Consider the following 122,294-nt stretch of genomic DNA (forward strand, 5'->3'; position numbering starts at 1 on the left):
AAGTAATATTTTCCCGTTTATTTAATAAACCCCAAAGCTGCATCCCCCTCCCTTTTTGTGTGAAACATGCCTTCCGTCTCCGCTAGACTCTTCTTTTGGTTTTATGGCCTGAGGGCAGAGCGTTATGGAATTTATCCTCTCTTCTCAAACTTTTTCATATTGACACGGTTCCGCTGCAAGGTTTGTGGTGTCCTCCCTTCTGGCAAGGATCCTCGGTGTCTGAACATTTTGTCTCAGGAGCCTAGACGTAATAATGCACGTAGTGTGTTTAAGTCAGAGCCTGGCCCTCAGTAAGCTCTTAAGAAATGTTCACTGTTACCGTTATTACTATTATCGTGGCATCTGGACCATGACACTAAGATAATAGTCGGGACTGAGAGGAGCAAGACTGGTTGCAGGGATTCATTGTCACCGCAAAGCCACTCCCAAGGTGGCCAGACAGCCCAAACTAGATTGTCACCGGGAACCACTCTCCCTGAGCAGTTCAACCACAGATGCCGTTTACTGGCTGTGTTTTGCATGACAACACAGCTAAGGGTTTTAACTGGCAACTCGAATAATGTCAACTCCATGGCTCCTCTAACCTTTCTTGTTATCAGCAATATAGTCAGGAAGAGACACAACTTGAACTGAGCGCCAACTATTAGGAGCTTGGCCCATTTTATCTATGAGATAAGCTATCTTATTTTTTTTAATTAAAAAAATTTTTTTTAACATTTATTTATTATTGAGAGACAGAGAGAGATAGGCTATGAGCAGGGGAGGGGCAGAGAGAGAGGAAGACACAGAATCCGAAGCAGGCTCCAGGCTCTGAGCTATCAGCACACAGCCTGACGCGGGGCTCAAACTCATGAACCACGAGATCATGACCTGACCCGATGTCAGACGCTTAACCGACTGAGCCACTCAGGCGCCCTGAGATAAGCTATCTTCTATAGCATAGATATTTCATCTATGACGGCTTTAGAGCCGTTGGCCTTACGAACGTGGGTGTTATGAGGACTAGTTGATAAAGTGCATTTTCTTGCTTTCTTTAGGCTCATTTCATTTGGAAGAGGACTGCTTGTAAAGTAATTCTAATGCTTTTTGTTTTTCCGGTTTCTCCTCCTCCTCCTCTTCCTCCTCCTCCTCCTCCTCCACCCTCCTCTTCCAACCCCTCCTCCTTCAACTTTGTCTAGCTGAGGGTTTTATGAGACTTTACCCTGTCACAAAACACAGGGGAAGTTTACTGATGCCATCCTGTCCTCCTGCTCTGAGCCCCAAAGAAATAAAGCAACTCATTTCAAAGTCTTGCTGGCAGCCTTTCTGGGGCTAGGAGTCAACTGCTGAGTTCCTGAGTCTTTGGATCTGCTCAAGACAAGAAATTTCCATCCTCTCCCAAGTTAACACGAATATTTGGGCTTTAGGAACATGAAATCTCTGTAAGCATCACCGTGAGCTAAGATCAATATAAATACCAGAACTGCCTAGAGACCAGAAGGGAGTGTCTTTATTCACGCACTCTGATATTTCGGAAAGTCAGAAAATCTTTTGCTTTGTAAAGCTGTGCTTACACACACACAGGCCAAAGATGAATTCAGACAAGTGGCTCCAAAGGCTTGTAGGATGCAGGGAAAGAGGATGCTTGTAGAAAGTGACAAATAGATGCCACCTCAAGGATCCTTCCCTATGTTCTGTGGAGGGAAAGTTCTTCAGGAGTCCCTGGCCTGTTTCGGAGGCCCTGAAAAGGAGAGAACACGCAGACCTGAACCGAAGGAGTAACTGAGGGGTTAGAAATTGAATGTAAATGAAAGATGAAGGAACTTGGGTGGACTTTCATTTAGAATTAAAAGGACAGGAACGCCTGGGTGGCTCAGTCTCTTAAGCATCCAACTTCAGCTCAGCTCGGGATCTTGCGGTTTGTGGGTTCAAGCCCGCGTCGGGCTCTGTGCTGACAGCTCAGAGCCTGGAACCTGCTTCAGATTCCGTGTCTCCTTCTGTCTCTGCCCCACCCCTCGCACTCTGTCTGTCTCTCCCTCTGTCCCCAAAATAATCAACATTAAAAGATTTTTGAATTAAAGGGACAAAAGCTAGTGTCTTCAAGCACACAGAAGACGATCACCACTATTTTCCTTAAATACTGGCTACCAGAGGAACTGCAGCTGTAGCGAACTGGGGTTAGATCCAAGTGGGAACTTCCTGACATAGAGTTAAGTACTGGAATGTGTTGCCGAGGTCACAGAATCTCTTTCAGTTGGGGTGATTAAATACTCGTTTGTTTGACAGAAGACTGAAGGCAAGTGAGTGAGCTCTCTTAGCTCTATATATACACACACACTCACCCTACTAACAGTGTGGCGACAAATAGCCCTGTTTATCCAGTAAACAGGTGCATCTTACGACCTGGGCAGGTTTAAATTCACCAAGTCGACCATGGAGAAATATAAGATCTTTGGATTTTACGAAAAGAGACACCGGACTCCAGCAGGCCAGGGAGAGAAGGAAGGAAGGGATCCCTGTTCGTTCCACCCGGCCTCTGCCCGTTGCCTTCTCTGACCCGTGCTTCGGACCCTCCGGCAGCTGAGGGCAAAGCTAGGCTACCTCAAGTATCTCTGCCCAGGAGGAAGGCAGAGACCCTAAGCCCTGGGGGAATGTCAGCAATGTGGGCTTGGCAAATGCGGAATGTCGGGAATGAGTCCACAGTGCAGAGTTCAGATCCCACAGTGTGGCTTTGCCCTGCCCTGACGTCCTCCACCGCAGATGAGGGGCTCTCTGCTCTGGGAGCTACGAATCCTGCTTCTGAATCATATTGCTTTTCTGAGCCCATGTGTCTTATTATAGCTAGAAAGACTTTATCCTGTCTGGCTCAGGCTGCAGACAACTAGCTATACTGTCAAAATACTCCCTGAGCTTGGGATCCAACAAGACCACACAGACAGCTGTCTTTATTATCAAACTGTTCTGCCTGGTGTTTAGCAAGGTATTCCATTGCAATGCTCATCAAAACGAATTTCACTCAACTGGGGTGTATGGCTGGCTCAGTCAGTGGAGCGTGTAACGCTCGATCTCAGGGTTGTGAGCTCGAGACCCACACTGAGTGTCGAGGTTACTTCAAAAAAATTAAAATCTTGGGGCGCCTGGGTGGCTCAGTCAGTTGACTGTCCGACTTCGACTCAGGTCATGATCTCACGGTTCGTGGGTTTGAGCCCCACATCGGGCTCTGTGCTGACAGCTCAGAGCCTGGAGCCTGCTTCGGATTCTGTGTCTCCCTCTCTCTCCGTCCCTCCCCTATTCGCACTATGTCTCTCAAAAATAAATCAATGTTAAAAAAAAATTTTTTTAATTAAAATCTTAAAAAAAATCCGGGGTGCCTGGGTGGCTCAGTTAAGCATCCAGCTCTTGGTTTTGGCTCAGGTCATGATCTCACAGTTTATGGGATTGAGCCCCTCAATGGGCTCTTCGCTGACAGCATGGAGTCTGCTTTGGATTCTTTTTTATTTTTCTCTCTCTAAAGAAATAAGCTTTAAAAAAATAAAAACAAAAATCTTAAAAAATAAAAATGAGGGGTGCCTGGGTGGCTCAGTCAGTTAAGCATTCAACACGAGCTCAGGTCATGATCTCACGGTCCGTGAGTTCGAGCCCCGCGTCGGGCTCTGTGCTGACAGCTCGGAGCCTGGAGCCTGCTTCGGATTCTGTGTCTCCCGCTCTCTCTGCCCCTGCCCCACTCACACTCTGTCTCTGTCTATCCAAAAATGAATAAACATTAAAAATAAATGAATAAGTAAATAAATAAAAAAAAATAAAAATGAGGGGTGCCTGGGTGGCTCAGTCGCTTGAGCGCCCGACTTTAGCTCAGGTCATGATTTCACGGTTTATGAATTCAAGCCTGGAATCAGGCTCTGTGCAGACAGCTTTGAGCCTAGAACCTGCTTCGGATTCTGTGTCTCCCTCTGTCTGCTCCTCCCCTGCTCATGCTCTGTCTCTCTCTGTCTCTCAAAAATAAATAAATAAACATTAAAAAAATAAAAAATAAATAAAAATCTTAAAAAATAAAAACAAGGGGCATCTGGGTGGCTCAGTCTGTTAAGTGGCCAATTCTTGACTTCAGCTCGGGTCATGACCTTGTGGTTTGTGGGTTCGAGCCCCACATCAGGCTCTGTGCTGGCCATGTGGAGCCTGCTTGAGATTCTGTCGCCCTCTGTCTGTGCCTCCCCTGCTTGCTCTCTCCCTCTCTCAAATAAAAATAATAAAACTTAAAAAAATAGATAAATAAAAACTAATGTCCCTCACAAGGAATTTTTTCAATAATGACAATTTCTGGGAGGATTCTCAGGAAACTTGTATATTAGCTGCCTCTGGAGAGGGGACCTGGAAGGAAGGGACAGGGCTGGAAAGGGACCTGTTTCTCACTGTATACCTCTTTGTTTCCTTTGAGTGACTTAAGTTGCATGTATTACCTATTCCAAAATAAATGTGATAATTTTTTAAACATAAGGTTTGTAAAATTCTGTGTGGAATTTAACTTGGCTCCTTCTCTTCCAAAGCAGGTTTTTTTCCCTTTCTTATTGAGCTCCCCATTTCACTGACGGTCACGACAGCCACATCCACCTGGTACCGACCACTTACTACGTACTGAGTGCTGTGCTCAGTATCTCCTGACCATTACCTCGTGATGTCGCTTAGCAAGCTAATGAGAAGGTTCCCCGGTTTTCCAGCTTCTACGGATGAGGAAACTGGGGCTTAGAGAGGTCCCGTAGCCCGTAAGTATCAAATGTAGAATTCAAATCTGGGCTTATCTGGCTAGGCCCAACATAACCCCCAAACATCCTGCCTCAGTAGCAATTAGAACACGGAAGTATAAAGTGCATCAGACATATTGGGGGGGGGGGTGCCGTTGGGTGGTTCAGTTGGTTGAGCATCCCAATTTTTGATTTCGGCTCAGGTCACGATCTCAAGGTTCTTAGAATGGAGCCCTGCATCAGGCTCTGCGCTGACAGCATGGAACCTACTTGTGATTCTCTCTCTCCCTCTCTCTCTACCTCTCCCCTGCTCATGCACACGTGCTCTCTCTCTCTGTCTCTCTATAATTAAATTAAAATAAATAAATTAATTAATTAAAAATATTTAAAAATATTGTGAACTTTCTCACAAATTCCTTTGTCAGCCAAACCCTTAAAAGTCACAAAAGTGATGAAAAGCACTTAATGCACATTTTTCCCTGATAGCAAAGCTGGGTTTTTCAGTACCTGGGCCTTTTCATGTTGGGGGCACATCATTCTGCATGATAACTGACTAAGCCGGCTTATCGAAGTATGAGGCCTCTGATCCCCTGCAGCTAAACCCTGAGCGAGGGCCCTCTCAGCGGGACACGTCACAAGCAGCATTCAGATGGGAAAGAGGACACTTTTGGTCTGAGTTAGAAGACCAATAGATACACCACCAATAGATAGACCACCAATAGATACACCAGCTCTATTTCTGGTTTAAGTGGGGAAAGCTCTGGGGTTCAGAGCAAAGCTGTGAGAATCTCAGAGGCCCCTTGAAAGGACAGGTCCCTGCCTTACTGGCAGTTTCTATGGACACAAGAAGAAAGGACAGGATTGCAATGAAAAAATAAGTAAGCAGCCAGCAATTTGAGACAAGGCTGCAGAAGGCCAGGTGGAAAAACAGCTGATAATATATCACACGCTCTCATGAAGGCCCTGCCGCCCAAAGATAGAAAAGGGCTTTTATAAACAGTCATCAATTATTTCAGGTTTGTGCGGTAAAAATCAAGGCAAGGATCTGGTCATCGTCCTTAAATAAACATGCCCTCCTTCATGCAGCTTATTCACATAGTTAGAAGGAAGACTTATGATATACTTTAGACTTGGCAGTTCAAAAGCATCTTCACATACAGTATCTCATGCGATCAGGCAAGGGTCCTCATTCTCCCCAGTCCTGGGGTCCACCAACTTCTGTCTTCACACCCGCCCCCAACAAGCAACCACGTTAGGCATGCTGCCTTTATTTAAAAAAAAAAATTTTTTTTAATGTTTATTTATTTTTGAGACAGAGAGAGACACAGCATGAGCAGGGAAGGGGCAGAGAGAGAGGGAGACACAGAATGTGAAGCAGGCTCCGGGTTCCGAGCTGTCAGCACAGAGCCCGATGTGGGCCTCAAACTCACAAACTGTGAGATCATGACCTGAGCCGAAGTCCGACGCTTAACCGACTGAGCCACCAGGCACCCCTGGCATGCTGCCTTTAAAGAGCGGACCTTGGGAAGCAGCAGCAGGTGAGGTTCTAGGTCTACAGGTTCTAAGGTCAAGTGTTTGGGGCTGTATCCTTGACTTTAATTTGTGGGTTTTTTGTTTGCTTGTTTTTGTTTTTGTTTTTAGACAGAGAGAGAGCACACGAGAGGGGGAGAAGGAGGAGAATGTTAAGCAGGCTCCACGTCCAGCATAGAGCCCAACGGGGGCTTGAACTCACGACCCTAAGATCAAGACCTGAGCTGAGATCAAGAGTCAGACGCTTAACGGACTGAGCCACCCAGGCGCCCCTCGGGGCCATATACTTGATTTTAAACAATGTGGCTTGAGGTGATTCAGCGTTGGCACTGGAACAAAATTTAAGAGAGATTTCTCCCACCTTCCTTCTCAAAGTTTGCACTTATGACGTTCTTGCAATTAATCACTTCCAAGTACAAGCAACCACCCAAGTGAGCCATGCGGCTGAGAAGCACAGGGGACAGAGACAAGCCTGAGCCATGAGACATGTTCTTTCCCAGTGCTCACACTTTTCTGCCCAACAAATTCCAACAGACTCCCTGGGAGTCTGGCTCCCAATTAATAGTTAAGACTTCTTGGGGTGCTTGAGTGGTCAATCGGTAGAGTATCTGACTCTTGATTTTGGCTCAGGTCATGATCCCAGGGTCGTGGGATTGAGCCCTGAGTCGGGCTCTGTAACTCAGCTTGGAGTTGGCTTAGGACTCTCTCTCTCTCTCTCTCTAAAAAGAAAGAAAGAGGGGCGCCTGGGTGGCGCAGTCGGTGAAGCGTCCGACTTCAGCCAGGTCACGATCTCGCGGTCCGTGAGTTCGAGCCCCGCATCAGGCTCTGGGCTGACGGCTCAGAGCCTGGAGCCTGCTTCCGATTCTGTGTCTCCCTCTCTCTCTGCTCCTCCCCCGTTCACGCTCTGTCTCTCTCTGTCCCCAAAATAAATAAACGTTGAAAAAAAAAATAAAAAGAAAGAAAGAAAGAGAGAAAGAGAGAAAGAGAAAAAGAAAAAAGTACTAGACTTAAAAAAATAGATAGTTAAGACTTCTAGAAACGATAAGAGGTAATGGTAGGCCATGACTGACGGAGAGTTTGTAGGAGAGAGCAAACCTTCCCATAAAGCGGTGTTTTAAACCTTTTCAGGATTTCATTATTTCCCCCCAAAGAAAAAAAAGTAAATTGAATTCAAATAATCCTTAATGAGGGAAATTAAATACCAAGAAATGAAATTTTGTTGGGCAGAAATGAGCTTTGGAGGCTCACCAACAATTGGAATATGTACAGCTTTGTTCATCTTCTGAAAACCAATTTTCTTTATTCCCCTTTAGGGGCAATATTAGTCCTGTGGAGAGAATGCATTTCATAGAGGAAATTCAAATGTTTATCTTTTAGGGATATATTTTTTGAGAGAGAGACGGAGACAGAGCGCAAGCAGGGCAGGGGCAGAGAGAGAGGGAGACACAGAATCCGAAGAAGCAGGCTCCAGGCTCCGAGCTGTCAGCACAGAGCCCAAGACGGGGCTCGAACCCACGAACTGCGAGATCATGACCGGAGCCGAAGTCAGACGCTTAACCGACTAAGCCACCCAGGCAACCCACCATGCATTATTTTTAACTAGAAAATTATGAGCTATACCAAGCAACTAGTATTCTAATGCTGAATGGAAAATGAAGTTTGTTGTATATTTTTTCTTGTTTGAATTTTTCTTTCTTTCTTTCTCTTCCCTCCCCGCCCCCACAAGGTAAATTTGGTCTTAATCAGTTTTTCAGTTTCCAAATCTGAAGCTTACATATCAGCAGCATTGGCCAAATTGTAACTCTGCAACCCTGGAATAGCCTGGCGTGGCCTGGCTGTTTATCAAGGATAAAGAAAACATACTGTACCTTCAAGTTCAGCTTGGATTTTCCCTTCTAGTCCAGAAGCTGGAAGGGCACGTTCCAAGTGGCTGGGATCCCCAGGCGGCTGTGCAGCAGGCATCTGCCCCCTATAGAACCTGCCCCTCCCCTGGAAAACTCAGAGGCCAGTGGAGAGGCGCTTTAAGCTCACCCGCTGAGGGAAGGGTGTGATGAATGACAAGCTTAGGACTTTATTTTCAGCCTCGACCCACAGCCCATTTATTGTGTGATCCTGAGCAAAACCATTTAGCGTGGTTGTCCTACCATTTTGCCTTGGAGAATGTGGCTACGATTTTGCGGACTGCGGCCCATCTCGTGGGGATGTCCTAGGCAGAAGGGAGGTAGGACCTCAGGAAGCAGCTGTGAGAGGACCCCAAGGAAAGGCAGTGAGTGAATTCAAGGCTTTATTACGAGAACAGCAAACAGCTCTGAACTTCAGTCCAATAAAGACGTCCAGGGAGCACGAAAGTTTGTTTGGCACTGAGTAACACACTAACCACACCCAGGATAAAATCTAAACACAACCAAGGCAACAACCGACATGGGTTGGCCTTTTCACTCAAGATGAACTGCTCAGCTGCAGGGCTGGCTTCTGAACACCTGCAGAGTGTTGTCCCAGCGAGGCCTCCGGTGTCTATTAGCTGACATTGATCACACAGCCATTACTGCACCCACAGGCCCCCGAGGCTGTCCCCCTGAGGTGGGGAAGATGGTAGTGTAGAAGGAGAGGGGACAGCTGAGTCATCGGTGTCACCAGCCGGGCAAGGGACTTCAGCAGAGAAACCGGAAGAATCTTAGGTGCCGTCCTCTGGCAAGTCCCGAAGCAATCCCCCCTCAAACCTTTCTGCTCTTTGTGTGGGGCTTGTTGGCCACGCAGATTCCACAGCTAACTTCCATTCATCTGCACGCCCTGAGACAAGTTCCCTGGGGGAGAAAGACCCATCTCTCTGAGCGGACACAGCCTCCAGTGCTGAGGGGCTGGAAAGGGGGTGCACGCGTGAGCTGAAGGGCTGGGAAAAGTACTCATGAGACTTCTGTTACACTCGATACCTAAACTGACCAATTATTATTATTTTTTTAAAGGTTTGTTTTTATTTCTGAGAAAGCGCAAGTCGGGGAGGGGCAGGGAGGGAGGGGGACAGAGGATCCAAAGCAGGTTCTGCACTGACAGCAGTGAGCTGGATGCGGGCTCGAACTCACAAACTGTGAGATGGTGGCCTGAGCCGAAGTCAGACACTCAACCTGAGCCACCCAGGTGTCCCCTTAAAGTGACCAATTTTTTTTTAAGTTTATCTACTTATTTTGAGAGAGAGAGAGAGAGAGAGAGAGAGAGTAAGTGCGAGCCAGGGAGGGGCAGAGAGAGAGGGAGAGAGAATCCCAAGCAGACTCCACTCTGTCAGCACAGAGCCTGATGCGGGGCTTTAACCCGCGAACTGTGAGATCATGACCTGAACCGAAGTCAGACGCTTAACCGACTGAACCACCCAGGGGCCCCCAAATGACCTATTTTTAAACATAGGAATATTCTATTCCTCTGTATTAACAGCACATCCAGACACTAACCAGTCCCCTTGCAAATTTCTGCCCTTGAACAGAAAGGGCCATGGATGAAAGGGAGCAGGTGAACTGATACAAACTCATGTCTCCCTTTAGAAAAGGAAGTGACATCAACCTTGTCGGGGAATGACCTGACATGAGGAATCTGCAACTGGCAAGGGTTTTTCTTCTGGGGACATTTTCTGTCATTCTCAGAGGCAATCCCTCACCGCTCGGGTTTTAGGTCACCCAAAAAGTCAGGCGGGTGCCAACTATGCAAAGAATCTCAAGACTGATGTTAACACCAAACTGGTCATTTGATTCATAGGATCCTTCACTACAGGAGGCTCAATAGAGAGGCATTTAAGAAACTTGTCTCTAGGGGCGCCTGAGTGGCTCAGTCAGTTAAGAGTCCAATCTCGGCTCAGGTCATGACCTTGAGGTTTGCAAGTTCAAGCCCCACATCAGACTCTCTGCTGTCAGTGTGGAGCCTGCTTTGGATCCTCTGTCTCTCTCTCTCTCTCTGTGCTCCTCCCCTGCTTGCTCTCTTTCTCTCTCTCAAAAATTTAAAAAAAAAATAAATTAAAAATAAATTAAAATAAAAGAGACAAACTTGTCTCTGTATCCCACATGACCCAGCAATTTTGCTCCTAGGTAATACCCAAGAGAAATGAAAACACACGTTCACACAAAAACTTACGCACAAATGTTCACAGCAGCGTTATTCATAAGGGCCAAAGAAAGTGGAAACAACTCAAACGTCCGTCAATGAGTGAATGGATAAACAAAATGCAGTCTATCCTTAGAATATTACTAGTTATTATTATTATTTTAAATTTTATTTATTTATTTATTTTTTTCAACGTTTATTTATTTTTGGGACAGAGAGAGACAGAGCATGAACAGGGGAGGGGCAGAGAGAGAGGGAGACACAGAATCAGAAACAGGCTCCAGGCTCTGAGCCATCAGCCCAGAGCCCGACGCGGGGCTCGAACTCACAGACCGCGAGATCGTGACCTGGCTGAAGTCGGACGCTTAACCGATTGCGCCACCCAGGAGCCCCAAATTTTATTTATTTTTGAGAGAGAGCGCGAGTGGGGCAGGGGCAGAGAGAGAGGGAGATACAGAATCCGAAGCAGCCTCCAGCCTCTAAGCAAGCTTTCAGCCCAGAGCCTGATGCAGGGCTGAAACTCACAAACTATGAAATCATGACCTGAGCAGAAGTCAGATGCTTAACCGACTGAGCCACCCAGGAGCCCCGGAATATTACTGGCAACTAAAAAGAATGAAGCACTGGGGCACCTGGGTGGGTCAGTTGGTTAAGCTACTGACTCTTGGTTTTGGTTCAGGTCATGAACTCACGGTTCACAGGTTGGAGCCCCGCATTGGGTTCTGCGCTGGGAGTGCAGAACCTGCTTGGGATTCTCCCTCTCTCCCTCTCTCTGCACACCCCTCCCCACTCACTCTCTCTCTCTCTCTCTCTCTCTCTCAAAGATAAATAAATAAACATTTATCAATCAATCAATCAATCAATCAGTAAATGGAATGAGGTACCGATACATGTTACAATGTGCATGAATCCTGAAAACATTGTGTTTAGTGAAATAAGCCAGTCACTAAAGATCACGTGTGTTCTATGAATCTACTTATATGAAAAGTCCAGAATAGACAGTCCGTAAGATAGGCAGTAGATTAGTGGTTGCCTGAGGCTGGAGGAGGAGGTGGAGGGAAAACGGACATGACTGCTAGGGAGGATAGGGTTTCTTTTTCGGATTCTAAAAATGTTCTATAGTCACTTGCTAGGATGGCTGCACATATCTCTCAATATACTAAAAGCCACTGAATGATAACTTTCTTCATTTTTAATGTTTATTCATTTTTGGGAGAGAGAGGGAGAGAAACAGAGTATAAGCAGGGTAGGGGCGGAGAGAGAGGGAGACGCAGAATCCATAGCAGGCTCCAGGCTCTGAGCTGTCAGCACGGAACTCGTGAAAGTGAGATCATGACCTGAACCGAAGTTGGACACTTAACCGACTGAGCACCCCTACTTTATTCATTTTTATTTTATTTTGTTTTGAGAGAGAGAGAGAGAGAGAGAGAGAGAGAGTAAGCGGCAAAGGGGGCAGAGAGAGGAAATCTTTTTTTAAATTTTTTTTTTACTTTCTTACATTTTATTTTTGATAGGCAGAGAGAGAGACAGAGCACAAGTGGGGGAGGGGCAGAGAGAGAGGGAGACACAGAATCCGAAGCAGGCTCCAGGCTCTCAGCCGTCGGCACAGAGCCTGATGCAGGGCTCGAACTCACAAACCGCGAGATCATGACCTGAGCTGAAGTCGGACGCTTAACTGACTGAGCCACCCAGGTGCCCCTAGAGGGAGAGGGGGAGAGAGAAAGAGAGAGAGAGAGAGAGAGAGAGAGAGAGAGAGAGAATCTTAAGCAGGCTCCACATTCGGCACAGAGCCTGACATGGGGCTTGATCCCACGACCCCAGGATCATGACCTGAGCTGAAATCAAGAGTCAGACGCTCGGGGCGCCTGGGTGGCTCAGTCGGTTAAGTGTCCGACTGAGGCTCAGGCCCTGATCTCATGGTTTGTGGGTTCGACACCCGCATTGGGCTCCATGCTGACAGCTCAGAGCCTGGAGCCTGCTTCAGATTCTGTGTCTCCTTCTCTCTCTGCCCCTCCCCTGCTTTCGTTCTGTCTCTCTCAAAAATGAATACATATTTTTTTTTAATTTTTTTTTCAACGTTTATTTTTGGGACAGAGAGAGACAGAGCATGAACGGGGGAGGGGCAGAGAGAGAGGGAGACACAGAATCGGAAACAGGCTCCAGGGTCTGAGCCATCAGCCCAGAGCCTGACGCGGGGCTCGAACTCACGGACCGCGAGATCGTGACCTGGCTGAAGTCGGACGCTTAACCGACTGCGCCACCCAGGCGCCCCTGAATACATGTTTAAAAAAAAGAAGTCAGACACTGAAACGACTGAGCCACCCAGGTGCCTTTGAATAGTATACTTTAAATGGGTGAATTGTATGGTATGTGAATTGTATTTCAGTAAAGCTGTTAAAGAAAGAAAGAAACAAAGAAAAGAACCTAGCCTCTAGAGCCAGACTGCCTGGTTGGAACCCGGCAAGTTACTTGGACCCTACGGACCTCATTTTTCTCATCTCTGAAGTGGAAATGATAGTATTTCTAGCCTAATAGGGTTAGTATGAGTTACGTAAAGCGTTTAGAAGAGTGCAGAGTACATAGTAACCTTGCATAAAGGTTAACTATTGCTGACACTGTCATCGATCCTGTGTGTCCCCCAGGGCATCACCCAGCTGGTTTAGAACTATTCAGGAAAATGAATCGGAAGGATGCTTAGTAGTCAGTACTCAGTACTTGGTCCTTAATGCTTAGAAAGCACGAAGTCAGAAGCCGGTGGATATTCTTGTGGGTTACTTCACAGCCTTTGGAAGGCCCTTATGCACTCATTAGTCAAAGTCATCGAATGCGGGCTGGGACTGTTCTAAGTGTTGAGAAGATAGTAATGATCAAAATAGACACAATTTTCTGCTCACAAGGCCATTCCAGGAGTTCCAGCAGCGGAGTGACACGATCTCACTTCTGTCATGAGGAGGTCCCTGTGGCTACTGGGCAGAGACTGGGTGGAGGGAAGCTGGAGAAGCAGCAGGAACTGAGTTTGGCAGTGAATCATGGCAGCCGGACGGCAGGTGCTAGCAGTGGCCTGGACTGCGGTGGTAGAGTTGGGAGTGAGAGAAGTGGACAGATTAGGGCTGGGGGCACCTGGGTGGCTTAGTCGGTTGAGTGTCTGACTCTTGATCTGGGCTCAGGTCGTGATCTCTTGGTGGTGAGGTCAAGCCCCACGTCGGGCTCCACACTGAGAGTGGAGCCTGCTTAAGATTCTCTCTCTCTGCCTCTCATCGCCCCCTCTTAAAGTAAATAAATAGGGGCGCCTGGGTGGTTCAGTCGGTTAAGCGTCTGACTTCAGCTCAGGTCATGATCTCACGGTTCATTAGTCTGAGCTCCACGTCGGGCTCTCTGCTGTCAGCACGGAGCCCACTTTGGATCCTCTCTGTTCCCCTGTTTCTCTGCCCTTCCTCCACTCGTTTTCTCTCTCTCCGTCTCCCTCAAAATAGTTACATAAAACTTAAAAAAAAAAAAACGTTAAAAAAAGATTGGGGCTGTAATTTGGAGTTAGAGTCCACAGAACTTGCTGGTAGTTGAATACAGATAGTGAGGGAAAGGCAGGACTCAAACCTGACAGGTTGCGGCTGGAGCAGGTGAGTGTTTGCTCATGCTGTTTACTGCCAGGACGGGGAAGGAAGCTGTTCCAGGGAGAGGCCATGAGCATGTTTTGGATGTTCCAAGTCTGAGATGCTTCTTAGACCTCCGGCAGGGGTGGGGGGAGATGTCAAGTAAGCAATTGGCTAAGTGAATGTGGAGTTTAGGGGAGAGATTAAGACTGATACAAGGAGCACCTGGGTGGCTCAGTGGTTAAGGGTCTGATTTCAGCCCAGGTGATGATCTTACGGGTTCGTGAGTTTGAGCCCCACATCGGGCTCGTTGTTGTTAGCACAGAGCCCACTCTGGATCTTCTGTCCCCTTCTCTCTGCCCCTTCCCCACTTGTGCTCTCTGTCTCAAAAATAAATAAACATTAAAAAAAAAAGACTGATATAAATGTGGATAGTCCTCAGAATATATCCAGCATTCAGGACCAGGGGCTTAGAGAAAAACCTGAGCAGAGAAGAGTGGAGGCCCTCCTCATGCCAATATCCAGAAGGGGAGCCAGCACGGGGACTAGGGAGGGGTGAGCAGTGAGTGGGAGAGGAACCAGGACAGAGCAGTGACCTAGAAGCAGAAGGAAAGTCTTATTTAAAAAAAAAAAACAAAAAAACAAAAAAAAAAACTTTTTAAAGTTTATGTATTTTTTTCAACGTTTATTTATTTTTGGGACAGAGAGAGACAGAGCATGAACGGGGGAGGGGCAGAGAGAGAGGGAGACACAGAATTGGAAACAGGCTCCAGGCTCTGAGCCATCAGCCCAGAGCCCGACACGGGGGCTCGAACTCACGGACCGCGAGATCGTGACCTGGCTGAAGTCGGACGCTTAACCGACTGCGCCACCCAGGCGCCCCAAAGTTTATGTATTTTGAGAGAGAGCACGAGCACAGGTGGGGGAGGGGCAGAGAGAGAGGGAGAGAGAGAATCCCAAGCAGGCTCCGCACTGTCAGCGCAGCGCCCAATGTGGGGCTCGAACTCCCAGACTGTGAGATCATGACCTGACCCGAAATCAATAGTTAGCGGCTTAACCGAATGAACCATCCAGGCAGTCTTTCTAAGAGGGTGAGGGGTGAGCTGAGAGTACCATGTAAGCTTCAGGAAGCTTGTCTGTTACCCCGAAGGAGGGGCGGTGACTGCTCACTGACAAAGAGCACTTCTCTGCAGGAGGTTTGACTGTTTCCTTGATGCTCTGCATCCTGTTCGACTGATGTAGCCTGGTCACGGTCACTTCTGGTCCCGGCTGAACTGCGTCAGGGATCCTCCCACAATCCCACTGGAGTGGTGCCTCATCCAACGGTACTGACGGAGATGTGAAACATCCCTTGCCCCTGAATTTTCTCCAAACCAACCCCCCACACAGGCATCTATCTACGTAGATGTCTCCACTGAAGGGTTGGGGAGGTGTGGGGATTTACATTGTAGAAACACAACCTTAAATTCCTATCAGGGACATTTTTTTCCTGAAAGTCCCTTGCTGTTTCCACAGTTCAGGCTCCAACCCCCATCCACATTGCTCAGCCTTCCTCTCTGCTCTTTCCTCTCTTGTCCAGCTCCAGATTTTTGGTTCGATTTTCAGTGTAGAACATTTGGGTGCACTCTCTTCCCACTTTGGCGCTCGCGGACCTAGGCATTTGGGGCCTCGTCTTTCCTTAAAACACATATCAAGTCTTTTCCTAAGCAAAGACAGTGTCCTCACTATCATTTTTTTGTGCTACTCTTGGGACACAAACGTATATGTAAACAACCACTCTGATAATCTGCGAGGAACTAAAAGCAGAAGGGCACTGTCTGTGCTCCCAGAGGGCGTAAATGTAGTTAATGAAATTGTCTTTACACCCAAGTGCTAAGAAGCAGTGTAAAAAATGAGTCCCAAATGCCAGGCAGAGAAGTCTGGAGCTGGTGTTTGGGAAATAAAGTGCTGGAGAAGGTTCCTGAAGTTGGGGTGGGAGGTGAGGATGGCCGGCTCCCTGTCTCCATGGGCTCCTCTTTCTAGTTTCTTTTTGTTTTTGTTTTTGTTTTCTGAGAGAGAGTGTGTATGTATGAGTGTGAGCAGGGAAGGGCCAGGGGGAGAGAGAGAATCTTAAGCAGGATCTGTGCTTATTGTAGAGCCTGACGAGGGGCTCGGTCTCACAACCCTGGGATCATGACCTGAGCCAAAATCAAGAGTTGGACGTTCAACTGACTGAGCCACCCAGGTGCACCGTCCTCTTCCTAGTTCATTTTCCACTAATATATCTTTCTTCTTCCCAAGCCTATCTTTTTTTTTTCTTTTAAGTTTTATTTAAGTAATCTCCACATCCAACGTGGAGCTTGAGCTCTTGACCCCAAGTTCAAGAGTCACATGCTTTAAGACTAAGCCAGCAAGGTGCCCCTCAAGGTGCCCCTGACTGTCTATTCTCCTTCATTATGTATGTATGTATGTATTTTAATAATTTATTGTCAATTTAGCCAACATACAGTGTATACAGTGTAGTCTTGGCATTGGGAGTAGATTCCCATGATTCGTTGCTTATATACAACTCCCAAGGCTCATCCCAACAAGTTCCCTCCCCAATGCCGATCTCCCATTTTCCCCGTCCCCCTAGCCCCCACCCCATCAACCCTCAGTTTGTTCTTTGTATTTAAGAGTCTTTTATGGTTTGTCTCTCTCTTTGTAACTTATTTTTCCTTCCTTTCCCCTATGGTCTTCTGTTAAGTTTCTCAAATTTCACATATGAGTGAGAACATATGATATCTGTTTTTCTCTGACATATTATTTTACTTAGTATAATACCCTCTAGTTCCATCCATGTTGTTGAAAATGGCAAGATTTCATTCTTTTTCATCTCCGAGTAGTATTCTATTGCATATATATACCATATCTTCTTTATCCATTCATCACTTGATGGACATTTGGGCCCTTTCCATAATTTGGCTATTGTTGATAGTGTTGCTATAAACATTGGGGTACATGTGCCCCAATGAATCAGCAGTCCTGTATCCTTTGGATAAATTCCTAGTTGTGCTATTGCTGGGTTGTAGGGTAATTCTATTTTACATTTTTTGAGGAACCTCCACACTGTTTTCCAGAGTGACTGCACTAGTTTGCATTCCCACCAACAATGCAAGAGGGTTCCCCTTTCTCCACATCCTTGTCAACATCTGTTGTTTCCTGAGTTGTTAATTTTAGCCACTCTGACCTGTGTGAGGTGGTATCTCAATGTGGTTTTGATTTGTATTTCCCTGATGATGAGCGACGTTGAGCATCTTTCCATGTGTCTGTTGGCCATCTGGATGTCTTCTTTAGAAAAGTGTCTATTCTTCTCTTCTGCCCATTTCTTCACTGTATTATTTGTTTTTTGGATGTTGAGTTTGGTAAGTTCTTTATAGACTTTCGATACTAGCCCTTTCTCTGATATGTCATTTGCAAATATCTTCTTCCATTCTGTTGGTTGCCTTTAGTTTGTTGACTGTTTCCTTTGCTGCGTAGAAGTTTTTATCTTGATGAGGTCCCAAAAGTTCATTTTGCTTTTATTTCCCTTGCCTTCGGAGACCTGTCAAGTAAGAAGTTGCTGCGGGTGAGGTCAAAGAGGTTGTTGCCTGTTTTCTTCTCTAGTAATTTGATGGTTTCCTGTCTCAAATTTAGGTCTTTCATCCATTTTGAATTTATTTTTGTGTATGGTGTAAGAAAGTGGTCCAGTTTCATTCTTCTGCATGTTGCTGTCCAGTTCTCCCAGTACTATTTGCTGAAGAGACTGTCTTTTCCCCATTGGCTACTCTTTCCTGCTTTGTCGAAGATTTGTTGGCCACACATTTGTGCGTCCAACTCTGGGTTCTCTATTCTACTCCATTGGTCTATGTGTCTGTTTGTGTGCCAGTGCCATACTGTCTTGATGAGGACAGCTTCGTAGTAGAGGCTAAAGTCCGGATTGTGATGCCTCCGGCTTTGGTTTTCTTTTTCAACATTACTTTGGCTATTCGAGGTCTTTTGTGGTTCCAAACAAATCTTAGGATCGTCTGTTCTAGCTCTGAGAAGAATGCTGGTGCTATTTTGATTGGGATTGCATTGAATGTGTAGATTGCTTTGGGTAGTATTGACATTTTAACAATATTTGTTCTTTGAATCCATGAGCATAGAATGTTTTTCCATTTCTTTGTGTCTTCTTCAATTTCTTTCATAAGCTTTCTATAGTTTTCAGTGTATAGATTTTTTGTCTCTTTGGTTAGATTTATTCCTAGGTATTTTATGGTTCTTGGTGCAGTTGTAAATGGAATAGATTCCTTGATATCTCTTTCTGTTGCTTCATTTTTGGTGCACAGAAATGCAACCGATTTCTGTACATTGATTTTATATCCTGAGACTTTGCTGAATACATGTATCAGTTCTAGCAGTTTTTTGATAGAGTCTTTCGGGTTTCCACCTAGAGTATCATGTCATCTGCGAGAAGTGAAAGTTTGACTTCTTTGCCAAAAGGGATCCCTTTGATTTCATGTTGTTGTCTGATTGCTGATGCTAGGACTTCCAACACTATGTTAAACAACAGCAGTGAGAGTGGACATCCCTGTCGTGTCCCTGATCTCAGGTGGAAAGCTGTCAGTTTTTCCCCACTGAGGATGATATTAGTTGTGCGCCTTTCACATATGGCTTTTATGATGTTATGTTCCTTCTATCCCGACTTTCTGGAGGGTTTTTATTAAAAAAATTTTTTTAACATTTATTTATTACTGAGAGACAGAGAGAGACAGAGCATGAGCAGGGGAGGGGCTGAGAGACGGGGAGACACAGAATCCGAAGTGGGCTCCAGGCTCTGAGCTGTCAATACAGAGCCCAAAGCAGGGCTCCAACCCACAAACCACGAGATCATGACCTGAGCAGCCATGCAGGCGCCCCCTGGAGGGTTTTTATTAAGAAAGGATGCAGTATTTTGTCAAATGCTTTTTCTGCATCAACTTCTCTATTTAAAAGTGTTGGGGAGGGGTGCCTAGGTGGCTCAATCAGTTAAGCGTCTGACTCTTAATTTCAGCTCAGGTCATGATGTCACCGTTCTTGAGATGGAGCCCTACGTTGGGCTTTTTACTGGAAGTGCTGAGCCTGCTAGGGATTCTCTCTCTCCCTCTCCACCCCTCCCCAACACAAGCGTACGCTCTCTCTCACTCTCTCAAAATAAATAAACATTTTTTTAAAAGTGTACTTTAAAATATATAAAAGTGACAGGAGAAAGGGTGTTTTCCTTTATCTTCAGAGAGTTAATACTGGCTCTTCAGAAAACGGCTCCAACCTCCTCTAGAAGGACTTTCCAAAACAGTCCCTCCACGAAATGCTCCAAGCTCTCTGACCACAACAGGCAAGCTAGGTTAGGCTCAATTCCTATCGATGAGCAGTGAAATATGGCTTCTATTCTGGAAGATTAAAAATAGCTGTTTTGCAGCATGCAGAAGACCTGGATGTCAGTGAGATGCTATTTAGTTATTTCTGGAAAGCAAAGAAAATAGAAGCCCCTCCTACACTGAATCCCAAAGATCAGTGTAAGGTGATACACTAATGGCATCATGGACATTGTGAACCAGATAATTCCTGGGTGTGGGGGCTGTCCTGTGCATTGTAGGGCATTTAGTAACATTCCTGGCCTCTATGCACTAGATGTCAGTAGCAGTCCCCAGTTGTGACAACCAAAAGTGTCCCCAGACATTGCTAAATAACCCTAGGGGCAACATCGCCTCAGTTGAGAGAGGAGATTGTTTTATATACATATACATATACCTTTTTCTCTTATTTCTCTCTCTCTTTCTCTCTCTATATATATGCCTTATTGAGGTAATGTATTTTTTTATTGAATTAACTTAAATACACTAAAATACACAGATTTTTTTTAAGATAGGTTCCGTGCCCAGTGTGGAGTCCAACATGGGGTTTAAATTCACCACCCTGAGATCAAGACCTGAGCTGAGATCAAGATCTGGCTGGCTCAGTCAGAAGAGCATGAGACTCTTGATCTTGGGGTTGTGGGTTTGAGCCCCACACTGAGTGTAGAGATTATTTAAAAATAAAATCTTTAGGGGCACCTGGGTGGCTCAGTCGGTTGAGTGTCTGACTTCGGCTCAGGTCGTGATTTCGTGAGTTTGAGCCCCACATAGGGCTCACTGCTGTCAGCCTATCAGCGCAGAGCCTGCTTCAGATCCTCTGTTCCCCTCTCTCTGCCCCTCCCCTGCTTGTGCTCTCCCCAAAATAAATAAATATTTTTTAAAAAATCTTTGGAGGCATCTGGCTCTCTCAGTCAGTAGAGCACGTGACTCTTAATCTCACGATTGTGAGTTCAAGCCCCATGCTGGGCATACAGCCCACTAAAATAATAATTTTTTTTAATCTTAAAAAAAAATAAAAGAGAGAGAGGTGCCTGAGTGTCTCAGTCTGTTAAGCCTCTGACTTCGGCTCAGGTCATGATCTCACGGTTCACGAGTTCAATCCCTGCGTCTGCTTCTGTGCTGACAGCTCGGAGCCCGGAGCCTGCTTCGCATTCTGTGTCTCCCTCTCTCCCTGTCCCTTCCCTGCTCACACTCTGTTTCTCTCTCTCTCAGAAATAAACATTAAAAAAAGAAGAAGTATAATCAACATTCAGGCCATTTCCAGTTCACAGTCACCACCCCAGAGGCCTGGCCCTGGCATCTGCCCCCTTTCTCAGCCTCTGAGCCATTTCCTCATGGCTTTTTCCCCCCCTGCTATCTCCTTCCATCCCTTCCTGCTGTGCTGTCGGAAGCCCTTGTATTTTTGTGAGGAAAATCTCCACCAGCCTCGGGATCTTCAAAGGACCCTCTTGCTATCTGCTTCCTTGCTCTAAGGAGTGACCTTCCCATTAAATTAAAGGGTCATTTATCGGGGCGCCTGGGGGGCTCAGTCGGTTGAGCGTCCGACTTCGGCTCAGGTCACGATCTCGCGGTTCGTGGGTTCGAGCCCCATGTCAGGCTCTGTGCTGACGGCTCGGAGCCTGGAGCCTGCTTCGGATTCGGTGTCTCCCTCTCTCTTCTCCACTCATGCTCTGTCTCTCAAAAATGAATAAACGTTAAAAAAAATTTAAAAAAATAAATAAAGGGTCATTTTCCCCACGGTCCCTGATCAGAAGAAGCACTTCTGCCAAAGCCAGGTACCTCAGGGCTGGGAAACAGCAGCCCCGTTTTCCCTGCTTTTGTGCCTAATTCCAGACCATTCCCTTTTTTCCTCATGAAAATTCCCTTTCAAAGAGCATGCCATCTGGCAATCATCTGTGACCCCACATGTTCCAGTCTGCTCCACGCTCTACCATGACCCTGTTTGGATAACCCATCCAATTGCTTAGGCTATTCTTGCTTTTTCCCCCTTAAAAGAATTGAGATCTAAGTGGCATACAACATTGTGTAAGTTTAAGGTGTACCCACCCACCCACAGCTTTGGAACTATTTCCTAAAGTTGCATTACCATGGAAAGAGATAATCAAGACAGAGAGTTGATCATTTCGCAGTCAGATTGGCCAGCAAAAATATTGTAACCATGTATGATGCAATGCAAAAAAAAAAAAAGTATAAACATACAAATTTCACCATAGACTCAGCGTTATTAAATTTTATTATTATATCTAATAGGTGAGAAATGGCACCTGTGTGTTACTTTTATTTATTTATTATTTTAATGTTTATTATTTTGAGAGAGAGAGACAGGAGTGGGCGCAGGGGAACGGGACAGAGAAAGAGGGAGACAGAGAATCCCAAGCAGGCTCTAAACTGTCAGGATGGAGCCCGAGGTGGAGGCTCGAACTCATGAACCGTGAGATCATGACCTGAACTGAAATCGAGAGTCAGATGCTCAACCAACAGAGCCCCCCAGGTGGCCCTGTGTTTGTTTTAAGGTAATGTTCTTTGCTTATTAGTGAGATCGAACCCTTTTCCCCCAAAACTAATTCCTAATATTCAGTTTCTTCTTGTGTAAACTGTCCGCTCACGTCCTTTGATCCTTTGGTCCACCCTTCCAAAGAGCCTGGAAGTGCCTGGAGGTCTGTCTGGAACTTCAGAGCAATAGAGGTACTTAGCGATTGGCAGGATGTGGATCCCGCCATTGATTTCTGACAAAGGACTCTTGATTCTGATTGCGGTGTTTAGCTCAGTGGAGTTAAAAGAATTTCAGCCCAGAGATCTTCGACCATCACCATCTCATGCTGCCACCTTTAAACAAATGATTAGGTGGAAAGGCCAGGAGGAAGGATGTTCTAGCACAGGGGGAGGGGCTTGTTCAAAACCTGCATCAAGTCCTGCGGAGTCACCCACGTTCTCTGACCCAGGTCTCAGATCTGCATCTAAATTTTTTTTTAACGTTTATTTATTCTTGAGACAGAGAGAGACAGAGCATGAACGGGGTAGGGTCAGAGAGAGGGAGACACAGAATCCGAAACAGGCTCCAGGCTCTGGGCTGTCAGCACAGAGCCCGACGTGGGGCTCGAACTCACGGACCATGAGATCATGACCTGAGCCGAAGACGGACGCCCAACCGACTGAGCCACCCAGGCGCCCCTCAGATCTGCATCTAGATGAAGTGAAGTCTCATAAACAGTCAGAATTGTTTCCTGGATGGTGCTTCTTTGTTCTGTGCTTTGCTCTCAACTGGCTGTTTCAAGGCATCTGGGGCTGAGCAGAAGTACCTTGCCATTAGAACTGATGCCATGTGAGGTCCAGCATGTAGAAACCTAGGTATCATTCGTCCCTTTTTCTCCCCGGACCTTACGTCCCATCAATCACTACCTTTTGCCTAGTCTACCTGCTAAATATCTCTTGCACACATCTACCTCTGGCCACGCCGGCTGCTACCCCCTTAGCACAGGGGCTACGTCGAACAGATTACTGTCAAGCCTTCTCTCTAGGTTTCTCCAAGCTGCTGTTGCTTCTCTGCAATCCGTTCCCCACTCAGCAGCCGAAATGAGTATTTTTATTTTTTTAATTTTTAAAAATATGTTTGTTTATTTAGTTTTGAGAGGTAGAGAGAGCACAAGCGGGGGAGGGGCAGAGAGAGACACAGAGGGAGACACGGAATCAGAAGCAGGTTCCAGGCTCTGAGCTGTCAGCGCAGAGCCTGAAGCAGGGCTCGAATCTGTGAACCGTGAGATCGTGACCTGAGCTGAAGTCAGACGCTTCACCGACTGAGCCACCCAGGCGCCCCCAAAATGAGTATTTTTGTAAATGCCAATTGGACCGTGGTACTCTCTTGTTGTTCAACTCTCTTGTTGAAAACCCTCCAAGAGGGGTGCCTGCTTGGCTCAGTCCGTAGAAGAGGGAATTCTTGATCCCGGGCTCGTGAGTTCGAGTCCCACACTGACTGTGGAGATTACTTACCAACCCCCCCTACCAAGAAACCATCCATGAGTTTTCCAGAGCCCTTAGAATAAAGTTCAAAAACTGCAGCGTGTTGCAGAAGACCCCGGATGAGCTGCCCCCCGACACCCCTGGCTTTGTCTCCACCATTCCACTCTCCCCCTTCCCTGATCCAGTCATGCAGGAATCCCCTTCAGTTCCTTGGTCTCATATCTTCCTTCCTCAGGGCCTTTACGCCTTCCACCTCTCCCTCTGAGATGCTTGTTTTCATTCCCTTTGTCTGGCTAACTTGTCATCCTTCAGATTTCAGCTTCAACGTTACTTCTTCAGGAAAGCCTGCCCCAGCCAACCGAGATGTTAAGATGCCATTAGAGATGCTTCTTTGCAGCACTTTGCACACTTGTGATGAAGTAATTATTTCTTTAACACCTTGTCTCCTCCACTAGAATATTAGCGACTTGAGGGTGGGATCCTGTCAGTTTTCTTCACCACCGTGTGCCCAGCGTCCAGTTCCGGTCCTGGCACATACAAGGAACTCAGCAAACATGTGCTGACCAATTGGCAGGTAGGTCAACATAGTATGATGTCGTTGGTCAGTTTCGAGCTGAGGTTTATTTTGGGCTGATTGGAAACATGTTTCTTAAATTCAAATTACACTGAAATGTTCAGCTCGATCTCTGAAATATTCCACAGGGTCGCAAAATGAATGAAGCAGTGATTTTCTGTTGGCTGTACTACCTAAGGTGAAGTCACTAGGTGTTACTACTGGCTAGTATAACAGAGACATTGCATCGCAGAAGGAGAAGGAGCTGGGGCGCCTGGGTGGCTCAGTCAGTTGAGCGACCAACTCTTGATTTCGGCTCAGGTCATGATCTCCCGATTGGGGAGACTGAGCTCTATGTCAGGCTCTGTGCTGACGGTGCGGAGCCTGCTTGGGATTCTTTCTCTCCCTCTCTCTTTCTACCCCCCACCTTCTCAAAATCAATAAATAAACATTAAAAAGAAAAGGAGGGGGGGAGCCTGGGTGGCTCCATGGTTAAGCATCCGACTTCAGCTCAGGTCATGATCTCACAGTTTGTGGATTTGAGCCCCACGTTGGGCTCTGTGCTGACAGCTCGGAGCCTGGAGCCTGCCTCAGACTCTGTATCTCCCTCTTTCTCTGCCCCTTCCCCACTTGTGCTGTGTCTCTCAAAAATAAAATAAAACATTTAAAAAAAAATAAAGGAGAGGGAACTTCCTGCTGGCAGATCCATTAGCTATATGGCAGAGTGTCACATAGGACAGACCATGGAGTATGCAAGGCTTTCATCCTTTCTCCTCTTTTCCCTCTACCGCCTCTCCCCTTTTGTTTTAAGGAGAGAACTATGAGTGTTTATACAGCTGGGGGGAAAGAACTGATAGAAAGGAAGCAACTAAAAACGCAAGAGAGACAGGATAATTGGGCACCAGTTCATTTATTCCACAAGCATCAGATGTCTATGGTTAAACAAAGCCAGGCACTTTGTTAATCAATACTGACACGCAGATGAGTAAGACACGGTGCTTGGAATTGAGGGGATCACAGGAAGAGAAATGTCACATAGATAATGCTATTAACTATACGAAACCTAGCAATGGGCGTATCCATTCTTTACACAGAATTATATACAAAGAAATGTTAGCTGGCACCCAGAAGTAATCACAAAGCAACTTCAAATATTATTGTATTCTCTTGAGAAAAATGCCAAAGGGGGAATTCCATACATGGTTCATAAGAAACCTTCTTAAACTCCTATTGTTCATTTCTCTTTCCCTCCTCCTGTCTGTTAAGGAGGACTCTGTCTTTACCTATTAGGTTCCCAGATCATTGCACAGTATTGAATAATAGGGGAAGGCATTTTACCTATTCACCTAAGGTATTTCTTTAAAAAAAAATTTTTTTTTTTTAGTGTTTATTTTTGAGAGAGACAGAGAGAGAGAGACAGACAGACAGACAGACAGAAGCAGAGCATGAGCAGAGGAGGGGCAGACACAGAATCCGAAGCAGGTTCCAGGCTCTGAGCTGTAGGCCCAGAACCCAATGTAGGGCTTGAACTTGAGAGAACCATGAAATCATGACCTAGGCCAAAGTCGGATGCTCAACCGACTGAGCACCCAGGCACCCCATCTAAGGTATTTCTCACTCTGCCCTAAAGCCTCTCTCTTCCATCGCTCCAAACTTCTTCCACCTCTTCTAGAATCCACACCACCTTGGCTCTTCTCTTTGCTTGCTCCTCCCCTCTTTTAAAACCGTCTGCTCTCATGAGCTGGTAACTCCTCTTCCTATCCAAACTAAACCAAGTCATTCAAGACTTGGCCCTTCTCAGTCCTACCCTTCCCCTATTAATCTACTGCTGGGCAATGATCTGGGAACCTAACAAGCACAGACAGAATCCTCCTTAGCAAGCAAGAGGAGAGAAAAGAGACTGGAAATATGCATTATTATTACTGTTACTGTTCTTATGAATTGTAATTTCTTAGTTGAAATATAGCTGAACACTAGTGCATTATTAATATTATTTTCCCGTGGTAAGTGAAGTGATACGGTTATCTAGGGGCATTCGGAACAAACAGAGCAGGACCATCATCATAAAGGACGATAGGGAGTTAGCCAGGAAGAAAGGCGGTAAGAGGCATTTCAGGCACAGTGAACAGGATAAGCTAAGGGCTAGGGATGGCAAATAGCATGTGAGACTGGGGTAGGGGGAGGGACTGAGGATACAGATGGGGAAATGAAGAGGGGTCTCTCTTTTTTGGAGGCACGTTGAGAAGGAAATAGAAGTAGCTGGAGTAGATGAGAAATGTCCAACTGGAAGGCCTTGGTTTCTTCATCTAGGTTAATTTGGAAGGGAGACAGAGGAGGCTCCAGAACAATGAAGGGTTGGTACAGCTGCCTGATATTGCTAGACAGCCATCAAGACATGACCACTTTGACCTCAGAGCTGCCAAAAGTCTTGCCAGGGTGAACTTAGATTGGGTCCACTGGTATGCTTTGGCTTGAGTGATTTGATTTACTTCTTCAGCAAAGTTTTACGGCTGGGGGTACTGGCAGAGGGAATGGTCAGGGGGTAAAAGGAGTATAGCACAGACCCTGAAACTGGTAGGTGCACAGTTCAAGTTTGTTGGGTGATATTCATAAAACACAGTGGAGCAGAGAAACAAGTGTGGCTAGAGGAGACAGGGGTACAAGGCAGAGCAAGGCAGGATGACTGTGTTACATTTGTTAACTTTCCAAATGTAGCCACGTAAACCTTCTGGGATGAGGTGGAAAGACATAAGGTATAGGCAATTGGCTAGTTCAATTCAGCAAACATTTACTGGGTACAAGGCTCTGAGTAAGGTGCTGTGGGGACTTCCAGGGTAAGCCGGCTGCCTTCAGGGAGCTTCAGAACTTACAAAAATAATGCTGTACAAAGCATTATTTTTGTAAAGGCGTCAATGGAGACACAAAGAGGCATAGCACTACACAGAATTTCAATGACTAAAAGTCAGGGAAGGCTTTGAGGCAGGGAGCATTGGAGGTGAACTTTCAGGATGTGTGTATATTTGAAGGTTGGCTTTATTGGTAGAAGGGAATCTTTAAAGGTTAGGGAAGCTCTTGGGTTAAAGAGCAGAGAGGTGGGATGGTCTCAGACGCATTTTAAGGATGGAGAATCTGGGGTGCCTGAGTGGCTCAGTTGGTTAAGTATCCAACTCTTATTATTATTTTTTAATTTTAGAGAGGGTGTGGGGGAGAGGGGCAGAGGGAGAGAGAGAGAACCTCAAGCAGTCTCCAAGCTCAGCATGGAGCCCAACTTGGGGCTTGATCCCATGACCCTGGGATCATGACCTGAGTGGAAATCGAGAGTCAGACACTCTACTGACTGAGCCACCCAGGTGTCCCAAGCCTCCAACTCTTGATATCATCAGCTCAGATCTTCATCTCAGAGTTATGCGTTCAAGCCCCACGTTGGGAGCCTAAAAATGGATGGTGAATCTATGCGGCTGCAGGATTAGATTGGCCTGTGGGGAATTAGCCTGGAAACCTATATCTGAGTTGATTTATGAGGGGCTTTGAGTGTGAAGCAGAGAGATACAGACTTTGTCTATAGGCAAGGATAAAGTGCAAAAGATTTTTGTGTGCAGAATGGTAACATGATTCAATCACTGTCTTAAGCAAGGCTAAAACAGTTGAAACACACATGATTAGGTACCAAAAGGATACCTTCTTGAGAAGGGAGATTTTAGTTACATAATTCATTAACAGGGGAAAGGGGCTCTTACTTCCCAGGGCCAGTCATGACCCTCTTCCGATTTTATAAACAGACTGAAAAACAAAACACAAAAAACTTAAGTCTCCAGACTTCCATCTCTGGGAAAACAGAAGTAAATACTGACACAGGCTTGCTTTGTTTTCCCAAGAGAGCTCTCCTAGACGATTTCTCTCATTATCTAGGGGGAAAAAAAATTAACTTGTTTTTCCCTTTAGAGTACAGCTGAGCTGAAGGGAAAACTGAAGTATCGCCTTAGATTCTCCAGCTTTGGTTTGGTTGCAGTATTAGTCTCTGAGCCAGGTGTTCACAGCAACAAGAAGGGAGCTTACTTAGAAGAAGTAGGAGACGCGGGTGCTCTGGAAAAGGGCTGATTTTAAAAAGAAAGAAAGAAGGCGGCTGGGGCGGGGCTCTGTCCATCTTTTTTGGATAATTACGTAGGAAAAGTAATTGAGGTGGAAGCCGTGCCCTCGCCTCTAGTCAGGACCTCTGAACCTGAAAGCGCCAGAGCACCATGCCCAAGGATGGACAGGGGTTTCCTACTCTCTTGCCCGCATCACTCGGCGTTTAATTCCGCCAGGCTCCCAGAGGGACGATTTTAGCTACAGTCTAGCGCGCAGTGCAGCCAATAAGAAGCCAGGAATCTCCACCCGTCTCGGATTTCAACCAATCGGCGCCCAGAACTTTAGCTTGCTAGCGGCGTCCCTGTTGTCCGAGAAAGGAGGCAAGCCCCCTTAGAGTTGCCAGCAACGGACATGGCCGCGGCCCCTGGAGGAGGGGACGTGAAGTGAGGAGGGGGCTGGGAGGGAAGAGGACGCGAGCAAGGAAGACAGCCCCCTGGGCCCCGGTAAGTACGAGAAGGCCAGTGGCCCGAAGCAAGGGGAGCAGGGAAGCAAGGGGGCGTGGGGCTCGGCCTTCGACGTCCTCTGGATTCTTGGCCAAGGAGAGAGGAGTCTGGGGTCTGCACCCAGGAAATGGCCTCGGGGGATCTCTTCGAAGGGGGAGTCAAGGGACGGGCTCTTGCCTCCAGCTCCTGGCCATTTCCTTTCCCCAGGTGCTTACACTTGTCCTTGGTCCTGGCTTGGCCCCTTGGGGGTCCCGCGTCAGATCGAAGCCTCCTGCCACAAAGAACCCTGTCCCAGGTTTGTGGTGGCTGGGCCCTGGCGCAGGGGGGCTTCCAGCGCCGAAGCCCAGTGTATTTACAGGCCTCTGGGGGCCCACACCCCCAGCCCCAGTTCAGACCGTTGTCCCCGCTGCGCGCGCTCTCTGCTGCTGCCCGGGCCCTCGTGCTGACCGCGTCCCGTGTCCAGGTGGATGGAACCGGATGGGGCTAAACCCTGAGCGGCGACGGTGCAGTTTGAGCATGCCCTGCCTTTTTTTTTTTTTTTTTTCTTTTCTTTTCTTTCCGTCTTTCCAGAAACGTTTAAAGACTCCTTAGAAGCAACTATAGGAACACAGTACTTGCCATCCTGCAAACCGACTGCTGTGCTGTGCCCTCCTTCCCCTGCCGCACACCCCAGAAGTCCAGTCTCGCAGTCCCTCGCGTGCCACGGCGTGAGCCCCTGCCGGGTGCCCGGTGCCAGATGCCAGGGAAACCTTGCCCTTTCATTGGTGTGGAACCACAGGCTGCACTTTGGCGTGTTCGTTGATTTTGGTCACGTGCTGCTACATCCCACCCTCTCTTCCGAGTTTTTGTGTGGCTCTAGAGAAAAAAAAAAAAAAAAAAAAAAAGGAGGAAGCCTTGCACTGAAATCTGTTTCCCTTCAGGCATGTAATTTTAGCTTTGGAGATGTTAGTTTTCTCATGCTTTGTTCACACACTCAGCTTCAGTGACATCCTTCAGTTATTCCCCGGGCACCCTTCGACGACGGAAGTGGGGAAGGAGGAGCTGTAATGTTTTTATTTTACAAAGGTGGAGAGTAACTTTTGGGAGGGGCAAAGGGGCGGGGCCGAGGTCACCTGGAGCCAGGACTGGAACTCTGAGGTCCAGATGCTTCAGTTCTTTATCCACTACACCAGTTGTTTCCTAGGCGAGATTGAGAAATCAAGTTCCTTAACTTCTCTGAGCTTCTTGCAGGGTGATTGAGGGCCTTAAACGAGAAAGTATACGGAGGATCTCTATCGATAGGTGTATATATAGCATAGGTACCAGCGCTTACTAGGTTGTTAATACATGTTTGCATTTGTTATTTGTAAGTAACCAACAGGTAGTTCACTGGCGGATTTCTTGCATTAATATTTATTGTGGTCTTTCTATATGGAGCCAAATGATTTCAGTGATTCTCAGTTGAGAGAGCAGGAAGGGATGGAGGCAAAGCATCGTAACCTCTTCCTCCATTTTGGCGGAACTGTTGTGTTATTGTAGTGTTACTGACAGGGATATGTCTCCTATAAGAACAGTGTAGAGGCAGAAAGACGTTGGGAACCACTGCAGAAGAAATACTACTGTGGTATGTCTCTGTGGTAATCTTGGCAAAAGAAGGGCTGATCTTCGTATTCCAACAGGTGGTTTTAATTTTTTTTTTTTTTAAGCAATGGCACAGATAAGGCACATCATCTGAAGAGTCAAATAAAAATGGTCCATGGGATAAAAAAGTTTGAAAATCACTCTAAAGATCAGAACACATCAGAATGTAGCCTATTATGAACCCTGGAACAGGGGCAGCGTGTTCAAATAAAATCCACAAATTATCTGCAAGTCTTATATTGGCCGCCCTGTTAGCTTTAACATCCTTGCTCACTGGTTCTTTTTGTTAGAACTTCAAATAGAGAAAGTGGTGGATACCACGGAGCCGCTTCCTTGACCGGGGAGGTGAAGTACAAACCATCCCCTTGATAATCAGCCTCCAAACAATTGAGAGTTAACTGTCCTTGAACCCCCACCCCCCCCCCCCCCCCCTCTACCCTGCCCCTTGTTTGTGGTGACCCGACATCAGAAGATTAGACCGGGAGAGCCAGGGCTGGGCGGTGAGATGGAAGAAAACAGAAAGCCCTTCACAATTCTATTTTGAGAAGTTGCTAGGGAGTGCCAGCTCCAAGTGTTGAGAATCAGCCTTTTGGAAAGCTTAACTCCTGCTGAACTAATGAGAAGTGAAGGTCACAGTACTTTGGTTCTGTCCCACTGCCCTTTCCCTAATGTTGGGCTTGGGAAACAGTGTCTATGAGGAGGGGGAAGGGCGCTAATGTAAATACTACCTAAGCCCAAGGCTTTACTGAACCTTACCTGGTGAGTTGAGTCTGAGCTCTCACAGTAGTGAGTTGGAAAGACACAAAACCTCTAAACCCATTCCTGGTGTTCCAAGTGAGAAAGTCCCAGGTCACGGTTGGCACTTCTCCACTGGTAAATGTGTGTCAATATTTTTTATCTTGTTATCGTGTCAGTGTTGTTTCCTTGAGAGTGTCTTTCTTTACCTAAAAGCTAGGTTCCTTTAAAAATATTGTTTGAACACTGGTTTCCAAGCCTGCATTTGTCTCTAGTAGCACAGGTGAGCTAAAGGGTAGGTCAAAGCTGTAACAGGAATGTTTTTCTTCCGGAACTGACGCGCCAGCCAGAATGTGTGGTTTGGTGATCAGGGGTTTGTATAGTCATAAGCTTCGCCTGTGGCTGCTGAGACAGTAGTAAACAGTATTGGTCACATGGTGTGGCAAGTAGGGTAAGGGCCAGATTTAAACCCGGCCTGATGCCTGCCTCAAGCTCGGCACATCTCACGCTGATTGCTTTGGGTTTCCCTAGCTCCAAAGACCAAAGTGGTGGGGGAGTCAGGGGTGCCCAAGGGAAGGAGACCCTTCCAGGGCTTACAGCAGCCTTTGGGAAACCAGAAATCTCAGTGTAATTATATGAACCCAGTTGTTTTTTCTTTTTAAATGTTTATTTATTTTTGAGAGAGTGAGCAAGAGAGTAGGGGAGGGGCAGAGAAGGAGGGAGAAGGAGGATCCAAAGTGGGCTGTGTGCTGACAGTAGAGAGCCAGAGAGCCTGATGCAGGGCTTGAACTCGTGAATCTTGAGATCATGACTTGGGCCGAAGGCCGACACTTAACTGACTGAGCCACCCAGGTGCCCCTGAACCCAGTTTTATTAATTTCAGGATCCTTTTGAAAAAGAAATTCATGATAGCAATATTCCTTAGTAGGGAAGTGAACAGAAAAATATTGGGAAGTACTTGGAAAAGATATATACTGGAGAGAAAATCAAAGATGTGTTTAAAAGAGCATAAATATCCCTGAAGTTGACATGGAACTCAAAAGGGGGAGTATTGCTTAGTAACATAAGCCAGATCTAATTGCAAAATCAGAATCAGAAGTTGGTGGGGTTTTTTTTATTGTGATAAAATCGATCATTTTCTTTTTTATTTTTTTTTAATGTTTATTTTTGAGAGACAGTGCATGTGCACACGTGCACACACATGCATGATTGGGGGAGAGGCAGACAGGGAGAGAGAGAATCCCAAGCAGGCTCTGCGAGGGGACTTGAACCTGAGGCAAAATCAAGAGTTGGATGCTTGGGGCGCCTGGGTGGCTCACTCGGGCGTCTGACTTCAGCTCAGGTTATGATCTCGTGGTCCATGAGTTTGAGCCCCACATCGGGCTCTGTGCTGACAGCTTGGACCCTGGATCCTGCCTCAGATTCTGCATCTCCCTCTCTCTCTGCCCCTCCCCTGCTTGTGCTCTGTCTCTGTCTCTCTCTCTCAAAAATAAATAAACATTAAAAAAAAATTTTTTTTAAAAGAGGAAAGAAATCTAAACCAAAGTCACAAAGATTTTCTTTTATGTACTTTTAGAAATTTTATATTTTTACATTTAGGTGTAGGATCCATTTTTAGTTAGTTTTTGTATATAGTGCAAGCTGTATTTCCAAGTCCTTTTTTTTATCTCAATGTTCAATTTTTCCAGTATAGTCTGTTGAAAAGACTTTTCTCCACTGAATTGCCTTTGCAGCCTTCTCAAAAATCAATTGACCAAATATATCTGGATCTATTTCTGGATTCTCTATTACCAGGCCAATACCACACTGCCTTGATTGCTGTGGCTTTACAAACCTTGAAGTTGGATGGTGAAAGCCTTCCAAACTTTGTTCTTTTGCGGTAGTCTAATGTGAATGTCTCTTATTACAAGTGGAACTGAGCATCTTTTCATATGTAGAAGCTGCTGGATTTCTTGATCTCTCAGGGTTAGAAGACATTATAAAAGGTTATTCCTTTCTTATTTGCTCCCTGATGTATTTATTAGCTCCATAATTTCCCAGCCTCTGCTTGGATCCTTCCGGTGCTGGGGAGCTCGTTGCCTTTCAGGGCAGCCTGTTCCATTTTTTTATACAGTTCTAATTTTGTAAAAGATACCACTCATGTTGAGTCCCAGTCTGTCCCCCCTGGAGTAAGTCTGGCCCTCCATTCATGTGGCAGCCATTGTGTCCTTCTAGACGGCTCTTGCCAAGTGGCTAATCCTTTCCAGCATTTCTCATATCAGAATTTCCTCAACCTTTCTGCTGCTGTCAGAAAGCTCCCCACTTTTGTCAGTGTGCGTGATGGGCAAATGAACAAAATATTCCAGGTGTGCTCCGATAGGTACAAAAATCAGACTTACCTCTCTGTTTTTGGGGGATGTGGCATGTTGATTAATTAACATGTCTGTTAATGCAGCCTAACTGGAATGAGCTTGGGGTGGCCATGTCACCTGTATTGAAATTGCACTTAATTAAGCCACTTAGAGTAGTTTTACACAATAGTTTTTGATGTTTAGTTATTTTTGAGAGAGAGAGGGGGCGGGGGTGGGGGAGGGAGGACAGAGGATCCGAATCAGGCTCCAAGCTATGAGCACAGAGCCTGATGCAGGGCTCAAACTCATGAACTGTGAGATCATGACCTGAGCTGAAATCAGTAGCCGGCCGCTTAATCGACTGAGCCACCCACGCGCCCCTATACAATAGTTTTTGAACCTCAGCGTAGGACATAATATCGAATCTATTACAGTTAAATTGAATCTGTTAGGTGCAGCCTGTTGACATCTTCTTGGATCTTGACTTTTATCTTGTTTCCAGATTTATGCTATCTGAGATTAGCACACCATCTGTTTTCTCACCCAAGTCATTGATAAAAATATTGATTAGGATGCCACCAAGGAGAGAACCCTGAGGCTTGTTATTAAAAACCTCCTTCCAGCTGAACATCAATCCATCAGTTAGTACCCTTTGGGCACAGCTATTCAGCTGAATACAAGTCCCCCGCATTGTGTTTTCTGGGTGTTGGGTATGGCTAGAGTATAAGCAGAGCTAATGAAGATTGTATTGGAAGGGATTAGAAGGACAGCCAACTCCTCAGCTCGCCCTCCGCCTGAACCTTGGGCATCCACTTAGCTCTTTTTGATGCCGGATCTGAACTTGGCACCAGGAAGCATCCGTCCCTTTGTTTCCATGGCTACTATGCTGCCTTTGTCTAGATACTCATCATGGCAAACCGAAATTACTGTAATTTTCGTCTACCTCTTCTGCCTGTAATTTCTTTCCCTTCCCCCTCTGATCCGTTCTCTACCCTCTTAAAATACTGGGACCTGCTCAGAAGCCTTCAGCGACTCCCCAGGGTCACTTTGTTTTGGCCTTCAAGCACCTATGCATTTCAGCTCCTGATTCCCCTCTCTATGGGGCCTTTCATTTCTTCTCTCTTACTTAGGTCTTCTGCTCTAATCGAACAGATCAGATCACCGTCTTTCAAAAAGGCTCTGTCCACTTCTTCCTTGGTGCCTTTGTTGAGACTCCTTGTTCTCCCTCTTCTCACCCTTAAGCTTTCCTGAGTGCACCACTTGGGTCTTGGCTTCTTCCAGGAAGGGATCCCTGGCCCCGCCAGACCCCATTTGCAATTCTCATTTGGTATTTCAATGCCAGTGTGAATATTTAGTTATGTTTTCTCATAATATTCAAAACCTGGCTATAGTATAAATCCCTCTATGGAAGGGACCATATCTTAGACTTTTGTCAAAGCAGGACCATTCCGTACGCTTAGTAAATATATACAGTTATTATGTGCAGCAGGCACTTGATAAATGTTCACTTCCCTCATCAACCCTTCTCTTTTATATCCACCATATCTTTTGTGTGCTAGGCATTTTAGAGCTTGGTAGAGCTGATTAGTTGGATCTCAGATCCCACCTTACTTTTTAGAAATGAACTCTACTGACGCAATATTTCCACAAGATAGGATGCACCTATTTATGTAGTTCAAAGAATTTTTTTTTAAATTTTTTTTCAACGTTTTTACTTATTTTTGGGACAGAGAGAGACAGAGCATGAATGGGGGAGGGTCAGAGAGAGAGGGAGACACAGAATCGGAAACAGGCTCCAGGCTCTGAGCCATCAGCCCAGAGCCCGACGTGGGGCTCGAACTCACGGACCGCGAGATCGTGACCTGGCTGAAGTCGGACGCTTAACCGACTGCGCCACCCAGGCGCCCCTGTAGTTCAAAGAATTTTGACAAAACTATACACCCTCGTAACTGCCACCCACAATCAAGATATTGAACAAAAGACCCCTGTGCCCTCTGCAGTCTTTCCCTCCCCATGACCCTAGGCAACCCCTTCCCTGCTTATTGTCACCATAGATTAATTTCACCTGTTCTTAATTTTATATAATGGGATCATATGCTATGTGCTCTTTTGTGCTTCTTTCACTCAGCAAATGTTTTTGAGATTCAGCCACATTGTTGTATGTATCAGTCACTCCTCTGTTTGGTCACTCCTTCTGGGCAGAATTCCATTGTATGGATATACCACAGTTCAGACATTTGGGTTGTTTCCAGTTCTTGGCTATTTTGAATAAAGATGCTATGAACATTTGTATACAGTTCTTTTTGAAGAAGTATGTTTTCATTACTAGGATATATAGTGAATGTATACTTAACTTTCTTAGAAACTGCCAAAATGTTTTCCAGAGTGATTGTACCATGTTACATTCCCATCAACAATTTATGGGTTCATATCCTCACCAACACTAAATATTGTCAGTCTTTTTCATTTTAGGCATTCCAATAGGGTATGTATGGGTATTAATATTGATAAACATGAATATATTAATATAAATTTTAGCATTTAATTATTTAAACATTAAATGTTAATATTGAGTCTTCCAGTCTATGAACATGGTATCTCTCTCCATTTATTTAGGTCTTTATTTCTCTCAATAGTGTATAGGCCATATATAATAATTTTTAATGTTTATTTATTTATTTTTGAGAGAGAGAGAGAGAGAGAACAAGCAGGGGAGGGGCAGAGAGAGAGGGAGACAGAATCTGAAGGAGGCTTCAGGCTCCAAGCTGTCAACACAGAGTCCGATGTGGGGCTCAAATCCACAAACTGTGAGATCATGACCTGAGCCGAAGTTGGATGCTTAATTGACTGAGCCAACCAGGGACCCCTTACATATATATTTTAAAAAGTCATCCCTAAGTATTTTTGTGGGGTTTTTTTTTTGGTGCTATTGTAAGTGATATTGAAAGTGTCCTATTTTTCTATATTTCATTATAGCACGTACAAATTTAATTTATATTTGTATTTTGTATTTTGACCTGTATCTTGTAACCTTGCACACTTATATGTTCTATTCCTTAGAATTTTTTCCTATATTATCTAGCCTTCTGCAAATAAAGACAGTTTCACATATTTCTTTACAATCTTTATGCCTTTCATTTCTTTTCCTTTTTTTTTTTTTTTTTTTAAGTGAGCTCTAGGCCCAGTGTGGGGCTTGAACTCATGACTCCGAGATCAAGAGTTGTATGCTCTACTGACTGAGCCAGCCAGGCACCCCTGTTCTCCTTACTTCTGAGTCTTTATTCTTTATCTAGGTGGCACTTTGTTCATATTTCTTCTTTCTTGGTGATAGTAATGGCAAGTATTTATTAACACCTACCATATGCTAAATACTGTACTAGACCCTTTGCATATAATATTTTATGTAATTCTTGTTCCTTCTTTGTGAAATAGGCATCATTCTATGAACAAGGACCCTGAGGCTCAGAGAGACAAGTAATTTGCCAAGGTGATTTGGCAGTTGATACATGTTGGAGCCAGGATTTGAACCAGGGGTATTTTGCTTTGAAGCCTGTGCTTTCTTTCACATTGGACGAGGGGGAGAACTGGCCCTTTAAGGATCTAGCTGCTGGTTTCAGATCAGGCAGTTGAGGACCATTCTTTCCCAGAATCCCATGTATGGAATGATGGGAAAACAGAGACTCTTAGAAAAATGTCCTTCTCCTGGCTGCCCTCTCTGAACACTGTGGTTCCAGCTGGCCGCAAAGTTATTTCACTCTCGTCGTGTTGGCAGAAGGAGTTAAGCACAATCCCCATCTGGCTTCTGGTGCCTTGTTCTGTGTGGCAACTACCTCATCCAGCCCCTGCTGGGATGGGGCGTATGGGGAGCTTGCTCTGTACGCTGTACTTGTAAACATGGCCTGGGCTGCGTGACTCAGAGCGGCCTTGGGGAGACATGGATTCAGCCGCTCAGGATCCCATTTCAGTTGGCTGCCAAGGACCAAATGTCACTGCACTGCGAGGCCACTTCCAGTGTCACTGTCTGTCTCTGACCCTCGGGGGCTGGCTCACTCCGCTCTGAAAGCCTCGGCTGCAAAGGCAGGCGTAGGGAGAGGCGTGGAAGCACAGACGCGTGAGGTCATCCCTGGTGCTGCCATGAGAGGAATCACACGGGGTCCTAGAGTGGAGTGGGTGACTGCAGAGCCTAGGCCTCCTGGCTGGGGTCCCCTGGACACAGCTTTTTTTTTTTGTTTCTAGACAGCTCTTTTATGGATCATTTCTCCCGGGCTTCTGACCAGCTCCTCTTAACAAGGCTTTGCTACAGACCCCAGAAAGAACTGCCCTAGTCAGCAGGTTGGTGCTTACTCCACAAGGAGTCACTGGGCACCAAACCAGATTACTCAGTGGCACCCTACCCAAACACTCCCTGGTCTGAAACCTTTACAGTGTGCCGGCTGCCAGGATGGATGGGTGACAGTCAGGGGCTGTGTGGGGAGGTAGGGCTAGTCTTCATTTTCCAGATTGTCGTCGAGATCGGATCACCCGTCCTGGTAGGTGTGTGCCCGGGTGCCCGTTGAGCGCTGCCCTATCAGCAAAGCACACGAGAGGTTCGGCTACGTGACACGTGGGCACGTGTGTGTGGACACGTGTGTGGGCATGTATGTGCGGGCATACATGTACGTGGGGGGGGGCGTGTTTGTGGGCATGTGGGGGGGTTCCAGTTACCTTAATGCTCACTTTTATTTATTTATTTGTTAAAAAAATTTTTTTTTTTTTTAAATCTTAAGTAGGTTCCATGCCCAGTGTGGGGCTTGAACTCACGACCCTGATATCAGCAGTTGCATGCTCTACTGACTGAGCCAGCCAGGCGCCCCCTAACTTTTATTTATTCTTAAAATGAATGAATGAATGACTTTCCCTGATCTTTTTTTTTTTTTTAAGTGTTTATTTATTTAAGTAATCTCTACACCCAACGTGCGGCTCGAATTCAAAACTGAGCCAGCCGGGTATCCCTAATCTTTACTTTCTAAAAAGCTGAGAAATCAACGTTTTTCCTGCTTGCTGGAAGTCTGTGAGTTAGAGTACATGCGGAGCAAAACATAGTGTGCCTCCGAAAATGAGGGCTCACAGAGGGGAAACTTCACCCCTCCGGCGTGGCCTGGGCAGGACCGGCCGGGCTCTGGTGCCCAGGGGTCAAGTCTTCCCCATGTAGTGCTCTGTTGTATAAACGACACCATCGTGTTTCTCAGTAGCTGCTTGTTCAACAACCGGGACTCACGGGATCTCTTCCGTCTTTCTCCCCAGATGCCGTGACTGTGACAGAGTCACTGGGCCTTGTACATGCTGGGGAGGAGCCTTCCTTTTGGGGGTGATCACATTCATCTGGGCATGCCTGCAGTACTCTGGGCCCATGGATCTGAAGGAGAAGCACGTGGTAGGCCATGCTCGGTTCCCTTATGGGTATTGTCTGTGTGCCTCTGTTGGACTCTCCCTACTTGTGTTTGCCTGGGGGGTCCTCACTGGGGAGGCTTTAAGCCAAAAGTGACAGGGGGTGTGTGGCTCTGAGGATTGGGGTACGGGATGGTGACCCCCCCTGAGAGGGTGCTGTCGCTGGGCTGGGGAGCGCTCCGGGAGCCGGGAGCACAGGACAAGGGGTCGACCAGTTAGCGCAGCGGCATGGGAGCAGGTTTCTGATTTGGGTTGGCGCCAAGCCAGTCTTCCACTTCTTGCCCAGGGGTGTGTAATTTCGTTGGTTTGCTCTTTGTAGGGCTCTGCCCCAACCTGCTGAGCCATGTTGAGTACTGTTGGGCACCCTCTCTGTGGTTAGAGAAGAGCTCCCCAGTCAGACTCCAAACACAGCTGCGTAACCAGCTGGAGGTGAGAGCCAGGAGGCCCAGGCATCTGCGAGGTCGGCCCCCCCCTTCCTCCTCATTGCCTGACGCAGGTACACCTCCCAGCCTCCAGGTACACTGCCTCCTCCTGGCATCGGTCTGCCGTCAATCAGAGTATCCCTCTCCCGTGACGGAGACCACCCCGGCAGAGGTCCTTCCGTCTCTTGCCTGGACTTCTGCCACAGCTTCCCACGGGTCCCTCTGTCTCTGATCTCCTTCCTCCACTTGCTGTCAGACGAAGGTATCCAGAATGCAGAGATGGCCTTTTGTCCCCTCTGCTTAAAAGTCACCAGTGGGTCCACACCACCTGCTGAAACCTTGGGTGTGGTGGGCAGAGCCCTCCATAATCCACTGCTGCCTGTTGGCCCAGTGTCCCTAGCCTCCCCCGCCGTGGTCTTTAGCACTAGTAATTCTGAATGCTTCAGAGTTTGGGCACACCGTCCATGTTTAAGCTCCTATTTTTTTTTTTTTCCTGACAAACTCCTGCTATTCTTTCTTCAAGAGCCATCACCTTCTCCTGATAAGTCCTCCCTCCCCTCCAGAGGACCCTCTTTCCAGCAGTCATAGTCCCTCCGCCACTGTGCCCACCACACGGTATTGAAACAATCTGTCTGTCCCACTTGATCCCAGTGTCCCTGGATCCTAGCATAGAGCCTGGCATGCAGCAAAGGCTTAGGAAATATTTATCAGCTTGAACTTATGGATAATGATCTTCCTGCCAAAGAGATCTTGGAAGGTCTGGAGAGGGAGCTGTGGGTCTGCACGCTGGGTCCCTGGTGGAGCCTGGCTGACTGCTGGCTCATTCAGCTCCAGGCTTCACATGCTTCTGGGCCAGCTGTGGAAGAGCTTGTAGGCCTGAACTTGAAGCAGGTATGTTCAGCGTCCTGTTCACAGATACCTCTGGCTGCTCTCCAGGGGTCCATCCTAGTAGGACTGGCACAGAGGGAAAGCTACTAGCCTGGCTGCAAGGCTGCTGTATACAGCTGTAAGAGCTGTGCACTGTTCAATTCCAGGGAGCACCCCCCCTTGAAGCTTTGATATTGCGTGACGTGGTGGCCTGCCTGGGTGAGGCTGAGTGTCTCAAAACAGAGGACGGTGTTGTCCTCTGGTTCCAGCGTGTTGCTGAAACACCAGGTTTCTAGTGAGTTGGGGAAATAAAGTTCTGTGATCCAGCCAGCGGGCTGGCTTCTCTCTCGAGCCTGAGTAAGAACACTTGAGAGCCCAAGATGGTTAGGTCTCAGGGGTCATTTTTCCTAGAGAATTTTTCTTTATTCTCGTCTTTGTCCTTCTGGAGAGATGAGTCCTGTCCTAGAAACATCATCAGCTGCATTCATGGAACCCTTCCTTTGGGTTGGTGGAGCTCTAGGCCGTGGGGAGGTAGCCCCTGGCTTGGAGACACTTACAGTCCAGCTGAGGAACTGACAGTACAAGCAGTTAAGAAATAGAACTGGACACGGTTTCTACCGGAAGCGCCTCCTCGTGAGTTGTATACGTGGGCTTGTAAAGTTCACCCCGGGTGGCCTCCAAGAGTCAGGGCTTCTCGGAGGCATGGAAACAAAGAGAGCTGGATGGCAGAGGTTGATGGAAAGGGCCCGTCGTCCCCTGGCTGTAGCCCAGGATCAGCTTGGCTGTTGCCGGTTGATTTTTTTCTCCCCCCCGCTCCCCTTCATGACCTACTGGTCCTCATTGTCCCCGTCAGAACCTTATCTCCTCGTTCCGGGTCCGCTGTGGAGGAGGTGCTGTGGCAGTGAGCGCCTGGGCTTCTGTTTCTTGGGTGCAGCGATCCCTTTTCACTTGCTGAGGCTGGCAGTGTGGCAGGGGGCGGGGTGGGAGAGGGCCTCATTGGGGTCCCGCTGAGCCGCTGGCTTAGACCCTATGAAGCTGTTCTTTCCAGGGCCCATCGCACAGCAGGGAGAGTGCTTGCTTAGTTGTGGTGCCCACAGAGCAGGGCCCTGGCAGAAAGCAGAAAGGGAAAGTGTCTCCTGGGAGCAGGGGACAGGGGGATGCCAGTCTCTTCCTGGCGGTTTGCTAAGGCTACAGCCCACTGCACTGCTGCCTCCTCCACCCCCTGGCCTGCACCTCGCGGAGGCTTCCCGCCCTTAACCTCTAGACTGCCTGGCCCCTCCTTTTCTGCTCCTGTTCAGATCTGGATTTGGCAGAGGAGGGAGGGCTGGGAGGGGGCTGCGCTGGGTGGGGGGAGGAGAGAGGCGGACTTGAACTCAGCCGAGGCTCTCTCTTCCCCTCCCTGCAGCTGGAGATGGTGGAGATGGTGTTGTTGGTGTTGTCTAGGAAACAGGGCCCTGGAGAAAAGTGTTCAGGCTCTCTAGTTATTGGACCTGTTGGGCTGCTTCCTCTCCCTTGGGGTTTTACAGCCCCTTCCTAAAGGTGGTCTGGACGCAGGCTGAGAAATTTGTGGTCCACTCCCAAGGCCTTTTGAGGGTCTGCGCTGAGAGCTGCCCGTGTGTCAAATTCGGGGTCCCAGTGCTCGTGGAGCCCCAGGTCACTGGCTGGGAGATGAGGGCCCATGTCCGCAGGGGTCTCCTGTCCCAGAAGCTCTTTGGCAGGTATGTCTAAATGTGACTGCGTGATTATCAGCTGCTGGCCCATCTCTGCTGTTGGGGTTCCTCGCCCCAACCTGGTGGGAAGCTGTTAGGTCTTAGGTATTGGAATCCTCAGAAGCCCTTCCTGTCTGCTGGCTCCTCCCCCTTCAGCTGGATTCTTCCACTGGATTCTTCCGCCTGATTGCGGGCCCCCTGCTCTGCCTCTTAGAAGCCACTGCTCCAGGCTTCTCAATGGCCTGTCCTTCCCCTCCACACGGATGTGCTGCTATTAATAACTGGCAAGTCCCCCCTCCCCTCCTTCCTGCAGCTAGAACTGTGGGAAGAGCTGTTGCTGGCGTGGCTCCGTTCGGGGAGTCTCTGAGTGATTTGGGGGAGCTCTCATGGATGGCGGGCGCCCACCTTGCCCAGTGAGTTGGGGGCCAAGGAGAGGTGGTCTGGGGAGAGAGTCCAGGTACCCCTGGGTGCCACGGTTGCCCCCAGGTTCCAGCAGCCACCTCCTGCACGGCCTCTCCTCCCCATGCATGCACAGCCCCTTGACCGCGGGTGCCCCTCCACTCACCTCTCGGTGGCCTCTGATGAATGGACCGAGCTCCTGGGCATCTGGCAGAGCATCTACAAACTTTCTCCTCTCAGCCCGGCTCCTCCCTCCCCCCTGCTCGCCTCTCCCTCCCTCCCACGGCGGTGTTGCAGCACTGCCTCCTCCTCCCTCCCTAAATCTGCAGCGTGACTGGAAATAGGCTGAATTAATCAGCAGGCTGAAGCTCCACTCTGCACGGATCCGGATCCGCTGCGGCTCCAGCTCCTAGCTCCCCAGCCCTCGCCTCTCTTTCTCTCTCCTCTCACCCTCTCCCTCTCCCCCTTCCTGTCTCTTCTCCTCTCTGCTTGAGGGTGGCGGTGGAAGTTCTGTAGTTGACTTCTGTGGCTCAGGCTCTACCCCATGCTCTTTAAGCAGACAGAGCTATGGATGCCCCATCGGGGCAAATGCACCAAAGTGAGTATATGCCAACTTGGTTTTACATTTCTGTTACAAACGCCTTGTTCTCGAGAGCTTTGGGTGCACGGCTTTGACTTAGCAATTTGCGCCAGTCTTGAAGGTGGGTGCCGAACCGCAGGCAGCTCAGATTATGAGGTAGCTGGGACTGAGGAAGGAGGCTGAGAATGGGAATCACAATGCCCGTGTGTCCAGGGAGCTGCCAGCCAGGCTTCCGAGGCACCCAGAGTAGGACTGGAGCTGAGTGTCCCAGTGGGGCATCCTATCGAGTTATGTTGGGACCTGGGTCTCCATGCACAGGTGACGGGAAGCCCTGGGCCTGGAAGCCACCCCTCCTTGGGGCCAGCAAGGGGGCTTTTTTTTTTTTTTTTTTTTTCCCCCCCGGATCACATGGGTCATTGAGGTGGGAGCAACCAGGGCCAGGCTGATTTCTTCCTCAGTCTGGGTGGTCGCAGGAGGAAGAAGATGGGTCGATGGGTTGAAGTGCCAAGGTCAGCATGCGCCCGGAAGAGGAAGAAGCTTGAGGCTTTGCTTTGCCTGGCTGAAGACAAGGCTGATTTGTGTCTGGCCATGCTCAGAAGAGATTTATCCTAAAAAGGACCAGCTTCAGTGATTTAGGCACTATGTGGGTCCCTTCCCCACCTGCACTGGCTAAGAAAGCTGTGACCTGGGGACTCGGTTCAAGGGCCAGCCAGTTCTAATTAGTGGCTATCTGCTGTTGTCAAGGCTAAGGGTCCCCGTCTACGTTTGTAACCTATCTACCTGAGCCTCTGGGACCTGGTTTCTGCTCCCCAAATAGGTGGAGTGGGAAGGAAAAGAGCAGCTGTGTGGACCTGTGAGGAGTCCTGAAAGAACAAGGGCTGGGGGCCAGGGACTTGTGGCTCCGGGCCACCTGGGAAACCTGACCGAGGTGGTGCAGGAGAGCTCAGGAGCGTTAGTTCTGGAAAGGCTTGTTAGACTGACCCAGATGCTCTGCGTCAGGCCCTGCAGATCTGGTCCTATTCAGTAGCGGGTTTTTTACAGTTCTGATTTGATGGATAGAGTCCTTTCCCCACCCTTCCACTCCTTTAAAGCCCCATGCCCTCCCCGTGTCCCCCCTTTGATGACGGAGCAGGCAGGAGAAGTCCAGCTCATGAGGGGCGTTTGTGGCCAGCATCCCCTGAGCCTGGGTTTTGTAGGGGCTCAAGCTACTCTGTTGGGTCCACTTGAGTCTGACATTTAAAATGGCGGGATGGGGTTGCTTCTACCTGTAAAGCATCGGTGTGAGTGGGGAGGCAGGAGCCTGCCTCTGGTGTAGAGATCTCGACCAGCCATCCTGCCTCACCCTGGGAACGTCTTGGGAGGTGTCTGGCGGTGGGGCGGAGTGGCAGATTTTGAGCATCTGGAAGCAGGAAGAATCTCTTACTCCCTGTGGGTACTTAAGGCTGGGGCAGCTTTCTTGGCCCTGTGGACAAGAAAAGCAGACCTTCGGGTGGCGTGTGTACGAGTCAGGTCCTTCTTTCTCAAACCAACCATACGCATCCGTGTACAGGGTCCCCCCCACCCCCACCCCCCCCCCCCCCCCGCTGGTGCCCAGCCTCACTCGTGTATTGAGAAAGGCCGGCAGGGCCAGCTCGCGCGTGGCTCTTTCTTAATTTCCCTTGAAGATGCCCAAGTTCCGCCAAGTTCCTTGGCTTTGGCTCTCACGTTGCAGCAGGGAAGGTGCCGTGAGAGAAAACAGTGATTTTACCTGCAACCGGGACTCTCCCGCTGGAGACAGGGTGAGGTGTTGCTGTTCCGTGTCAGCGAGGGGGCCGTGGCATTTAGATGAGCGTGGCTGGGGCCAGGCAGAGGAGGCTGGCCCAGAAGGCTGTGTCCTCGCCCCAGGGCCTACCTGTACGGGCAGGCACTTTCTTCGGGAAGCATGTAATTACAGAATGGCTACTTTTGCTCTGCTGTGCTGTCTTTAATCGCCAGTCTGGAGCTGGTGTTCCTGGCCAGACACAACATGCGTGGGCAGACACACACAGTCCGTTCCGCAGGCCTCTGCTGGCCCTGACCCAGGAGCACTTTGCCCTCTGGCCCATACCTCCCACACCTGGAGACGCCTGGAGAACAGCAGTGTGCGGGTCCCAGGAAGCCGGGTGCAGAGAGAAAAGGAATCGGTTTCTGGGTTGTGGAAGGGGAGGCCCTGGGTTTGGGGGCACCTGGCATGAGGCAGCGGATGTCAGGACAGCCACAGGGCAAGCAGAGGGGAACTGTGGCTGTCCAAAGTCTAAAAGCCTGGCTGGAGGAGGGGCGCCACCCTGGTTCCCTGGTTGCTCCTCTTAGCCCTTGCCTGCCTTCCTGAGCATGGTCCACATCCCAGACCCAGCAGCTTCCCACGTGACCTGCAGCCCCCTGGGATTTATCCAGCCCTCCCTCTGTCCTGCCCAATCCCCATCTCTTTGGCGGCAGCCTTTCTACCTCTGCAGGCCAGCCCTTCCCTGCCTCCGGGAGGTTTTCTCACTGCAGCGTTCCTGGAGGCCCTGGCAAGTCCGTCTTGGGAAGCTTCACATCTCCCCCTGCGGAGAGGGAGCTCATAAAGCTCCTGGGGGAGAAGTGGGCAGGGGTGGAGGGGTGGTGTGGGAGGCCCTGTGTACCCAACTTCTTCTTCCCTGGCCCAAATCTTCTTCCCTGGCCCAGGCGTCACCCCCTGGGCCAGTCCCTTAGACATGAGAAGGCCTCGGGTCCCCTTTTCCTTTCTTCCTCCCCTCCCCCACTCCCGTGCAGGAGTCAGGGAAGCAGACGTACAGACCTCAGCCTTACCTGACACTCATTTGTCCTGGACCCCGGCTTTTCAGGAAGGCCCCAGGATCTCTGCCAGAGGGAGGTGGATGCTCTGGAGTATAGTATTTACCCATGCTAGGGTACGGGCCCTCTGCCCAGAGGGCCATTTCTTCCTGAGCTGAAATACCCAGTTATCCCCTCTGGGAAGAAGCAGCTCTTATCTTCATAATCCCCCAAAGCCAGCATGGAGAGTGGGGATTAGGGGAGATTTAGGCAAGGGATCTGGGAAGTCTTGGGGCCAGGTTTGCTCTGGAGCCCGTCCTAATTTCTCGGACTGAGAAAGCTGGCAATGGGCCAGTGTGGGGGCTCCACTCAGGTGGGTCCTACCAGGGCGGGTCTGCAGCCGGGAGACACTGCCCCCGTGCAGCATCCCATTCTAGTAATGGAGACGTGTGTCCTGTGAAAGACGAGGCTGCCAAGGAGAGGGCTGGATATGGAGAGAGGCACAGAGGAGGAAGTCTGGAACATTAGTGGGCAAAGCCAGGGCAGACCCCAGGGAAGGCAGGTGTGGAGTAGGGGAGGGCAATGGGCCGAGGCAGCCAGGGCGTCACCAGCTCAGCCACCCTTGATCAAGACTCAGTAGATGACCTCAGTCCCTTTCTTGACGCCCAAGTCTAGGGCTTTGCTCCTTTTACTCAAGAACCTTTCCTGGTGGGAGCTCACACTGGTGCTCTTGGGATGGCCCTGGGAAAGACCCAGTTCTCCCCCAGCCCTCCTTTCCCCGGGGGTGTTCTTTTTCCCAGGACCCCCGACCTGGGGATGTGTGCATCAGATTCAATGTGTGCATCAATCCCAACTTCTGAAGTTTTGATTCAGTGGATTTGGGTGGGACCTGGGCATCCACCTTTTTAGAAGCTGCAGGTGTTTCTGCTAGAGATCCCGGGCTGACAACCCCTGATGGAGATGTCACTGGGATCCCAGAATCCGTGCGTGCATTCACTCAGCAAGCGTTCACTGAGCTGCTGCCGTGTGCCAGGCCCTGTCTTAGCAGTTGGCTGCAGGGCTGTGTGGAGATGGAAGAATTCAGACCTGTTTTCAGGGAACTGACAGCCAGGTGGGAGAGCCAGACACGTACATCTATAATGACAGTTCTCCGTGATGCAGACTGTGAGCCAGGTTGTCCAGTGTGCTATTGGAATACAAACCTCTCCTGTAAGTGCAGCCCTTGGTTTTGGGAAAATTTCCCAGAGCAGGTGATCTTTGAGCTGAGTCTTGAAGGGGGAGTAAGAGTTGTCTGGGGCAGGCAGGGTGTTGTTGGTAGGAAAATGCAGAAAGGTACTCGCCCATCAGCTAGGAGAGCATGGCTTGCGTCAGGAGTGGAAGAAATGCCGGAAAGGGGACTGGAGAAACTAGCAGATCACAGATCATGCTTTGGAGTTTGGGCTTGATTGGCAAGATAAACGCGGTCAGTTGATCTGATGTCTGCTACTGTGGCTGGATGTCACAGTTGGTTTGGATAAGGTAGAGACTGGAGGGGGGAAGGGGAGGTAAGGCTGGGGGGAGGGGGGTCACTGCAGGAGCTGTGCTGTCTGGGCCCGGAAGGGCCACATTCCAGGGTTTTGGATGAAACCACTCCTGGGCCCTGTGAAACAGCAGTACAGCAGTTGAGTAAACAGGCCAGAATTCAGGGCAGTGGTCAGGCTAGAGGTAAACTTCAGGAATTGTAAGCTTGGTGGTGATGAGCAACTACTCCATGATGGTGGCTGAGGTTGCCCTGGAAACTTATATGAATTTGTCGAGATGTCTTAGGGTGGGCTGTGGGGTTAGATGGACAGGAAAGAAAAGCCAGTCAGAGAAGGAGAAAACAGGAGCGAAACCCAGGAACGGGGCTGTCAATAAGAAGAGGCCAGGCTGGGGTCACCCAGGACAACGTGGGTGGTCCCCAGTGTTGCCCAGGACCACCCCCATCCATCCGTGCCCCGTTCCACCACCCTCGGTGACGTGACAATCGTCCCTTTCCTGGGAGCAGCTGTCTTTTGTCTGAGATTGTGTCCTTCCCGATGCTGGAGCATCCTCCCTTCTGTGAAATGGTGGAAACAGAAGATCGTGGGTTTTTTTCTTAATGCTTTTACTAGGAACAATGAAGAGACAGCGTCTCTTTGTTAGTTATCCTCTCCCTGCTTAAAAACACACTATGTTTCGGCCTGTGAAATATAAAGACGGCAGCAGAGGTAGAGGGGAGGTGAGGGGCCAGATCGGTGCGAGGGGTGGGGAGATGCCGATGGCCTTGGAAGGTGGGTTAGGAAACCCTGAGTAGAGAGAGTTGCGGGTCTGTTTCTGTTTTAAACTTGGCCTTGAGGAGTAGGGGATTTTTAACGTGGTGGAGATTTGAGCCAACACCCTGAGGGCTGGGACTAGTGGAGGAAGAGGAGGGAGGATTCAGGGGGGAGGGATGAGGGAAGGCCACTCCAGGCAGTGACTGGGGGGGGGGGGTGCCCAGAGAGATGCTGAGGGCCTTCTGCTTCCCTCCCAGGGCGAGCCACCCTTGGCCCTGGGCCTGTCCACCCGGAAGGCCCTCAGCATCCTGAAGGAGCAGCTCGAGGCGGTGCTGGAAGGACACCTGAAGGAACGGAAGAAATGTCTCACATGGAAGGTGAAGGAAGCTTCTTCACAGGGAGCCCAGAGCCTGAGTGGGATGGCGGAGAGGCGTGGGAGGCCCGTGACTCTCCCCGTGACCCTGGGCTGCCTCGCAGACTCATGTCCTGGGTGCACTTGGCGCAGGAGCCCGGGAGGAGACCGAGGCAGCCCTGGGGGGGAGAGGGGGGCGCGGGGGGGGGGGGGGCAGCCAGTCGGTCGGAGGGCTGGGGCAGGGTCAAGCAGCTGTGGGAGGAAGGCGGCCAGATTCCAGCAGGACGTTGCGTTCCGGCTCCTTCCCCGGGCCCTCGCTCCCCGCCGCCCTTCCTCATCTCCTCACCTCCTCACCTCCTCACCTCCTCAGGAGATGTGGAGAAGCAGCTTCCTGCACCACAGTAACCGCTGCTCCTGCTTCCACTGGCCGGGCGCCTCGCTCATGCTGCTGGCGGTGCTGCTGCTGCTGGGCTGCCACGGGGGCCAGCCGGCGGGCAGGTGAGCTGCCTCCCTCCTCCGAGCCGCCCCACCCCTGCCTCAGGTTTAGCATGTCTGCACCAACCCCCCCCCCCGCCCCCCGCCCGGGTTGTTAAGAATCCTCAGTCCCTTGGCTGGCTGCTGTCAGCACCAGAACCAGACACGCTTTCCAGAAGGGGCCGGGGCGGGGGGCCCCTCTCCCTGCTAGAACCCCCTTCACTCCTTCCTGCCAGCCACGGGGCCGAGCTGGTGAGCGCCTCAGCGCTCTGCCTCCTGCTCCTTCTCAACCTCATCCTCATCGGGCGGCAAGATCGGCTGAAGCGCAGGGAGGTAGAGCGGAGGCTCCGAGGGATCATTGACCGAATCCAAGGTGAGGCCAGGGGTCAGGCGTGCCAGGCGTGATGCATCGGAGCCCTGTGAGCTCTTCTCCCGAGTCCCAGCCAGGAGCCTGGCACACGGGTGGTCAGCATTCTGGCGGCTGTTGGCGTCAAGAGAGTGAGAAGGCTCACCTGCCCTCTTTTGAGCAGGACAGTGATAGCCAGGGACACCTAGGCGCATGCAGGTGTTGGCCTGGGCACGGCACGCAGGCTTGCTAACGGTGGGAGACTAACAGAAGACCCTCTCTTGGCAGGAGAACAGTGAGATTTTTCCCTTCCACGTCTGTCTTGTCCGGTGCTACTGGGCCAGGGCAGGTGGGAAGATGGGCCAGAGAAGTCTAAGACCTGCAAGAATCAGGGGTGGGGGCCCGGAGCCGGGAGCCCCAAATGGAGCAGCCCTGATCCTAAAGAAGGGAGTTGCTCAGTCAGATTTCTGCTTGTCCTTTCATTCAGGTAGTGGTTACACCCCAGCTATGGATCGGGGGTGTTAGGTTCTTCTGAGAGATGGTGGTTCCCACTTCCCAAGGGCATGTGGTCTTGTAAGAGAAACACCTGTTGTCTGAGACCTTTCTCTAACTGTACTGGGCAGCAGACATTTGAATGCTAAATGAGGGGATGCCTGGGTGGCTCAGTTGGTTGAGTGTCTGACTCTTGATTTTGGCTGAGGTCATGATCCCAAGGTCATGGGATCGAGTCCCATGTCGGGCTCTGTGCTGAGCATGGAGACTGGTTAAGATTCTCTTCCTGTCTCCCTCTGCCCCTCTCCCCCACTTGCATTCTCTATCTAAAATTAAAAAAATTTTTTTAATTATTATAAATAAGTAAATAAATAAATAAATAAATAAATAAATAAATAAATGCTAAGTGAGAAGACGTTGCTTCATTCTGAAATGACCAATGAGTTGCAGCCATGTGCCAGGCACAGGAAGTGACTGAGAAAGATGGGCCCTGCCCTCCGAGAGCTTAGTCTCTTGCTCAGGAAGCATCCATGGCTCCCTGTTGCTCATCAAAGCATCCCAGAAACTCTGGCCCAGGCTCCAACCTTCCTCTCCAGCCTCTTCTCCTGCTACTCACCCTCACGTGAAAACGACTCCCCAGTCCTGAAACCACTGTGGACTTCCCTGCTTCTGTGCCTCCGTCCTGCTGTCCTGCCTGCCCTGCTCCTCCCTCACTCGGCTCTAACTGAAGATCTTGCCCCTCCTTCAGGACCCACCCTTTTGCCCTGAAGCCACCTCTGATCACATCAGCTCCTCTGTGCTCCCTGCAGCACTGGGATCTTTCCTAACACTCTGAGCACATGCTTGCCTTGCTTTGGTGTTATCTGCCCACATGCATCTCTCTTTTCGGTTATGGCTCCTCAAGGGCAGGGACTGTGTCTTCTTTGATCTTTGCACCCCTCAAAGCCCTTGGCCATGGTTATGAAATGTCTTTGAATGGAACGGGGCTACAAAGAAGAAGAGCTTCAGGTGTTCAGAGGCCTTGGCGGTGCCCGGGCTGGAGCGGTGGGAAAGGCTTCACAGGGGAGGTGGCCTTGGGCGAGTCGGAGTGAATGGTGTGGGTTGCGGCAAACCTTCTGGGAAAGGAAGGAGAAAGAAGGCCGCGCTCCACGGTGTGTGCTGCCGGGTGGCTGGGGTGTGGGGCTGTGGGTGAGGTGCTTTTCCTCTTTCCATTCTCGTCAGATGCGCTCAGGGATGGCAAGGAGATCAAGTGGCCGGATGCCATGTACCCAGACCTCCACATGCCCTTTGCACCATCCTGGTCCCTGCACTGGGCATACAGAGATGGACATCTGGTCAACCTGCCAGTTAGCCTGTTGGTGGAAGGAGACATCATAGCTCTGAGGCCCGGCCAGGAATCGTTCGCCTCTCTGAGGGGGATCAAGGTAGCTCAGGACTTTTCTCCTCCCCTGGAAATGCCGTGGGAGCATCCACAGGCAATGGTGGGAGGGCCCCAGGGCTTAATCCTGAAGCTTCCTGGCCAGCTCACAGGCTTCTTGGCAAGGGCTCTTAGGAGAACAGAGAAGGGCTAGAATATTTTTCTCCTTCTTGGACTGTTCTTTCTTTTCTCTGCCCCTTAAGCTTGTGGGAATCCAGTTCCACAGCTGCCCCAACCCTCCGCCCCACAGCTGACTCTTTGCTAACTGATGGTCCCTAACCCAATGAACTGCTTCCATTTAGCTGGAATTGTCAAGGAAGGGTGGCTTCCGAATGAACCTGTTAATTGCCCTCAACCTCCTCCCCCTTCCTCCCTGGCAGGATGATGAACACATTGTCTTAGAGCCGGGAGACCTGTTTCCCCCTTTCTCTCCACCCCCTTCCCCCAGGGGAGAAGTGAAGAAAGGGCCACAGAACCCCCAGCAGCACAGACTCTTCCGCGTCCTTGAGACCCCTGTGATTGACAACATCAGGTAGGGTTGCTACCCTGCCTTCCTTCTGTCCCCTGACTTATCCTCATCCCTAGTGGCTCTGTGAGCTGGGGGCAGGGGGTGGGTGACGAGGAGCCTTGTTTACGCTGAGGTTCCCTTAGGGCAGGCACCTCTATGGGGTCTTTTCTTTAGTGTCTCATGAGCATTCCTAGACTGGGTGATTGTTCCTCTCCCCCCTGTTGGAACTCTGAGGGGACAGCTCTGGAGGCTGCCCCAGACCCCTCTCTTGGGGGGCGGGGGACTTGGTGGGGGCCAGGGAATAGGAGAGATTGCCTGACTCAGTGATGCCCCGTAAAGGTGCATGTTTCTGGCCTCTTCCTGAGAGCTTGCACAACTGTAGGGTCACCCCTTTCTGCAGGTGGTGCCTGGACATGGCCCTGTCCCGCCCAGTCACTGCTCTGGACAACGAGCGGTTCACGGTGCAGTCGGTGATGTTGCACTACGCTGTGCCTGTGGTCCTGGTGCGTGAGGCGGGCCGCGCGGGGCAGGGGAGAGGGCCAAGAGAAAGGGGGAGCCTCAGGGCCAGATTCAGGTGAGCGTGTGAGTGAAGACAGGGATCCCAGAGTGAGCTGGCCAGTGCTGGGGTTGGGGGCGTGTAAGTGGGCAGAGGAAAGGGAACCTTAGAGCCCGAGTGTCTCTCTGGGTGGTGGGGGCTAAGGCTGCACCTCTCCTGTGCCCCAAAGGCCGGCTTCCTCATCACCAATGCCCTGCGCTTTATGCTGAATGCCCCTGGGGTCACGTCCTGGCAGTACACCCTCCTCCAGCTACAGGTAACCCCCACCCTATCCCGACTGTCGTGCTTTGCACTTTCTGTGGAGCCTGGGTCCCCTCATGGCGCCCTGACTGTTCCTTCCTCTCTGTAGCCCCAGGGTCCCTCAGGCTTCAAACTTAAGAATGCCTGCTTTCCTTCTTCTCTTCTTGCCCTGGACAGCTGTCCCTTTCTACTCAGGGAATGGCTTCAGGGCCGGGGAAGCCCTTCCCTCCCTCCCTCCTTCCAGGCCAGCAGCTCCTTGGGAGCCTTCAGTGTGGTTCGCGCTTTCCCAGGTGAACGGCGTCCTGCCCGTCCTCCCCCTGCTCTTTCCAGCCCTCTGGGTTCTGGCGACCGCCTGTGGAGAAGCCCGCGTCCTGGCTCAGATGAGCAAGGCCTCTCCCAGCTCCTTGGTAGGTTGTTCCAAGGCATCTGGGGGACAGTGCAAAAAGAATACAAACCAGGAGCAAAAAGAGGGTGCCCAGCGAATGGGTGCAGAGGGTGCCCAGCGAATGGGGGCCCAGCGAATGGGGGCCCGGCATGTGGGCAGGACTTGGGCAGCTCTCCAGGCCAGGCCTGGGAGAGGCCGGTGAGCGTCTGTCCTGGCGCTCAGCAGACAGGGGATTCGGGGACTGCCCAGGTATCCTTTACCAATGGCGTTCGGAGCCTTGCTGGCGTGGGGCCCCCCACCTTCCAGCTCGGAGGCCTGTGTGAGGGTGGCCCCCTGAGCCGGCTCCCTCTTCTCTGCGCAGCTGGCCAAGTTCTCGGAGGACACTCTCAGCAGCTATACAGAAGCCGTCTCCTCTCAGGTATGCTCACCTGGGACACCTTTGGCCCCAGGCCCCCGTAGGCACCGACCCGAGCTCCCTCAAGCTGGCCCCTTGTGGAACCCTGGGGCTCCCCTGCCTTGTGGCCATTGAGTCTCCTGTCTCATGAGGGCAGCGCGCTTTGCCCAGACAAATGCCTCTCCAACCCCAACTTCCTGGCATCCCTGCGCTGTTTCCTCTGTTGGCCCCAGAGGCTATCTCTAGGGAAATAATGCTGGACTTTGCCTCTTCCGCCAGGAAATGCTACGCTGCATTTGGGGTCACTTCCTGCGGGTGATCCAGGGGACGTCGCCGACGCTGAGCCATAGTTCCAGCCTGTTGCACAGCTTGGGCTCTGTCACGGTGAGGCTGGGCCCCGTGGGAGGACCCCGCCTCAGCTGGCCTGCCGCCTGGCTATGTGTGGGGTGCCTTTCTGCCACTTACGCGGACCCTGGCAAGTTGGGGAATGCCAAGCCCCCTTCCCAATTCCTGTCTCTCCCTGCAGGTCCTATGCTGTGTGGACAAACAGGGGATCCTGTCGTGGCCAAACCCCAGCCCGGAGACCGTGTTGTTCTTCAGTGGGAAGGTGGAGCCCCCCCACAGCAGCCACGAGGACCTAACAGATGACCTGTCCACCCGCTCCTTCTGCCACCCCGAGGTAGAGGAGGAGGTATGGCCGGCTCCCGGGGACCCAGCTCTGGGCCCGGCCGGTGGCCTCGGGGAGGGCGAGGCTAAGACGGAGAAGGACGGCTCGAGCGCCATTAGGGTCTGCTGGGCAGTTGAGGCGGAGCCCCCACAGCCAGCAGTGAAGGGACGTAACTGCCCTGCCTCCTTGGTCCGTGGCAGCCGTTGGGACCCCAGTCCGAGGCCTGTGCTCCTTGTTCTCTTCAGCCCCACGAACGAGATGCCCTCCTGGCTGGCTCCCTGAACACTTCCCTGCACCTTTCCAATGAGCAGGAACGCGGTGACTGGCCCGGTGACGGTCCCAAGCCCCCTGAGTTCTACTCTTGCCACAAAGCACACGGCCGCAGCAAACACCCGTCGGGCTCCAATGTGAGCTTCAGCAGGGACACAGAGGGTGGTGAAGAAGAGCCTGGCAAGGTGAGAGGAAGGTGGAGAGCAGCCGTGGGGTGTCCCGGCCTCCCCGCCGAAGAGGCTATGGGGTGCAGATGTCACGGCCTCCATTCCCAGGCCGCCAGGCTTGGCCAGGCAGGGCCGTCTCCCAAGGCCTCATCTGGGACCCTTCCGGGAAGTAGGCCCTTTCTCCCTTTCTGGATTTCGCGGATGGTAGTTGGTCGGGGCGAGGCCCTTTCTCCTAGTTACCACCTTCTAAAGACAGAAAGCTGGCGGCTTCCTCTAAAATATTTCCACCCGCCTGAAAGAGATCCTTCATTGTTCCCTCCCTGGCCTGGGTACTGCCATCGTTGGGGGTAGCTACTAGAAGCAGCTGAAGGCCAGCAAGGGCAGGGAGAGGGTGTCGGGGAGGGATGCACAGAGCGTGAGCACGAACCCTCCAGTCTGACGCTGTCCTCTCCCCTCCACGTTTTCCTCGAGGCCCAGCCCGGACTGGAAGGCGAGCCCTACGAAGCGGAGGACTTTGTGTGTGACTACCACCTGGAGATGCTGAGCCTGTCACAGGACCAGCAGAACCCCTCCTGCATCCAGTTCGATGACTCCAACTGGCAGCTGCACCTTACCTCCCTGAAGCCCCTGGGTCTCAACGTGCTGCTGAACTTGTGTAACGCCAGCGTCACGGAGCGGCTGTGCCGGTTCTCAGACCACCTGTGCAACATCGCCCTGCAGGAGAGCCACAGCGCCGTCCTGCCCGTGCACGTACCCTGGGGCCTCTGCGAGCTGGCCCGCCTCATAGGTATGCTGGCCGCCGCTTCCGAACCTACTGGTGCCCTGTGGCCGCATGGAGAGCGCCGTCAGCCCTCTTAGCTTCTTTTTTTTTTTTTTTTTTTTACTGTTTATTTATTTATTTTGAGAGAGAGAATGCAAGCAGGGGAGGAGCAGAGAGAGGGAGAGAGAATCCCAAGCAGGCTCCATGCTGTCAGCACAGAGCCTGATGTGGGGCTCGAACTCATGAACTGTGAAATCATGACCTGAGCCAAAATCGAGTCGGACGCTCAACCAACTGAGCCAGCCAGTGCCCCAGCCCTCTTAGGCTCTGACCACCCCCTTTAACCAGGCACCGTTCGGCAGTGCTTCCTCATCTCGTCTTGGAAAGTAACCAACAGCGGGATGAGCAGGGGAAAGGAAGCAGCCCAGCCTGACTCGGCTTGTCTCCGTGCCAGGGAGGGCGGTGCAGGTGCTTCCTCCCGGACGCTCTGAGTTGCTATCCCTCCCCCTGCAGGCTTCACTCCTGGGGCCAAGGAGCTCTTCAAACAGGAAAACCACCTTGCACTCTACCGCCTCCCCAGTGCCGAGATGGTGAAGGAAACCTCGCTGGGAAGGCTCTCCTGTGTCACCAAGCGGCGCCCCCCCCTCAGCCACATGATCAGCCTCTTCATCAAGGACACCACCACCAGTGAGCCTTCCAGGCTTGGCCAGCATCAGGCCAGACCTTCCTGGAGCTTGGCAGGGCGGAGCTTCTTTTAGGCATCCCTCTTTAGGGGCAGCCTGGGCAGATGAGCGCTAGATAACGTCCCGAGTCTTCTTTGCACGTGGCAGGGATTGGATTTGGGGACTGGGGCTGGGATGGCGTGGCCACAGGGGCCGGGACTGTTTGAAGGACGGGCGGCCTAGTGTCTGTATCACAAGCCCGGCACCTCCCACATAAGCCTGGGGTATTGTGTGGAGACCCCCAAGGTCTCCTTAGCACCCTTCTCGAGGATGGCAGGGTGTTCCCTGAGTGAGTGAGCCGGGAGGAGGGCAGCGGTGGCTTGGGGCACTCACGGCTCGGCCTCTTCCTCCCTGCCTCAGGTACAGAACAGATGCTGTCCCATGGCACGGCGGACGTGGTCTTAGAGGCCTGCACGGACTTCTGGGACGGGGCCGACATCTACCCTCTTTCGGGTTCTGACAGGTGGGTGAGGAGGCACATGCCAGTGCTGGTCGCAGACCGCCCTGCCATCTGCCTTCCCGCCGGCCCACGGGCAGGGGGGCATCTCAGGACTGCTCGCCTCACTCCTGCCCTGCTTCCCTGGCAGAAAGAAAGTGCTGGATTTCTACCAGCGAGCCTGCTTGTCTGGCTACTGCTCTGCCTTTGCCTACAAGCCCATGAGCTGCGCCCTGTCCTCTCAACTCAACGGCAAGTGCATTGAGCTGGTGCAGGCGCCTGGCCAAAGCAGCATCTTCACCATGTGCGAGCTGCCCAGCACTGTCCCCATCAAGCTCAGCACCCGCCGCAACAGCTGGAGCTCTGACGGTACCGTGCACATCCGTCCCTGTGGGGGCCCCGAGTGGGGAGGGCTTCCGGAGGGCCGTGGAGTCCATGATAGCAGAGGGGACAGTGGGCGCAGCATCAAGGTGGCACTTACCGCCTGGTGATGTGAGCCAGTCCCTTAGCCTTCTCGTGGATAGGTAGGTGCTTGCTCTGCTCTGCTCTCCTCACAGGTTTCTTGTGACACTCCGGTGGGATACTGGATAGCAAAGGGCTTTCTTTGAAAGTTATAAAATAGCAGTATTTATAGAACATTGGCCTTACTTGAATCAGACAAAAGGCCAGGTCACAACCCTGCTGAAACAGAGGGACTCAGAGCCACCCTGCCCCTCCCCACTCCACCAAACAGACAGACTCACAGGGGTCTTATGACCCAAAAGACCATGAATTGAGGCCATTGCTGAGAGTGAGGGCAGCCCCCTAGCCTTGGACCAGGGCTGGGCTCTATCGTTACTCCTGAGGATTGTCACCTGACTGATGAGTACCTCTCGTTGTCTTTTCTCCTGTGTCCGTTGGCTCCTTTGTATGTCTTGGCTGTGTGTGTGCGTGGCTGTGTGTGGTCCCCCGGGGCCCACGTGCTCATTGATTTGGGTGTGGCATCTGTGTGTGTGGCCTGGGCCGCCTCCTGGAATCTGCTGGCTCCTGGGTGTTCCTGGCCGGGCTCTGTGCCTTGTGCCTACCTGAAGAAGGGATCGGGGAGGTGCTGGAGAAGGAAGACTGTATGCAGGCCCTGAGCGGCCAGATCTTCATGGGCATGGTGTCCTCCCAGTACCAGGCCCGGCTGGACATCGTGCGCCTCATCGACGGGCTGGTCAATGCCTGCATCCGCTTCGTCTACTTCTCTTTGGAGGATGAGCTCAAAAGCAAGGTGGGGAGAGCCACCCCTCTCTGCTGCCCCTGATCCTTTCTCCCATGGGCTTGTGGGCCCATCTGTTCATGGCCATCTGCCTTTTGCAGGTGTTTGCAGAAAAGATGGGCCTGGAGACAGGTTGGAACTGCCACATCTCTCTCACGCCCAATGGGGACATGCCTGGCTCTGAGATCCCCCCCTCCAGCCCTAGCCATGCTGGCTCCCTGCATGATGACCTGAATCAGGGTAAGGGCGAAGTTTTGTGGTGGGGACGAGGTGGGTGTGGGCACTTCTCTCCTGGGAGCTGCAGCTAGAAAGAGCCTCCGCAGATCCTTCCTGATAAGTACATTCCCTTGGAAAATGGCTCTCGTCTCCCCGCGGTAACAACAGTTGACAGCGAAGGAGAGGAGACCCAGATGCAGGAAGTTCTCTGCCATCTTCAGGGCAAGGAAAGGCCCCCAGAAAGGCTGACTCCAAGGTGAAGGACAGGCTTTCATCTCCACAGTGTCCCGAGACGATGCAGAAGGGCTCCTTCTGATGGAGGAGGAGGGTCACTCTGACCTCATTAGCTTCCAGCCGACAGACAGTGACCTCCCCAGCTTCCTGGAGGACTGCAACCGGGTATGACGGCAGGGTCTGTGCCCCTTCACCCCCAGAGGTAGCTGAGTCACTGGCCCCGAGAAGGGGGGCAGGGAGGGACGGACCCTTCTCCCCAGTCCTGAGGCTCCTGGCATCTCTGCTCTCTCCAGGCCAAGCTGCCCCGAGGCATCCACCAGGTGCGTCCCCACCTGCAGAACATTGACAACGTGCCCCTGCTAGTGCCCCTGTTCACCGACTGTACCCCCGAGAGTGAGTACCGTAGAGGAATCTGGGCTGGACGAGCTTGGGAATCCAGGGGGCTGGAGCTGTGGGTGTGCCCTTTCTAGGGAGTCAGAAGTGACAATCCTTCCATGATATTCATGCTCCTGGGGGTAGGATTGTCCCCAAGAGGGGCCTGCTTCCCCTGTCTCCTGCTCTCCTGCCCCGTGGGTCTCTTCCCAGAGCCTCACACAGGGCTCTGCCTACCTGACTCTTGTGCCCCCCGACTGCACCCCACCCCAGCCATGTGTGAGATGATCAAGATCATGCAGGAATATGGGGAGGTGACCTGCTGCCTGGGCAGCTCTGCCAACCTCAGGAACAGTTGCCTTTTCCTCCAGAGCGACATCAGGTCAGGATGACATCCTAGAGCGGGGGCTTACACGGGCTGGGGCATGTTCCACGGCTGATCTTGCCCTAATTGGGACTGAGGGACCTGGACATGGTGGAAAGAGAGGGAGCAGGTGCTTGCCTAGTCCTATGGGCGATGGGATGGGGTCTTTGCGGAGTGTCGCTGAGGGGTATGCTTTCCCCCTGCGCTGAGCAGCATCGCCCTGGATCCCCTGTACCCATCCCGCTGCTCCTGGGAGACCTTTGGCTACGCCACCAGCACCAGCATGGCCCAGGCCTCGGATGGCCTTTCTCCCCTGCAGCTCTCAGGGCAGCTCAACAGCCTGCCCTGCTCCCTGACATTTCGCCAAGAAGAGACCATCAGCATCATCCGGCTCATTGAGCAGGTGGGGGCTCGGGAAGGCGGTGGGACGTGGGGCCTGCATGGGGTGGGGAATAGTGACACAGGCTCCACCTGGGCTCCCTAGGGCAGATGTACCTGCAAGAGAGCCTTTCCCGGGCACTGTTATTTGCCTCCACCCTTTCCTAGCAGGAGCATCTGGGGCATCTGGCTCTTGGCTGAGATCTGTCAGCTGTAGGCCTGGCCACAATCTGTCCCTCCCGGTCCCTAGGCTCGGCACGCCACCTATGGCATTCGCAAGTGCTTCCTCTTCCTGCTGCAATGCCAGTTGACTCTCGTGGTCATCCAGGTGAGGTGGGGCCGGCACAGGCATTGCCCCTCCCCCGCCCGCTTCCCCCGCCCAGGGCCAGTTGAGTCTGAGGTGGCAGTTCCGGGGGATGCGGCACAGCCTAGGGGCCCCCTAGCCTCTGTGAAACCCCTGGGCTTTCGGTAATGATCCCATCAGCAGAATAGTGGCCCCTGTGGCCCCAGCTCCTCTGGGCACCTCTCTGGGCACAGGGCCAGGCGGTCCTGGGGCTCCAGGCATCCCACTGTTTGCTAGAATCTAATCATGCTTCCTGGGCTCTCCTGGTCCAGTTCCTATCTTGTCTGGTTCAGCTGCCACCGCTGCTGAGTACCACTGACATCCTGTGGCTGTCCTGCTTTTGCTACCCTCTGCTCAGGTGAGAGTCATTCTGCCCCTCCGTGCCCAGGCAGGCAGGGTTGGGATGTCACCGAGCAGCCCCAGGAGCCCAGGTTCTGTGAGACCCGCTTAGTGCTCACGTCTCCTGGTGCAGAGGGCACTGGGGGGCTCTCTCTCCTTCGTCTTATCCCATCTCCTCAGACCCCCCCTCGCGTCCCAAAACTCCCGAAAGGCTACCCATGCGGGAATTGGGGGACAGAAGGCCACAGTCGCCACGCTTCACCAAGTCCCTGCTTTTCAGCATCTCTCTGCTGGGAAAGCCCCCGCATAGCTCCATCATGTCTATGGCCACGGGGAAGAACCTTCAGTCCATTCCTAAGAAGGTAAGCAACGTGGAGCCCTGTGAGCCTGGGCCTTTCTGAGGGACGGGTGCGTGGAGGGGACGGAGCCTTGGGGGAGAGAGAGGTAGGGGCCTCCATCAGGACTTACGCCAACCGCAGGGGAGGTGGTGGTGTGGAGCCGGGAAGCGTCCTCCGCCCCTGGGCCTGCCCGTGTCCTGGAGAGCCCGCCGCGCCTGGTGCCGGAGGGGCCGCTGCCATGGGAGTGACAGGCCTCCCTCTTCTCTGCAGACCCAGCACTACTTCCTGCTCTGCTTCTTGCTCAAATTCAGCCTCACCGTCAGCTCGTGCCTCATCTGCTTTGGCTTCACGCTGCAGAGCTTCTGTGACAGCTCCCGGGCCCGCAACCTCACCAACTGCTCCTCCATCATGCTGAGCAGGTGGGTCCTGATCCCACCCCCCCCTCGCCCGCCCCCTGCCCACTTTCCCGGGGCCCAGAGGGGGCTGAGTCCACCCCTTGCTTTGGCAGTCATGCCGACACAGCTCCAGCCTGGTTTGACGACTTTGCCAACGGGCTGCTGACGGCCCAGAAGCTCACGGCGGCCCTGACCGTCCTGCACACGGGTGAGAGGCTCCCAGGGAGGGGGCCGGTGGCGGCCAGTGGGGCACCCCGGGGGCAAGGCCTCGGCCGGTGGGAAGTCTAACACTGCCCACTGGCCCTGTTTTCTCCAGTCTTCATTTCTATCACCCACGTGCATCGCACCAAGCCCCTGTGGAGAAAGAGCCCCTTGACAAACCTCTGGTGGGCCGTGACGGTGCCCGTGGTGTGAGTATCTTCGGGCGGAGGTGGGGGAGGGGCAGGGGACTTCGGCAGAGACTAGGGGGCTCGAAGGCAGGAGTTGAGCCAGAGGTTGAGTGCTGTCCCCCCTTGAGCTACTCGTACTGGGAAAAGCAGGGCAGGAGGCAAGAAGAGGCAGGTTCACGCAGGGCTGTCACTTCCCCCCTGCAGCCTGCTGGGGCAGGTGGGCCAGACGGCAGTGGACCTACAGCTGTGGACGCACAGGGACAGCCGTGTCCACTTTGGCCTGGAGGACGTGCCTCTGGTGACATGGCTCCTGGGCTGCCTCTCCCTGGTCCTTGTGGTGGTCACCAACGAGATCGTGAAGCTGCATGAGATTCGGTGAGCTGCCAACTGGGCACTCCCTCCAGGGTCAGGCGCGTTCCCCAAGCCTGTCACCTCCTGGGCACTTGCCCGCTGCCTGGACTTCCATCCTTCTCTGGGGTCCTACCCTGTTCCCGGTCTGGGGTTCTGCTCTAACCTGTGCTTTAATCTCCTGCCCCACCAGGGTCCGGGTTCGCTACCAGAAGCGACAGAAACTGCAGTTTGAAACGAAGCTGGGCATGAACTCCCCCTTCTGAGCCATTGGCCACAGTGCCCATAAGTTGCCCTGGTCCTGGGGCTAAAGCCAGACCAGTTTCTGAGTCTGGGGAGTTGGTATCGCGAAGGTTTCAGGGTTTCCTCTTGCGCCCCATGGCACTGGAGGCCCAGCTCTGTGTCAGACCCAGCTGTCATCCTGCCCCCTCCCCGGGGCTTAACCGTGGAGGAGCTGGTGAGCCATGGCCTCGGCATCAGGCCAGTCTGGTCTTGAATGTATGACCTAGTGCACTTAGTAGAGGGGCCCTTAGCCCCCTCCACCTGTGGGCTGCCCCCCTCTTTAGGGGCTCTTAACCCAGGGCCCTCTGCTCTGGGGTCTCCGGGCAGAGCCGTGAACTGTGGGGCCAGGACCTCAGGGGTAGCAGCCGTGGGAGGTCCAGACAGGCCACTGTCGAAGGCAGCGGTGGTGGTGTATCCTCCCTGCACCCCAGCCTGCTTCCTGGGGCAGGAGCCTGGATGTGGTTGAGTGTTTCCCCTCCCTCCTTCTACGGGGGAGCCTCACGCTCAGACCTGAAGATGAAGAGCCCGCCCCCCCGCCCCCGACCCCACCTGGCCCTGGCCCCTCTTCCTGTGCTGCCTTCAAGCTGGCCTCGAGCGTCAGTCTTGGGGATGTGGCCCAGGGCTCCTTTTAGCCCCCTGCCGTAGTTCTCGTGTGAGAATGTTTTTACTGGTGTATATTTTTTACTGGAAATGAGCCTTTTAGGAATGAATGTAGACTGGTTTGTATTAAAACTTGTAAATTGCCTAAGAAAAATCTGTGGCTGGTCCATGAGGCAGCCACTAAGGGGCCCACCCAAGACTTTGGCTGGTGAGGGAGCCCCGAAAGCGAGGGGAGGGCCCGAGCCTTCCTCCTTCCACACTGGCAAGAGCCCTCAGGTCTGGCTCAGGTGAGAACCCTGGGCTTGGAGGTCCACGGCACAGATCCAAACACACAGCCCGATCACGTGGAATGACACTTTCATTGGTGTTAGTTGGGAGAAGAGGTTAATGGTTACAGAGCCGGGGCCTGGGCCAACCAGATCAGGCTTCCGGCCCCGAGGTGGGCAGTGGGCACTCTTGCTGTGGTTCGAAGCCCCTTCCCTTGTGTCCTCTCAGGTGGTTATAGATAGAATAAATTCCATTTAAAATATATGCATTTCTCTCTGCTTAAAAAATAACATTTACAGTTGAAAAAGTTTGGACTTTGGGCATCTGTTAATCCCACTGCCCCCATGCCCGCCAGCTTTGCCTCACTGAGGGCAGGCAGCAGCGGGAGGAGGGGCTGGCCTGGGCACCGCCACCGCCGCTGACAGCAAGCCCCTGGCTGCCTATTTCCATGTCCTGTGTATACCTGTGGGAACTGGGTCAGACACACAGCTTTCTCCAGCCTTTTAGAGTGCCAGGACAGCACGGCACAGCAGGCGTCAGTAGGTCCTCGGCACAGACACTTGAGACATTGGAGGTGGTAGGAGGGCGGAGGAAGCTCTTACCAGGGTCCCTGTCCACGGGGGCAGGGCTGTCTGGTCAGATTACATAGCGGGAGAGAGCCCTGCTGACATGTGAGGTTCTGACACGTCCCCTCAGCCTGCCATGAAGACGGCCCCCTAGAGCTGCAGTGCTGAAGGTCGCTGGCTTGGAGCAGCAGGGGGGACCCTGCTGGGGGCAAAGGCAACGGACGCTGCACCATTGACGGCTGCCAGAAAGTCTCAATCAAGCATGGCATCCAGCTGGTCAGCCAGGGCATCAAACATGGTGCTGATGTCATCCAGAATGTGCTTGGTGGAGGTGCCGGGAGGGCTGCAGCGGGGGAAGGACTGGGTCAGATCAGAATGCACCCTGCTGGCCCTGGGCGGGCAAGGGGCTGTTCCTGAACACCTGGCTGGTGCCAAGCACTTTGTGTGCCCCTTGCTTCTCCCAGCCTGCTGAGGCAGCAGGCGCTAGTGTCCATTTAGTGAGAGCTCTGGGGCCCAGGAGGAAGTGCTGTGCTCGAGCTCACGTGCCTCTAAGCGATGGCCCCCAGGATTCCCCCCAGGTCACCTCTGGGGAACTTAAGAACCAGGGCTCCTCCTGTTTTAATAGGGGTCGCCCGGGCCTAAGGATCTGTCTGGGACCACCCCCCCTCCCACATTCCCAGGACCCCGGGGAAGAGGATTCAGGGGGAGCTGTTCCTTCCCTGCAGCCTTCTCTCCCTTCCTGCCCACCGGGCACCCAGCACCCCTCACCCTTCTCGTTCCTCTGTGCCAATGCTCTTCTCTGCGGCCCTTAATGCAGCTGCCAGGGATGAGCTGGTCTGTTCCAGTCTCTGCTGGGCCCGGCCAGAGCCCACGGCTCCAGTGCTCTCTGGCCTTGGAGGGGGCACGGGGCGGGGGCCAAGCCGAGGAGCCAGCTTAGGACCAGAAAATGCCAGCTGGGTGCAGGCCACAGACACAGGCTTGGGGGCTGTTCCTGCAGAGACAAAAAGGTTGGCCGTGACTCGGCTGGGCTTGACACAACCCTTGCAAACACTGCCCCCTCCCGCAGACCCTGCCTCGTACCTGCACCTGGCACCTTGATGAGGGCAGCGGGGGAAGCTGGGGGCTCGGTCTCCCCATGCCGCCAACTGCCCGCCGAGTTCTCCAGAGCAGGCCCAGAGCAGGGGGGAGCAGGGGGCTGGGCTGGGGAGCCGGAAGAAAGAGGGGCTGGAGCTCCCTGAGTCGGAAGGCTGCTAGGGTCAGGCCGGGGAGGGCTGGGAGAAGCTGAGGAGGGGGCCTCGCCGGGGGTCTGGGAGGGCAGGGGGGCAGCGGGGCTGGGCGTGGCACTGGCCACTCCGAAGGCCAGAAGTGCCGTCTGCAGCGGCTCTCTCTCCCGGCATTTGGGCCTCCGCTTAACAGTGTCTGATTCTGTGAGGTTGAAATCGAGGCCAGCGGGCACAGGCGTCTCCCGGGGTGGGGGGCCAGCTGGCTTCGGCCGCTGTTTGATAGTCAGGTTCCCCTCCTCGGCAAACGGGAGCCCTTCTCCTGAGCTGCCCCGAGATGGGGGCGTCCCCTCAGGTCCTGGCTCCTCCTCCTCTGTGTCCGACACGGGGCCAGCTGGGGCAAGTGGGCCGGGGGGCTCTGATGGGCCAGTTGGTTCACTTAGTGTTCGCCTTCGGGGCACAGAGGCCCCCTCCTTGGGCCCCGGGCTTCCGTCTAGTGGAGGCGGCTCCGTGGTGGGGCCAGAGACAGAGCTGAGGCGTTTAGGGGGTGGGGGTGGGGGGCCTTTGCGTCGGGCACGAAGGGCAAAGGACTGGCTGCGGGGGGCCCCTCGAGCTGGAGTCGGGCTAGGGCTGGTCCGAGCTAGGGCACTGCGTCCCGGTCGCCGAGTGAGGGTGGCGTAGCTCCCCAAGGCACTGCCCACTGGCCCTTCAGCCTCTCCCTCTGCTTCCCCCTCGGTGGGACCGGGGCGGCTTAGGCTATGGGACCGGCGCTTGGGCCGAGGTGGGTCTGGAGGAGTGGCGGGGGGACCAGCCAAGTAGGAGAAGGCGCGAGGTGCACCAGGAGGTGGCCCCGGGGCTGGGCTGGAGGGTGAGCCCTGGGGATACATAAAAACATAAGGCGGGGGGCCTTGACCAGGAAGTGGGGAACAAAGCTTAGGGGGCCGCTCTGTGCCCTCTGGAAGGTTCCTCTCCTGTGGGGTGCTCGGGTCTCCACCACTGGGCTGGGGGGCCGGCTGTTCCTGGGAGTGACCGGACCCTCGTGAGCGTGCTCCAATGCTCTCCTGGCTGGGAGAGCGGGCAGGGGGCAGGGGGAGGGGCTCGGGGCCACCCCCAGCCATGGCTGCCTGTAGCTCTGGGCTCAGCTCACTGCCCTGAAAGGTGAGGAGGCGTGGGCCAGCTGCAGCCGGACCGTCCCCATTCTCCAGCCCCTCAATGGCCATCAGCTCCGGGCCTCTGGCTAGACGGCGGCCACCTTCAGCTGGGGCCTCCCCCTGCAGTAGGCCCCGCCGGAGCTCGGCCAGCCGTTTCACTCCCAGCATAAGCTTCTTCTGATGACCTGAGAGGGGACGGGTAGAGGCAACAGGGTTAGTGGGGGCTGCAAAGGGTCACCTTGTTCCCCTTGGGATCCCATTCCCCCTTCTGGGCCTGACCCCTGAAATGTTTTAGACACCCTGGGAGGCACGTGGGGGCCCGGCCACAAGGCCCCAGGGCAGTCCTCACCGAGCTTGTTGACCCCGATCTCTTGCAGCTCCTCCCAGGTGAGGTCGGCCACCAGCCCCATGGAGTCGTAGCCACTGCTCACCAGCTGCTTGTGGTACTGCGGCAGCCCCAGCGCGCACAGCCACTCCAGCAGGTCCGCCTGGAAAAGGACCCCAGTGGAGCCGGGTCCCCAGCCAGCCTCAGCCCCCAAGCCAGGAAGGGCCCACACAGCCATGGCTGAAGATGGGTGCTGGCACCAGCCACCTGCTTACCGGGATGTAGTTGGGCAGCCACTCGGCGATGCTGAGCTGAGCAATCTCCGAGGCGATCTTCTTCCTGTGCCCAGGCTTGGTGACCCCGATGGCCGTCAGGTCCTGCCACACAGACTCGTGCCGTTAGGCCCCCTCCGGTACCCACTGGGCCCTCTGCTGCCTTCCTGCTGTGGCACCTACCTCAGGCGTCATACGGCTGATGGTTGGCACGTCGTAGCCAGCCTGCAGGAAGTGGGCGGTGTAGCCTTCCAGCTGGAACTCACTCAGCCAGTTATGAATGGCCTGCGCATCCTGTGGCGTGCGGGCAGAGAGTGAAGTTAACAGAGCGGGGTCTATGGAGGAAGAGCCGAGGCTGGGGCCCAGCCATCAACCCCAGCCTCCCCTCGGGGCCCGGCCAGAGCAGGGGCTTGAGTCCATACTGAGGCCCATCCCACGCCGGGCCCACAGCCCACTTCTCAGTGCGGGGGGGTGGTGGTGGGGGGGGTGTCACACCTTCCCCTCCAGCAGCTGCTCCGGCCTCATGTCCTGGGTGAAAAGCTGTTCCCCAGAGTGGTAGTTGACCAGAGGGCGGTGGCTCAGGTTGTCTTCAAGAGGGAAAGAAATGGAATCAGGGGTGGCAGGATGGAGGAGTGCCCGCCCGGGTACCGTTTACCCTTCCTACCTGCCAGGGACGGGGGGTGCAGTCCTGGCAACACCTGGTCCTCTCCGGGGGAAGGCAGTGGCTAGAGACAGGACAGGAGCTACTCAGCACGTCGGGGAGCTGACAGCAGGGCGGAGGGCTCTGTCCTAGCCCCAATGCCCCCTCGCTCCTACCTGAGCATTCTCAATAAGAAGGCCGGTGCCATGGCCGTTGGTGCCCTCGGAACTCTGCCCGCTGCCGGCACTGCGGATGCTGCCCACGCTGCCCTCGCTGCCCACGCTATTCCTGTCACCTGCTGCAGGGGCACAGGCAAAGGGGTTAGAGCCCCAGTTGGCCTCACCAACAGCTGACTGGCAGCTTGCCAAGACCAGACACCCACCCCAGTGCCCAGCATTGCCCTCTGGGAGGATGTACCTGGGCTATCTGGGCTGAGGCCCACCCGAGGGAGCTGGCCATAGGTCAGAGAGTGCAGGGGGTCATCGGCAGGGGGCTGCTGTGTCCGAGAGAAGCCTGGGCGGAGGGGGGTGGGCACCGATGGGAGGCGGGGCGCGAGGATGCCCACTCGCTTGCTGACCACCTCCACGATGCCTGGGGGGAAGTAGCCCACACGGTCCGTGCCCCTCTGGCTCTCATGGATGTGGCCCTTCCAGCGGCCGTCGGGATGTTGCTCAAGCACCTGAGGCAGATGGGGCATGGGGGGGTGATGGCATCGATCACTTCCTGCACCAAGCAAAGGCAGGCAGCCAGCCCTATAGCCATGGTCCAGCTCTTCCTTTCCCCGCAAGGAGCTGATGCCCAAGTGCACCCACAGTTCTGCCCTTCCTGCCAGCATCCGGCCCAATCCACCTGTACCGGGGCCTCACCGTGATGACATCCCCTGCCCGGACATTGAGAGCAGTGGGATCGTGGAGGTTCCAGAAGTCCTTGAGTGCTCGGACCTTCAGGATCCCCGAGGCCTCTGAGAGAAGATACAGGGCTGGCATCATCTGAGGGTCCTTAGGGTGTCTTCCCACCCTTCCTGTCCCTTTCACGACCCTCCCCCAGGTTCCCGTTACAGCAGTCCCCTGACCAGCCCTAGGTTTGGGGGTATGGCATCTTGCTCCTGGGACATTGCTCCTGCTCCACTTCCTCGTACCCACTGGAGTGGCTCTGGCCACCCCCTCCCCCAACCCTGGGCTGGGTCTCCCCTCACACACACTCACCGCGCAGCAGCTGCTTGATTTCTCGGCTGGCCTGGGAGGTGGTGAACTGATTCACAATGTCCAGTGCCGTCTGGTTATACGTGTTCCGAATGTTCACATCCACCCCGCCCTGGGTGCACAGTGTGAGCACACACTAAGAGCTTCACTTACCACTTCCCCCAGTCCTCGTGACTACCCAGGAGGCGAACGGTACCCACTACTTTCGAATTTTACAGACGAAGAAATGGAAGCTCAGAGATAGGATCAAGGACGAACTCAAGGTCATTCAGCTAGTGACAGGCAGAAGTGGAGCTTGAACCAGGTCTGTCTGCTTTCCAGTCACAAGGCCACTGCTTACCCAAACACCACCTTGTGGGTGGAGACCCCCTCCCACGTGCAGGCTGCCTGGGTGCCCACACTTACCTCCAGGAGCAGCCGGACTACCTCGGTCTTGCCATACAGCGCAGCCTCGTGGAGTGCAGTGCCTGTCTTGGTCTGCCGGTTGATCTCGATCCCAGCTCTCAGGAGCTGCCTGTGGCATGGGGGGGGGGGGGGGGGGGGAGTCACGGGGGTGGTGGGGGCAGGGGAGGAAGCAGACTGCCCCCGGCTGGGAGAGTGTTCCAGAGCGAGAGTGAAGAGGGCGGCAGGGCACCGAGGGGACATCACCCATTCCACAGGAAAGGGATGAGGAAGTGGGGGTGGGGGGCGGTGGGTACCTGATGACCTCTCTGTGGCCGTTCTTGGCAGCCAAGTGCAGGGGCGTGGTGTAGTTGGGGTCACACGGGTCCTTGGCCTCACCCTCCAGCAGCGCCACACACAAGTGACTGTTCAGTAGTAGCTGGGCCACCTGCAGCAACCAGCACCCAGGTTGGGCTTCCTCCTGAGACCCCACAGATGCCCACGCCCTGGCACCCTAAGGGCTACAGGCCTCACCTTAAGTCGCCCAAACTCGCAAGCCAGATCCAGGGGCGTCTTCTTTGCCTTGTTGACCAGGCAAGGGTTGGACTGATGCTGGAGGAGCATTTCTGACTGGGGTGTGGGGAGCGGAGTGAGGCGTCTGGCCTGGCCAGCGCCCCCCACCCCCACGCCCCGGCCCCAGCGCCCCTGCAGGCAAACAGGCTCTCATACCACTTCATAGTGTCCGTACTGGGCAGCCAGATGCAGCGGGATCTGCCCATCCAGCGAGGCGGCGTTCACGGCCGCGGAGGCCCGCAGCAGCAGCCTCACGGGCTCCAGCCGGCCTTGCCAGGCTGCGTAGTGCAGTGGGCGCATGCCTGCAAGGAGGGAAGGCGGATCGGAGGAGGTCCTGGGATGTGGTGGGGTCAGGGGAGGGAACTGAGCAGACTGTAGAGCCACCCTAGCTGCAGGGGGAGACGGACCCAAGGGCGGGGATGCTGGTCTGGTCAGGGAAACGTCTGGTCGCCTGGGGCTGAAGTCAGAATCCCACCTTGCCCACCATGGGTGATTCCTCACGACAGGAAGGTAACCTCAGCCTCCTCATCTGGAGAATGGGGTGTTAGTACCACCTACTACCCCAGAAGGCTGTGAAGATTAAAGAGGTAAAGCATCTGCAGGCCAGAGAAGCTGTGCCAACACGTATTAGCATTGCTAGAGTGTAGCAGGAGCAAACTCTGAGCACAGGGTCTGGCTAGGGGACACACCGGGGTCTCACCATTGCTGTCTTTGATGTCAACGGTGGCCTGAGCCTCCAGTAGCAAGGCTATGAGCTCCAGGCTGCCCCCCAAGGCGGCATGATGGAGGGCAGAGAATCTGGTGTGGTGGGTGGGACACAGGGCAGGGGTGTTAGCGAGCGGTGCCCCACCCCCCAAATCCTGGTCTTCCACACCAGACTCATCCTGGAGGCTGGCAGGGATGAGTTACTTGCCCACTGTGCCCCCGCTCCCCCACCCTGCCAGCCCTGCCGTGGGAGCGCAGAGCAGCGGGCTACAGCATGAAAGGGCTCAGTGTCTGGGCTGAGAGGCCTGTTTGTCTGGCCTCCCCCCCCAGCCAGCCCAGGGGAGGGGGCCGTGGGAGCAGGAGCCCGAGGGCTCCTACCCTCTGGGGAGAAAAAGGGGGCCTAGCAGGAATCTGACCCAGGAGGCCCCTCAGAGAGGCACCAGGGCTCCCTCCCCTCACTCAAGGATAGCTCCACAGGCAGGAGGGTGGGCAGGAACCAAAGCTCTCAGCAAACACCACCCAAGGGCCAAGTTTGAGAGGGGAAGGGATTCTAGGGCCCAGGGCTTTCCCTTTACCCCTCCCCCACCCCCACAGCTCTCGAGGGGGACAGGGGCTCACACTCACCCATCAGCATCCTGGTAGTTGACGTTGAGTCTCTTCGTGGAGCCGAGGAGCTCTGGGGGATCAGAGCAGAAGGCATCAGGACACGTTAGAATGATCCGCCCTTACCTGCATCCTAACCAGCGCTCCCACCCCACCCTGCTCCCTAATCCAGCTGACCTCTTGGTGTGCAAGAAAGCACCTGCCCCATGGCCCTTCTGTGATCCTGTCCCTGTGGTTCCCCACCCGGCCGGCCAGCCCATCAGCTTGAGGGCACCCGGTGCAGGGAGCTGCTGCAGCAGTGGCCTGGCTTCCCTGGGCCCCCAGCCCAGCTTGTTTATAGAGCCAAAGGGGGCGGGAAAGGGGGGGACTGGCATGCCGTGCCCTCAATGGACAGGCCCACGAATGCATGGTTAGCATTCCTGCCTGAAAGGGCCAAGGAGTGTCTCATTGTCCCACTGGGCCGAGGGGGCTGCGAGAGAAAGGAGAGGGGCACTAGAGGCTGGAGGGCTGCAGGGCAGACGCCGGGACTGGGCCCAAGCCCGGGGACATCCCTGAGTGGAACGTGGTGAAGAAGGTGGCATCAGACAGAACCTGCGCTGTGCCCAGCTCTGCCATGTACCGGCTGTGAGATCCTGAGCAAGTCACTTAACCTGTCGGGCTTAGTGTCCTCATCTGTAAAATGGGCCAATCACAGAACCGGCTCACCAGGGTTGTGAGGATAATGCCTGGCCCTCGTCAGCACGCCAAAGATGGGAGCCGCTGCCCTTTAGGACTCCTTACACGTTAGCCATCAGGGCCCACATGCCGTCCTCTGGTACAGTCCCCCCACTGGCTCCTGTCAGGGAGATAACTGCTGATTCTGCACCCACAGGCTCCCCAGCAGAGATGTCCACGCCCCGGGCACAGGGCTCTCTACGGGGTGGTGGCCAGAGGAGCCAGGGGCACGGGCAGGCCGCTGGTTCATCCCTGTCAGGAATGGTGACAGGATTCAGGCAGGTGTGCTCCAGGCAGGGGCCAGGACACAGGAGGGGGCGGTCCTTGAGGGGGAAGGGGAATGTCTGTCACAGGCGGGCCCCTGCCTCCTGCTGGAACCCACCCTTGCTGGGAAGGAGGAGGCCTGGCTCAACCCAGGCTGGGCAGGGTGCCAAGCATGCTGGTCCAGGCCTGCCCTCCAGGCCCTGGTGGGCCCCTGAATACCCCAGCAAGACAGGGCTTCATTCCAACAGGGAGGGATCGACGCGATAGTGAGGAGCATGGGATGGGGAGAGAGGGGACCCGCTACGTTTAGGGCTGAGCCGAATTAAGCTATGTACTACGCAGAAAAGGTAAATACAGAGCTGGGCAGTGACAGAAGGGGAGAAGGGGTGGGGCTGCTGGAAAGAAACATAGGCCTCCCAGCCTTCCTCGAGGCCCCTTGGAAAGCCCTTCTCACACAGAACCATTCAGGGCAATGGAAAGGAAAGGGGCTTTAGAAGCAGGAAGTGTGTGGTCCAAAGTCTCCCCCTTACTGGCTGCACGACCTTGGCCAGCCAGGGTACCTCTCCGAGCTTTGGTGAAGACAACGAGGTCAGCGGGGAGGACACACAAAAAGTCCCTCCACCTGCTGCCAGCCTGGACGGTCCGGAATGGGGCAGCTCAGTGGTGAGATACAGCCCCTCCGGGGAGTGGCAGGACAATGTGACAGGAGGGACAGGAACAGGGGCAGGGGCAGGCTGGGTGGCTCTGTTCTTTCCAGAACAATGGCCGGAAAGGCGGTGGGGGAGAGGCTCAGAGTGACTGGGCTTGGGACCTTGGCTGGAGGGCGGAGGGTCCTGGTTCCTGGCAGTGGCTCCAGGCACTTCCCCTGCATCACAATCTTCTTCCCCGGCCTGGCTCTGGGGGTAGAAGGGTCACTCCTGATTTAGGCTCAGCCAGAGGATGTGAGCTCACTGGGCCACCCTCAGCCCACCCCATTTCCTCTGGCCAGAGAAGGAGACAGCTCAGAAAAGGGAGCAGGGGAGGGAGAGAGGGCAGGGTTGAGGCCAGGGCAGCTGCTCCTCTCTCCTCCCAGCCACCTGCTCCTTTAAGAGGACCTGGGAGGGCAGGGAATGCCAAACCACCAGTGACCAGATATCAAATGGAGGAGGCTGAGGGAGCACCTCTCTTTGGCCAGCCAGAAGGTTCTAGCCATCCACCAGAAGGATAAAGGGGAACCCTGGCACCTCCCTTTCCATCAGTTTCCTCTGCCTCACTGTGATATGGAGTAGGAGTTCCCAGCCTCCCTTCTGAGAACTGTTTTAGAGTCACCTGGAGACCGTTTTGATTTGCAGAGTCACAAGACCTCTAGGATGATTCTAACTCTGAGGAAGAACAGGGAGTTGGCACTTTCAGAAAAATCACTAGGTAATTCTGACGGGCAGCTGAGTGCAGGAGCGAGGAGGGAGGACAGGGACCCTGATCTGCCACACAATGTCTGTGTGACCTTGGGCAAATCACTGAACCTCTCTGAGTGTCAGTTTCCTTATCTGTAAGGTAGATGTAGAAATACCCATCTCACAGGGAATTGAGGGATTAGAACATCTCATAAACTGTGGGGTCTGCAAACATCACCTTGTGATCTCCTTTTTGCACCCGATTTCCTAGCTTCTCAGAGGACTGGAAGGGGAGGCTCAGTGCCAGGGCCTCACAAGGAGGCCCAGGACTCTGTCACTCTGTGCCCATGCCTACATTCTGTACAAGTCTCCTTGGGGGCTGAGAGAAGAGATCTCTTCCCCCATTGGCATTTTCCCTGGGGCGGGGCACCTTCCCAGGGCCTAGGAGTCTGGCTGTGAGGTTCCCGCCACCAGCCTCCAGACCCCACCCACTTGCCCTCCCGAGGGCCTCACTTTGAGGCCCCAGAGCTGTGAGGCCAGCAGCAGCTCAACCAAGGCCCTACTGGGCAGGTCGCCAAAAACAACACAGAGGTGAGGGGAGGAGGGGGAGTGGTTCCCACTCTTGGGCCTCCAGGGCCCTCCCAGGACCTCCTTAGCACCTTCCTTCCATCTGCTCAACCTGCATCTACTTCCCCAGGGCACAGAGACCACTCGCTGCCAGCGCCCCCCACCCCAGCCACTATTCCCATCTCCCCATACCTTGGGTCTCCTGCCCTAGCGTGCAAGTGGGTGCACATACACGTGTACAACTCCCAGGCCCTTCAAATCCATCCTTCTGGCACCCCAAACTCCCAGGTGTGGGTGAGGATAATTATATGTCTTCACATAGTCTGGGGGGCCCCTTCCTGTGCTTGGGGCTATAGCCCCAGCACTCTGAAGGAACCTTCCCACACCCAGCCCCAGTTTGGTGGCAGGGGCTACCTCCTGCCCCTGCTGGTCTGGGAACTCAGAACGAGTCCAGTGTCCTCCTGGGACTGCCCAGAGAGCTTGCCCTGAAGTCCAGAGGTCCACTCTCCTTGGAGGAGTGGGGTGGGGAGGGGTCTCACCACAGAGGTACCCAAGAGATGGGGCTCAGGTGTGGCCACCCATGCATCGAGCCCCTGTAACCCCGTCAAGACTAGAGACCCAGGCTTTGGAGAAACCTCTAGAGAGTTAGCTTTGGCCACACACACACCCCAGGGGATACAGACAGATAAGTCCAGGGGAAAGGGGCTTTAGCAAGAGCTGAGATAGTGGTGAACTTTGTTTTAAAGCAGTAGAGATCTCTTTTTAAAAGCTATCTTACAGGCATCCCCACTATGCTGACATAAATGCAGAGATGCTGTTGCTGAATTGGGGGATGGGGCTGAAGCTCTAGCTATTCAGCCTTTCCCAACCCACTGCCAGAAATCTCGTGGCTCCTCTTCAGAAAAACCACCTGCTAAAGGCAACTCCATGAGGGCAGGAATTTTGGTCTGTTTCATCCACTGCTGCGGCCCAGTGTGCCTAGAACAGAGCCTGGCACACTGTAGGCACTCAAAAAACCCTTGAATGAATGTATTTCAACCCTTTTACTTTACAGGTGAGAACACTGAGGCCCAGAGAAGTTAAGTGATTTGCCTAAGGTTACACAGCAAGGGGTGACTCAACTTCCTCTCTGGCTCTCTCACAGAGGCATTCCTTATACAGAATAAGACGGTCCTCCTACTCAAGTCCCCAGATCACAGTGATCCCCAAGCCTCTCTCTGTGGCCTGAGCACACAGGGGAGGGTCTCAGCTAGACAGTCACCGCCCCCCCCCCCCCAAGCACTCACTTGTTTTTGCAGCCTTGACTTTAGCCACCAGTTTCTGCACACCAGTCACATCTCCATTCTTGACAGCGAGGATCAGGTCCTGTTCACGACCCATTCTGGTCCCTGGGCTGAGATCTGGGATCAGGAGTCCGGGGCAGAGGCAGGAAAACTTTAGGTCTAAGCCACGGTCTCAGGGTACCATGCTTTGGCCCTTTGGAGGGCCAGGTGTCCTGGGGGAGTGTGTCTGGTGTCCCAGGCAGTGGGCTTCTTGTTAGGCACTGATGGGTACTCCCTCAAGGTGTTTCGTGAGCTGCCACCACAAGCAGGAAAACCGATCTCTGAGGGGGTGGAGGCTGCGTGGAAATCTGGACAGATATCTGCTTGCAGCGTCTGACGGCCCAGGGATGGGCTGGGGCTGGGCACGCCGATCTTCCCAGTGTGGCTCAGGAGCACCGGCGCCCACCCAGAGAGCAGCCAGCATTCCCTCGGGCCTCGGGCAGCAGCAGTGGACAAATCTCAAGGGTCTGGAAAAGGTGCAGTGCCTCTGCTGAAGGCGGGCCAGGCCTGCAACGGTCCCAGAAGTGGGGCTCAGAAGAAGAGGAAGACAGGGCTTCCAGGGAGCCCCCAAGCCTCCCTAGCTGCCCTTTTGAGTCAAGGAAGGGCCAAGCCACTCAAAGCGGGGACACAGCTGCCAGGCATGAGAGCAGTATTTGGGGGAAGGAGGTGACTTTCTGGGAGGGGGAGGCTGAGTCACTGAGGCCCCAGGGCACCTGGCAGCACCTCAACCTGGGGGCAGGAGGGGCCCTGGCAGCACGACACACTCGGGCAGGCTGGGCCAGCAGCCTGTTCTCCACAGCCTGGGGCTCTGACACCCACAGACAACTGGTGGGCCAGGAGGTGGAGCCTGGAAGGGTCAGGCACAGGCAGGCGTGCAGGGGTCACTCCCTGTGGAAGGTGCCTGCCCCCAGACTCCTCCCAACCGAAGCTTTACAATAATAGCTGGATGCCCTAGCCCCAGGCTCTTTATGAATTCAAAGGGTGGGGTGGAGAGCTTATAGCTCCCCATTTCTGGCCGGGGTCGGCCTGCTGGACAGGGAGGCTTTACAGCACCTGTTGCTGACCCATCCTCAACCCTCGCACGGGATGAGGAAGCAGCTGGGCAGAGAACAGACAAGAGCTGGGGTACTGTTTGCAAATGGGGCTGCCTGGCCCCCCAAGCCTGAACCTGAGGCCCGGAGCTCCGAATTCGCTGCAGAAAAGCTTACGTCAGTTTTCGGTGGCCAGGAATTTGTTGCCCAAGTCCTGTGGCATGAGACCCGCGCAGGCCTGGGGCCCTAGCTGGGGTCTTCTTACTCCCAGAACGTCCCAAGCCCAACCCAGATGGCACTCCTGCTCTTGCCCGCAGCCGACATGGGAGGAGGGCGCCCCTGGTAGAGCTTGGGGTCGGGCTGGCTCCCCCGCCCCCCGGAATGCCAGTTCAGCGCCGCGCAACCCCCCAACCCAGCCCAAGCCAGGCCGACCCGGGGAACAAAGCGGCGGGAGCGACCGGGAGAGCCAAGCGCCGAAGGGATTGATGCATGAGGACGGAACACGGGCGCGAGGAGAACGGAAGGAGCAGAGAGACGAAGGCGCCCGCCGATCGCGAAAGAAAAGTTAGTTTGTGCCCGCCCTCAAAGGTGCTGACCACCAGCGCAGGCCCCGCAGTCTCACCTCTCCCAGCTGCCCCGCCGGGGGTCCGGCTGGCCTGGCTCAGTCCTTGGCACTCTGGACCGTGGCTCCCACTGCCCCCCTTAGCCCCTTTCTCCTCCTTCTCCTCCTTTTCCAAGGCCGGCTCGGCGCCTCCCGCAGGAAATCCCGCCCCTCCCCCCTCCCTCCCGCCGGATCGGGAGCAGAGGGACCGTCCCGGCCGCGCAGTCGGACTGTCAGTCAGAGCCTGCGGCCCCGCCCCCATCCGTGCCCCGCCCCGCCCCCAATGGCTTTCGTCCGCCCTGGGCACGCTGGCCCGGTCAGCGCATGCGCCCAGGTGAACGGGCCGGGGAGGGGTGAGAATGCGCGCCGCGGTGTCCCTGTTGCGGAGCCGCTGCCACCTAGGGCCCTAGAGTTCAAACCTAAGGGCGAGATGCCCTGCTTATGACTGGGTGGCAGAGAAGACGTTATGTGAAGGGGTCTAGAAACCGAGATGCGGGGACCCCACTTGGGAGGCCCCCTTCCTTTTCGCCCTTCGCCCCTACTGGGACTCCCACGGTGACCTCCGCCCACGGCCAGAGTCGCCGACTCAAAGTCGCTGGTTAGAGCAATGGTGCCACCTAGCGGACCATGTCGGAGAGGCCCACGGTAGCTGTTGCAGGGACCCCAGCCTCCAGGAGGTGCTAATGACGGGCCGGAGTGGCGCTTCAGCACCATCGTGGGCCGGACAGCTCCTCCCGCCCCCGGCCCTGGAAGCCCGGCTTCTGAGCCCCTCGGAAGGGACCCAGTGGTAGACCGAGAAGGAACTCCGAACCTACCCAGACCGCATCTGACAGCCCACGATGGCCAGTCTACGAGGCTGGAATGCGAGAACCCACAACTCTCCCTTCTCTAAATCCTCCTTTCTTCCCTCCTTGTCCAGCCTGAGTGGTGGAGACTAAGCGTCCCAGGGCTAAGGAGGGGAAGATCACTCATTTATCCATACTACACTCTCAGACGCCGGGTTCCTCAATTTTTACTAGAGAGGAGCCCAGGGCAGGGCTGGGGAGGAGAGGAGCTCCTACAAATCCAGAAACCTGCAATCTCTCTGTCCCCGGAATCGAGGCACAAGTTTATTGGCAGCGGTAAGACAGTCAGGAAGGTAGGAAGCCGGTTGGTTGAGCCCGCCCGCAGCGGAGGCAGGATCCGCGGGCGCTAGGGCCCCGCGGAGATCAGGCGGTGGGCGGGCCGAGGGCGGCGCGCGCGCAGCCGCAGACCTCGGCCCGATGGAGCCCGAGCCCGCCGAGGTGGAGGTTCCCGCCGGGCGCGTGCTCAGGTGCGTTCTGGCTCGGGGAGGCGCGGGTCACGCGGAGAGGGCGTGGGGAAGGGGGACGGGAATCCGGGACGGGACCGGGCGGCCCTGACTGTGCGCCGCTCACCCCACGTCCCTTCCTTCCCCAGTGCCCGGGAGCTCCTCGCCGCCCGCTCGCGGTCCCAGAAGCTGCCTCCGCGCTCGCATGGGCCCAAGGACTTCCTCCCCGACGGCTCGGTGGCCCAGGCCGAGAGGCTGCGCCAGTGCCGCGAGGAGCTGTGGCAGCTGCTGGCGGAGGAGCGCGTGGAGCGCCTGTAAGGGGGACGGGCCGGGGCGGGGGCGGGGCCGGGGCAGGCGGGGCGGCCGGACCGCGTAGACTTCGCGGGTGGACTGAGACCGACTCCTCCCTACTCTTCGCTAGGGGCAGTTTGGTGGCTGCCGAGTGGAGACCGGAAGAGGGCTTCGTGGAATTGAAGTCTCCAGCGGTGAGCTGCCGGGCTCAGGGAGAGAGACCTGCCTTCTCTGCCTTTCTGGCTCCTTTGTGACATTTGCTCTGGGTCCTACACAGGGTAAATTCTGGCAGACCATGGGCTTCTCGGAGCAGGGCCGGCAGCGGCTTCATCCCGAAGAGGCCTTATATCTGCTGGAGTGTGTGAGTGGGGCCCCTGGGGGGTGAGGGAGGGTTGGGACCAAGGAACCGAAAGGACATGTTTTTATTGGAGAAAAAGTGTAGATGCAGAGGAGTATTCAAGAAGCTTGTAACCTGAATTCCAGAGCCGGAGACAAGAATACCGTGTAGAGAGCAGGGATTCCAGTCCAAAGCAGTGGTGCTGCCCTCCTTTCCCAGTTGGCCATATTCTTGCTGTGTGATGCTGGGGGCGGGGAGGGGAGAGGGCGCCCATATATCCCAGCCTGGAAGTTGCCCCACTGGGTGTGCCACCACAGCCACAAGGTGAGCTGTTGACCCCACTTCCAGGGCTCCATCCAGCTTTTCCACCAAGAACTGCCACTGTCTATTCAGGAGGCCTACCAGCTACTGCTGACTGAGGACACCATGACTTTCCTGCAATACCAGGTATCTGCTACCCTCTCCCAGGGGAGGAGTCACCCATCCACCAAGTCAGTGAGGATTTGTAAGTACCCATGAGGTTCTAGACAGGACAGGCGAGGGCTCTGCTCTCATGATGCTTGCATCCTAGTGGCAGTGGGTAACAAGTGAGCAAATCAACTGAACGATTTGACTTCACAGAACCAAAGGCTAGGAAGAAGACAGAGCAGGGTAACAACCCAAGGCTAGAGACAAATGTGGACATCACGAGCACACGGATGGTGTTTAAAACCACAGGGCTGTATGGGAGTGTAGCCAGAGTAGAGAGCTGTCTGAGACCTGGAGCACACCGGTGTGAGGAGATGGGGTGTGGGGGCGGGGGGGAGATAGAGAACCAGAAACGGGGACTGAGGAGTGTCTGACAGCCCAGGAGAAAAACCAGGAGGGGTGGTATCATAGAGGCCGAGAGAAGGACCAAGTGGGTGGCTGTGTTGAAGGCTGCTGAGAGATCAAGCAGGATGGGGTCACTCCTGTATACATCTCTCTGATGCGGGCATTAGAACACAAGGATGGACATGGGGTTCTTTACCAAAAACCACTCCTACTGTACCCCTGTCTGTGGAGGTGTAGGGCTGAGTGGCAGGGGTGGGGGGTGGGCTGTTTACCACCTTTGCCACCTTCTTGTTCCCGTTGTAGTCAGGAGCTTCACTCTGGACAGCTCTGGTATCATAACGTTCTAGGGTGTGGTTCTTTTTCTGCTTCATCAGCTATTGTTTTTTGGGGATTCCACACTTAAATCACGAAAGTGCTAAATGTTATTTGTGCCCAGAGTAAGGTAAGCAAGAGACAGGAATTCAGAGACTGAGACCTTCGTTTGGGGAGGGTGTGTATAATGGAGTATGGTCCAACCCATGCCAGGGTTTGGAATCGGGGTGTGCAGGAGGGGCAGGGGAGGGGGGTGGGGAATGGCTCCGGATTGGAGGAACCATTTGGTGTTTTCAAAAGTGGACGTCTGATCTTTACTTTTTCTCTTTGAGGTCTTCAGCCACCTGAAGAGACTGGGCTATGTGGTTCGACGATTCCAACCAAGGTAAATCCCGATCCCATCTCCCTCCCATTTGTTCTAATCCTGGGACCTGGTAGACAAGCCCCAAAGTGGAAAATGGCCTCTCCTTGGCTGGAGACATGGGCTCTGTTGGAAATGCTCTATTGAGAGGCGCGTTGGGACAAATCTGGGTCATTTCAGCTTATCCCGGGCTATCACATTGAGCCCCATCTTCAGCCTGTTCGCTCCACAGGTAACAAGTGAACACTTGCAGCTCACGACAGGTCCCTGGCATGTAGCTGTAGCGCCAGAGCAGTGCCTTAATCGGGGTGCGAGCACACTTGGTGAGGGCGTGCCTGAATGAAAGACCAAGAAAGGAATTAACAGTTGAGTTGGGTCTCACATACCTTTTGCCAAGTTAGATGTTCTTTCTTTCTGGGGCCTCTAAAGATCATCATCTTAGTAGCCCAGCATTGCTAAGAGTCATAGAGATGATCAGCCTTAGAGTGGAAACTGGTACAGCCTTCTCTGGTTCACAGTACGTCGCGAAAGCTCTGGGACAGCCATGTCCTTTCGTTCCTGAAAGTGGGATATATCCTAAGGAAATAGTCACAGATGTGTGCATAAGTTCACCTGTGAGAATGTTCAGTCATTTGACAATACTTGTTGATCGCTTGCTGGGTGCCAGGCCCCGGCTCATTGCTGAAGAAAAGCAAAATCACTGCCCCCACAGAATTTGCATTTAGCGGGGACCTTACATGAAGCATCATCACTTTGCAAAATGGTGAACTTGGAAACATCCTGTGAGTTCAACGGGGAAGGCATGGTCACACAAATTATAGTTTATCCTTTAGAGCGGCGCTGTCTGGTAGAACTTTCTACGGTGATAAAAACAGTCTATGTCTATGCCATCCAATATATGTGGCTTTGCAACTGTGGGACTGAATTTTTGTCTAATTTTCATGGATTTAAATTTAACCTTAATGGCTCCTTGTGCCTAGTGGTGGGTACCATTTGGACAGTGGAGTCTTAGCGCCATAAAAAATCATGGCAGGGAAGAATGCTATAGTGGTAAGGGGCTGTGTCTGTAATATATATTCTTAAGTATAAAAAAGACTAAATAGCAGTATCTGAGTACAGTGTCATTTTTTGTAGAAAAAAACATATGGAGACAGTATGTGTGTTACAGGGCTATCTGTGGTTTTGTTCATTTTTATTTTTCTGTATTTTCCAAGTTTTCTAGTTCTCTTGATTTTTCTCACCAGTGATTAATCATTTATTGCTGGCTCTGCAGGAGCCCGGGTTCCAGTAAGTCTCTGTTCAGAGGTGCCATTGGTGAGACCCAGAGGCCTGGGCAAAGATGCATGGGCAGGCCCCTGTGATTGCCCCCATTCAGCTCGCTTGCAGGTCTGCCCAGGGCCTTTGCCCTGGCGTGTGGCTTTGACCCTGGCCCACCGACTTGTTCCTCTGGGCCAGTCCCTCACAGATTCCACTGGGAACTCCAAAGTGAGGAAGTCGATCTGTTGCCTACCCAATTCTCAACCCCACAGCTCCATCCTGTCCCCTTATGAGAGACAGCTGAACTTGGATGGCAGTGCCCTGTGCTTGGAGGATCGGAATGGCAAGAGGAAGAGGAGGAGCTCCAGCTCTCGGTAATGCTCCCCATGTGGCCACACCCCCCCCCCCCCCCAGGGAGTTCTGGGGAGCGGAGCTGTTGAGGGAATGCTCATTTTAGGAACCCTGGAGAATGCATTGTCTTAAGAGCTGGGTTTGGGCGGCTCCCTTGTAGGACCCTGGAGGCAGTAGGCGTGCGTGGGACGTGTGCACTTCAGCAATCAGGAGCAGATGTGCTGGATTTCCTCCCCACGTCCCTCAGGTCCATTAATAAGAAGGCCAAGGCCCTGGAGAATCCCCTACAGGGGGTGGATGAGACAACTGAGAGCCTGACAACCTCCAGCCCACCTCCCTGCAACCAGAACAGCCGATGCCCAGAGGAGAAACCTCAAGAGTCAAGCCCTGTAAAGGGTCCAACGGGTCCCTCTCTGCTTTTGGGAGCCCTGGAGCCCTGGCCTGGCCTGGCCAACGAGGGGGGTGGGTGCAGCCAGCAGAGTGGCAAAGTAGAGAATGGGGTCAAGGGGGTTCGTAAGCCACGCTGGAACTTTGAGCAGATTTCCTTCCCCAACATGGCTTCAGACAGCCGCCACACCCTCCTGCTGGCCCCAGCCCCAGAGCTGCTCCCAGCGAACGTCGCTGGGCGGGAGACAGATGCTGAATCCTGGTGCCAGAAGCTGAACCAAAGGAAGGAGAAGCTCTCCAGGCGAGAACGGGAGCAACAAGCAGAGGCCCAACGCTTCCGGGAAGATGTAAACGCAGATCCCGAGGTGCAGTGCTGCTCCAGCTGGCAGGAGTACAAGCAGCTGCTGCAGCGGAGGCACCTGCAGAAGAGCCAGAGCCGCCCCGCACACCTGTGGGACCAGCCGGTCCACCCCTTGCTGAGTCCTGGCCAGGCAGACTCCCCAGGTACCCCCTCACCCTGCCATAGCCCCACAGGCCCCTGGCAGCTGAGGCATCCTAACGCTTTGAAAGGGGGTATGGATTGACCACGACTAATTGAGGCTTAAGAAAGATGGGACTGAGAGAGCTGTCAGTGGAGTGGAACCCACAAGGACAGTCTGTTCTGGAAAGCAGCAAAAGGACCCACGTGGGAAGGTTTGGAAATGGCAAGTCTGTGTCCGGGGAGAGGCCAGGAGGAATGAAAACTACAACTAGAGCCTTAAAAATAATAAGATGCACGTGGATGGCTCTGCCACCAGCTAGCTGTGGTCCCCTGTTCTCCCAGCTCTGTTAGAGGAGAACAAGGAGGTGCCATCTTGGCCAAATAAAAGGAAGGCTTACTGTGTATACCCTGCATGTTTAAGGACAGGGAACTAAGCACTGGGTGTTGTATGTAAGTGATGAATGACTAAATTCTACTCCTGAAGCCAATATTACACTATATGTTAATGAACTAGAATTTAAATAAAAATTTGAAGGAAAAAAATAGGGAACTGACAGGGCAACAACTATATTAACAGATTCAGGAGACTGTGATCTTTTATAAGAACATGGGAGATTCCAAGTAACTAGATTAGGTTTGCCAGATGAGTTCAATTTGACTTTCAGATAAACAGCTAACTTTTTTTAGTATAAGTATATTGCAAATATTGCATGAGACATACTTATAATTAAAAAAAAAAAAAATCTAAGTCCGGCAATCGTAAACTAGATGGCAGATTCAGAAATGTCAGAGGAGTCTGTGGATGGTGGACTTCTCTCCCCAACACGTTGTTTTCTTTTTTTTTTTTTAATGGTTATTTCTTTATTTAGAAAGAGAGAGAGAGAAAATGTGTGCAATTAGGGGAGGGGCAGAGAGAGAGGGAGATACAGAATCTGAAGCAGGCTCCGGGCTCTGAGCTGTCAGCACAGAGCCCAATGTGGGGCTCAAGGTCATGAACCGCGATATCATGACCTGAGCTGAAGTCAGACGTTTAACCAACTGAGCCACCCAGGCGCCCCTCCAACATCTTATTTTGACCTTATGTCCTTACAGCCACAGTGCTTCAACATATCTCTGTGCTGCAGACCACACACCTCGCCGATGGAGGTACATGGTGAGTTTCCAGGTAGTGCCCGTCTCCATAGCACGTTGCCTGCCAGCAGGAGTTGGCAGCTGGGATTTGACTCCTAAAGTTGGGCATGAGCTGGGGGATCATTCCAGGGACCCTTAGCCTGGCTGATATTCTAGGGGAGAGGGAGGGATGAGTGGCAAGAGGTAGATTTAGCCCGAGGGTTGAGATAGGCAGCTGAGCCTCCCTCTGCCTAAGTGGCACCTCACAGCAGGACCTCAGTTCCCCCTGGAGGAGGCCTCTTCCTGGAACTGGAGGAGGAAAAGCATGGCATGGAAAGGAAAGGGGGAGGAGTAGGAGATTCCCTGTTTCTTAAGGTTTCTCACTCTGTCTTCAGGTTGCTAGAGAAGTCTGGAGGCTTGGAGATCAGCTTTGACATTTACCAGGCTGATGCTGTGGCCACATTCCGAAAGAATAACCCTGGCAAGCCCTACGCCCGGATGTGCATTAGTGGGTATGAGACCATTGAGCCCTACCCTCAGGTTATTGCCAGTTCTCTTGTAAACCAAGTGGACGTCCTCTCCATGTCCCTGGGCAGTCTGGCAATCTGAAAGAAACCAGAGGTCCAGAGAGCCGTGACTGACCCAGGGCCACACAGCCAGTTAGTACTACAGGAACTGGAGCTTTCCCAAATCCTCAGCCCTTATTCCTGGCGTTTTTGGTAGTCTCTCTCCTGTGCCAATGTAGTGCAGGGCTCACCCAGTAGGAGGGATATGAATCAGAGGGATTCACAGGCTAAGAGTGGTGAGAACCTTACTTTTCCTAGCCCCCTCATCCACCCAAGGCCCTGGGTCGCTCTTGGAGAACTTACCAGAGCTATACAGTTTGCAGACAGGAGACTCCAGCGCCAGACTTCTTGTACCCCCAACTCCTGTCTTACCATCTCCCTTCCCTGGCAGCCTCAGAGGGCTGGGTCTCAAAGCTTATGGCTGCCTATGTCTCTGTCTCAGTCTAACTTTATCCCTACAGATTTGATGAGCCAGTTCCAGATCTCTGTACCCTCAAGCGGTTGTCCTACCAGAGTGGGGACGTTCCTCTGATCTTTGCCCTGGTGGATCATGGAGACATCTTCTTCTACAGCTTCAGGGACTTCACGCTGCCCAGGGATCTGGAACACTGATCACACCGCTCTGGCAGGGCTTGGGACCTGCCCTGGGGAACCTGGACTGTCTACTCTCAGGGACCATCTCAGCTGCCTCCTATACCCAGACTCTGACCTGTAGCTTCAGGAGCTAGTCTGGGCCTTGGCCCTGGGTGTCTGATGCTTGCAGGAGAAAGATGCCATGCCCCCTACCTGGCTTCCATAGCCCCATGCCTGAGATCGCTGCCTTGCAGTGATCCCCTTGGAACTCAGGACTAGATTTCAGAGACCCAGCGGGGTGGGGCAGAAGAGAGGACTCTGTGCCTTTAAATGAGAGGGTGCCTGCTTCGTGCGATAAAGCCAAAGCCATTAAAAAATAGATCCATTTTCTGCTGTGACTGGAGATAGTGAACAAGTCCCCAGCCCCATCCTGGGAGTGCAGAACAACACTCCCTCTCCCTCCATCGTGTGGGTGTGGTCCGTGGGAGCTATCCCCCAAGGCTTTCACCTCTGCTTTGCAGACCCACAGACAGCGAGGCCTTCTCTGGTGCGGAAGCAAAGAGAAATACTGGGGAGGGCAAGAACGCGACCCCGCACCTTTGTCAGGGCCTGCAACCAGGGGACGGGAAGTCACAGACCTAGTCTTTTCGGCTTACTGCATGGCCGTCCGTAGAGGTTGGCTGGCCTCGATGGGGCCTTCCCTGAATGCAGCAGAATCTGGGCAGAAGGGCGGTGGAGAGGCACCATGTCCGTGTGGCTTGAACCCTGGCGGCTTCGAGTCTTGCTGTGTGTGGAGCCTGCTATTCGTGTCCCGGGCCTCCGGGCCCCTTCCGTTCGCCCCTCCTCGCTCCAACCCGCTCGCCCTTTGTGCTAAAAACTCTGGTCAATGTTGCTGTCTGTCCCTTGGGGCATCGGACACCTTCCTGCCTCAGCAGCGACTCAGAAGACGGGGGGTCCAGGCTTGGGGCCCGCTCCGAGAGGAGGCGCTTCGCGGCGACACCCCAGTCCCCGGGGCCACCACGCTCTAGGGCCCCGAAAGCTGGCCTCCTGTCCGCGGGTCACCGGCTCTGAGTGGGCTGGGTGTCCTCGGGAAGAGCCGGCCTGGCTACGCCCCTCCCACAGCCGCTTAGGGCCGGCGTGGGGGAGGGACGGTTCCCCTCTGCGGTCCCGCCTGGGAGGTGGCTAGGACAGTGGCGCGTCCCAGGGACTATTTACTCCTCCCGGACGCGGCAGGACACTGGGCGCGGCGTGCGTCGTGAGTCCAGGTGAACGCAGGTGAGGCCGGGGGCGGGCCGGCAACGCCTCGTGCATATTCACGCGGGCCGCGGTCCCGCCCCCCGTCTTCCCCCGGGACGTGGATTGGCCAGAGAGCGGCCACCGCCCGCCTCCCGAGGGCGCCCTCGCTGCACTCCCGCCCCGTCGGCGCAGAAATGCAGGGGGCGGGGCCAGTCCCGGGGGCGGGCCGCTGGGGCCCGGCGCTCGCGTCCCCGCAAGCCCTCCCGGCTCGCCCTTTATGTAAATAGTAGCGGCTCCGCCCCCTGCTCGCCGCGCCGGAGGTGAGCAGGAAGGAGACGGCCGCCCAGCAGCCCGTGGGCCGGCGGCGGAGTGAGCGGAGCCGGCGGCGGGAGCCGTGGGACGCCGAGGCCTCGGGCGGGGGCCGGCCTGGGGCTCCAGGTGAGGCGCGGGCCCGGAAGCACCTAGCCGGGCCCGCCCCCTCGGGGCGCCCTCCACTCGGGGCGGGAAGGTTGGGGAGGGCCGGGACCCCTGGTTTCACGGAGCGGGGCGGGGAGAGCTGTACAGGTCCGCTCGCCTAGCCCCTGGATCCCGTGGCTCCGTTCGTCTGGGAGAAAGACACCTGTAGGAATTGCGGCTGGAAACTTTTTTCTGCCTGATCCGCGTGCGTTTCCACGATTTGAGCTTCGGAATTGCCCAGTAGCGTTGGCTTGGGGAAACGGGGAAACAAGTGCCCGGCCGGGCTGTGAGTGCAGGAGGTCACCGCCGGCGGGGGTGGGATCCCCGGGCCTTGGGCCCCACGTGCAAGGCGCCTGGCCCAGGAGGCCGGCGACGCGCGTCTCAGGTAGCCCGCTGTCTTCGAGCAGCGGCCGGAGCACGTTACCTCGGCGGCTTAGTCCCTGCCCCTGCCATCTGGGCCCACTCCCGGCCGGCCCTTTGTGCCTCCTAATCCCCGGACGCAGGAAGCCCGCGGGAGGGACTTCGGTCTCTGGGCCTTTCTCCGCGTCTGGCGGCTTTGGACACCTTTAAGGGAACGTTTGGAGATCCAGTAGGTTTTCCACAATGACGCGGGTGGGGTTGCGTTGCGATACGTCGGGACTTGGTGAGGAGTGAAAAATATGGTCTTGCCAAAGCGTGCAAAGTGTGCTCTCGGTTTGCCCCCGCTGGACACTTTGTACACACGCGCAGCTTTGGCAGTGAGAACTGACTAACCAGGAGAACCGTGGCGTGGCCCCCTCAGGCTCTCACCTGAGATACGAGGAGCTTTGGGTGAGGCGGCGGGCCTTGGACTCCGGGCCCCTTCCCGTGGGGATCATGTGCCAGATGCAGGGCGTCTGAACCGGGGCTCTTGGGATCGTACACAGAGTTTACAACTCAGGGTCCTGTCAGGCCGCAGAGGGGATTGTGAACAGGGAGGGGAGCTGGGAGGGAATGAATGTCAGGGATACGGGAACCCCCAGGTGGGAAGAATGAAGAGGTAGTCTAGAATAGCTGTGGCCCAACCCGGGGTCACAAGGGCTTTCCAGGAAGACAGTCTGTTGTCTGTGTGAGCTGAGGCATTGGGAAGGGTCCTCGGACGCATGGTCCCACTTCTTTATCTTATCTGGTTTTCTTAAGTGATCTGCCCACAGTGCTTACCTATGGCAGTCAAGACTCTAACCCAGCTCTGGGGGCTCTGACCGCTGCTCACTCCTCTTCTCCAAAGTTAGACTAGGCCAATCTCTGTGGGGGCCGATGGACAGTGTTTCCAGTGTCTGAGGTCAGCCTGCTTCCCTACTGTTCCTTGAGTCAATGGAGTGTCCCCTTTGGTGGCAAAATAATATAATTTCAATAACTTCATAATTTAGCACTTAGGAACTTTTGAATACAATGGCATTAAAAGAATAAAAAGGCCCATAATCCCAGATGAACGGTTAGTTTAAAAAATTAAAAAGGCGGTAGGAGCCTGGGACACCTGGGTGGCTGAGTCGGTTAAGCGTCCGACTTCAGTTCAGGTCATGATCTCGCGGTCAGTGGGTTCGAGCCCCACATTGGAATCTGTGCTGACAGCTCACAGCCTGGAGCCTGCTTCAGATTCTGTGTCTCCCTCTCTCTCTGCTCCTCCCCCTCTTGTGCTCTGTCTCTCAAAAATGAATAAACGCTAAAGAAAACATTTAAAAAACAAAAGGCAGTAGGAGCCCATTGTGGGGAAAGTAAAACGTTTTAGAAAGTGTAAAATAGGGGCGCCTGGTGGCTCAGTGGGTTAAGCGGCCGACTTCAGCCAGGTCACGATCTCACGGTCCGTGAGTTCGAGCCCCGCGTCGGGCTCTGTGCTGACTGCTCAGAGCCTGGAGCCTGTTTCGGATTCTGTGTCTCCCTCTCTCTGACCCTCCCCCGTTCATGCTCTGTCTCTCTCTGTCTCAAAAATAAATAAACGGTAAAAAAAAATTTTTTTTTTAATTAAAAAAAAAAAGTGTACAATAGTCTACGGACATACCACCCTGAACGCGCCCGATCTCGTCTTATCTCAGAAAGTGTAGATAAGAGGCATAACTCCCTCTTGCCTGACAGTCTTTTTCCTTAAACATGGCGTTAAGTTTTAGTGTCTTTCTGGACAGCAGGTGTAGTTTTGGATCATACCTTGCTGATTTCTTGCTACATATACATAATCTTGGCTCAGTCACTTAACTAAGCCAAGCCCCAGCGAGCCTTGTTGACAGAAGAATGAAAAAAATGTCACGAACACGCGTGGCCTGGTTTATAGCAGGCATGGGGGTGTGTGTGAGCTGCTTAAATTCCCCCCATAAAGCATAAAAAGCGTCACCTGTGGGCCTCCGGGCAGACTCCTGAGCCTTTTGGACATGCTTGATGAGTTGTGAGGGAATTCGGCTTCTTTGTCCAGACGTCAGCTGAGAAGTCCTGATTTTTTTTTAAATATTTTATTTTATTTCTTTAAATTTTCTTTTAACATTTATTCATTTTTGAGAGACAGGGAGGGGCAGAGAGAGAGGGAGACACAGAATCCGGAGCAGGCTCCAGGCTCTGAGCTGTCAGCACAGACCCCAACACAGGGCCCGAACCCATGAACCATGAGATCATGATGTGAGCCAAAGTCAGACACTTAGCCAGCCAGGCGCCCCAAGAGGTCCTGATTTTTGAAAGCCTCTGGAAGTCAGAACTTTTAAAAAGCAAATATTGTTCCTTGAAACTAGGGAGGCAGAAGGAGAGGACAGTGGCCTCTTCTAACTTTTCACCTTGCGTTTCTGTGGCCCTTGGTACTTCCCCCTGCTCCCTGGAAAAGCCAGAAGTGAGGCATGGTAGCCAGACCCCAGCTGGGGGCCTTTCCTGGGAGGAAGAGGGTATACAATCTAATCTTTTTGCTCAGCATAGGGCTTGGCTGTATGCGTTTTATACCCCGTTGGAGGTGGAGGGGGATCAATCACATTCTTGCGTTGCTCTGTTGTCCTTAAGGAGCTTTAACTCCATGGTGCTTTCTTTCAACTTCGTTTAGGAAAGGGGTGTCCTTCTGGCTCCCGGCCCCAAGTCTCTGTGTCTGTCCCCCACTCCCAACCACCCCCCACCAGTTCCCTCCCCCCTCCCCCCATAGAGGAAGTGGTACCTGGAGCTAGAAAGTGTGGAGCTTCTACAGTCTGTAACCCGCGCCCACCCTCCTATCCCGTCTGCATCAAGCATACAGGGCAAGTCTCTGGAAACCTGTGGGGTTCCCCAGCCTTCCTGGTCCTTCCAGAAGTGTGAGGGGCAGCTGTTGAGACACCTGAGTGGCGGCCCAAGAGGCCCATGGTCCCTGCTCCTGGGTTGGCTGTCGTGAGCAGCACTGGCCGCCTGGACTTCCTTCTGAGTACTCAGCACCGAGAAGCTTCTTATCTCACCCAGGCGATATCACAATCAGGGCTCCTCCTGGGTCGAGGCGTGCCAGGTCTGTTTGGCAACTTTGTTTTCCCCTTCCCAGGAGCAGTCTTCAGGGAGAAGGAGGGTATGGGGCAGGAGAGGGGTGTCCCCCGGGGGGGCCATCGGTACTGCTTGCTCTTTCGCACTTCTCCAGCTTTGGCTCCCAGGGTTCCCCGGGACACCCTCCCTTCCCTGTGCCCTGGCACCGTGGGGCTCTGCTCAGCTCCCTTTGAGGTGACCTTCCTTCCCCGCCCTGCCTCTCAGAGGAAACTGGTACTTTGAAGAGTCACCCTCCTCCTTCCCCTTCCCAGGAACCACAGTGAATTCTTGAGCTAGGAGAGGCTCCTCTGGGCGTGGGGACAGGGAAGCTGCTAGGTACCTGACTCTACCCTTAAGGAATTCAGCAGAGACTAGAGCCTTCTCTCAAGACACCTGACTCAGTGTTCCCAGGGTTTGATGAGAGGGACATCTGGGCACAGGACTACTTGATAATAGCAAATAATATTATTCTTGGAGCCTCCTTGCGGGGTGTCTTGGAGCCTTGGTCTGAGGCAGGGCCCACAAAGGTATCTCCAGCAGGGTGCCAAGCATGATGTCTACATGACCCTGGTCTTGGCCCAGAGACTTGAGAACAGCGTGGGGAAGTTCCCTGAGGGACCCTGTGGGACCCAGTACTCCTTGGGGTCAGTGGTTCCCAACTAGAGAAGACCTTTGCCTTGTTGATCTCTATTCAGTCCTAGCTGTTTACTCATTCAGGTAATAAGTATCTACTGGTGCCTCTACGTGCCCAGAGTGGTTTAGACACCAGCCATTAACCTTACACAAAACAGAGATCTCTGCCATCCCAGGACTCACGTTGTAAAGGGTGGGGAGCGTGAGTGACAGAAAACGAGCATAAGTAATAAAGTAAGTGTTAAAAGTTGATTCGATTTAGAATAAGAACAAAAGTAGGGGATTGGGACCACTGGGGTGGGGGGTGGGTTGCAACTTGGAGAGGTGGCGAGGGCGCCCGTTTGAGCACAGACTTGCAGGAGGTGAGGGAGTTCTTCAAATAACACCGGAGCGTCTTCCACGGCGGGCACGGAGCACTGGGGATCCAGCCATGGACAGGACAGGCGTTGTCCCTTTCTCCTGGAGCCGACCTCTCTTGGAACCTCCTTGGGTCAGCTGTTCAAGGTTTGAGGCAAGCAGGAGGCTGTGGAATGGGGCCTGAGAGGATGAGGCAGGCCACCTCCCACCCCAGAATGGCTTTCCTCCTCAGGCTTGGCCAACTCCAGTCTGTCACTTCCTTGGAGAAAGTCTGATGTTGGGTTGCAGAAAGGGACTGAGGCAGGCCTCCAGAATGGGGATGTGTTCAGGGAATGCATGCATTTCGACTTCCCACCCCATCCTCCGGGAGGGAAACCCTCTAGGAGGAGCCCTGGGTGCGGCAGGAAGGCCCTCCCAGGATTGCGGGATTGGCCTGTGGCTCCTTAGGATGGGGTTGGGGGTTGCGACTGCTCTGGGCCCAGCCGGGGAGGCTCTGGCCACTGACCCAGGTTGTCCCATCCAGGCTTTGCCCTGCTCGAGGGGCCTGAACTTGGCAGACAGAGGGTGGTGCAGTCAGGTTGGAGCTCAGATTGGGGCTGGTACTCTCACTAACTGCTTGGGTTTGATATCTCTCCGAATGGGTTATTCCATAAGTGATAGAGTTACATGCGATGATGCAGGTGGAGTGCTTCCGATGGTATCTGGCCACGGTTTGGGTCTCGATCCTTGTTATTACCTAACACCAGCAGTGACAACCCTCTGGTTTCTGTCCCCTCTCTGGGTGTTCTCCTTAGTCCCACCTCCCACCTAGCCCCGCGCCCTTTCAGCCAAGGTGTGGTTGCTAAGCTGCTGGCCAGGGCACTGTCTGGTGCCTCTGGGAGATTGGGTTTCCCTGGGCAACACGGACGCCGGCAAAGCAGCCTTGGGTATCTCAGTTGGCACAGACAACTGGCCCAGTCGGTGAGAGCCCTGCCCCACCGCTCCCCTTGGTAGGAGGTTTACTCACACCCGGCAGACGGAAGGACACAGCCACACGCGGGCCTCACACAGGATGTCGTTGTCGCCCTCGTGGGGAAGGAAGGGTAGCCTCTGCAGCAGCAGGGGGCTGTGGGGAGTGCAGACAAAGGGGAAAGGAGAGGAGAGCTTGGGACTCCAGTTCATGCTGTTTGTGCTCCTGGAGATGGGGAACTCAGCCAGGTGCTGAGTGTGGCTACCGGGGCCTTCTTTCCCTCGGGCCTAGGTGTCCAGAGCCCTGCCCCTGGGCATAGCCTCTCCTGGCAGATCAATGGAGCTGACCAGGCTGTTGAGGGACCTTCTCAGGTCCCATCTCACACGTTCGTGACAGACGGGCTTAGCTTGGCCAAGCCTCTGCCTCTGGGCAAATGGCACCTGTGTGGGGTGAGCAGTCTGGGCTGGGACCCCCTTTTTCCTCCCTGCGAGCACAATCAGATCTGCTTAGAGATAGGGGCCAAGACAAGCCTGCCCCATTCGGTTATTTTGTCTCTGCCTCTCCTGGTCTCTTTACTGAGGTCCTGAGATGCAGGGTTCATATGCATCTCAACAGTGGCGTCTCCCCCAAGGATGGAAAGGGAAGCCGGGGTGTGAACTTGCCAAAGAGACCACTCTCCTGTCTTTTCTAGGGTGTGCATCAGGTGTGGGGAGACCAGTCCTGGCCTCTGGCATGTTTCATGGCCGGTGGCAGTGTTGGGTGATTTGAGCAGCAGGAAGGGAAGGAAGGGAATCACCGGGTCAGCTGCCCACAGGGAACTCACAGGCTGGTTCCACACATGAGGCACAGACCTGTGTGGAAAATGGGTAAGAATCAGCCCCTGCCCCCCAACACACACGGCTCAGCCATCAGTCAGCAAACTTCACATGGCCCAGCCCCAAAGCCTGAGTGCCCGCACCCAATGGAACAGGGGGCAGAGCCAGGAGGGATGCTTGGAGTTTAGTGCCGTCAAGGACAGAGAGGGCGACAGGCAGGAACTGACACTGAGGCTGGGCAGTCTTTAGGAGTTCAGGGGATGGAGGTGTTTCTCCTCACAAAGCCCCCTCTCCGGGGTTATGCTCTGGCCATGTGGCGGCCCTGGTGCAGGGAGCCAGGAGGACACTCAGAGCTTCTTACACGTCTCCAGTGACTGCCTCAGTCTCTTCTTGGCCTCCCCATTGGGCGTGGCCTGTAAAGTAGTAACGTCCTTCACTCCCAGGTCCCGGGACCCAGAAGCCCAAGGTCATCCAGCTGGTCCCACCCGCCTCTCTCTTCTCCCCTGTTCAGGTTAACATGGCTGGAGAGGAGCCCAGCCCCCAAGAGAGCAGGAGTGATCCCACCAATGGCACTGAGTGCCTCCTCTGAGCTTAGGGGCCCCCTCATACCTGACCACTCTCTGGGCCTTCGCCCCTTCTCACGTGTGATCCTCTTAACTGCCCTGCCTGGGAGGCAGATAAACCAAAAGAAGAAAAAAAATCTCCACTAATCCCATAACCCTGCCAGTGTGTTGTCTACTTACGTAAATATTTTTAAGAGTCTACCTGGCTCTCGGGTACATCGTGTGCATGTTTCCATGTCACTGTCTTCTGCCCCTTACTGACTATACGCCTTCCATCGTGGTGTTGAGCACACTTCACCCGCTCCCCGTTGTCAGCCCCTTAGGTGGCTCCTGATTTTCCCTGATAGCTTAATGACCAGCACAAGGCTGGGGAGAACATTCGAGGAGCTAAATGGGTGCCTTTGTCCGTGGTGTTTTTAGGGATCGTTTTAGCATAACGTGTGGTCAAGCCTTCAGGGCGGAGGGGGAGAATGGTCAAGATGGGTTCAGAAAACGCTTTTTAGATGATTTTTGATGTGTTGCATGAGGGACACGAAGGTTATTTCAGATGAAAGCACACATGGAGACCATAGTGGATGGAGCTTGGGGTGGGGGGCTGAGCAGATGGGTTGGCCAACACAGGGCCACGTGGGGTGGGGGAGGGCAGGCCAAGGCAGACCCTGCCCAGGACTGTCAGCCGGCTCCCAGTGAACTAGGACTGAGACTCTCCTCGGTGGCCCGCCAGGCCCCCCTTTCTGACCCACTTCATCTCTCCTGTTGTCGGTACTCAGCTGTGCTTGTCTTCATCCTCCTGGAAGATGCAAGCTTGTTCCGTTCCCCTGACACGCCCTGCACCTTACCACGGCTGACCACTTCCTATCATTCAGGTCTGGGTGGAGACGTTTCCACCTCTGCTCGTTCAATTTAGCAGGGGCGCTGCAGTGAAAAAGAGGGCAGAAGTCCTGAGTGAGAATGAGAAGGCTCATCCTTGTGGAGGGCTGCCCGGATAACAAACAAGATTAGTAGGGAGACTGTTTTACTGTGACCAGTGCTAAGGAGCAAAGCAAAGCTGGGAAGAGAATGTCCAAAAAGGGACATTTAAGTGGAGGGGAGGGAGCGGGTGGGCTATGGGCTATCTGGAGGAAAAGCATCATCCCATGGCAGAAGGAACAGCAAACCCACGGACCCAGATGCGGGAACATTCACTGAGTCCTTCCAACCACCACACCCTGGTCACTCTGTCTTGTCCCCTTCCTTCGTTTCCTTGTTGGCCCTGCTCTCTATCTGAAACTGTCCCGCTGACTGATTTGTGAACTTGTGAGTCATCACGGTCTCCCCTGCAAAGATATCAACTTGGTGACATAAAGGATCATGTCTGTCTTTGTCACTGTTGTGTCCCCAGCCCTAGGACAATGCCTGCTCCCTGCCAGCAGACCGGTGCATCCCCCTTTGCAGATGAGCTCACTGGGCCTGGAGAAGCTACCTTGGGAGGCCACTCAGCTTGGAGGGGCTAAGCTATGGTGGTTGAGCCCTGGCTGTTGGTACCAAGCCCTGGCTCTTTCCCTTACGCACCCCCCCACCCCACTCCCCGTTTCCCGCCACCCAGGAGTGGGCTGAGTAGGTAGGGTCTGTTCCCATACCATGAAGCTCCAGGTCTGGGTTCCTGAAGCTTCTCTCTGGAGAACCCGCTAATCGGGGGTGAGGGGAGCTGAGGGTTTGCCTGGAGGTAAATCCAGCCAGTCCCAGACCTGTTCCCTTTCAAGAAGGGGTGTGCTTTTTATGCCTTGACCTGGGCAGTTATTTCTGTGTTGGGAGCAACATTGAGGGGTTGTCTGGAGTGAGGAACAGACGTGGCTGTTGGTCTTGGTCCTGGCTCCCCCCGCCTCACCTACCCCCTTCCTTGAGGTCCCAGCCCACTGTGGAGCAGGTGGCACCTCGCCAGCACCTCACAAGCAGCGACCAGGCCCCAAGTCCCCCCCTGCATGGTTGGCTCTGAGCTGAAGGCACGTGGGAGTGTGTGTGTCTGCATGTGGCCGTGCCTTTTAATTGCAGGGATGTAATCAGGCACCCTCTGTCCTGTCGCATCCATCCTTCCCTGCCTCCAGAGTCCTTAGATTTGGAGTGCGCCAGACCTGGGGGCAAATCCAAGTTTTGCTGGTTTCTCCTCAGCGCCCTTGAAGCTCCCCACCCTCTGTGGTCTTCATTCCCTTGTCTGCCAAGTGGAGATATTCCACTCAACTTCGGGGGGGCTCGTGGAGGGTGAACAAACATCCGGAATGAGGTTTAGGTGCACCTTGTACAGAAGTGCAAAGGAAGGGTCAGGACATGTGCCGACATGCCACTGTGCCTGCGAGTAGTGGGATTTGGGGAGGATTTTCTCCTCTGGGTTGTTTTGTTGTTGTTGTTGTTGTTTTGTTTTACAGTGAGCAGGGATTACTTGAGCGAACTGTTTAAAAAGTAATAAAAATAACACGTAGGAGTCTGGTATAGCGCCTGGTATGCAGCAGATGTTCTGAGGGGCATTTGGGTGGATGGCATGGCAACCATCTCCCACCAGTCTCCACATCCTGTCTGCCTCCCTCCCTCCTCCCTGCACCTCGTCCCCCCGGGTCTGTGCCGTGTCACCCTCGAGCCTGCGTGGGTCCTTGGCACAGATGGCCCTGTGCCCTCTGGTCCTGACCCCACAGCCGGCATGGGTCCTTCAGGGCAGAGCCCAGAGCAGCCTCTCCCTGGAGTCTACAGGCCCCTCTCCTCCTCCAGGGCACCGCTCCCAGCTTCCTCTGGCTTCTGACCCAGTGACCTAGGCCCAGGCCGGGAGAGCGGACGCCCCCAGGAGCCCGGAGCGGAGCTGCTGCTGATTTATGAGCTTGTGCCACCCTCCCCCACAGCTGGAATGCGGGGCCGAGGCTCAGCTGTTTGTCCGGGAGGCCCAGCAGTGTTTTCACGCTTGGTCCCTAGAGCCTCCAGGACTTACCTGTGTTTCTTCCCTGACCTGCTCTGGGCCTCGGGTCCCGTGGGCACCTGGCAGTTTCCCGGCTACCTGCGGTGCCGTAGGGAAGGGGGGCACCCCATTCTGCCCTGGCTTCCCCAAAATGTGAAAAGGCCCAAACCTCTCACATCCACCCCACCCCCTCCTGCAAGTGGCGGTCTTTGTGGTGCCCCCAGAAGGTGATGGCCCTCGGGGGGGCTGGTCTTTACCTGTTCCCAGCCGGGGTGGTGTTTGGATTGCCCCAGGACGTGTGTCTATGCCAAGTGGGGTGACCCCTCCCAGCATAGCCCTTGGTTGCTCTGCCGGAAGACCACCACCGCCGCCCCCCTCTGCCAACCACTTGCCTTGGAGGGAGCCCCCAGTCTTGGACCACACAGGGTCCTTTCAAATGCAAAGCCCTGGCCTGATGGGTAATTTTTGTCACCTCCTGAGAAGCCAGAAACTAAAGGTCTCAGATCCTTCTTTTCCCAGTCTGGGCCGGGGGCTTTTCCCAGTCAGATCCCCCAGTCTGGGCCAGGGGCTGCCCTCAACCCGCACCCTGGCCTGGTGCCCCCTGGCAGGGCAACTCACTCCACATGCTACACTGGCCTGTCTTTATCTGCACCTCCTCCGGTGCGGGGGCCGGGTCTGCTTAGTCTCTTTATAGTGTCCGAGTAGGCCTGAGCCCCTGTGTTCCTGAGGACGGGCCTTGGTGTCCTGTGGTCAGTGGGAGGCCGTGCTACTGGAAGCCGGAAACTGAAAAGATGATCCTTCTCCCTTCCCCCAAGGATGATCCAGAAATAGTTGCCCTCGGATTGGGAATGCATTCTACATTCGGATGGCTTGGGCCGATGGGTTTGGGGCCTTGAGCTGGTTTCTTTATTGGGAACAGATTTCTTCTGATAAGGCTCCACTTAGGCCCATGGGAAAGGGAGTCACGGTGCACCCCATTAGAGCCCAGGGGAGCTGGGACCGGGATGGCCAGAGATGGGGGGCGGGAGGCATGCAGCCGGGAAGCCCAGGGCGAGGGCTGCGGCTTCCGAAACCCCAGTGGCCTCTGACTGTGTGCCCTGCACGTCACCCACTCAGGCTCCTGCCAGTTGTGGTGGGAGAGGCTTCCCTGCGGTCAGCAGGAAGGGTCTGCCCGGGGGGTGCTGGCCCCCAGAGGTAGCTGCCGGGCCTCTCTCCTGCCCCTGTTTGGGTTCTGGTCTGGGAGACCTGGTGGACAGCCTTTGTATTTCTGCCTCCCAACTGGCTCTCGTGAGAGAGGCTTGGGAAGTTTCCCTTTCTGTTTAGCTGGGCTTTTATGGTTTTTCAGAAAACAGGTTAACAATTAAGCTAATTAACCTCAGGGCCTCCACTCCTATAAAGCCAGGTGAAATGGCTTCCTCCCCCAGCTTCTCCCGCTGGCTTTATAAGGCCACAGGTGGCCAGGAGCAAGCGTTAGAGCTTCAACCAGCCCCGGACCTCCAGGTATAGAAGTCCCTGAGGTCCCTCGACTGTACGTTGCAGATGGAGCGAGGGTGCGCAGGCGGGTCGACGGTGAAGCCGCTGTGGGCCCGGGGAGAGGGGCTGGGCCCGGCCAAGCTGGGGCCTGGGAGCCAGGATGGGCGCTGGGGCCGGGGCTGTGCGTCTGCCTCACCCTGGTGATCAGCGGCTCCTCCTCTTTCGCTAGGAGGCTGCACACCAGGCACGATGAGACGGTTCCTGAGGCCAGGACATGACCCTGCGAGGGAGAGGCTCAAGCGGGACCTTTTCCAGTTTAACAAGGTAAGGGGAAGTGGGAGAGGCGGCCAGGTGTTTATGGCAGGCACCAGGCACCATATTGTCCACCCTCCACGGGCTGGGGCACTCAGCTTGCCTTTACCTGGATTAAGGTACTTCAGTTGGTGCTGCCTGCAGTCCCCCTTGGGAACCTGACTCTGGAAGTGGGGTCCGGTTGGCAGGCTTTCCTGGGAAAGGGCAGTGGGATGCCCAGGCATCAGGACTCCCTGTCCCGAGTGCCCTTGGCTGTGTGACCTCTGCAAATCACCCTGCTTCGTCTAGCCTTAGTTTCCCCACCTGTAAAATAAGGATGAAACAACCTGTCTCCTCACGGTGCTGTTGAGGATGCTTAGGGACAAGAGAGGTGAAAGGAGGCTGAGCCCTGCAAGGTGTAACTGTGTTCCCGTGATGCCAGGTCCCTTGGGCACTGACCACAGGCTGTGGCTGTCCCCTTTCTCCTCACGTTGCCCCAGAGGAAAATGCAGCTGTCCCTATAGGCCCAACGCAACAGCTCCTTGTGGCAGCTCTAGGCCTGGGTGAGGGGGGAGAGGCGCCTGGGACCATGTGCCACAGCTGGCATTTGGCTGCCCCAACCCCAAACCTGCTGCTCCTGAGGTCCCAGAAGCTCCCCAGGGCCTCCCCAGGGTGGCTGGTGCCTGAGAAGGCCAGAGCTGCCCTGTAAACAGGAGGAGCACAACGTGGTTTATTAGCTCTGCAGCCACCTAGCAATCTGCTCCTGTTTCGGGGTAATTAGCCTCTCTTATGTCTGCTTTGATCTGGGCCCGTGGCCTGCGTGCCTGAGCTTCCCTCTGCCCCACCAGGTGGACTGCAGGAAGCGGAGGACCATGGTGCTCTGCTCCTCAGGGGCACCGGGACCCCTCTGGGACGTGTTGATGGACGGGGCTTCAAATCTCACTGGGCCACTTAGCACTTGGGTGACCCTGTGCCTGTCACCCACGTCGTAGACATGTTACAAGGATTATATGGAGTTAGTTTGTGGTCCAGGAACACTAGCTGCTGTCTGTCTTCAGAGGCTGCCTCCCAGGGAGAGAGGGTTCCCAGGGGCTTGTTTGAGGCTGGTGGCAGTCCCCAAGTGTCCTGCCATTTTCCTCCGATTTTCTTGACCTGTGGCAGGCGTCATGATGGAGCTTTGCTGTGAGGCCACCCCCCTGTGGGATGAGGGCTTCCCTAAACGAGCACCTCCTCCCACTGTCAGAAGGAAGCTGTGAGCAGGATTTTTGGGCCGTGGGAAACGGGGTACAGGTGTTGGGAATGTGGGATCCCGGGGCCCCTGGGGGAAGTCTCTTGGTTCGGAGGAAGTAACCCGTGAGTTGGGGGGGGGGGTGTCTCAGAACATCAGCACCCACCTCGGGGCTTGGGTGACCTATGTATGCCTCCATTGCCCCTGATGACACTGAGAGATCTCACACCCCAAAAAGGTGGCCAATTCTAGTAGAAACCGGACAGACAGGCTCAGCAGAGGGAGGAACCCCTGCCCCAAGTTCCAACTGTGTGTTGGGGTGGGGCTGGGGTGGGGCTGGGGCAGAGAAATCATCTCCCCCCGCCCCCCCCAACCAGTGCCCCACAACTGGTGGCCTTCAAACTTGGCTGCCCCATCCCCTAGGCCTGGCTGGGGAGAGGGAGAGAGGAGGCTCCTTGAATCCCTTCCTCCTTCCATTCACTTGCTACAAACCTGCACTGAGCACTACTGCCCAGGGCTGGGGCTGTGGGGATCTCAGATAACATCTTTGCCCTCCAGGACTTTTATAGTTTGGAAAGAGGAAAGGAGCTGATGGTCTGAAAGAAATTCCACTTCCTGGGACTAGAAGAGGAAGGGGGGTGGGGTGGGGGGGATGTGGGCTGGTTTAGTCTCATCTAGACACTGAGTGAGTGGTGGACCCTGAAGGGTTGGGAATGGGGGATGAGGCCAGATCCTGGAATATTTGGAAGCCTGGGTGGTCCCACCCATGCCAGCCCCTCCCCGGCCCCAGGCTTCCCTGGAGTCAGCTTGAGGGAGCCTGGAACCTGGGAATCTAGGGCCCACCACACCATAGCTGTGGTGGGTTTTTTAGCAGGACAGTGAGCGATCCCATTTACAGTTTAGAAAAGAACTTTTTTTTTTTTTTTTTCCCCTCAGAAGAGCATTGCAGTGATTGGATGAGGCCTGGGCCATTGGAGGAGGGAGGGGGCGCAGGTGTGAATAGAACAGGGCTTCTCAACCTCCTCCCTCTTGACATTTGGGGCTGGCTATGTGGTGAGAACAGTTTAGCAGCATGCCTGGCCCTGCTCCCCCGAGATGTACAGCCAGAAATGTCTCCAGACACTGCCCAGTGGCCCCTAGCTGAGGACCGCTGGATTAGAGAACTATTTAGGGCATGACGCCTGGTGCTCAATGGGGGTGTAGGAGTAAGGGGGGCAGGGAAGGGCGGTGGGTGCCCAGCGTGACTGGGGGGGTGCCATTCCGGGCGGTTAATGGTGCCAGGCACTGGGGTGGGGAGCCCAGGAGAGGTGAGGAGCAGGTTAAGGGAAAGTGATACGTTTAATTTGGACAGAATAACAACAGTTATCCATTTATTGAGAGGCAGTTTGGTCCAGGGGTTAGTGGTGCCAGCCCCAGAATTGAGTGTCAAGGTTCACCAGGTGGGTGACCTTGGGCAACTCACTCATCTGTCCAGGGGAGACGACAGGAGCTACCCCAGAGAGTTGGTGGGAAGGTTAAATGAGTTAAGGTCTAAGTTGCAAGGCTGTGCGTGGCTGGTGGCTAGGGATTCAGAGCACAGCCCTATGGGCCTTCTCTGGCCCGAGACTGAGTTTGGGGAACCTTGGAAGCCTTGGGTGTCCGCACACAGGGGGATGGATACACAGAGCTGGAGTTCTGAGCCTTGGGTGGCCCATCAGTGCAGGTGTTATTAACACGGAGGTGAGGGGCCCTCTGAAGGGTGCCTACGGCTGGTGCAGCAAGCAGTGTGCAGACCAGACTGGTGGTCTCTGGGAAGGAGCTGTGCCTGTAGATGGATTCTCTGAACCCTCAGCCAGCCAGCTAAGGGGCTGGGTGGTTCCGTGGTTAGAGGCAGGGAGGCTGGAGCCAGATGGCCCGAGTCTAGATGCCAGCTGTGCCGCTTTCTCACTAAGTCACTGCAGACACGTACGTTACTTACCCTCTCGGCTCCTCAATTCCCTCATCTACAAAGCGGGCATCGTAATAGTCTCTACATCCAGGTTGGCACGCTAAGCAAGTGAAATGGCTTTGAATGGTGCCTGGTACACAGTTGGTGCCTCACCCCATCCTCATGACCGGTGCCTCACAGCTGGTGGCGTTCCCATTCTGCAGGTGAGAAAACTGAGGCCTCTAGGGTTTGCACAGCCTGAGTATATGGCAAGGGGTAGCGCCGGCTGGGAACAAGGTCCCCCCGGTTCCATCTACCTACCAGCTGGCCCCTGAGGGTGGCGGCCTCACCTCCCAAGCCTCAGTTTCTTTCCCCTTGACCTAGTCTTCTGAGCCATCGAGGACAAGATGAGGGGACTGTGGAGCCTGCTGGACATGTCAGTGGGGAGGAAGTGATGCCAAGGGGACAGAAACTTCATGCCATAGTGAAACTCCTTCCTTGGAAATCACTTGAGGCCCCTCCCTCCCCTGGTGAAACCAGCCGTTGATAACGGCTCTGCGCCTTTCCTGCCCAGCCCGCCCATACTCCCCCCACCCCCAGGCCCTGAACAAACAGTGTGTTCCTGACCGGCTGCCCCTGTCCAGGATCAGGTTGTTTTGTCTTGGCTTTTTTGTGGCTGGGGCCCTGGTGTCAGGTGACAGCCACACAGGGAGGGCCAGGTTGCTGCCACCGCCAGGAATCTGAGCTGACCACACCCAGTACAGGGCAGTGCCACCCAGCCCAGCGGCTGGGCGTGACCCCTCTGGCCCTAGACAGCCCTCCTTCCAGCCCCCCAGCAAGATCCTAGGCCCTGGATCTTGGCCGGCGTCCTCCCTCACTGAGGACAAGATGAAGGGCCCCCACTGTCTCTGACCAACAGCCTTTGCTCTCTCCCTTCCGAGAACTTGAAATGGGGTCCTGGAGCCAGCAAGAGACAGACGGGGCTTTCTTCCCCGCACTAGGCTAATGTTGCAGTTTGGCGGCTCCTACAAATCTCTCCTTTCCCAACTGCTGTCAAAAGAGTTCATTGTTCTCTCCTCCCTTGGCAGAGGTCACCTGAGCCAGGTAGCAGGATAGGGGCAGGGCCAGGTAGGCTGGATGCTGAGCTCAGGAGGTAGGGGAGGCTGGCATCAGTGGCTGTCAGGCTTTGGGGCAACCTCCCAGCTTGAATTTGAGCTGGAGGCCTCTGCTGTCCTAGGCTGAGGCCCCTTCCCACCCCTTGTCCTGGGTGGAGGGATGATTCAGGGCTGCTGTGTGCCTTGGCAGTCCCACAGCAGGGCACCCCTGGGGCTGAGTCCACTTCCTGTGCCCCGCATTGACCTCGTACTCTGCTGGGGGGCTGCATCTTTAAAAGCTGTCAGAAGTTGGGGGATGGGACAGCCAAGGAAAGGGGAGGCCAGGCTGCTCTGGGTTTCTAGCTCCTCCCTAACTGACCTCTGTCCTCTCCCCAAATCCAAACCCCCTCTTTCCCCATTCCCAACAAGACCCCCAGGCCTCTTGGAACGGGTCTGGGGCCACACCTCCTCCCCCTGCCTGCACTCAGGTTTGCAGCCTCCTTTGGGGATTTGTGGGCTTTAGTTGCATGTTTGCCTCTCTTCTCCACCCCTCCGCAGACCTGGGGAATCCCCTGTCCCCACACTAATTACATTTGAACCTACTCTCTTGGTCCCTGCCCAGGTACGGGCACCATGATGCTTCCTCCCCTCATTTTGTTCTTGGGGGAGCCGTGATCCCTTGAGGAAGGTATCCTGAGGAATTCCAGGGACGGATGCCTCAGGAGGAAGGCAGGCTCTAGGGGGCAAGGCCTTTGTGCTCTGGGGGGTGGGCTGAACCTTCCAGCCACCGTCTTCTTGAGGGTTTTGTTGAAGCTGCGGGTGGTCCTGCTCGAGGCAGTCGTAGGTATCCTCCCATTTATCAGACGTAAAATGAGGCTCAGAGAGGCAAAGAGCTCACCCAGGTCCCAAGGCATTTTAAGTGGCAGAAGGGGATTCAAAGCCTGGTGGGCCTGACTCCGTCCCCATTTGTTCGTTCTTTTTTTTTTTTTTTTTAATTTTTTTTTTTAACGTTTATTTATTTTTGAGACAGAGAGAGACAGAGCATGAAGGGGGGAGGGGCAGAGAGAGAGGGAGACACAGAATCGGAAGCAGGCTCCAGGCTCCGAGCCATCAGCCCAGAGCCTGACGCGGGGCTCGAACTCACGGACCGCGAGATCGTGACCTGAGCTGAAGTCGGACGCTTAACCGACTGCGCCACCCAGGCGCCCCCGTTCTTTCTTTTTTTGATACGTATGTATATATTTATTTTTATTTTTATTACTATTTTAACTTACATCCAAGCTAGTTAACATACAGTGTAACAGTGATTTCAGGAGTAGAGTTTAGTGGTTCATCACTTACATATAACACCCAGTGCCCACCCCAACAAGTGTCTTCCTTAATGCCCCTCGCCCATTTAGCCCATCCCCCTACCCAACACCCCACCTCCAGCAACCCTCAGTCTTTTCTCTGTATTTAAGAGTCTCTTCTGGTTTGTCCCCCTCCCTGTTTTTATATTATTTTTGCTTCCTTTATGTTCATCTGTTTTGTATCTTAAATTCCACATATGAGTGAAGTCCTAGGATATTTGTCTTCCTCTGACTTATTTCGCTTAGCATAATGCACTCTAGTTCCATCCATGATGTTGCCTTTCTTTTCTTTTTTTTTTTTTTTTTTTAAGTTTATCTTTTTTGAAAGAGAAGAGAGAAAGAGCAGGGGCAGAGAGAGAGGGAGAGAGAATCCCAAGAGAATCCCCGTCCCGACACGGGCCACGATCCCACATGAGATCATGAACCTGAGCTGAAATCAAGAGCTGGATGCTGGGGTGCCTGGGTGGCTCAGTCAGTTGAACGCCCGACACTTGATTTTGGCTCAGGTCACGATCTCACAATTTGTTGGTTCAAGCCCCGCATTGGGCTCTACGCTGACCATGTGGAGCCTGCTTGGGATTCTCTCTCCCTCTGCCCCTCTCCTGCTTGTGCTCATGCACACGCACGTTCTCTTTCTCCCTCTCTGTCTCAAAAATAAATAAGCCTAAAAAAAAAAAAGGTCGGATGCTTAACCAACTGAGCCACCCAGGCGCCCCAGTCCCCATTCTTTCTAAACCAGCTTATGGAAAAGAAGGTGGAGACCAGAGGCAGTAGAGAGAGGCGGTGGGAAATGAGAAGTACAAGAGACTGAAGGATGGGTCCAACCTTTGTCTCCCTCCAGATGAAGGAAAAGAGGCCCACCAGCAGGAATAAGTCAGGTGGGATGTAGAACTTCCTGCCGGTGGGTTGGCAGGATAACGTGTGGCTGGAGAGGCTAACAGAAAAAGAAAGCTGCACGCTGTTTTCTCTTTGGCTTGACTTTCTTGCCCATATCCTGAGGCAGAATTGTCTAGGGCAGCACCTCGGCCCAACAGGAATATAACGTGAGCCACATGTGTAGCTTAAAATGTCCTAGCAGCTGCATTACAACATTTTTTAGACAAGTGAGATTAACTTTGATAATATATTTTGTTTTTAATTTTTTTGTTTTTAATTTTTTTTTTCAACGTTTATTTATTTTTGGGACAGAGAGAGACAGAGCATGAACGGGGGAGGGGCAGAGAGAGAGGGAGACACAGAATGGGAAACAGGCTCCAGGCTCTGAGCCATCAGCCCAGAGCCCGACGCGGGGCTCGAACTCACGGACCGCGAGATCGTGACCTGGCTGAAGTCGGACGCTTAACCGACTGCGCCACCCAGGCGCCCCTGTTTTTAATTTTTTAAAAACGTTTATTTATTTTTGAGAGAGAGTGCGTGCATGCACATGACAGAGTGTGAATAGAGGAGGGGCTGAGAGAGAGGGAGACACAGAATCCAAAGCAGGCTCTAGGCTCTGAGCTGTCAGCACAGAACCTGATGTGGGGCTTGAACTCACGAACCGTGAGATCGTGACCTGAGCCGAAGTCGGATGCTTAACCAACTGAGCCACTCAGGCGCCCCTGATAGTACATTTTGTTTATTAACTCAAAACATCCAAAATATTGTTTCAACATGTAGTCAATAGAAATTAATGAGGGTTTTTCTAGGTTTTTTGTTAACACAAAATCTGAAACGCCAAGTGTATTTTACACTTACAGCATACTTCAATTCAGACACAAAATTTTCTTTGGAACTGTGTGCTCTGTACTTAGAGTTTGGGAGATTTGCAGCTTGGTCTGCCTGACTCCAGCCCCTGTTCCTTTAGAACCCAAGAACTCACCTGGAAAGTTTTTCAGTGACTGAACTGTATGCCCATTCTTAAATTTAAATTAATTAAAGGGTGCCTGGGTGGCTCAGTCAGTTAAGTGTCTGACTTTGGCTCAGGTCATGATCTTGTAGTCTGTGGGTTCAAATCCCCGTTTTGGGCTCTGTGCTGACAGCTCAGAGCCTGGAGCCTGTTTCAGATTCTGTGTCTCCTCTTTGCCCTTCCCCCCGCTCGCACTCCATCTCTGTCTCTCTCTCTCTCAAAAATAAATAAACGTTAAAAAAAATTTTTTTTAATTAAAATGAAAACTTCTGTTCCTTGGTGGCACTGGCCACATTACAAATGCTCCGTATCTCCGTGCAGCTCACAGCTGTCCTACTTGGCAGTGCGGGTCTCCTCCTGGGCACAGGGCTCCTTCCTGCAGGACTTTTTCCCCAGACTCCTCCAAATTCCAGAGGCTTTGGCCTTGTGTTCCTGCTGATTGGGATGATCGAAAAATACTACCGTCCCAGGAAACTTTTCTCAAGCCCTGGCTGCTGATTTCCTGAGGCCCCAGCAATCTGAGACTGGCTGAGGCCGGAAGGGGGCTCTGGGGGAGCTTGTCCCCGCAAACACCATCACATGCCCTGCCCCCCCCCTCCCCTTTTCCTGGGAAATGTTTACATTCCAGACACTCTGCTATCTCCCCAAGGCTTTTCCAGGCGCTGCATTTTTTACATAGCTGAATTGGGACCTGGGCTGGCTAGGGGGGCTCCAGCTGGGTCACTTCTGCTCTCCAGGCCATCCCTTCCAGGTGTAGCCATTTGTAGGGCAGACTAGTTCCTGGCAAAGAGCCAGACCTGGGGGGCCCTTCCACTTATGTGTCCCCAGAATAGAGACTCCGTGGAGCTCTTGTTCCTGGCCTGCCCCAGCTCAGGGCCTCCTTCTGTGAACCACCGTCCTGGACTGGATGAGCCAACAGGCAGCATTGAGTTTACTAAACTATCATGCCCACCGTCGTCAGGACTTCTCCTTTTCTGCTCCTTTGAGGCCTGATGGGACAGCTGAGGGAAGCCTAGAGGAGGACCCTGGGCCTAAGGAGAGCCGCCTGACTGGTACAACCTTTCTCTGCAGGGCAGAGTCTCCATTGCTTTAAAAAACGAAAAGTAAAGCAGCTGGCTGGCATCCTTTGCCCTGCTCTGATCTAGCTCTACAGGTTCGGCATCCCCTGGGGTGGGAGGCGGGGGGTGGGGAGGGCTGGTGGAGAAAAACAACCAAAAACCTCCCTGAATATGGTTTATCAACCAGATCTATAGTGTATACACCCATGCCTTTTAAACCTGGAGTTCCAGAACTGGAACCTCTGCCTAAAGAAATACTCCAAATTGTAAGCAAAGGTAGGAGTCCAAGAAAGGTCGTCAATGCAACTGATTGGCAACTGTAAAACCCGCAGAAACAAAGGTGTTCAACAACTAAAGCCTTGTGAGTTAGGGCACCTTTATGTAGGGAATTGTCCTTAGCCGTTTAAAAGTCACTTTAGTGCCTTTGACGGTTTGGGCCCGCTACATACAGGCGGACAAATGGGCGACAAAGCTATGCATGTCCGTATATATCTGTGTGACACAACCCCAGTCAGGTCTTTGTATTTAGTAGAGACACACACGTGTACAGTCGCAACACAAGAAAGACTCACAGGTGTTAGCAAGGGTCACTTCTGGTTGCGGGAGCATGGGTGATTTTTGTGTTCCTTTTCAAACTCCTTCATATGTCCCAAGTTTTCTATAATGTGTATTTCTATAAGAAGAAATGAGCAAAAGCATGTGTCTGTAACAAAACTTTAGAAGCTTCTTTTCTGGAAAGATAGTGGAGAGACCTCACGACAGAAAGACTTGCGAGAGAGCAGGTGTTTGGCCCCGGAGGAGCCTCGGATGGCCCAGAGCTGGGACAGGCTACTGGGGGGTTCTGTCTAGCCCCTGGGACTGCCCCAGACTGTGGTACAACCAGGCTTCCCGAGCCATCTGGTCTGTTGTGGCAGCCTCCCCCAAAGCTTCCCTTACCCCCCACAGGAGGACTGGGTCAGTCACCCACAGTATGGGTGGTGGAGGAACCAAGTCAGAGTTCCTGGAAAGCATTGAGTGGCCAGTGTGGTGTCGGGGGAGAATGCGCTCCCAGGGCTGGCCCCAGGGCCTAAGACTGGGTCACAAACGGGTCTGGGATTGACTCAGCACTCAGGTATCTGGGTAGGAACCTGAACGTGACTGAATTTCTCTTTCCTGCTGGAGGTGGCTCTGTGCTGCAGCTCCTCTGTCCAGCCCTGGTGCCCCAGCCGTGGCGGGGCAGAGGGGACATGTCTGCAGGTTCCATACCCACATGGTTCTCGTTGCAGACAGTGGAGCATGGCTTCCCACACCAGCCCAGCGCCCTTGGCTACAGCCCGTCTCTGCGCATCCTGGCCATTGGCACCCGCTCCGGAGCCGTCAAGCTGTATCCTTTCTGTCCTCCCAGCTCCCACTGGGGGAGGGGCCCTGGCGTTGGTGGGATTCAAACAAAAGTCAGTTGTAGATGACCCCTCCTGGTACTGGGATGTTCCCTCTTGGGGAACCCTCTTGCGTAGCCTCTTGGGAGTCAGCCCCAAATGCCGGAGGTGGAGTCAAGTTTTTTGTTTTGTTTTCCTTTCTCCCACTTAGTAGACCTGGGGTAGCAGGCCCAGGGTGCTGTCCAAACCAGGGTGTCCTTGGATTTGAAGAGCAGTGCTAAGCCTTCCAGATTCTCCCCAACCGTGCATACCTGCCATGTACACACAGGCACATCAGAGAGTAGAACTGACTCCTGGTTGGCAGAACATTGGTCTGAAAGGGCCACATTTTATCCAAAGCATTGGTTCTGGGCTGCGGGGGCCTCTGCGTTTCAGAGGCAAGCCCGAGGGTTCCAGGATGATGAAGAATCACCGCTTGGGTCCTCTGGCCTGGACTACGAGTCTGGGAACTTCCCCAGCCCCAAATCCCCACTGAGTCCCTAGAGTTGAGCCAGTTGGGACGTGGGAGTACTGGGAGATGGGGAACCACCCATGGGGAGCCTGGCTGGAGCCTCCAGTGAGGCTGCGGCTCCCTCCTGTTCCTCTTATGCAGCAGGGGCAGGGGAGGCAGGGACACCTCTAGCGGGCTGGCCTAGGCTGGAGGTGGCGGATAGCACTCCCTCAGCTGGTTAATCATTGCCAGGCTACAGCCACATCCTGGTTACCAATCCCTGGTGGCCACAGCTGCTGGGGTGGACCCATGGGGGTGCCCTGTCTTTTTCTCAGGTGCCACCTTGTGGTAGCTGATGGGTTTGTTGCAGCTCAGGTGGGGGGGGGGCTGGGCACTGTAGGAAGCAGCCCAACAGTTACCGGGATAAATCTTCATCATCCTAGGGTGTCTGCCCGCTCCTCCCCCCACCCCCCCACACACACCTGCCTGGCTGGAAAAGTTCTCCCTGGTTGGAGCTGGCTCCACCTCGGGGTGACATCACCGCTGGCCAAGGGTCCTTGGGCCAGGGCCACTGCCGTCTCCTCCCGACCCAAGGCCCCGGTCGCTGCCGTCTGGGAGGAGGGCAAGCCCTTCTGTGATGCTGAGGTATTTACACTCCTTGCCACGTGGGCCCAGAGGTCCTGGCCCTTGGGCGGGAAGGGGTGGTGTCCTGCCTTCTGGAGCTTTTCCTGAGCCTGCCACTTGTAGCTATGGTGCCCCAGGGGTGGAGTTCATGGGTTTGCACCGGGAGAACAACGCTGTGGTGCAGATCTACTTCCTACCTGGCCAGGTGAGGGGGCCCTGCGCATCCTCCTACTCTCACATCACCTGGAAGGGGTGGGGAGAGGCAGGCGTTTAGTAGTCCTGGGTTTGGTTCTGATAGGAGGGCCTGGGACCACCTCCCTCCCCCCAGCTGCGGTTCACAGACCACCCTAAGAGCAGCCAGGGGGCTTTTGGTTCTGGGGTTCCCTGAATCAACTGGCGCGGGGTGGGCCACCCCAGTGTGAAGGGCCCCAGTGAATGCTGGCCCTCCCTGGTTAGCGACACCACACACTCCTGGTTCCTGTCCCCTTCCCTCCCTAGTGCCAGCTGGTCACCCTGCTGGACGACAACAGCCTCCACCTGTGGAGCCTGAAGGTCAGAGGAGGGGTGTCAGAGCTACAGGAAGATGAGAGTTTCACGCTGCGTGGCCCCCCAGGGTAAGGACCTGGTACCCGTCTTCTCCCGGCCAGCCTGACCGGCGCACCCAACTCCTGGGTGGAATCACCCTGTGAAGGTCCTGTGGAGCCCTTGGTGGTCCTGGCAGTTGTTTGAGCCAACACATCCCCACATGCGGGTGCTCTGGAGGAGCAGGGCCCTCCACGCCTACGCCGTCTGCACAGGAGGCTCTGGGAGTTTTTTCTGCCTCCTAGCCCAAGCTCTCTACCATCTGTCTTCTGTCTTGGCAGGAGACACTCAAAATGTTTGTCCTGGCCCAAGACACCATCAGACCCCGTTAAAGGACCTCACAGGCCCGCTTTCCCCAGCCACGGCCTTTCCCAGGACTGCTGAGGGCAGCCGGGAGTCGGGGATCCTAACCCCAGGGTCTCCCCTGCCTGAGTGGCAGCCAGCTCACAGGCAGCCATTCTCGTCCTCAGGGCTGCCCCCAGTGCCACACAGATCACTGTGGTCCTGCCTCATTCCTCCCGCGAGCTCCTCTACCTGGGCACCGAGAGTGGCACCGTGTTTGCGGTGCAGCTGCCGGCCTTCCGCACACTGGGGGACAGGACCATCGGCTCGGACGCTGTGCTGCAGGGGTGAGCTGGACACCTTTTGCCATTAGGAAGCTGTTCCCTCCAACTGAGCGTGGCCTTCTCCCTTGAGTCCCAGTAGTGTCTCGGGAGCTCATAATTTCTCTCCTGGGAAGTCTACGGGGAGGGGAGAAGAGACTCTCAGCCCCCAACCTGTCCCTTAACTTGAGACTCTCGCCCCATAATGTGTTAGCACCATAGCACTCTGCGGAGTCTTGGGGGTAACCTGTCATTTCATTTAAAGGTGAGGAAAATGATGCTCAAAATGATTTTGTAATGTCACCAAGTCTCAGTCCGGCAGTCTTCACGCTGATCATGTGAATTTCAAAACCCCAGGGGCTCCGCAGGGGGGCAGGTGGGGCCCAAACCTCGTGTTGCCACGTCAGGTGGGGCAACTCCTGGTGAGATTTATGTTTTGGCGTCCGTGCTAAGTTTTCGTTTGCATGCAGGCCCCATGGCCAAAGCTCTTGGACAGCCATAAGCCTGTAGGTTTCTTCTGATCACTCTGGAGGCTTTACTCCATGACGATGATGATGTCGGCAACAGAGAGGGAGTCAGATCAGGTCTGGGTGTGGAGAGAGAGTGCCAGGGTCCAAAGGAGGAGGAGACGAAGCACTGGCAGTGGTGGAATGTTTTGCCATTTCACGGGACAGAGAGGAGGCCGGGGTCCTGGGATGTGGAGCTGCTTCAGGCTCAAGCGAGCAGGACCCTGGTCCCGAAAGGACTGGCCTTCCAACGTGCTCACATCGCTCAGGGCCCACTGTCCAAGGAAGAGTGTCGCTGGGTTTGGGAGGATTCCTACTTGGGGCTGGCTCCGCCTGAGCCCAAACGTCTGTCTTTGCCACCCGGCAGGGTAGCGTCAGGGCAGCACGACCACGGTCAGAGCAGGACTGTTTGCGGGTCAGCAGGCATGGAGGCTTCTCAGCCTGGGCGCCCCGTCTGTGGCCAGGACGGCAGGAGGACCTGTTCCTCACGTGTGGCCCTGCCGGCACCCACCTGACTCTGTGCTGGTGGGAGTCTAGTTGCGGGGGGCCTCCCCCAGCCTGAGTGCCCCGGGAAGCCCCTCCTACCAGTGTAAATCCTGTTCTAAATGAAAAGAGGTTTGGCTTGGGTTGGCAGAGAGGGGTCCAGGTGTCTGTGTTTCCTGCTCTCCCTCTTTGGTGTGGGTTCTTGGTCCGTTGCCTGCCACCTCGTGGTCTTCTGTTGGCTTCAGCACCTCCAGACTTCACGTCAGCATTCCGGGCCCAGAGAAGGAGGAGGGGGACAGGGCTCAAGGCCAGACCAACCTAATGTAGGGAGTTTTATTTTGTGGGTTTTAAAAACTGTTTCCTTATGAAATACCACTTCTGCAGAAATGCACTAAGTATGAATGTGCGGTTTAATGGATTCTTGTAAAGTGAGCGTCCCTGCAGCCACCCCCTGGACAAAGAAATAGAACTTTGCCAGCCTCCCAGGAGCCCCCGCTGTCCTTCCCGGTCACGAGTCCCTCCTTCCCCCGAGGTAGCCACCGCATCAACTCTTCTGGAAGCCACTGCCTTGCCTTTCTTCGTAGTAGTGTAACCGCCTGCGTTTGTGGATGGATATACAGGATATATAGGTTTCTATATATCCTTGTCCTCTTGTGCGCATGGCTTCTCTCTCCCTGCGATCTTCCCACGCTGGCACTTGCACGCCATGAGCAACTGTGCCACATGCTCCGTCCTGCCCTGTTGGTGGCAGCAGCGTGGGCTCACAGTGCTTCCCTCGGCCAGGTTGCCCGAGGACGCCCGCCACCGGCGGGTGTTCGAGATGGTGGAAGCTCTGCAGGAGCACCCCCGCGACCCCAACCAGGTCCTCATCGGCTACAGCCGCGGCCTCATCGTTGTCTGGGACCTGCGGGGCAGCTGCGTGCTTGGCCATTTCCTCAGCAGCCAGGTAGGCGGCGCCTGGGATGGTGGCAGGTGCCGCGTGGCGCTCTCAGGCCCCCGAATCACCTAAAGCCCTTGTGCTGAGACCTGCGGGCACAGGACCACCACCCTGACCCCAGCCTGCGCGCTTTCCCTCTCTTCCTCTGCAGCAACTGGAGAACGTCTGCTGGCAGCGGGACGGCCACCTGATTGTCAGCTGCCATTCTGACGGCAGCTATTGCCAGTGGCCTGTGTCCAGCGACACCCAGCACTCGGAGCCCCTGCGCAACTGTGTGCCTTACGGTCAGTGCTCCGTCCACCTAATGGGGCCTGGCCCTGCCCTGTAAACTTGCAAAGCAGTGTCCTCTGTTCCCAGTCTGTCTTCCCCACATTCGGGTGTAGGTGCCCAACTCCTAGAAGCAAAACTGGGGCCCAGAGAAGTGAAGGCTCTGTCCAAAATTGTGCAGCAGATTTTCAGATGCCCGTCATGGCTTTCTCGAGGGACTGCTCAGAGCAAGACTCCTATGCAATCTGCTGCATGGGTATGGGCATGAAGGGTCTGGGCCCTATGGACATAGGGGTGGAGGGCCCATTCAAGCTGGTTCCTTGTCTTGTAGGTCCTTTTCCTTGCAAAGCTATTACCAAAATCTTCTGGCTGATCACCAAGCAGGGGTAGGTATCAGTGCTCTGTCCTCCCTTTCAGCAGCCTTCCGAGGGGCTACTCTGGCCTCTGCTTGTGGGAGGCGGTGCCTAGGGAGTGCCTTGGGGGTCCCACATCAGTGTCTCAGATGCCAGCAAAGGGAGAGAGGGCTATTCATTCGTACCTCTCATGGCTAATTCCTGAGCAAACGTTTCTGATCTTTCCCTCCACCCTCCCGGAAAGATGATTCAGATCAGCCGTTTTCAGACTCTGTTTCAGCAGGAGACCTGTTTCTTCAGAGACCTACAGGGAAACCTGACGCATAAACAGGAGTAGGGTGGGCTGGGGGTGGAACCCGGGGTAAAGCAGGAGTGGCTACAGAGGCTCAGGAACCCCAGCCTGGGTGCCCCCACCTCACCCCCAAGTTCTCCTGGGTTATTGCAGTCAGGAAGAGAGGGCGGTCCACCCCACCCCTTCTGGGGACCTTGAATGAGCACTTACTTTGAGACTGGGCTCCCTCCCTGATCCTGCCACTCTGATCCCTGGAAAGTCTAAGCTGTCAGCTCAGCCTGTGGCTGAGGTACTGTTGGGAGCCCCAGCCCACCCCACGGCTCTTCTGTGCCCGCCAGGTTGCCTTTCACCATCTTCCAGGGGGGCATGCCGCGGGCCAGCTATGGGGACCGCCACTGCATCTCGGTGGTCCACGACGGCCAACAGACAGCCTTCGACTTCACCTCCCGTGTCATTGACTTTACTGTCCTTGCTGAGGCAGACCCTGCTTCAGGTAGGTGGGCTTGGGAAGTGGGTGAGGGGATGCGGCCTGTCCATTTCCAAACGCACCACTACCTGAGCCCCTCAGCCCCCCTGCACCCCTCTCAGTGCCTTTCCCTTCCCCTGCTTGTGGCTTCATCCTTGCTGGCCACACCTCCCACCTGCTCTGAACCCTCTTCACCCTTGCTCGGCTCTGATGGGACTGAGCCCAAGGCAGGCAGATCTAGGCTGTGGGGCTTAACAGCTACCTAGCTGAGGCAAAGAGGTCCTGGCTTAGACACGCGAAGCCCTCCCATTGTGGGGTGGGGCAAGTGGTGCCGTGTGGGGCCTCCTGGAGCTGGGCCAAGACAGCAAAGCCCTGAGTCAGCCTCGTAAATTGGTGACAGGCAAGACCAGAAAGGGCGATGTCGAAACCTGGAGCGGAGGCCTGGCGGGAGATTCCCAGGAGGGCGGGCCTCTCCTCCAGGTGAGTCCAGCCTCACGAGGCCAAGGCCTCCAGGTGAGGGGCTCGGGCCTGCTCCGGACACCCCGGGCTGTATTCCTGTGCATCCTCAGCACCACAAGACCACTTGCTTTCCCTCCTTTCTCAGCCTCTTCCCTCCTCACGCCCGATGCAGGATGCCGGCGGGGGGGCGGGGGGGGGGGTGTCGGTCGATTCTTTAGGATTTTCTACAGAGATGGTCACGTTCTCTGTGAACAAAGACAGCGTTACTTCTTCCTTTCTGACCTGTGTCCCTTTTATTTTCTTCTCTTGTCTCCCTGCAGTAGCTAGGACCTGTAAACAAGCAGAGAGAGGGGGCATCTGCCAAATTCCTGATCTTAGCAGGAAAGCTTCATGTTTCGCATTATTATAGTCACATGAGCTGTAGCTTTTTTGTGGATGATCTTTACCAAGTTGAGGAAGTTCCCCTCTCTTCCTACTTAGATTTTTTATCATAAATGGGTGTTAGATTTGTCAGATATTTTTCCTGCGTGGATCAATATGATCACATGTTTTACTTTAGCCTATTGATGTGATGGGTTCCGTTAACTCATTTTCATGTGTTGACACAATCTTGCACACCTGGGATAAATCCTACTTCGTTGTGGTGTGTGATTTTCTCTATATGTTTCTGGATTTGGAGCTTGTTTTTATTGTTGATTTTGGGGAGAGAAAGCATGAGTGGGAAAGGGGTGGGGGGCAAGGTACAGAGGATCCAAAGAGGGCTCTGTGCTGACAGCAGAGGAACCATGAGATCATGACCTGAGCCAAAGTTGGACACTCAACCAACTGAGCCACCCGCTGCCACTGGAGCTTATTTTTATTTGTTTGTTTGTTTGTTTGTTTGTTTGTTTAGAGAGGGAGAGGGAGAGAAAGAGGGGGCCCAGGTGAACAAGGGGCAGAGAAAGAGAATCCCAGGAGGGGCAGAAGGAGAGAGAGAGAAGTGGGGCTCGCCTGAAGTGGGGCTCCTGCTCACCGGAAGCCGGCCTTGAGCTCACCCCGAAGTGAGGCTCGAGTGGAGCTTGTTTTTAAAATGCCGATTCTGGGGCACCTGGGTGGCTCAGTCAGTTAAGCATCCGACTCTTGGACTCTTGGTTTCGGCTCAGGTCATGATCTCGCAGTTTCGTCAGTTCGAGCCCCACATCAGGCTCCAAGCTGACAATGCGGAACCTGCTTGGGATTCTCTGTCTCTGCCCCTCCCCTACTTGCACTATCTCTGTCTCTCTCAAAATAAATAAATAAACTAAAAAAAATTTTTTTGTAATAAAAATGAATTAATAAAATAAAATGCAGATTCTCCAGGGGTGCTTGGGTGGCTCAGTCGGTTAAACGTCCGACTTCGGCTCAGGTCATGATCCCACGGTTCGTGGGTTCGAGCCCCGCGTCGGGCTCTGTGCTGACAGCTCAGAACCTGGAGCCTGCTTCGGATTCTGTGTCTCCTTCTGTCTCTGCCCCTCCCCTGCTCTTACTCCGTCTTACTGTCCCTCAAAAATAAATAAATGTAAAAAAAAAAAAAAAAAAAATTTAAAATGCAGATTCTCTGACTCCAGCCCTAGAGCTTAAGATCCTGCAGGGCTGGGCTGGGGCAAACTGCTTCCCACGGTTCCTGCAGCCCCTGACCCTTGGCCTGTCCCCCAGCCTTTGATGACCCCTACGCCCTGGTGGTGCTGGCCGAGGAGGAGCTAGTGGTGATTGACCTGAAGGCGGCTGGTTGGCCACCAGTCCAGCCTCCCTACCTGGCCTCCCTTCACTGCTCCGCCATCACCTGCTCCCACCACGTCTCCAACATCCCCCTGAAGCTGTGGGAGCGGATCGTCGCCGCTGGCAGAGAGCAGCACACACACTTCTCCACCATGGTAAGTCTGGCACCAGCCCTGGCCCCACCTCGCGCCAAGCTCTCCCATGGACTTCTTGGTCTCATTCTTTAGGAGTGGCCCATCGATGGTGGTACCAGTCTGGCCCCAGCCCCTCCCCAGAGGGACCTGCTGCTCACAGGGTAGGTGACTTTCATGGCACTCTCCTCCTGCCAAGTAGAATACGCGGGGTGGGAACAGACCCCAGAGCGGGTGCGTGCCAGTCCCGGGCCTCCCGGGCACCCCTGGCCTGGCATCCCTCACAACTGGCAGGTGGCTCTGCCCGCAGGCACGAGGATGGCACAGTGCGCTTCTGGGACGCCTCCGGTGTCTGCTTACGGCTACTCTACAAACTCAGCACGGTACGGGTGTTCCTCACCGACACAGAGCCCAGCGAGAACCTCAATGCCCAGGGCGAGGATGAGTGGCCCCCACTCCGCAAGGTGAGGCCGGGAGCCTGGAAACCAGGCAGGGCAAGGACAGGCTGGGTCTCGTGCTTATGGCCACTCGCGGACCTCCTCTCCCTTGTCAGGTGGGCTCCTTCGACCCCTACAGTGATGATCCGAGGCTGGGAATCCAGAAGATTTTCCTCTGCAAATACAGTGGCTACCTGGCTGTGGCGGGCACGGCAGGGCAGGTAGCAGGCTGGGCTGGGGCAGGGGGTGCAGTTAGGAGGAGTGATCAGGGGACTTTGGGCGGTGTCCAAGGATTGGGGGGCAGCAAGGACAGACACCAGCCTCCCGGGCACCCATTGAAGATGTCGCCAGGACCATCACCGACTCTTGTGGCTCTTGTGCTTTTCCCAGTGGATAGAGGTTGCCTGGTCCCATTAGAGACAGGCCTTTGGGATGATTGTTTCTCCTCCAGAAACCAGGATTAAGGGCCAGGGATCGGGAAAGGCCTTCCAGCTCTCCTTGGGCCCTAGGCTTTGGTGTGGGTCCCAGGTCCTTCACTCTCCCACTCTCAGGGTCCCTGTGGTCCCGCTATTCCTTGGTGCTGGGCGGGGGGTGGGGGGGTGGCTCAGCCCACCTGCCCCCCACCCCCCCCCCCACCCCAGGTGCTGGTGCTGGAACTGAATGACGAGGAGGCGGAGCATGCCGTGGAGCAGGTGGAGGCCGACCTGCTGCAGGACCAGGAGGGCTACCGCTGGAAGGGCCACGAGCGCCTGTGTGCCCGCCCGGGGCCCGTGCGTTTTGAGCCCGGCTTCCAGCCCTTCGTGTTGGTGCAGTGCCAGCCCCCGGCCGTGGTCACCTCCTTGGCCTTGCACTCTGAGTGGCGGCTCGTGGCCTTTGGCACAAGCCACGGTTTTGGCCTCTTTGACCACCAGCAGCGGCGGCAGGTCTTTGTCAAGTGAGCAGCCCTCCCGGGGTGGCCAGGGCCTGAGTCTAGGGCTGGTGCTGGGCAAACACCCTGGGGCCCTGGCAGCACTGATGTCCTGATGTTCCCCCCAGGTGCACGCTGCACCCCAGTGACCAGCTGGCTTTGGAGGGCCCCCTGTCCCGTGTGAAGTCCCTAAAGAAGTCCCTGCGCCAGTCCTTCCGCCGGATACGGCGTAGCCGGGTGTCAAGCCGGAAGCGGCGGCCAGCTGGTCCCCCTGGGGAGGTGAGGCCGAGACCGGCCACGAGCCCGGGGCGGCTGGCAGCAGGTCCAAACTAGCCCTCCCTCCCCCGTGGCTTTGGCTGCAAGCACCGAGCAGGCTCACGTCCTGCCCCGCTGCCCACTAGCTCTGTGGCCTCGGACACACACACGTTGCATCTCTGGGCCTCAGCTTCCCCAAGTGTAGAGGGTTAAGTCTTCAGTTAGTATCACCGGGTGGGCAGTGGCCATCTTCCCCTGGAAGGACTGGTGCTGGGCAATTGGATCGCCCCAGGAAGGGGAGGCCAGAGCCCCCTTCAGCCTGACCAAACCCACTGCAGGTGCCGGAGGGAGGCGCCAGGGCTGAGCGGACAGGTACGCAGAACATGGAGCTGGCCCCTGTGCAGCGTAAGATCGAGGCTCGCTCAGCAGAGGACTCCTTCACGGGATTCGTCCGGACCCTCTACTTTGCTGACACCTATCTGAGGGACAGTGAGTGGCCAGCCTGAGGTGTGGGGGGCCCAGGAGAGCACCCTTTGGCCTGAGGGCGTGTTGGAGGCTGCTGCCCGGCCTGGCTGGGAGCATGGGGAGACCCGATCCTCTGCCTGCCTCTTTCTCTCCCGTGCCTGGGTCTCCAAGGCAGGTTGCCCTGGCTTCATACTCAGCCTCCACCACTCTAGAAGTGTGACCTTGGACGTGTCACTTAACCTGGGGTCAGCTTCTCTCCTGTAAAGTGGAGGAATATCTTCCTCCAAGAGTGCCTGCTAGTACCCAGTGTGCCCTGCAGAAGCTCCCTGCCGCCCGCCCACCGCGGCAAGAGTGGGGTGGGGGTATCTGCTGCTGTATCTTCAGGGCCGAGCTGTCCCGGGTTCAAGACCACCTGTGCCTGGGTCCCTTAGTGGTCAGAGAGCCTTCCCAGCTCTTCCCGTCTATACCCCCAGGAAATAGGCAGGGCCCATAGCCATTCCGTTTTACAGAGGAGGAAACAGACTTACAAGGTTTGCTAGCTTGACCTTGGGGTCACACAGGTTGTGAGTGGCAATGCCAGGACATCAGCCCAGGTCACCTGGCTCCACCTGACCCCCGGAACTGTGGGTTAGATACAAACCTTTGCTTCCTGGCAGGCTCCCGCCACTGCCCCTCGCTGTGGGCTGGCACCAACGGTGGTACGGTCTATGCCTTTGCCCTGCGTGTGCCCCCCACCGAGCGGAGAATGGATGAGCCCGTGCGGGCCGAGCAGGGTGAGTGCTGGGCAGGGGGAGAGCAGAGGGTCCTTATCTGCCTGGGATGGGATGGGGTGGGGTGGGGTCTGTAGTCTCACCCTCCACCCCACCATCAACCACCACTTGCCTCTTTCCCTGCAGCCAAGGAGATCCAGCTGATGCACCGAGCGCCCGTGGTGGGCATCCTGGTGCTGGATGGACATAGCGTCCCCCTTCCTGAGCCCCTGGAGGTGGCCCATGACCTGTCAAAGAGCCCAGACATGCAGGGAAGCCACCAGCTGCTTGTGGTGTCAGAAGAACAGTTCAAGGTGTTGCTTGGATGGAGGCGGGGCTCCCTGGGGATCCCTGGGACATCTGGGGAGTGCAGATCCTGGGCACAAATGACAGTGGCCGGGATTCACTTAAAGTTGTATTTGCAGCTGGTATGTGACAGACTACCGAGGCACTGAAAAGGAGAGGGGTAGAGATCCTGGGTCCCGGGGTCAGCACGGGGGCACTGAAGCGGGACCTGTGTCAATAGGGGGGACGGAAAACACAGACATGGAAATAAGTAGCCCTGGTGTCCCTTCCCGGTCAAAGCGTAGTGGCCGCATGTCCGAGCACTGAGCGGGCACAGAGACTGGGCAGTCGTTGCTGGGGAGTAGGGCCCTGTGACGGCACCAGGCACGGAAGCCATGGGTGTGAGCCGTGCCTTGTCCCCCCAGGTGTTCACGCTGCCCAAGGTGAGCGCCAAGCTGAAGCTGAAGCTGACCGCTCTGGAGGGCTCGCGGGTGCGGCGGGTCAGCGTGGCCCACTTCGGCAGCTGTCGAGCCGAGGACTACGGGGAGCACCACCTGACTGTCCTCACCAACCTGGGTGACGTCCAGGTGGTCTCGCTGCCCCTGCTCAAGCCCCAGGTTCGGTACAGCTGCATCCGCCGGGAGGATGTCAGCGGCATTGCCTCTTGCGTCTTCACCAAATACGGCCAAGGTGGGCACAGCGGGGGCGGGCAGGCGGGTGCGAGCAGCCGGGGGCTGGGCGGGGTGGGGACTCCCGCTGCGCTGCCAGGGGCTGCTGGGAAGGGCAGCTTGGGGTGTTGCGGCCAAGGCCAGGCTGGACTGACTGACTTCAGAGAACTTTTGAGGGAGGCCCCGGCCCCTCGTTCCTCCTGGGAGGAAAGTCCCGTCAGCAGCTGCAGGGCCTGGGAGCCATGGGCTGGCCTCACCTCCAGGCTTCTCCTTCCCCCCCCCCAGGATTCTACCTGATCTCACCCTCAGAGTTTGAGCGCTTCTCTCTCTCCACCAAGTGGCTGGTTGAGCCCCGGTGTCTGGTGGATTCAGCAGAAACCAAGAGCCACAGCTGCCCCCGCAACGGATCAGGCCCAGAGAAGGTCTCAGGCCAAGCCAGGTCGGTAAAAGGACAGGTGGCCTTTGCCCTGGCCCCTCTCCTCTGAGCTAAGCCCACCCTCCTGGCTCTGGCTCCCTGCCCCCCCTTCATATGCCCCTCCCTCTCATGGAAGCTGCCATCCAGGGCAGAGCTTGGTTTATCACCCTGGCTCAAGGTGGGCCAGGTTAGTTGACCTCATTCTTCATGGGATCAGGGCTTTCTGAGCCAGAATGGGGAGCCCAGAGACTCCCAGTCCTCACCATCTCTCTCCCCACAGGAACTCAGGGAGCCAGAGTGATGGAGAGGGTAAGACAGGGTTCCCTGTGCCCAGGGGTGGGGGTGGGGGACAGATACATTGTGATACTTAGGCCCAGACCCAGACCGAAGGGGAAGGAAGGGAACCCCAGGCCAGCAGGTGGTATTGGGGCTAAGAGTAGAGACGGCATCGCTTCCAGTCCTGGGTTCTGGGTTCCGGCACTGCCGCTCTAGTAAGGAGGGAGCTGGGGCAGAGGAGGTCTCAGGGCTCACCTGACCCGGCCCCTGCCTTTCAGAGAGGAGGCCTGGCCCGGTGATGGAGCACGCTCTGCTCAATGATGAGAGTGAGTTGGGCAGGACTCGGTGGGCCGTCGTGAGGGATGTCCCGAGGGAGGCTTGGAAAGCCAGGGTGGAACTGAGGGCCGTTACTCTGAGGGAAGCAGACCTGTCCGACACTCCATCAGTAAAAGGGGGAGAAACATTTGTGTCTGGCCCGGTCTCTGCCGGCCTCAGCAGGCCTCTTCCCCAACCCTGCAGGGGTCCTGAAGGAGATTCAGAGCACACTGGAGGGAGACCGAGGGTGAGTTCCTGCTCGGGCCTGCAGGGGTGGGCCCTGAAGTGCCAGGAGTTCTCTGGGAATAAGGGTCCTCGTCTGGTCTCCCCGAGGTCCCCACGGATGGTAACTGCCCTGTCTTTGCCCGTGCAGGAGCTATGGCGACTGGAGATCTCAGCGAGCGGCCACGGGTTACAGCCTCAGCAATGGGGGAGGTAGGGGCTCTGGGCACCGCTGCAGGGCTAGGGGGCGGCCGGGAGGGTATGCCTCCTAGTTGGGGAGGAATAGGAGAATGAGCCCACACACACCCCTGGGTGGAGGACTGAGGCCCCCCGGCCTGCCCAGGAGGCCCCCGAATTGCCACTGCTCTGTGTCCTTCCACAGCAGAGTGAGCAGGTCGCAGGTCCAGGCTACGCGATGAACACACACTACTGAGGGCGCTTCCTGGGGCGCTGCCCCCCCCGCCCCGGGAGGCCCATGAACTGGGCTGTGCCAGGGACTGGAGCCAACCCCGGTGCGCACCCTGCTGCTGCTCTTGGCCTCGGAGAGGAGGGACCCCAGGGCCGTGGGGCTGCCCCACCTGGGCCTTGTCTGTCTTGGTTCTTTTGTCAATGTTGCACAGTTTTTTCTCCCTCCCCTTTTTGTAGTGGGCTGGGTTTTAAATTATAAATTTTAACTGCCTCTGGGTGAAAAAGTTTTTAATAAACACCTTATTACCTCTTCACTGGACTGGTCCAATGACTGACTTTTTTAATTGTGCAGAAATTTTCTACGTAGACAGAAATGATTGGTAGCCGGTCCCTTGCCTTTGCCCCTGGGGTCCAGTTGCTGGACCAGGCTGGTACTCCGGAGAGTTCGTTTTTTAAGCTGTTGAGTCAGAGCAAACTGTGTCTGTTCGTATCTGAACACTGTGTCTTCTGTCTTTGGAAACGAACGGCCAGAGTTAACCACCCTGAGGGTACGTGGCTGCATCCCAGGGTCGGGGGCTGAGGGAGTCCCCTTTGACCGGCCTTTGCTTGCTGTCAGAAGGGGGAGACACTCACAGTACCTCAGACCTGGTGGCTTCTTCCAGACTTCGGGGAAGGACTGTGGGGTGCTGCTGAGGTCAGAGGCAGTTCCCAGAAGTGAAAGCTCTTACCCCCAGATGAGGGGCTGGATCAGACCACTGTTATGGTCTTTATAAGCCAGGGGGTTGAGTCTACTTGATTCTACTTCATTCACCTGTCTTTGTTGAGTACCTATTATATGCCAGGCGCTTGGGGTCAGAGGTGGCCAAGATAATGTGGTCCCTGCCCTCTGAGGCTCACAATACTAACAAGGGCAGGAAATCTTAGGATGCAGGCAAGCCGGGGGCCTGTGAGAGATGTGCCTGGGAAGGTGACGTTAAGCTGGGGCAGGGACGTGACCAGGAATGGGCTGGGTGCTCCGTTCTACACGGAGGATAGAGGGGCAGGCAGCACTTGAACTGGTCGGCCTGCTGTGGGATTGTGTTAAGAGTTGAGGGTAGCTGGCAGGAAGTGTGCCAAAAATGAGACCACCAAGTGGCCGGGGCCAGACTGGGACCTCCTAGAGCCTGGCGAGGGTAAGGGCACTGCTATGTGCCACAGGAGCCCACGTGGCCTGTTGGAAGGACATGGATTACCGCACAGGGCAGAGGAGGAGTCCAGGCCCAGGTCCCTGGATGGATACGCCATGGGAGAACCCTACCCATCACCCTCCCACCAAGCATGTGCAGCTCCAGAATCTGGGTTGTGTAACTTGGGCCACTCCAGCTCTCCTGTTCTCCTTAGAAGTGGGGGTGAGGGTGGCACTTACTGAGACAGAAGTCCCAAAAGCCATAAGGAAGGGGGAATAGTTGCCCCAAAGGGAAGAGGAACACAGACCATGGTCGCAGAAGCAGTGGAGAAGGGATGCTGGGTAGATAAAAAGACAAAGCTACAGACAGTGGGGAGTGCTGCGTACCCTGCAAGACAGTCTGGACTTGATCCTGAGACTCTGGAAGCATCTGAAGGGCTTTGAGCACAGAAGTTCCATTATGAAGTTCATTCTTCCAAAGACCACTGTAGTTTAAATCCCAGCAAGTTCCACTCATGTGACAGGCACATTGCCTTCCTGTTCTGCATCCCAGTTTTTTCTGGGGGAACGGGATGATAAGAGTATCCCTTCACAATCTGTTGTGAGGTTCATGGGAGTCCACGAGGTTCAGGGTTTCGTGATGGGGGTGACCCTCTGTCAGGGTCAGGGAGAACATGTTAGAATGCACAGGATCTTTATTTTTATCATAAAAGAAATTAAGCCTTGTGTATATCCTGGACTGGCACTCGGTCCTCAGTCTTTCTGGAGAGCTGGACAGCTACACACACACACACACACACACACACGTATCAAGACTCTGAAAATGGATTTACCTCTGCCCTCATTCAGGATGAGCATTGCCTTAAGTACTTTGGGCTACAAAGTATTAACTCATGTTGGTGGTTCGCCTGTTTTGGTTCTAGGAAAATATTGGGAGTGTGAGATCAACAATTTTTATTGATAGGTGTGCACAAGTGGAGGAGTTTGGCACTGTGTAGAAAGTGGATTAATGGAAGCTCAGCCGGCATGGAGGGAGGTTGGAGGATTCTGCCGCTTCTGTCCAGGGGAAGGTGGCCATAGTGGCTAAATGGAGATACTGAGGGGTTGGGTTGACCAGGGCCACTGCCAGATGGAGAAGGTGAGTGGCAGAGGTCACTGCTGACACCAAGGGCCCTGCCGATGTACCACAGGCAGCTGAGCACATGGTCTGCAGACTTGGATCTGAGGGTCTTCAACATCGACAGGTGGGAGACTTAAGTGTTCACTTAGACTTGGAAGTCAGGCAGACCCAGTCCTCAAACACTGGCTTCACCTGTGACCGACTGT

The 122,294-nt window shown here is 54.3% G+C and overlaps 4 protein-coding genes across 28 annotated transcripts; 3 read left to right on the forward strand and 1 right to left on the reverse strand.

The window, feature by feature from the left end:
* Positions 1-28,233: 28,233 nt before the first annotated feature.
* Positions 28,234-62,063, forward strand: TMEM94 (transmembrane protein 94). Of its 17 annotated transcripts, none has more exons than XM_043585267.1 (34): positions 28,235-28,377; positions 28,585-28,672; positions 38,346-38,475; positions 38,809-38,918; positions 47,766-47,885; positions 48,231-48,358; positions 48,571-48,707; positions 50,394-50,596; positions 50,970-51,121; positions 51,498-51,600; positions 51,823-51,909; positions 52,184-52,300; positions 52,640-52,696; positions 52,952-53,056; positions 53,199-53,351; positions 53,585-53,794; positions 54,248-54,563; positions 55,050-55,223; positions 55,619-55,721; positions 55,846-56,063; positions 56,768-56,946; positions 57,036-57,174; positions 57,434-57,549; positions 57,678-57,777; positions 58,030-58,138; positions 58,334-58,523; positions 58,749-58,826; positions 59,114-59,199; positions 59,461-59,542; positions 59,789-59,937; positions 60,027-60,121; positions 60,230-60,323; positions 60,507-60,677; positions 60,844-62,063. In XM_043585267.1, exons 3-34 carry the CDS (start codon positions 38,382-38,384, stop codon positions 60,914-60,916), a joined length of 4,248 nt encoding a protein of 1,415 aa, XP_043441202.1. In that variant the 5' UTR covers positions 28,235-28,377; positions 28,585-28,672; positions 38,346-38,381; the 3' UTR covers positions 60,917-62,063. The 17 variants fall into 17 exon arrangements, with proteins under 17 accessions (XP_043441204.1, XP_043441202.1, XP_043441200.1 ...); XM_043585262.1 differs by having other exon boundaries at positions 28,236-28,377; positions 53,199-53,363; positions 56,765-56,946; XM_043585269.1 differs by lacking the exon at positions 28,585-28,672 and having other exon boundaries at positions 28,234-28,377; positions 53,651-53,794; positions 56,765-56,946.
* CASKIN2 (CASK interacting protein 2) lies at positions 61,873-75,519 on the reverse strand. Of its 4 annotated transcripts, none has more exons than XM_043585281.1 (20): positions 75,331-75,519; positions 73,642-74,184; positions 69,459-69,510; positions 68,830-68,927; positions 68,286-68,431; positions 68,091-68,186; positions 67,874-68,004; positions 67,581-67,689; positions 67,179-67,287; positions 66,840-66,934; positions 66,391-66,652; positions 66,150-66,271; positions 65,998-66,058; positions 65,829-65,920; positions 65,517-65,627; positions 65,337-65,438; positions 65,086-65,224; positions 63,446-64,921; positions 63,134-63,356; positions 61,873-62,708 (listed from the first exon to the last, which is right to left on the reverse strand). In XM_043585281.1, the coding sequence occupies exons 2-20, from the start codon at positions 73,733-73,735 to the stop codon at positions 62,618-62,620; spliced, it is 3,609 nt and encodes a 1,202-aa protein (XP_043441216.1). In that variant the 5' UTR covers positions 73,736-74,184; positions 75,331-75,519; the 3' UTR covers positions 61,873-62,617. The 4 variants fall into 4 exon arrangements, with proteins under 4 accessions (XP_043441216.1, XP_043441217.1, XP_043441218.1 ...); XM_043585282.1 differs by having other exon boundaries at positions 73,642-73,755; positions 75,331-75,461; XM_043585283.1 differs by lacking the exons at positions 73,642-74,184; positions 75,331-75,519 and adding an exon at positions 69,615-69,741.
* A 1,005-nt stretch (positions 75,520-76,524) lies between these two features.
* Positions 76,525-83,822, forward strand: TSEN54 (tRNA splicing endonuclease subunit 54). Of its 2 annotated transcripts, none has more exons than XM_043585291.1 (11): positions 76,525-76,621; positions 76,747-76,911; positions 77,019-77,082; positions 77,166-77,249; positions 77,574-77,672; positions 78,683-78,735; positions 80,241-80,342; positions 80,480-81,210; positions 82,280-82,340; positions 82,693-82,809; positions 83,325-83,822. In XM_043585291.1, the coding sequence occupies exons 1-11, from the start codon at positions 76,572-76,574 to the stop codon at positions 83,473-83,475; spliced, it is 1,677 nt and encodes a 558-aa protein (XP_043441226.1). In that variant the 5' UTR covers positions 76,525-76,571; the 3' UTR covers positions 83,476-83,822. The 2 variants fall into 2 exon arrangements, with proteins under 2 accessions (XP_043441226.1, XP_043441227.1); XM_043585292.1 differs by having other exon boundaries at positions 76,531-76,621; positions 80,567-81,210.
* Positions 83,823-84,915: 1,093 nt separating this feature from the next.
* LLGL2 (LLGL scribble cell polarity complex component 2) lies at positions 84,916-120,122 on the forward strand. 5 transcript variants are annotated; one of them, XM_043585288.1, is made up of 26 exons: positions 84,918-85,110; positions 96,536-96,630; positions 106,383-106,480; positions 107,710-107,791; positions 108,085-108,200; positions 108,639-108,797; positions 110,543-110,705; positions 110,848-110,980; positions 111,295-111,349; positions 111,947-112,101; positions 114,208-114,425; positions 114,498-114,565; positions 114,712-114,865; positions 114,955-115,059; positions 115,480-115,772; positions 115,874-116,024; positions 116,339-116,489; positions 117,122-117,238; positions 117,362-117,528; positions 117,925-118,189; positions 118,453-118,606; positions 118,863-118,891; positions 119,137-119,184; positions 119,378-119,420; positions 119,547-119,608; positions 119,781-120,122. In XM_043585288.1, the coding sequence occupies exons 2-26, from the start codon at positions 96,556-96,558 to the stop codon at positions 119,783-119,785; spliced, it is 3,066 nt and encodes a 1,021-aa protein (XP_043441223.1). In that variant the 5' UTR covers positions 84,918-85,110; positions 96,536-96,555; the 3' UTR covers positions 119,786-120,122. The 5 variants fall into 5 exon arrangements, with proteins under 5 accessions (XP_043441224.1, XP_043441222.1, XP_043441225.1 ...); XM_043585286.1 differs by having other exon boundaries at positions 84,920-85,110; positions 119,778-120,122; XM_043585289.1 differs by lacking the exon at positions 119,378-119,420 and having other exon boundaries at positions 84,916-85,110.
* Positions 120,123-122,294: the final 2,172 nt, after the last annotated feature.

Source organism: Prionailurus bengalensis, chromosome E1 (genome assembly GCF_016509475.1).
Source record: "Prionailurus bengalensis isolate Pbe53 chromosome E1, Fcat_Pben_1.1_paternal_pri, whole genome shotgun sequence".
Lineage (NCBI taxonomy): Eukaryota > Metazoa > Chordata > Mammalia > Carnivora > Felidae > Prionailurus > Prionailurus bengalensis.

What these genes read in the sequence shown, in the direction of transcription:
- TMEM94 (XM_043585262.1), top strand. Translation starts at nt 38,382, where the DNA reads ATGCTGGGGAGGAGCCTTCCTTTTGGGGGTGATCACATTCATCTGGGC. An exon ending in ACACCCTCCTCCAGCTACAG is followed by an intron (nt 51,910 to 52,183) that starts GTAACCCCCACC and finishes GCGCTTTCCCAG; the next exon opens with GTGAACGGCGTCCTGCCCGT. An exon ending in TTTTGCTACCCTCTGCTCAG is followed by an intron (nt 59,200 to 59,460) that starts GTGAGAGTCATT and finishes CCTGCTTTTCAG; the next exon opens with CATCTCTCTGCTGGGAAAGC.
- CASKIN2 (XM_043585281.1), bottom strand. Translation starts at nt 73,735, where the DNA reads ATGGGTCGTGAACAGGACCTGATCCTCGCTGTCAAGAATGGAGATGTG. An exon ending in AGTACGGACACTATGAAGTG is followed by an intron (nt 68,187 to 68,285) that starts GTATGAGAGCCT and finishes CCCACACCCCAG; the next exon opens with TCAGAAATGCTCCTCCAGCA. An exon ending in GGCTGCCCAACTACATCCCG is followed by an intron (nt 65,225 to 65,336) that starts GTAAGCAGGTGG and finishes GTCCTTTTCCAG; the next exon opens with GCGGACCTGCTGGAGTGGCT.
- TSEN54 (XM_043585291.1), top strand. Translation starts at nt 76,572, where the DNA reads ATGGAGCCCGAGCCCGCCGAGGTGGAGGTTCCCGCCGGGCGCGTGCTC. An exon ending in TGGCCAGGCAGACTCCCCAG is followed by an intron (nt 81,211 to 82,279) that starts GTACCCCCTCAC and finishes ATGTCCTTACAG; the next exon opens with CCACAGTGCTTCAACATATC. An exon ending in GCCCGGATGTGCATTAGTGG is followed by an intron (nt 82,810 to 83,324) that starts GTATGAGACCAT and finishes TTATCCCTACAG; the next exon opens with ATTTGATGAGCCAGTTCCAG.
- LLGL2 (XM_043585287.1), top strand. Translation starts at nt 96,556, where the DNA reads ATGAGACGGTTCCTGAGGCCAGGACATGACCCTGCGAGGGAGAGGCTC. An exon ending in ACCTTTTCCAGTTTAACAAG is followed by an intron (nt 96,631 to 106,382) that starts GTAAGGGGAAGT and finishes TTCTCGTTGCAG; the next exon opens with ACAGTGGAGCATGGCTTCCC. An exon ending in TGGCGGGCACGGCAGGGCAG is followed by an intron (nt 115,060 to 115,479) that starts GTAGCAGGCTGG and finishes CCCCCACCCCAG; the next exon opens with GTGCTGGTGCTGGAACTGAA.